The sequence below is a fragment of the Dromaius novaehollandiae genome, chromosome Z (genome assembly GCF_036370855.1).
Source record: "Dromaius novaehollandiae isolate bDroNov1 chromosome Z, bDroNov1.hap1, whole genome shotgun sequence".
NCBI lineage: Eukaryota > Metazoa > Chordata > Aves > Casuariiformes > Dromaiidae > Dromaius > Dromaius novaehollandiae.
Window position 1 is genome coordinate 79,165,066 of NC_088132.1, and position 144,179 is coordinate 79,309,244.

The following is a 144,179-nucleotide window of genomic DNA, read 5'->3' on the forward strand; positions in this document are numbered from 1 at the left end:
ATTGTTGGTTTGTTCTGCAGTTTATTTTAAAAGGAGTATTTTAAGAAAGCAGGGGTCGGTCTTACTGAATTTGAAAAGAAACAATGACATCTGCATTTTTTTAATGGTTCTCATACATACTTTTTAAAAAAAATCTTCTCCAGTTTATTTGGCTTTACAACTTACATCTTCTCTGTATCGTGTCAGTCAGATCCTGAATAGTAGGGGTAAAACTATGGAATACAACTGAAAACTGTCTTTTTTCTGTTATCTTGAGTTCTGTACAATACTGCCAAATTGGAGTTGCCAGTACTCTGGAGGATTCATTGATTTTTCCATTGACAATTAAACCTGAACTCTTGAGAATGAACCCATATTATTTCCCTGTCATATACACGCATACCTCCTTTTATTGCACTTCACAGATATTGCAGTCTTTACAAATTGAATGTTTGTGGCAAACCAGTGTCGAGCAAGTCTATCGTCACCATTTTTCCAACAGCATGTACTCACTTTGTGTCTCTGTGTCACATTTTGGTAATTCTTGCAATATTTCAAACTTTTTCATTATTATTCTATCTGTTATGGTGATCTGTGATCAGTGATCCTGGATGTTACTATTGTAATTGTTTTGGGATGCTACGAACTGTGCCCATATAAGACGGTGAACTTAATCAATAAATGCTGTGTGTGTTCTGACTATTCCACTGACTGGCCGTTCCCCTATCTCTCTCCCTCTCCTCAGGCCTCCTTATTCCCTGAGACACAACAATATTGAAATTAGGTCAATTAATAACCCTACAATGGCCTCTAAGTGTTTAAGTGAAAGGAAGAATGGCACATCTCTCACTTTAAATCAAAAGCTAGAAATGATTAAGCTTAGTGAGGAAGGCATGTTGAAAGCCAAGATAGGCCAAAAGCTAGGCCTCTTGCGCCAAACAGTTAGCCAAGTTGTGAATGTAAAGGAAGAGTTCTTGAAGGAAATTAAAAGTGCTACTCCAGTGAACACACGAATGATAAGAAAGCAAAACAGCCTTATTGCTGATATGGAGAAAGCTTTAGTGGTTTAGATAGAAGATCAAACCAGCCACAACGTTCACTTAAGCCAAAGCCTAATCCAGAGCAAGGCCCTAACTCTCTTCAGTTCTATGAAGGATGAGAGAGGTGAGGAAGCTGCAGAAGAAAAGTCTGAAGCTAGCAGAGGTTGGTTCATGAGGTTTAAGGAAAGAAACTGTCTCCATAACATAAAAGTGTACAGTGAAGCAGCAAGTGCTGGTGTAGAAGCTGCTGCAAGTTATCCAGAAGATCTAGCTAAGATAATTGATGAAGGTGACTACACTAAACAACAGATTTTCAATGTAGACAAAACAGCCTTATATTGGAAGAAGATGCCACCTAGGACTTTTTTAGCTAGGGAGGAGAAGCCAATTCCTGACTTCAAAGCTTCAAAGGACAGGCTGACTCTCTTGTTAGAGGCTAATGCAGCTGGTGACTTTAAGTTGAAGCCAGTGTTCATCTACCATTCCGAAAATCCTAGGGTCCTTAAGAATTATGCTAAATCTACTCTGCCTGTGCTCTATAAATGGAACAACAAAGCCTGGATGACAGCACATCTGTTTACAACACGGTTTACTGAATATTTTAAGCCCACTGTTGAGACCTGCTGCTCAGAAAAAAAGATTCCTTTCAAAATATTACTACTCATTGACAATGCACCTGGTTACCCAAGAGCTCTGATGGAGATGTACGACGAGTTTAATGTTGTTTTCATGCCTGATAACACCACATCCATTCTACAGCCCATGGATCAAGGAGTAATTTCGACTTTCAAGTCTTATTATTTAAGAAAAACATTTTGTAAGGCTATAGCTGCCATAGATAGTGATTCCTCTGATGGATCTGGGCAAAGTAAATTGAAAACCTTCTGGAAAGGATTCACCATTCTAGATGCCATTAAGAACATTCATGATTCATTGGAGGAGGTCAAAATATCAATATTAACAGGAGTTTGGAAGAAGTTGATTCCAACCCTCATGGATGACTTTGAGGGGTTTGAGACTTCACTGGAGGAAGTAACTGTCAGATGTGGTGGAAACAGAAAGAGAACTGAAATTAGAAGTGGAGCCTGAAGATGTGACTGAATCTCATGATAAAACTTTAACGGATGAGGAGCTGCTTCTTATGGATGAGCAAAGAAAGTGGTTTCTTGAGATGGAATCTACTCTTAGGGAAGCTGGTGTGAACATCGTTGAAATGAAAACAAAGGATTTAGAATGTTACATAAACTTAGTTGATAAAGCAGCGGCAGGGATTGAGAGGATTGACTCCAATTTTGAAAGAAGTTCTGTTGTGGGTAAAATGCTATCAAACAGCACCAAATGCTACAGAGAAATCCTTTCTGAGAGGAAGAGTCAATCAATGTGGCAAACTTCATTGTTGTCTTATTTTAAGAAGTTGCCACAGCCACCCCAACCTTCAGCAATCACCACCCTGATCAGTAAGCAGCCATCAACATCGAGGCAAAACCCTCTATCAGCAAAAAGATTACGACTTACTGAAGGCTCAGATGATGGTTAGCATTTTTTAGTGATAAAGGATTTTTTTAATGAAGGTGTATATATTGTTTTTTCAGACATAATGCTACGGCAAACTTAATAGACTACAGTACAGTTTAAACATAACTTTTACATGCACTGGGAAACCCAAAAATTTGTGTGACTTGCTTTATTGTGATATTCACTTTATTTCGGTGGTCTGGAATCGAACCCAAAATATCTCCGAGGTATGCCTGTAACATTACTAAAAATTAATTTTCAATGAGCCAAATTTGGTTTTCATTTCTATCTATTTAATCTTCCTGTTTTACTGGCCATTCTAAATGATATATACACTACAAAACTGTTTTCAGTAGTTTTTCATAGAACTGTGTGATCACTAATGAACTACCCTTGTCAAGATGCAAGAAGAAATTGTATTCATGCTTTATTACGGCAGTTGTCATTGTCTGTTGACACCTACTTAGTTTTTGTCATGCTTCTTTCCCTATCGCAGTCCTAATTCTGAGAACGTTCCTTATGCATTAACTAGACACATGAAATCTACCTGAGTGGTTAATGCATAACATGTGACATTGATCTAATGTCTCTGTCTTAAACATGATTTGTGCCTAAGCAAAACCACCACCTTTTGGAAAGACACGGTCAAATCATCTAACAGTTTATTTATGTTTGCTACCGAAAAAGAGAGTAACACATTAGCAAACAGTGACATTTATTGCAATTTATAGCCCGCATACGAGAACACATGGACCAAACTGAGAATTAACTTTTCTTCAAAATTTGTAGGATTTTTTCAATTAAAAACTAGGCTTTAAGCAAATGACTTTTTTAAAAGGGGAAAGAGATCTATATTCCAAGTACACTTTAATATTTAGTTTTAAAAAAAGGTCCAATTTAGGTATGAAGTGATATATAAATCAAAAGGAAAAAGGAAAAAGGAAGGTGGGGGGAGGAATTATAAAAACATTGCAGAAATCAATTTTCTATACTGGCTTCCAAGTTAGTCATATCAACATACTGAAGGATTTTCCTATGATAATGTCAAAAGCAAGCACAGTTTGCTTTTCTCTTTACTTCTGAAAGTACACTATGGTTTCTGTGACAATATGCAGGTCAAATAATTGTCTTGCATCATTGCTCTTTCAGTTATTTCTTCCCTGTCTTTGCCTGCTTTAAGCAATTCTGAGAAAGACCAGCTACTCTGTCCATAGAGTTCTGCTATGCCCGATAATTGTCCCTCTTTCATAATATTAACTCTTCGATTTCCTCTCATCCCCTAAGGATAACTATGGTGTAATGTAAGTGTAAGATACAGTTAAACTACACAAAAGGATATTAAGTTTTTGGTACTTCAGTAGTCCTTGTGAACATTTGAAATCAGAGAAATGTCCAGCTGAAGCTGAGATATCTGTGAATATGCAATGTCGGCAGACTGAATAGCATTTACAGCACTTACTGAAAAATTTATAAAGTGATCTGGCACTCAGACTGTCCAGTCCTGTCACAGACTTCCTGCATAGCATCTTAATCTCACTGTTTCGTCTCTCCAACAGTAAGCGTAGCACTATTAGATGTCACATCCACAAAACAAAAATGATGACCTTTTCCAAATGTATATTTGACTTTTAATCAAGCCCAGAATCATTTGATGTTTGTTATAGGACCACCTGGGATGTTAAGCCTAAGTCTCATGCTATCATATGGACATGATAATGTGGCTACGCTCAAAGTCATGTATTGTTGTCGAAATGTAAAAATGAGGACCTTATAAGCATTTATACAGAATTCTATTCCTACAATAATGTTAATTTGGACAAAAGGGCCAGAAGAACACTAGAGGTTTCTTGAAGAAAATTTGGGAGAAGTAGGGAAAAAAGATGGAAGGAAAGAAAGCAGAATGCTGAGAAAAATATAGGTCAGGGAGAACAGTGGAATTGTTCTTTCCCTGTTCTATTCATTGTACAATGAATAATTTCTATGATTTGAAAGCACATGGTAGAAAACTACTTATAACTATCAACTCTTTCTGCTTTGCTTTACTATTATATGAAGCCAAAAGAGCTCCCCTCCTCCCCAGCAAATACTGAAACCTAAGAAAACACCATGAGAAGGGAGGAACTTGTTAATTTTCAACTGTTAAATAAAAACAAGATGAATTTTTTCTTGAATTAAAAAAGGAAATTTGTCAAAAATTTCTGTATTAATCTACCATGTCCAATTATCATGTTAGGGAGCACTCAGTTATGAGAAGATATGAGTTCCATAGAGTTCTCATCAGGCCCTTAGAGCCTTATAATGCCTTTCACATTATACTCCTATGCATAATATTCTGATAACCATTTCTTTGCTGTGCTGCCCTATAGCAAATCAGAGTGAAAAAACAGTTTAAAGCTGTATCACCATCTCTCAGGAAAGCTCTATCAGAATTTTATTGTTTCCTATTCTTGTAATTCACTATCACTATACTCAGTATGATGGACTCCCAGCATGGTCATTTTAAGCATTCAGTGAGTAATTCCTCAAAGTATCAGAACAGAAATACCTGTTAAAATATTTATAGAACTTTACTGCCTTACTGATAGAGGCAAGATTCATACTGCAGCTGTTAATACAACAGTGGATTTAACAGAGCAGGGTTTCAGTTTAGAGAGTCTTGCAATGTTTTCTTACAATGATTTGAATGACTTTCTCTGTTATTTATAATCTGAAAAGAAAATATGCTTCACACTGATAACACAATTAGAGCTCTAACAGCTAAGGATTTTGCCAGTAACTTAAACCCTAGAAACAATCCTTTCCTAGCCTTTATTGCCAGTGATCATGAATGGACTAGTCTTTGCTCACATGGCTAATAACTCTGTTGAGGATTACAAAATTCTGACTGTTACACTAAACTACTCCTGACATCAACCACTGGAGCAGCAAATAACCTCAGATTTGCCAAACTCTCTAGACCTGCAAACTTTTTCAGGAATCACTTTGTCATGTATATGCTTGTAGAGGACAAATAATTTGGAAATACATGGTAACTCTCCTTAGAATAGCAGTAGCTGAGAGCCAGGGATTCCAGAAATCCCTGTCAGTCCAATATTCTGCATTCTTACAAACATCACTGAATGTAAGAGAAATCTGCCTGTCACTTTCACCAACAAAAACAGTCTCAACTATTGATCCCTTACTTTGTTATTTTTTTATATTATAGAAAGATTAGCTGCCTCTTTTTCCTTCCTTCTTCTTCTTACCTGTTGTTTTGACTTTCATCAAGTTGTAAGGAGATACAAGGCTACCTTCTAGCCAGTCAGTTCCAAGCTCGTCTCAGTGCATGGGGCTGCTGGTGCAGGACTTCACATCCGACTGTTGAAATCCACGGGGTTGCTATAATCCCAATCCTCCAGCCTGCTGAAATCTCTCTGACTGGCAGCCCTATCCTCCAACATATTGAACGGTCCCTCAAATTTGGTGACATTTGTAAACCTGCTGAGGGTATATTCCATCCAATCATCAAGGAGATAGACCTTAAACAGCATTTGTCCCAGTACTGATCCTGAGGAACACCACTCCTAACTGACAGCCAGTTAACATTCTGAACCACTGGCAATTACCCTTTAAGTCTGACAGTCTAGCCTGTTTTTCACCCATCTTGTGGTTCTCCATGCAGTCTGTATCTCCTCAACTTGACTAGAGAGATACCATGGGAAACTGCCAGAAGCCTTGGCAAGGCAAACCTCTTTCACCTCTTGTCCACAGAGCCTGTCACTTCAAAACAAAAGGCAATCAATCAGGTTGGTCCAGCATAATTTAATGGTCAACCATGCTGGCTGTTCTAAGTAACTTTATTGTCATTCATGTGCCTGGAAACAGGCTGGAAAATTGCTTCCAGGGACAGAGGTGAGACTGACCAACCTTTAGGTGTCTCAATCCTTCTTGCTTTTGGGGGATATGGGTGTAACACTTGCCTTTTTCAAATACCACAGACCTCCCTCAGTTTCCATAACTCTTCTGGATAACCCAGAACAGCCTCACGATGACATAAGGCAGGTCCTTCGACCCATCCTATCTGGTCTTAAGGACTTGCGTTTGTCCAGGTTAACTAAGTCATCTTGATCCTCCTCTACTGTGGATAGTATCTTTCTCCCCCAAATTTTGCGACTATGCAAATAGACCTGGGAAGCCTAGGAGCAGACCATGCTAACAAGACTGAGGCAAAGAAGATACTGAGTACCTCAGCAATGTCCTTCATCACTAAATCACACTGCCCCATTCAGCACTGAACCATTGGTCTTCCTTTTTGCTGCCAACACACATGGAGAAGCCCTTCTTTTTTTGCCCTTCACATACTTCTCCCATTTCAACTCCCGCCAAGCTTTGGTCTTCCTTAATTCTATCCCTGCATGTCTTGATGATGCTTATGCATTCCCCTTTCGTTGCCCATCCCTGCTTCCACTTCCTTGACGCTTTTTTGTGTTTGAGCTCAGTCCAGAATTCCCTGTTTGGACAAGCTGGCTTCTTGTCAGCCTGTTTACTGCAGTTCAAGATAGGTAGTTCTTGGGCTTTGAAATGATTGTCCTGACAATCAGCCAACTTTTCTGGGTCCCACTATCCTTCAGAACAGCTTCCCTAAGAATTCTGTCTACCAGTTCACTTAGCAAGCTTAAGTCTGCTTCCTTGAATTCCTGGGTCCTTAGTCAACTGCTCATCTTCCTCATTTCCCTCAAGTTTTTAAACTTTTCTCTGCCTTGGTCACTGCAGACAAGTTTGCCACTAACTATCACATCCCTGATCAATTCTTTCTTATTTATGAGCAGCAGAAGGGATCTGGCTCCACTGGTTCATTGGACTTCTATACCTGTGAGAAAAGGCAAGAATTTGGGCAAGTGTGGTTGCAACCTGGTTGCTTGTGTATCCAGTATCTTCTTCAGTCTTCAACTTTTTCTCTGTGTCTATAGGTTGATGTTATCACTGTCATCACACAATTCCTATACTTTTTTCCTGTAGTCTATTCAGACCTCTTTTCTATCTCACAAAAACCCGTTCAATAAATAATTCGAGTGTTTCTGTACTGCAGTTTAAAATGCCTACAAATCCTCTTGTGCATTCTAAGTTTTATAGGAATGGCTGCCTTCAGTTTTATAAACTTCCAAGACAACCATTCCTATTTCATATACTGCCACTATCTACATCTTGGCTGATACTACTCTGCTTATTTTCTGCTGCCAAACTTCAAGCAGATGGCTCCAAAATTCACAAGCTCCTTAAGTTTTTTCCTCCATATTCATTTTGCTCTGTGTTGCGGTTCTATTCAGGTGCAGCAGTTTCCATAATGATTATTTTTATCTGTTTCATTATCATACCCTTTGCTATCATTTAATCTGCACCAGTGACTTCTCAGCACAGAAACTCAGTGCATTTAAATCCTTTTAGATTGGTTTGTTCTATAGTTATATTTAAATTCTGTGTCCACAGAAGCATTTTTGAAATGCTAACCTTATTGGTAAGATAAACAAAGCCCAACTTCTTGGCTCTCCACACTCTGAAAGCTTCTCTGTTTATGGCTTCTTTCCTACACTGAAGCTGTTATTCACTGGCAGAAGATATAGATATGAATCGTGTCAGTGATGCTGTTGCACTGAAATCCAGAAGTGAAAACAGAAAACTATGCCATATATTCTTGACAGGATGAACCATTATCACAACATGTGATAATATACACATAATTCTGTGGAATTTACCCATAATAACTAATGCAGAACATAAAATTGCTGAAAAGAGAGGTTGTGCACTGAACTGTTGCAAGGAAAGGGATGGGTTAAAGAGAAACATCAGTTTTTGGAGTTATTTTGGAAGTGTTTCTTCTGACACATCATGTTATGATGTTACACATCTTTTGGCATTAGTCACATCATCACTTCTCACATGGAGGAACATGTTTGACACAACACAATGTGACATGTCCAAAGTAATATATCAGCTGTAAAATACGACTTGTAGGTGTGTTCTGATCTCAGAGCTACAGCTTCTTCCTTTTGGCTTAAAAGATCTGTTTTTCTGCATCTTTTCCCTTCTGAGATTCCCTCCTGAACTATCAGTTCAGAAATAGTCCCCCAAGTGTCTCCCAGAATTGAGCAGGATAGTGTGAAAGTATTCACTGTATCAATGGCAGACAATTGTGTGTAAGAGGGATAGAAAGTGTGTTTTGTTTTTCTGTTTATTTTGTATGGCAGCTGTACTTTTTAGTTTTTGGATGATCTCTTCTTCCATCTTAGGACCTGCAACTTTAAATTACAGCTGAAGGCTGAGAACATTTGGTAGTTGTATTCATTTTTTCCACTGAATAAAAGGGCATAAAAATGATATATTCAATTCCAGTCTCTAATATTGCATGGCTGAACTTAGAGTCTGTCTTATTCTGGAGATTAAATCATGACATTTCTTGCAATAACACAGGCAGAAAGAAAACAAGACATAGTAAATCTGCTGAGCAATGGCTGATCCTCTACTAAAAGTTCACTTTTTTCAAAAGAGGAACCAAGTTCCACAGTCCAATCAGCATAGATTACAATGTTTAAAAGGTAAAGTCCTCACTAAAAATCTAAGTATTAAGCTTCATAATAAATCTGTAATGGGAAGCATCTATAACTACCTGAAGCATCCTTGTTTCTTGGCCTGATAGGAATACAATGTAAAATGCAACATCTCACCACAGCCCTCCCATAAAGTTGGAGACTCCTGGTCTGTACTCTACAGAATGATTGAGAATTTTTTGTTACAGATAACCTATATAAAAGTCATCAAAAGCAGCAAACAGTTCCTGGCGTGATAGCATTTATCTGAAGATACAAGGGCAAGCTGACTCTTTGATATTAACACTGAATGGGCAATATTTCCATTTGTAAATTCATATGTTCACTATACTGGATAAGATTCAATTTATCTAGGAACAATAAATCCTTAAGTTTCAGAATACAACTAAAATAGCTCCAATGTAGCACACTGTATGAAAACACAGCTGCTGCTATTATTACTTTCAGAGGTATTTTAAATTGGTATTATGAAAGAAAATGCAGAGACAGCATTTGCTGTCATCGTATCCTGGAGTATAATGCAGCAAGCTAGTATTTTCTTAAGTGCCTAGAGTTCAAGGGAAAATGATGCCGAAGGCAAGAAGTCAAGAAAGAGAGAAAAATATCAAGGAAGAAGAAAGGCATACAGCTTGGGGGGAAAAAATCATAGAATTGTAAAAAGGGTTGAGAATCTGCTCTTATTTTGCACCAGCTTTATTTTGGACTTACTCCAGTTTTATAGTAATATGCATCAGAATCATAACCAAGAGCTTGATTTTAAAGTGGAATACTTAAAATCAAAACAGCCTCATCCTTGCCAGTTTGTGCCCTGAGGCTTGTAGGTGGCTGTGTGGGTATAAGAGGCCATAAGAGGCAGAGAGATTTCAGAAAACATGTTTCTGTATTGCAAAGAGTGATTAATTCTTACTGAGTAGATGCTACTTCACTTAGCCTGATAATATTGTGTTTCTTGGTTGCTAGGAAGAGGGAGGAAAAAGGCTATTAAAAACAAGCAACCACTCAGCTTGGTAACTCAAGATATGGTCCCACTTTATGAAATTACACTGACATCCTCTTCTGCAATAAAGAAAAAACAATGCCTTTTCCAATTCATGTAATAATATTGATTTTTTTCTTTTTTACGTAGAGCTGGCTCTTCAAAATTGTAGCAGCAGAGTATTACTCATCTCAACCAGCTATAGAGCTTAATCACTTGGAATGGACCCAAATCATATAAAACACACCCAGTTTATTCACCTAAACCAACAGGCAACTCTGGAACCTCTTGAAGGAAGAAAAAAAAAAAAGATAACAGTCATACTAAATAACTTCTTCAACTATTATCTGTGTGTTAGAATCTCTTTAGCTCCTAGGCTGTCCTCCAAACTGTGCAACTGGAAGTGTTATCCTTTTTTTCCTCTTTACATTACCTTTAAGAGAGCTAACCAAAAGCTTCATGCCCCAGCTCATGCCCAGGCAACTCTAACTGTCCTGATATTTATGGTCACCTTTTTTTCCCATGCAGCAAGAGTTTCCTACACACAGAAGCACGACTTCAAAAAGCTCCTTTCCTTCCTGCTTGCCCCACCCCAAGCACTCAGACAGTATTTCTATCCAGACCTAAAAAAAAAGTTCAGTTCCCAGAGAAACTGTTTCGCCAAATCTAGAATGGTCTTGAAGGGCCTTGCCTCAGGCACGTGGATGGCCTCAGAAAGATTTGCAGCATTTTCTCAGCTTTAGAACAGTATTTCAATTGCAACAGACACAATTAAAGTCATTCTTGAGATTTCTGAAGTACTACAGGCCAGGATCACAGTTTTCCTTCCTTAGGTCATCATATTCTGATGGTCCCTCACATGCTAGCTAGCCTTCTAGGCAACCCACATCACTCTGGGATGATTCAATGCCCTCTATATAGAAGTCATTTTAACAGGCCAGTTTAGCAACGTAGCCTAACTTCATTCACCAGATAACATTTTTGGCCCGACAAACTGGGCAGATCCCAGCTCTACCCTCACTTCCCCATCTTGGTCAAACATTTATCAGCCAAGGGTCACATATATCAGGGCTACTAGTTGCACAGCCATTCAGCAGGGAATAGGACCACACAGCATCAACTGACTACAAGGAGAGCCTGACTTTCTGACTTACTACTTGACATGCAAACTACAGAGAGCAATTCTTGGGAATTCTTTTATAGTTTAAAGTGGGGAGAAGAAAGTTTGGGTTACTGCAGTCAAGAAAAGAAAACAGGTCTTGGGGAGGAAGGAATACTGTGTAGTGGAAGAGAAGACTGATCTGGGGGTCTGCCAGATAGTGTAGAGTGTACTGGATAGGAAGAAGCCAAAGGAGTATTGATGTCAAGAACACTTTACGGAACTCAAGGGTATTAAACAGGATTCTTCTAATTCTTACCCTTCTCCCACTGAAGTTATAATACAAATGCAATCATTGCTTAGCCCTACAGTGTTGCTGTCCCTGCTAATCAGCAGTGACTGCTTAGCCATAGAGGTTGGCAATCAGTGGGTGTACAGTACTGATGCACATGTCAGATAAACAAGTCAGTACTGATCAGCTGCTTCACTGTGGCTGTGTTGGTTACAGCAGGTTGACTTATCTCTGAGGGAAAGTGCCTTGGATAGTTGCATGGGCAGCTTAAAACTCAGTAATAGGTATGGCTGGTACTTTACACGGGTACACTGTGCAGTGAGCTGTGGTTTTAATATAGGGGGTGGCCTCTGCACTGTGGAGTGCTTCCCTATTCCAATGACGGAGCATACACCTTTATCAAGATGAGCTATGGATACCCCAAAAGTTGTTTCCCCTCCCCTGTCATTTTTCTTGTTCCCAGGCCAGATTGTGGCATGTGCTTAACAGGAGATTGCCTGGAAGATTTGAAAGTTGTGATTCCAAGCTGCTTAAAATCTTGAGATTATTTTTAATGAAACATTTGGGACTGGGTTTTTTTTTCCCTTGGGTCTTAAACAGGAGAGAGTGTACTGTGTTTTTCAAGTTCTCTGCAAGCAGAGGGGCTATAAATGTATCCTGAAATAATACTATGAAATAAAACACTGCTGTGATCCACGAGAAGACCTTTATCTCAAGCAATGGAATTCCATGAACAAAATACCAAATTGCACAAGATTTACTATAATTTCATAGGATTTGCTGGCATGTTAGGGATGTTGAAGCCCATTTAAGAAAAAGAAAATCAGATACACCTATTTCTCAGATCCTTTTAAGGCTAAACCAAAGCATACTAAGCAGATAAATGCAAAGAAGGCAACCAACTTCACTTGAAAATCCTTCACAATTAGTGGATAGTTCCCCATTGATTTTGGTGGACTTTGAGTTGGGCCTCAGAAGAGAACTGTAGTCTACAGAAGCAGCACAATGAACATACGTGAAAATAACATTCATTTCTTAATAATGTCTTGAAATGCAAGTAAACTTGCTGTCTATTTGGGATTTTTACTGCAAAAGAACATTTCTAAGGATTTCACCTTTCTTAGCATATCAGATTTGACATTTCCCATTAAAATGTTGTGAATTTTCATGTTACAAAAATCAAACTGATTTCAATTTTCAGAAGCACTTTGTGTTCTAAGACTTATATGAAAATCTTTCACTGATGTGAAGAGAATTACTTTATCAGGGCATAAAGGTATTACAATTTTGCATCTTAAGGACTCCTTTGAAACTTCAGTGACATACTTTGATGGGGATTTGTGCAGTATGGCTGCCATACAAAAGCAATATAGGTAATACAGAGGTAAAGTAAGAAACCTAACTGCTATATATCTTAGCAAGTCATAAAAATTTGTGGCAAACACATGGAGAAAATGTACTATTCAACAACTGTTGTGGTTTATACTTTTATCCAACACTGAAGTTTGGAAGATAAGAGTTTGATGTTGAAACTCTGTCAGGCAAAGGATTTTTTTTTTTTAACAACTTAAATGAATAATTTATTCTCTAAAGCTAGTGAAAACAGAAGCTGCGATCTTTTGCAGGAATGATGAGCGTCCCTCTTGTTCCCTCACTTCTCTGAAGTAAGTTTTCAAAAGTAATGGTCATGTTCCTGCATCTTGAGGAGAATTCTAGGTTTAGAATATATACCATTACAGCTCAGAGTAATTCATCTGTCTCTTAGAGAATGTGTGTAGATTTAAGACACATTCCTATCCCCATTGTTTCCTCAGGGAATAGGTGAAACAGCCAACACTCAGCACCCATTATTGTGTGGTGCACCCTGATTCACAGAACTTTCCTGTCAATTGTATAAAAAGCATAGATATAGTTTCAGGTCTGTAATTCAACTTAAAAATCATGAATCTACTCTTAAATGATAATATTTTCATGGCACAAATAGAAGCAGAAACCTGAACTTTCTGATCTTATTTGGGGTCATGAAAATCACATTTTTATCTTTCAAGACAGCTCTTTCCTTAGCCTCTGGCTTTTCATTTTATCTCTTCCTAAGCATGAGGAAGATCACAAGTAATAATTAACCAGAAGCACATACCTGAATGTGAATACTCAAATTTACCAGCAGTCTCAGAACTAAGGCTCCAGCAGACCTTTATCATTTTCTATTATTCTGACAGATCTCTCTGAGCAATATGAACAGCTGTGGAGCATTTTTCACCTAAGAGTACCAGGTACCTGAACAACTAAAAATCTGCATATGGAAATGAGTTAAAATATGGATATCATCTCAAAACGGGAAAGCTCTTATCATTGTCTCAGCTCTTCAAGAATCTATTATAATAACTCCCACTGACTTCAGTGATGCCTACCTGATTAAAGAAGGGCTGATGAGTTGAAGTCTTCCCAGCTGCTAAGCTCAGCCACAAAGTCACTGATGACTTCAACAGATGGTCCTGCTTTTAGGCCATTGAGAACTTTATGAGCCATTTATCCTCCTTCAGGCAACTCATCATCTGAAATAAGGAACAGAATGATGTACTAATGTGTTTTGTTACAAAATGCTCTGGGACATGTCTTTCCTGAGTGGCATCCAAACACCCTCAACTTCAACGCAACTGCTATAGTCTAAAGAAACTAGCAAATTAAAAAGAAAATTAGGAAAAAGTAACAGTGAAATGGTTTGAACAATAATGCAGATACAGTGAGAGCAATTGTGTTCTTGTCTGAAGTAAAGTCAGGTTTGGATAGTTTTTATGGAAGGAACGTTACTGATGCTGTGAGGGAACCCAACTCTCCTTTTCTACTCTCCTTTTGTTTAATTTCTTAGCCACAACAGGACTATTGAGTAAACACCTTACTTCAAAAGTAGTCACTGGAATTGAGCACAACTACAGTTGTTGTCTGGAGTCAAGACAGAATCATGGCAGAATTTTCCATGATATTTTTCATAATATAATTTTTTGCTGACACAAGATAAAGTTAATGAGAAGAAGAACAAACTCTCTAATAGCATTTATACTTTATTATGATAAATGCTCCTTTGTGAAGCTTTTTTTTTTTCTTTTTTTGCTTTCTTTCTTAAAAAAAGCTCCATTAAAGGCATCATCTCTTTAGTCCAGTAATATTTGAACATGTCATATAAATACAGTGCATGTTCTAGAAAAATCTGTGTGATAATATCTGGTCTCAGTTCTACAAAGGGGTTCAGTGAGGTTTTCCAGGCAGGACGTTTTAATGAATAAGACCATTATGTTCTTCCAATGTGTACCTTAGTATTTATGCATGGTAAGTCTCTTCAGAGCACAGAAAAGAGGCCTCCCTGTATTCTGGGACCATAAAAAGTATAGAGCTGTGCCTGAATTAACACTTCTAAAGGGATTACTAAAAGAGAAGAGAAGGGGGCACAAACTTATTTTTAATTAGTTCACTCATTATTTACCATTATTGTTACTACTATTTCATATTGTGGTAAGGTTAAGGAATGCAATCACTTGACCCCTACAAACTCATTCTTGCCATGCTAGCTACTTTGGCGAACAAGCAACAAAAAATAGTCAATAGCCTGAAAAACATACTCATTTCATTCTCCCTTTCAAATCAGGTCTTAATTCATCCTTTCTAGTTGTAAAGAAGTTATTCTTCAAAAAATGTGTTGCAAACTTGAGAGCTATGCCACAGAATCCAACTTCTTTTCTGCTCTGTTCTTTTGTGTTTTCCAGGTACTCTAAAACTCAATATTATTTTAGTTTAGGATGGCTGTCCTGGAATCTTACTGAAAAAAACACATCCTGTAAATGTCCAATTCTATATCATCAGTACTTCTGTTGTGCGTATTATTACGGCCTCTGCTGAACCCACAGCACTAGCTATTGGCAGATATAGAGGCATTTACAACTCTGTTGTAAATTTGTTGGCTTTTACAACTCAATGGAAAAACTCTTTGTGAATTTCAGTGAAACAACAAGGGCTTGTTAGTTGTTGGTGAAATAAATAGCTTATTTTTAAGGCTATATTGAAGCTGCAGGTCAGCATTTCAAAATCTGTATTTTCATAAATAATTCATTTCCTATTATTGAGCATTTACAAAAAAAGAAAGAAAAAATAAAGTAACAGGCATAGCAACATGCTCCAGTCTTGGATTAAAAAAAAAACCCAAATATCATTCTCCATCTCTAGAGTATGTTTGCAATAGTGTAACCCTAATCAAACTGGATATGGGCTTTCTGACAAGCTATTTATTGCTTAATTCTTTTTTTCTTTCTGCACCAATAAAATTTTTATTCTAAACATTTGCTATTGAGTAATAGCAACCCGCTGTGAGATCATTCCCACTGATTGAAGGCTGATTATTTTCATACTGCAGATGTCACTAGGTATTCCACATTCTTAAACTCCACCAATAGAAAGGAATCACAGATCCATTTCTGACTTTAGATCATGGCATTTTAGTGACTGTGAGCCTGCTGAGCTAATTTTCTACAGAAAGGAAGTGGGAGCTCAGCTTTACATGAAAAGAATTTGTCTAACTTCTAACAGCATTTAAAGGATAGATGAAGGTTATACTTACTTTCCTACCATTGTAGGGATTTTGTAATCCAGATTTCCATATGAGATCAGACCCTTGGAGAGACAGGCACAGATCTATTGCTTTATTATTTCACTGAAAGCCCAGTGTCATTCCATTTAGTTCATTTGACAAGACAATATTTAGGAGGTCTTGCATCCTGTTCTGATACATTCTTGTCTTCAATTGTCTTTCCTGTACTTATCAGCTTTGTAAACATTCTTGCATTAAAATGATCACTAAAAACTACCTCCTAAGGAAATTTAAATTACTGTTTCTAATCGTTGTATATAAGTACATTGATACATCTCAGCAGGTTACCAGGTGTGTCATCAGATTTCAAGTTGTTATAGCCACTTCACTAAAGAATTTCTCTTTCAGTTTAGATATACAACTTATAAATCCCCATGTAGGAGGGGGAAAAAGTGCTTTTATGAAATTAGTGTGTTTCGATTCTGTAGGAAGGTGCCAATATACCTCTTCAAAGGGGTAATGACCTGACATAATCCATTTTAGGCCTGATAGCTAGATATATACACACTATGAAAAAGAATCTGAGAAGTTACAAAGTGTACACTAAGTTCTGTGAAGGCTAAAATAAAGTTTGGGGCCACAAGTTTATACTACTTCAATCATTTCAGTTGCAATTATCTATTTAAAACTTCTAAAACACTCTAACCTCCTTTGAGAGGGAACACTGTCTTCAAATCCCAAAGGAAGATGAAAAAAGATGGATCTTTTTGTAAAGAGATTGGTTCAATTGATTTTGTGAAGGTCACTGAAGTTTACCTAACGTGGAAAGTATCTCAAGAGCTTGCCCAGAAATCTTGATCCCGTGGTTGGCAAGTACTAATCGGGTCTAAGTCACCCACAAGAAACACCCATGGTTCCTGCTTTACTCAGTACCCCCAGGTCAATTCCTTCTACATCTCCTTCTCCTCTTCCCTTTCCACTTTCACCTCATCGCAGAGCAAGCTGGATAAAAAACAGAAGTGCAAACAGTACAAGAAGGTAACCAACCTAGACAGGTTCTGATAGCACAATATATCTCCTGATTTGATTCTGTAGTTTCAGATTCTTAAACTCAGATTTGAAAATGAACTATCAAGGAAGTTGTAATGAAAGAGCATTAGATGTTCATGAGAAAGTGTTTTATCCACTGGGTCACTTTTGTCCCCATTTCCACTCTGACAAATGCTGCAACAGCCCTGTGTATTGCCATTCCCATGCTATGAACGTTAGTATCAATACAGGAGCACTGAGCAACTCTCCTCCTTGCTTTGAACATGTTCACAACATGCTGCTGTTCTGCTTAATGTCTAAGTTTGGTAAGTGAGAAAAGACTGTAGTTTGCTATGTTCGGCTTTAAGAAGCATCAAGGTCAGTACCAAGACTATGAAATTGTAGCCTCAAGCCTGCAAGTTTCAGAAAGTTATGAGCAACTGAGTAGACAAAGCTGTAATGGAAATGTTCATAGACTATAACTGTAGCTGTTGTTCGCTCTCCAGCTATAATGCCTAAGTCAAAAAAAAAGAGATGACTTGTATCTCTTTCTTTTAAAGAGTTATCACAGATACTAAGATCACATAGGCAACTAACAGAGATTTAAAAATTCACCTAGAAAATCAAAACAAGAACAAAACCACCTGAACATATGAAAGATTCAAATTATATTTAAAGCAATGTAATTATCAATAATACACTTGCAATTTATATTTCCATGTAACATAATTTTTATAGCAATGTAATTTTATATCAGGATACTCTTGAATTACTGCATATTCAGAAAGAGCTAGATGGCTGGTTGAGTGATTTTTTTCCCCTGTGTCATAAAACTTCTCCTGAAAACCCATCTGGGCAACTAAGACCAAAGCCTTGTTGTTCAATATGATTTTCATCCCACATATCACTCCCCAAGAGGGAAAAAAAGTGGTTAGAGCTGGCATTCATCTCACCTGAATATCACTGCCGAGTGTAAGACAGTGGTCTATGTTTTTTTAGAGTCAAAAGTAAGAGGGACATCAAAGTGGACTTACACTATCTTAAAGTACATTTCTAAGATAAACTTGATATGTTCCTCTATTGCTTACAAAGAGAGACTTGGATGAGTATTTCCAGTTACACAGAAGTTGGCAAGTCACATCTTTTTGTAAGTGTTTGGTGTGTTGAGGGATGCAATCACAGTACGTATAAAGATCAATACAATGGCATCAAGTGAATACCAGGACAAATGAAACGAAAAAGTTGCAACCAAAAAATCAGTAAGAATTAAAAGGTAAGCTAGGTTTTGATGAGACCTCTGGTACTGCCAGCTCCAGAGTCCTCCAGATTTATTCAGCTTGTTTTGAAGCAACAGCTATATTTCAGAAGCCTTGTAGTTCTGCAGACTCAACTAACCACACTGAATAGATCTCACAGAAGCTTAGACACTGAGAACACAGGAAGACATCTAAATGGAATCTCTGAGGAGGATCACATCTTAAGTACTGAAAATCAGCACTTAAAGAATGTCTCATGTAAAAAGAATTCATCTGGGTTTAGGTCTAATCAGCTTAAGATTCTGCTGAAACAGCTTGGGATGAAAGGCTACAATCAAAATAGTCACCTCTTCTTGAGTTGCAGTTCAAGAACTGAAGTTCAAAAACTTTCCAGGAGAGGTGCAAATGCTGTAATGCAAATTTAAGATTTTAGGAAACAGACCTGCTGTAGTTACCTGTCTTTCATATTTGACACTGTCCATTGCCCCTGAAGACCTATCAGCTACATACTGAAAACTACTGGCATGGGATTTTATCTGTTAAAACCCATATTCTATGACCAGTGGCTCTCAGTCATTTCTTTGTAGATTTTTCCTTTCACTTCTAAACAAGAGGCTTTTCAGGACAGTCTCTGGTTTTCCTAATGAATTTTATACAGTGTCTAGACAATAGGATCCTTTCAAGGCTATAAGATATTTCCGTAATTTTTTTTCATTACTTCTTTATTGGATTCAATAATAAAAAAGAAAGATAAAAGGACAGATCTGGATTTGATCACTCTTTCGAAAGAGTGTATTTCAGAACACACTGAAAAGCTGCATCAAACAAAACAATTAGGTTTGCAACATAACCAATTGTTCTTTAGGGAACATTAGATTTCATAAATAACTTAAACAATTTCCAAACCATTAAAGACTTCTTCTCTTATGGCATACATATCATTGCTTTTGCTCTGTTTAGGATGCTCTTCCTGACCCTTAAAAAAAAACAAAAAAAAACCCCAAAATTGCAAAAAGCATTCAGTGAGAAAAGTTAAGTTTCAATATAAATTCTTGCCCATTAGGAAAAGACTTGAGTTTAGTGAACTAGGTATTTTAGTATGATAGGGAATAACAGAGGAGGCAAGAGAGTTTGAAACAGTGAATGTTGATCTTCTGTTTTTGTGCCTAGCAGGGAAATGGAGATGTTTTCTCTGCATGAGTTCCTCTTGTAGCTGACGTGAGACAGAGGGGAAAAAAAGAAGACTATGACCTACTTCCTTGTACAGAAGATGTAAGAATTCTGTAGCTTCTTTTTGAACACTAGTGTCTTCCTAGTAAACAAAATTGATTATTGCAATGAGGTAGACAAGGCTGCAGTGAGAGTTTCTTTAAGAGAACTACTCAGTGAAGACCCAACTTTCTTTTACTGCCTCAACCAAAATGATCAGTCTGCACTTAGATGAGAATTAAAGGGAATTGAGTGCCACGAAGAAATAATCAGATGTACTTTGTCTCTAGTGAAAAACGAGGTATGATTGGACTGAAAGAACTTGGTCTCTTGTTTATTTTTATAATAAAGACAATGATCTGACTAGGAAACTGCTGGAAGCTCTGACCCACTGTTTCCTCCAAAGGTATACTGATACTGCACAATTTAACTCACAGTAAGACACACTTTCACAAACTTTAATGCAGCTGGGCAGATTATCTGAAGCAGGTAAATAATACTACATTACCTAGGCAATATCTGAGCCAATGCACTGTAAATTTCTGCATCACTTTCCTGATGTCTTTGTGGAGTCAATAAGCAAGCTAGCTGAGAACAGCAACAAAGAAAGAGTGTCTCAGTCACATCACAGGATTTGTAGCAGGTTACTTATTCAGAAGGTTACAGTGGAATTGTTTAGAACTCATATGGTAACAGCACTGCATTTAGCTACAAGAGACACATTTGCTTATCCGTTTTTCCCCATCAGTGATCTAGGACTGTAGCTTTCAGCAAAGTTCTTTATTTGCAAACATTAAAACAATTCAAAAATCCTCTACTGAAACGCCTTTTGCTTTTGTTAATCTATACAAGTAGAGAGGATGGCATTAGGCCAAACACATTAGCCATTATGTGTTAGTTTAATGCCAGGCACAATTTAAGCCTTTATATGGTTTAGTTCAGCTTAACACTAACATAGCTGCTCTTTCCAGTTCCAATGATTTGTTTGGCTGTTACACAGAAGAACATTGGCTCTGTGAGGGTTAAAACCAAAAATGTTAATCTTATTATATTAATTAAAAGGGGAAATATTCTCTTATACCCTTTGCAACCTTGAACTTCATCTCTGCCCTTAAAAAGATGCAAAATGATCCTATCTGTTTCAGTTAGCTAGCCAGAACTGCCTCCTTGCTATTGGTGTTTTATTAACCCCAGAATGTAAGATAATGGGATGTTTAATCACTAGGAAATTAGTCTATGCATGGAGTTATGTACATGTTTTCTCTCTGCAAGTTATGAGTTTTTGAAAGATAAGAACTTTCCCAACTCTTTATTTTCCTTTTGTACACTGCCAGCTTTTTTTTTTTTTTTTTTTTTAACAGATGATTCTTAGGATTGGCATGGATGAATAAATCAGATCATTACACAAACACCTGCCTGAGCATATAAGTATTAGCTTCTGATCTTGCAGTAAAGAATTTAACAATCAGATTATACAGACTTCCAGATTCCCCTCTAAAGGTCATTCTACTATTTGTACCATTTTTGTTTCTCCCTAGAGAGACTATTGAGTTTTTTCTCAGATTACCTTCATGTTTCTATCTTTTGTTACAGTCTGGTGATTACTAACAATGGAATGATATAGACATGAACTTTTTTAAGTTAGGCCTGTATGTAAAGTCGAGACTTAGATTCCTGATTTAGTTACAGAAATCCTTCTCGGCTGTAATCTCCTGCAGTAAGTTTCTTGCATATCAGATTGCTACTATCATAAAGCCACTATGAACCCACTGTTTTTAATGGATTTGTATAAGCTCAGCAAATTCAGATTTCATGATTTTATTACTGACATGTCTTTTACTGCCAGTGCATTTGTAGCATTAACAGAAATTTCAAGCACTAATGACTTTTCTTTGTCATTTTAGAGAGCAGTTTCTCCAGCCAAATTATATTTAATTACATCTCCTTTCATCTTTTTTGGAACTTAAGGCTAGAAGGGTCTTCCAGGGTCATTGACTACCATCTCCCATCACAGACAATCATTCCCTGTATGGCATCTCCTACTTGTTCAGTCTGTTGCCTGTATTTTGTTTACCGCAACTAAATGCGGAGTGCGAATTGGAAGCTCAATGACTATGTCCATAGAAGAAAAGTCTCATATAATTTTGTATTAATTTTGCATATTTATACAATTTACTTTCTCTGTCTGACTTCTAATTGCCTGCCAGACATTGGGAGAATATTTTAGAAAATCTTTTTTCTTATTATTTAGTCCTAAATACCCCTCCTTAAAATCTTAAAAACCTTCAACCTCTGCTGAATTTTTCACTGCTATTTCATCTACCTTGTGCAATCTGGGAGGGGAGCAACATGAGGCTAGGGGTACAGACTTGCCCTGTCCAATGGAAAACATAACAGAAACTCATATGAGACAAAGGTTTAAACTATATTTTTTTCTTTGGGATCCTAGTTGTACTCATAGAAAGAGGATCTGCAGCCTGTTTTGTTCTTCTGTGTATGGCCAACTACTTTTTTTAGTGGATCCAAGGCAGGCAGTTTCATAACTGTCAACTGTCCCTGATGCAGTATTCTGCTTTCCTGTGGGTACATCTAGAATGCAAAAGAAGGCTTTTTTTAACATTGCTTTTCCCAGTTCCTACAAGCACTGGCATAAAATGTTGGACACAACTAACTTTGAAAAAGCAGTGACTTGCCTACTTCAGAGGAAGTCATCAAAATAGTGAGATTTGCCTTTTTCATTAAAGGATTAGTTAGCAGCATTCCATTACCAGCTTCCTTTATTAGATTATCCTTGATATTGTTATTTTCTAATATTAGACATTGATTCTCTCTACAACCCCATTGGAAAAAAAGCCCAAGGAAATCAAAGGCATTGTTTCACTCCTGACTACGGTTCCATTTCCTCTATGAGAATTTAATCCAGCTCATTAAGCATGACCTTGTAAACCTTACATGTTCCAGATAACAGGAATACTACGCAAGATCCAGATCACACACTTACTAGAGGAGGTAGAAAAAGCTCTAAATCAGGTACTTAACATTATTCTGCAGCAGCTTTGATCCAAATATATTCCTATCTGCATATAGTTGTTACAACAAAATATTTAACACTTTTAATATCATTCATCCACTCTACTTGTTTTAAAATGTAAATTCTCACACTTCTACAATTCTTCTACAATATTCTTTAATTACATCTATTATATTTTTTGCAAAAATGACTGGTATCATTCCTATCTTTCTACTGAATTAACTAACAATTACATAGTTTGATTTCCTTATGAAGGATTCATGCAGCTGTGATGACATTTGTTTCAAATATCATTTTTATCTTTTCAGTCATCTCTTCTGTCAGAACACCAGGCTAAATGGAGCGACTTTTCTAGTTTATTCCCTCATTTTTGAGATGAAAAAAATGGAACTGTTCTTAAAAATAATGCAACTTGCAATATTGTCTTCTCATCATCATTCCAAGTGTCTTTTTTAATGTTGTTCCTAATTGTCTTTCAAATATATAATTCTAGAAAATAAAAACAATACTTTTTAAAAATATTATCAATATCTATTTTGTAAAGCCAGAAAAATGTGGTTTTCTATTTAATTAAAATATTGTGTGTTATTTCCCACACTGAAAGGGACTCAGTAGGATATCTGTCCAGCAAATGAGCAAGATGATTCACCCAAGATACAAAAGTGAACCAGATTTTGTCTTATTCTTCTGATGCCTTATATAGACACCTAGTCTAAACTATTCTATCTGATGTTTGTGGCTGGGTTATAGCCTTCCTTCTCTAAGCAGGGGGTAGAGAATGAATTAGCTTGTAAAGAGAACTTCATTTCCAAATTGGCATTGGTTAGTCTCATGTGATTACTGGGAGCACTTCAAACATACAGAAACTTATAAATTCAGGCAGAGAGCCAGCAGAGGAAGTTGAGAAGTTTCTAAGTTCATTTTTATATTGTATTAGTGTTTAAGTGATAATGAGAGACAGAGAAGGGCAGGGTAAATGTAGCAGGATCAAGAATGTTTTCCCTTTTAGAACTCATAAAAAAAAGGAAGGTTTCCTACATCTTTTGTCTCTAATTTCAAGCAACTTTCAGGCTAACAATTGCTTAATGTGTTATTCTTCCTAAGGATCTGTCCTGATGATTTTAAGGCAAAGCAAAGTCTGTACATCTGTGTTGAACTTGAATGATGCTGCCTTTCATTGAATCAGGGCTAATAAAGTTTTAAATTGTGACAGACGGAGAGACCAAGACAAACCATTATGTTGCTTATTTTCCTCTACAGTGCAATTCTTTCCTTCTATTCAGCTCACTTTATCAAATCTATAAGCGTGGCAATCAAGAATGTTTGCATTTTACTGTTTGTATTACACTGAATCAGTGACGAAGTTTTGTATATTGTATCACCAACACCAGAAACATTGATGCTGCAATTTTAGAATCTAGTGTTTTATCATAAGTACGGCACAGCCCTTTGTAAGAAATGTTTCTTTCTGGCAGTGTGTTTATGGCATACAGTATATTGTGAAAGCCCAAGATTGAGCAACCAAATGATGGTCTTTCATTTTGGAGTCTAAATAAGTGTAGAACCCTCCTGACAATCCAAGAGTATCACCTCAAAAACCTGCAGTAATGTTTTCAGATATCCATCTGGCACAGTTCTATTGGCTTCTATTCATCTACTTCATGATACACGGCTACAGATCTATGTATCTTACTGCTTTATTAGATGGAGGAAAGTTGCTTGACAATATCACATCAAGTCCTGTCTTACACTTCTCGAGGTGCTGAGCCCTATCTTCATCGCTGTGTTGCTGGGTTGGACAGAGACAACAATGACATCTCTTTGTTAAGCCACTGTCCTGCAAAGAGTCACGGGCCCATGTTCAGGAATTCCTGAAAATTCTGCAGAATGCCTTATGTCTCAGTTGTTTTTCTCCACGAGGGGAAACTGTGATATGAGAAAAATTAGTATTCTTAACCACAACAGCAAAACAAGCTTGTGCCCAGAGACAGAAATAAATAGCAGTGTTCCAGTCCTGAATTCTGCAAGAGTTCTCTGTTTTGCCCATAGGTAACACAACCATCAAAAGAGTAGTTCATAGAGGGATGGGCTTGTAATTCCCTTAAAAACCTGAACTTACCCCCAAAACTCTCTTTTCCTGTTATGATGACCTACAGGAAAGTAGATAAGAAGGATGCTGTTCTCTCCCACACTAGATCACCGTGCATTAATATGGAGAAATGGTCTCACAAAAGCTCTGGAAGCTAGAATGTTCCTCCAGGATCATTCATACCTATACAGCCAGTAGTAGAAGACTAAAAGGGAATATAAATTGGGTATAGGTTGGGATTGATCTGTCTCACTTATGCATCTTAGAGAACATGATTCCTAGCAACAAAGCTGTTCAGAAAATAGGACTTCTCTTTTACAAGAACAAAAGATATTCCAAAATTGATATCTCTTTAAATTGGAACACCAACCAAATTCTCAAATCTTCTTTGCTTCTGCCCCATTGTTGAGACAAATAAATAGAAAGAGTCATTTTATTCACAAGCATTGAAACAACTTATTTATATAATTTCCAAATGATATAAAGTATATTTCCAAATGATATAAAGTATATTTCCCATATGCTTGTTTCCCAAAACAAGCATAAAACACCAGGGATACTTGGGGTCAATACTCTTCTTGAGCCAGGAGACTTATCTCCTGTCAGTTCACACTTAGACATTTATACCAACTTCTTTATGCTTCCACTAACTTCAGAAGATAAGGCATTCAGTTTTATGATGTAGAAACTATAAGATCATATTACTGCTTTTGCTATTGTGACTTCTAAAGACTGCTGTAACAAACATCAATATCATGTTATTTTATATTCCATTTTCTGAACTAAGTAGTCTAAGAAAGGACACCTTTTTTGACTTCAGTGTGAACTGAACCATTTTCTTAGCCCCTAACATTTTCAGATTGTATTCCTATTTTGCACCAAGACATTTATGCTTCTTCTAAATCTTATTAAATACTGTTAGGTTAAAAGAAAAAAAAAAAAAAGCAGAGGTAAGAAAATCATCTAATTGAGCACTTTTCTGAGCTGTGGGTGGCCTAGGTACAACTCCGTGCTTTGAGGTAAGATATAGTCCATTGTGTTAGTTTTTGTGAAACTTTCATCAGAAAGCTCTGTGTAGTTCCAGAACAGAGTAATGAACAAAGCACAAGCAGGAAGGTGATGCATCTCTAGGTATCTAGTGGTCTCAGATATAGGTTACTGACCTGAAACTGAGGCAGACAGAGTAACAGCTTGAACCAGAATGCTGCATCTCTTAAATGCCTTAACCATTCAATTAATGTAGTATACATCAAGAAACATGATTTCCCTGCTCTGATTTAGCTGTAAATAACTCCCCATCTAAAAGGTCTATGAAAACTGATTCCTTTGTACAAACTGTCTTAGTTTCAGATTGATATTTTCTGAACAGCAAAAAAAAAGCAGAGTAGAATTCCCATTCCTACATTTTGTGAGCTTCAAACAGTTTTGATAAGAACTTTTTTCTACTCAAGCAGAAATGCTGTGTGAAGCTTGCTTCCATGGGCTGTGAACGCATCCTTTTGGGACGGAGGGAGGTCTAGCGAGCAGGCATATTAAGTGACAAGATTCTTCTATCCTGAATGAACGTGAATATTAAAAAATATCAATTACAGCACGCTGCTTACAATGAAATTGGTGGGCGAAATACTGCTTCTCCATAGAGAATATTCTGTTATCATTATTCAGGGGACAGTCATTTGGCCATTGCAAGCTGCCTTCCTCTGAGATTTGGCAAAAGTTTGCTTTCAACTTAATTGCCTTTTTAGAGTTTTAATCAGAGATGGATGAACTTTCATTCATGAAATTTCAGAGCAGCTCCAACTTTGTAGACTGGGAATTTCCACTGAGTACTGAAGGACCATTTGTATACCAATCTCCAGCTTTGTAATGCTGGCTTTAGGGAGCGAGGGTGAAGGGAGAAATTTGTTGTTGAGCATGTTAAGCTACAGTAAGTGATGTATTTTTTTAATTACCCATTTCATGCATCAGCTGTAAGGTAACAGAGATCCAAGTTCCCTCAAAACCAGGAACATAGTAATAAATGGAATTCAACAAGGGTCTGACAAGGACAGTAAGTTTAGGACAAGAGACATACAATTTTAGCCACTTAAATGAGGTGTTAGGTTAAGATATATTGTAGCTTTATGTAAATGCCAAGGTACCTCTCAGGGCCCTGAGGACACTAACAAGCCTTAAAGATTACAACCAGCCTCACCTGGAACCCCCACCTACACCCTCTGCCAGTGGGCCCAGAGGCATCATTTAAGCTCAGGCCTAGACCTCTAGTCCCTTTTTGTGCTATGTTATAGGCATGCCTGTTTGCACCTCCATCATAGTCATGCCCATACTTGGCCAAAGACCATGTTAATCCAGGCCCTGACCTGCAGATTGACTTCCTGGCTCAACCTGGGATCTGTCTTGTCACTATGGACCTGCCTGGCAATCACTGAACTGTGTCTCACCCCAGTTATCATCACTGGACCTGATCCTGACCCTGATCTCTGGACTGACTTCCCAGCTTGATCTTAGACCTGCTTCATCACTATATATCTGCCTGGTGATCGCTGGGCTATGTCTGACACTGGTTACTGTCACTGCACCTGATCCTGACTGGTGTTCCTGGCATGATTTTGGACCTGCTTCATCACCAGGGACTTGCCTGATGATCTGGACCATCCCCAGCTGCCATTCCTGGGCTTGCCTGCCTTGCCTTGCTTAGGTACTGTGGAACCAGACCCTGGCTGGTAAGGCCCCTGCCCTGTCAGCTGTGTTACCATGCTTGGCTTCTGACCCCTCTCCCCATGTCCTAGGGAGCAGCTGGCCCTTGCTGTTCCCTGACAGAACCTACAGACTGGACTGAGGGGCACAGTGTGTCAGATTTTGGCTGATTTAAATCAGAACTGAATGATCACCTTATGATACCTAACCTTCCTCTTTTACTAAAGGGGAGCTAAACTTGTTATTCTTTCAGTATGCATATCTCAGATGCTAAGAACCCAGGCCTAAGAGCCTTGAACTTTAGTTACTCTTCTACAAATGGATTAGCACATGAGGAATATAAGCTAGTTACTGTTACAGTTGCAGCTAAATGACTAAGCCAGGGACTAGGGCCTTGCCTGAGGTTTAGTTAACAGGAAAGCTATTCGATATGTGAGAAACTGCCAGATGAGACAGATAATCATGTAAGAAACTGAGAAAAATTAGATACTGCTGTGAAGGATGGCCTGATTTTAACAAGTGGTTATGAGGGAGTTAGGTTAGGAATGGCTGATCTTCACAGAAAATTGGAGGGAAGCACTGGAGACCTTTGAAGGAGTCAAGTCCTGCAATGCCAGCAGTGCCCAAGAAAAGATGTGAATAAAATCATAAGGATGAGGTTACCTAGGTAACACTATCAGAAATACCAAATTTGGGTATGGATGAAGCAAAACTAGGACTAGTGGGAGAAAAAGTAATGGAAGTGGGTTATTTATCTGAGTGGAGACTGGGTCAGAGAAAGGGAGATATCAGGGCACCAAAAATGAGAAACAGGTTTAGAAACAGGAAAAAGAATAAAGTATGCAAATGATGTAACCCAGGCTGCTGTGCGTGCGTATGTACCTGCCAAGTAGCTCTGTGTTTAATTGCCAACCTGAAGCAAGGCAATAAACCAAATCCACTGTTCTGATCATACCCAGGTGTCAAACCTGCTCTCCTGGTCAGGAAGACCAGGGAGGGGAAGCAAAATGGGTGTAGGGGAACATCTGAGACAGAGCATCCTGGTATCACCATGTCAGTCCAGGCCCAATGGCATCAGAGTCTTCCCAATCATTTCCTAACAGTGAAGCCTTGGAAGTTCTTGGGGCAACTTTTGCGCATATGAAGCTGTGTAATATTCAACCTCTGTGGCCATTGTTCAAAGCACATTCAGAACCAGTCATAGTCACAGTGACATTTCTTGAATGGTAGAATGAATCCCCATTAACTGATGTGAATCACAGCAGGCTAAAATATGGGTGTATTATTGTTTTCACTGAGTGAATAAGGGGGAAAAACAACCAATGTGTATCAAATGCAAGCTGTTTCTAGCTTGTTCTGAGGAAGTCTGACACTTCTACTTCCTTTTCTCTCCTGACAACATTTTACTGATGTGCTCTCTCTGCACACTGATTTACTTATCTATAACTTTCACTGCTGCTTAATATCACTTCTGATTTTTAGCCTAGGATAATTCTCTATTGTTATATGCCTATTTGTGATTCACATCTGTTTTCTTATCCATATATATCCATTGCAACCTACAGCTCTAAGGGATTTGTCTGAAGAAAATGCAGTCCCCAGAGCAGCATTACAACCCTGGAGAATGGTGAAAATAGTTCATAAGAAAAGTTAGTAGCTGCTACTGATGTTAAGCTTTACTCTGTGCTACTGAAAAGAAAATCGAGTGTAGAATACTGTTTATTTGCTATATAAATAGATGTACACATGCGCCTCAGATGCAGACATACAGGTTTCCTTGTCCATCCACTAATGTCCAACCAGGAATTTTCATTCACACCATCCTAAAGGCAATCTCATTTGGAGAGTATTACTGAAATGTAATCAATATTGCTATCGATATTGTGAAATAGTTATTTCCTTAAAACCAGCTGTGATTTCAGAGCCAAGTATTTTCTCTGACAGATGCTGTAAATATTTTACATGGCTATCTCTGTGATTGTCCCCAAGACTAAATTAAATCTTGCAGTCACCATACAGCACCCTTAGCTGGTTAAAGAACCGTAAGAGTCATGACATTAATGTTACTTTAAAATGATGCTTCCCCTCTAATGATTTCAGAAGAAAATGGTCTAGCATGCTTCTTTGGGGCATTTTGACCTTCTGCATCATGGGTGTGAGGGTGGGTGGGTGGATTTGGGATTTTTTTTTCTCTTGTTAGAACCATAGACTGTCATAATGCTTTTTCCTGCAGAAAAAAAGGGATCTTTTTGTAACATTAACTTATATTGCAAACACTAATTTATTTTCACTGATTAATTCATAATCCAAAATGACTCAGAACTGCTACATGTGAGTATTACCTTGGTCCTATGTGCAACTGTAGCCCAAGTGAAGCTGTTTGCAATAATATAGCATTTATCTTTCACTCAGTTGGACCTCAGGTAATCGAGGCTCCAAAATTCCTGCACATTTTAACATATACCAAACTACATGCTGCATTGTCCACTAATAAAAAGGCAAAGAAATGTGTTGTCTTGCTGATCGATCACCTAAAAAAAAAATCCCTTGGGAGATTGCCTAAAGAAGAATAATGAGCTTGGCACTGTGAATGAAATCTCTTTCCTCGGGGCAAAACAAAATGACCAGCTTTTTCCAGCCAGGCCCAGTGTGTCCTTCAACGGCCTAAGAACATCTTGCTCTTAGAATCGTTCATAATGACAGATCCTCTTGGATCTGCAGGGTGAAGACTGGATCACCCTCCGCTCTCTGAAAAGAAGCGGATTAAGAGTCCGAGGAATTTTGCAGTACCTGGGAGCGCTGCTGCTGTGACTGCTGCGGCTCCAGGCGCGGTGAGGGCGGCGCGGCGCCACCCGGCGCTCCGGCGGGCTCCCAGCCCCGCGAGACGGGACGCAGCAGCGCCGGGGGAGGCGGGAGCCTGGCCGAGAAGCGGCCGCGCAGGAGTGCGGCGGTCGGTTGCTGTGGAGACGCTCCTCAGAGCGCCGCCCATGGGAGGCTGCCAGCGGGTGCCGCGGCCGTTGGCGGGGCAGTTCAAACAGGGGCTTGGCCGTTAGCGCAGCCGTTGAAAGGGGGCGGGGCAGTTCAAACAGTGCTCGCGGCCATTAGCCGGGCAGTTCAAACAGGGGCTTCGCCGCGGGAATTCAAACGGGCTCGACCGTTAGCCGAGCAGTTCAAACGGGCGGCGGCCGTTGACAGGCAGTTCAAATGGGAGGGCGCAGCTGTTGGTAGGGCAGTTCAAACAGGGGCTGCGGCCGTTGACAGGCAGATCAAATGGAGGCATAGCCATTGAAATGGCAGTTCTAACAGGGCCGTGGACATCAGCAAGGGAGTTCAAGCAGGGGCCTGGCTGTTGGGGGGGCAGTGCAAACAGCATTTTGTCCACTATTGGGCAGTTCAAACTCAAGGCTGACTCATGACAAACACCCCAATATCTGCTGGAAAGACAATATGGCAGGGTGCAAGCAGTCCAGGAGAGTTCTGGAATGTGTTGAAGATAATTTCTTGAGGCAGGTGATTGATGAGCGAACTGGGGGAGATGCTCTTTTGGATCTGTCACAACAAGGAAGAACTGTTGAATCATATAAAGGTCAAGGACAGCCTTGGCTGCAGTGAGCCTGAGAGCATATAGTTTCAGATCCTGAGAGGAAGAAGCAAGATAAACAGCAGAATTACAGAATTCAGAGGAGCAGTTTTCAGCCTGTTCAGGATCCTCTTTGGCAGTATCCCATAGGAAGTTCCCCTGGAAGGCAAAGGGGCCCAAGAGAGGTGGCTAATCTTCCAGGAGAGCCTCCTTAGAGCACAAAACCAGTCCATTGCAATGTGCAGAGTGTCGAGCAAGCATGGCAGAAGGCTAGTATGGGTGAACATGGAACTCCTGACTGAGCTCCAACAGGAACATGGGGAATTCTGATTAGATATTAGAAAAAAAACACCATGAGGGTGGTTAAATACTGGAGCAGGTTACCTGGAGAAGTTGCGGAACCTCTGGCCTTGGAGGTATTCAAGACGCCTGTGGACATGGCCCTGAGCAACCTAATCTAATTAGACCTTTTCTGAGCAAGAGACTGGACTAGATGACCTCCCTTCCAACCTGCACTATGCTTCTATGACTCTAACTTTTCTTGGTGATATGGATACAGTTGTCAATGACTCTGCTTCTTGAACAGTAATGACTCTCACTTAAAATCACTACCAAAGAAAATACAAGTGCTGAATGGTGATACTGAAAAGGACATTGTAACAGATTTTTGGAATAAAAATTGACTGTGGCAAATTTGAAATGCATGGGTTTCACTTAGAATACAGAGAATAGGGGTATACTTTGCAAGTTGGGAAACAATGCTTTTGAAAGCTAAAAATAAGTTTTAGAGATATTTTCAGACAGAGTATGTTAAAGCTTGAAAGACTTTTCATATTCCTGGAGAGAAGTTATCATACAAATTTGTGCCCAGTTTGCATTAAGACATGATGGCAGGAAGCACAGATGTAGTAACAGTTACTGAGAGTCACTTCCTCATTTGGTGTAAACAGGTACAATCCTGTATGGGCCATTGGTGCTATGGAGATATGTTAGGGGAGACTTTAGCGCTCCTAATTTTAGCTGTCTAAAAGTCAAGCTTCTAATATAAAGTAAATGTCCATGCATCTGTCTACTCAGTGAAGAGAAAGGCAATTACAATGAGATTCATACCAAGATAACAGGTGAAATTTAACCAATCCAACTTTTGATGTCAATGCAGTTGACTTCTCCATATGACCTGGTCATCCTAGGCTCCTTTCATAGTCAGTGCACAGGACTGACACTTATAGAACATGGCTTTTCCTTTCTTAAAAAAGTCCTGAGTAGATCTGAAGTGCTTATAGCTCTCCCATGATTGTTAGTATAGCCTATGATGACTACCTCGGGTATAGATACACAAAATAGCATCTTGCATCAACCTCTTCCAAGGCTCTTTTGGACTAGAACCCACCATTCTGTACCTATCAGATGACAGCCTGCTGATGACAGAAGATATAGGCAAATTTGTTATTCCTCAGGAACTCCAGTACATTCCACATTCGTGGGAGTACCCTCTATTGGCCCACTCCTGGATGAAGGAAACCTCACACCATTTATCAGCTACATTGACAGCATGCCTGATCTGCGTTTTCGATAAGAACATGAAGTAGTGCAAGGATGATTTATTCTCATGTTATGTACAAAATACTTTAAACACACAATAGGAAAACTGTTTTTTGACTCCTACTCCTCCTCTTTTGGTCTTTACTTCTTCCTGCTAAACTAGAAGACACTGTGATGATGCACCTCTAATCAGTACTCCTAAATTGCCTCAAAGCCTCTAGGCCCAATATGGTTTTGCAACAGCTACACAGTGCTGGAATGCAGAAGATATTATGGAAAAGCTGGGGAAAACTGGGTAGAATCTTTTGAATAAAGGTCCTTGCTCAGTCATCAGCAGAGCAAAACAAATGAGCACCGGTGTCAGTCATGGCAACTGTAAGAGCACCATGACTTGTTCAGCACCTTCACTGAGACTTCCTGAAGCAGAGAAAACAGGTGAGAAGGTGGCAGCTTATATGCAATGTATTTGAATCATGTTTGAGCAAAAGAAGTATTGTTTACAGTAATCCATGGTTATGTGTTACTACTGTGTGTGCAGACTATTCTCCATGCTGCATAAATACAAGGGACTTAGAGAACTGTGCTATACCTCAGGAATCAGGTCAACTGCAGAGGGGGGCATCTGCAAGGGTTTTCTTGAGGCCTGACAGGAGTTGTTTGTTGCAATAAGTTGAGATGCAAAAAGTCGGGACAGTAGCCTTGAGGCTTCCCCTGAGTGCCTGAAAGGCACTCTTGATCTCTATACTGAAGAGGAGGGTCTGAAATGTGACCCATAGGAATCACCATTGTTTGAAAAGAGCTGTACAACACAGGGAAGAGAAAAGAGATGAGTGTGTAGAATGGAAAAGAGCGCTCTTTCACACTTAATAACTATGGGGACAGGAGGTTTGGCAGAGAGAATATACCAGCCTATAGCCATGCAAGATGTCCAGTGTCATGCATTTGGTGAGTGGATCCTATCAGTTTTTACACATGAATTTCTGTGGCAAGGATCAGGGAGTAATATCCCTTTCTAGGTGATGAGTTGTAGGCTCATGGTGGGAATCACTGAATGGTAAATGTGTATGGATCTGCAACTGCCTTCTTCCCTACCCTATCTTTAGATTCTGTGCTGGTAAAATATCCTAATATCCTTAGAGATAGATAGCAATAACAAAGCTACAAAGTATTTGGATATAACATTTGAAGGAATGCTATGCATACCTTGATTTCCAGACTTGCCTTCTTCTAATCAGTAGTCACAGTTTATCCCTTTAGTGAGGAAGAACATCTGCTGTGATGGAAGTATGGGTTCCCTGAGGATAGTGTTCCAGCATCACAGAATGAATGCCAGTAGCACAGGGCCTCCACGTTCTGTGACTGCTCTTGTTCATCTGTGGCAAACAGCCAAAGATCTCCAAGATGGTCCCTGACATGACTATCAAAGAAAGTATGAGTGTTACCACTGTGAATGTCCAAGGGATAATTTTTATTTCTGGCAGACAAATGGGGAATGTCACCTGGACTCCAAGAGTAGTATGTGACTTGCTGTTCATTTCTTCCACATAATATGCTAGAATTTATCATTGTTTATTTCTGTGTGTCAGTGATCCCTGTAAGGCCCATGTAGGGCGCAGATTTTCTAATGTGGGCCATGTCTCAGGTTTTGGCCTGAGTGTATAGTACAATTCAAAGCAAATGCAGCAAGAAGTTAGGAATAAAGAACATGTGATATGCTCAAACAGTATTTGGCAAAACAAGTCAAATCCACCTCTGTGAGAACAGGAAGATTTTGTAGGGCAAAATGTTTTTTGATAGAAGCATGAAAGAGTAGACAATGAGCACAAGCAGCAACAGAAGTATCTGGGAAAGATACATTGGTGGGATAATTATTTTGGGATGGGGTGAACAAAAGCAGCAGTTTATTCTTGTCTTACACACATGGCACAACATACAGAACCAGCACAAAAAGTCTTACAAAACCTCGTACACCATGCTTCCTCTCGAATAGCTTCTATTAAGTTACAACATCATAACAAATCAGGTATTTAGTTACAACAGATTTCCAGACACGGATAGTCTCCCATACAGGGAGTTATTGTTTTTGTAAGCTACTTAGACAAACATTGTTTTTTTACATGTTTAATACAGTACAGTATCCTTAACAGAGTTCAAGATATTCACAATGAGAATTAAATACTCTATAAAACAGCAGAATTTCTCATCTTGGGACAGGTCTACATTCACTCCTGCCTTGTCTGGTTTACAGATGTGTTACGAGTCTTCTTTACTCCACTTTCCAAGCTAAACATTGTTTTAAATTAAAAACAAAATTCTATTTACAATTTTTTCAATTTAATAAAAATTTCTTTGTTCCCTGTCCCCTTCCTGCCCCCCGCCCCCACAAACAACTGCCATTTAGCTGGTAGAAATATTAACCATCAGGCTGCTATAGACACTTGAAAAAAATTTTGACAACATCTTGTTGGATGGCAAAATGAAAGATGGTCACAGCCTATGATTAATTCAAAACATCTTTTTTTTTTTTTTCTGCTGGGTATAAGAATTTGTGTCCAATGAAGACAGATGACTCCTGTCATCTTTTTTTAGAGATAATGTACTACTTATGGGCCAATATATAAAACCTCAATTTTTTTAAGTACAAGCTGTCCTACTCCCTTTGGTGCAATCACTTGCGTATAAGTTCTTTCCTTACTAGTAATTGTAACAACTCTGCCCTTATGGTACTAGTTTAAACCCTTCCAATCTCCATTATATCAAACAGTACCTCCCATTATCCATAGTCCCACTGATATTGCTGGGCTGATTCACAGGAAAGGTTTTCTTCTGATTGCACTTCAAGCCCCACTGAAGCCTATGGTCATCTTTCCTTTAACTTCATAGCTTTGGGTTAGATCTACTTGAAAGAGGCTGGCAAACTCTAGCCCTTAAGCAGTTAATCAGTGTTCTAAAGAAATAAGCAAAAAAGATTCTTCTCTTTTATACATACAATATGCGGGTTTTTTTTACATTGAGCATTATCATAAAAAGCATGTTTATGTTATTTTGAAAATGTATTTTTACAGAACTTTATAAACACTATTATATCAAACACATTCTCAAAAACTGGAGAAATTACCAACACAAAACCTGAAAGAGCTTCAATGGAATTCTTCCAGTGCTGTACTTGCATATTTCATGTTCCAGTGTCCTTTACTGCAGATGTAATTTGGCCATATGAGAACAGATAAAGTCAACAACAAAGCTCCAACAGTTTTCAGTAAGACCTAGATCTGCTGTTTAGTGAGACTGACTAATTTAATATGCAATGTCTTCCTTTTACTGGTATGCCTGTTCTGTTACCTTCATTCACACTGAGCAATCCCTTAATTCCCAGATAGTCTCATTCACTTCAGTGGTATTACATGTGCACAAAACACATGTGCAAAAATACTGAAAACTGTTTTTGCACTTTTAAAATCTTTGTTATTTCCACAGCTAACGTCTTCTTTATATAAATTCTAATTGAAAAGGACATAGGACTAATATTTGCAAACAGTTCTATATCAGAAATCAGCGTACAAACTTTAGGAAGTAATTTAGTTTTCGTTGTGCTATAGTGCTGACAGCCTAAAAATGTATCTGGCGTAACCAAAAATTTCACAGGCCTAAATGTTTTATTTCTATATTTGTGTGTGTTACACTTTATACTCCCCCAACCTGGCACAGTTTAAGAAAGTTAATACATATATATGTCACACTAACGTGAAATCATGATGTTATTTTCCCCCTATCACCACCAATTTTCAGTACAATCAGTAATGGACATTAATGCAAATGATCTAAGTGAAATGTATTTTTTCAAGTAGTTTGCGTAACAAAATGTTGCATGAATTATAACGTGAGCTTGGGTTCCTGTCCTGCAAAAGTTTAGAAATGCATTAAACTTCGTATGTTGGCAATAGTGTTATTGACTGTAGTGAGACTATTCACAGTTCAGGAAGTTAAACAGCAGAATAAGATAAGAAAAGGAGGAACAACTTTCCTTTAATATTACTAAACTGCTTAAAATATAATTGGTGAAAGACCATTGACTGTAGTGTTATGTATGTTTCCTCATTTCAATATAAGTGTTTTCTCTTGGCTAGAAATACTAAAAGTATCACTCTTTTCAGAGGAAAAAATGCAAGCCATACTTAAATCCCAAATTCTAACCATACTGTATCATGTGTAGTAACCCATAAAGGAGCCCTTTGACAAAACAACCTATGTTAACTTGCTCACTGAATTTTAGAATGTATCTACTTCGATCACTGTAATAAAACTCCATGTTATATATATACATATTAAAAAATCCAAGTGTAAATAATTATACAGTATTTCCACACAAAAAACAACTAGTTGCACATGATGTGATATGTAAAGCAAATCACTGAAAATCTTTTCAGTCTTTGGGATGATCAAAGTATAAGTAACCAAAACTTACAAATAATGATTGAATTTTCATAAGAGAAGGTTTCTGATGGAGGGACAGAAGGATTTCTCCCCTGCTTACCCTCATTCCTAATGGTTTTTATAGAGTCAGTCCCTTCCCCCAGTAAACCACTCTTTTTTTTTCTTAGATCCAGCAATATATATTAATGAGGTTATCTTCTTCTGTATCACAGTACTAATAAGGTTTCTGGTGACTTATTCATAAAAGATAGGCTGTTCTTATTGAAGTTTAGGGCTATGTAAACTCCAGAAGAATAAGAATCTCTGATCAAATTATGTTAAAGTCTAATGAAAAAAGAAATTCCTTTATTTAAGGTGAAAATTTAGCTACCTTCTGTTCTGATAATTCAATCCAGTCTTTACCCAAAAAGAAAGTCTTGTAGTTACAAGCCTGTAATTATACATAGCAAAGAAAGGAAACTGCTCCTTGCTTATGGAAATATATATAGGTTTTTAAGTTCCAACCCCTCTCTAAGCTGCTAACCATCACACAACATATGCCATTTGGCAATTTGTCTCCTAGGATATTCACAAATTTCCTTCCAGTGCTCTCCACCTGTTCCTTCTGCTGAAGATCCCAAGGTTAACCGGCCAATGACCTCGTTCCTTGACCCCCTATCTGAATCTAAAACCAAAAATTCAATGCTGATATCATCAAGACCCTCACAAGGAATGTCAAAGACAAACAATTCATTAAACACTGCATTGGGGGTGCATTTCTTCACATGGGTTTTCTTTTTAGAAATTCTTTTCTTAGCGTGGTACAGGTTCACTTTGACATAAGGATCTGCAATTATAAGAAAAAGAACATGCATCAGCTATTGAATACTGTCCTTCAGAAATTCATCGATTTAGTTAATGATAAACTTTGTAATATACCAGCATAATTATATCAGAATGAGGAGCTGTTTCAAGTTATGAAAGATGATTCATCTCATCTAACTTTGGTGGTTACATCTCAGTCAGTACCTTTAACTCCCTTTATAGTCACCAGAAATGTAATCAATATATGCAGTGAAGTTTAGAGTATAATTCATCTGACCAAATGCAGGTGTCTACTTCAGGATGACATTAATCCTCCCTGGTAGTCCATTAACCTGAATGATTACATCATCACTGCATATAAAAATGGTCTGAAAGTATACCAAATTCTAATAAACTATGTCAAATATGTGTAGTTACATATTTATGTGTAATAGAAATCTACTTTTCACACTTTTTCTACAAGTAAGGGATAATCGTTAGGGTGAATAAGACTTACGCAAAGAAAAGCTTAGGAAAGGAGATAATAGTCCTATGTTAGAGGGTGGATGAATGGATGCTATTCATTTCTGTTGCAGTTCTACCAAAGTCAATTAGCTTGATTAAATTGTTCCCACTAATTTTTATTGAGCAAATGTAACACTTTAACTGTAAATGTAGGGCTATGCTTGATATGATATCTACCTGACTTTATGGCTGTGCTGTACTACTGAAGTGCAGAAGAGAAGGGAAAAGTCCATATTTTTCAGCTGTGTTAATCTACTTTGAGTGTTTGTACTTCTCAGGATTTTTTTACTGTTGCAAGATTCCTTTACTATTATCTTCAATAATGGCTGTACTTTTTCCTTCAGATGAGTTGTTGTTAGGCTAGAGAACACTTCAAAAATCATTCCTTTCAAGTACATTGGTACTTATGTCAGTGCAAATGTTTCCAAATTCTTATGGTCCAAAGGTACAATGCAAAACCCTCTCTACTGAAGCTAGTCAAATGAGATATTTCATGCAAACAAATAGCTAATAAATATCAGGCATAGCTGAGTAGTAAGAAAATGAAGAGTGAAATTAAAACTTAATCATATTTAAAAACACTATGCCAAAGTTATCCAACCAAAATGGTCAGATGATAAAAAGATTTTTTATTTCCTTGGACTAAGAATATTTCAAAAGGAGTAAAGTATAATAGAATATAGTTTCACTCTCATACTCTATACTCATTATAAAAAAAACTTTTAAAAGATAATATATATGTAATTAATGTGTTCATTGCCTTGGAATGAATTCGTGCCACACGACCATTAGAAGTATCAAAATCAATACCTATCAGTGGATACATGCTGTTGTTCGTTTCTGTTCAAATGACCATTTCTGACTGTTACTTCTGGCCATATAATAGATAAAGCCAGGATGTTCCTCTTGATTCTGTTAGGTCTGTTAAGACACCTTGAAACCAATGATCGATGAAACCAGTGAAGTTTTGTTGAGGTAAAAGTGGTGAATGGAATAGCCTCAGAGCAAAAAAGCTCCCATCTTCCAAAGGAGATTCAGCTAAGCAATTGTTTAGCTGACCAGACAGGGTCCCTCAAGCATAGGACCTCCATTTCACCCTCCTCCCTGTCCAAGATTTATGTGGGGCTGAAGGGAAAGTCACAGTGGGGATAAGGACAGTCACAAATGTAGTATGTCACTGACACCCAAGTATCTATTGAGTCTGGACTAGCCGATGACCAGCAAATAATGAAGGACTGTCTAAATGAATTGGGTGTCCAGATGTAGCATGACTGCCTATAAGTCTTAGAAATGTTTATTCCTATTATAGGTAAACAGGTTGGAGTGAAGGAAGCAAAAAGAGCAAGTAGAATTTATAGCTTTACTCACAAGAGGGACTGTAAAGCAAGTGTGTTATAAGGTCCAGGTAGCTGCTGAGACTAGGAGGGCCTTTGTTTTCAAAGCAAGCTATTTTCTCACCAGGGTGGACCTGAGCCAAACTTAGTCTGTTGAGATCAGCTTGCTGTCATGCTGTCTTCATGAAACTGCCACTGTCTGCTATTACTTTGGGGTTGACCATTGAAAGGAATTGAAAGGATGTGTGCTCACTTATAATGCAGTAAGCTTTCAGGCTCCATTTATCTCCTTTCCCCTTGTGATAGAGAAGAAAACTGAGATCAGAAGGGGGAATTCAGTGAAGCTCCACCATGTAAACTACTAACATTGTTGTATCAGATCCATGATTGCTTAGCCTTCTAGATAAACTGCAGTATCACTTGGTATAAGAGGTAGGGAAGCTGTATTATTGGCTGTAGCCATTATGATTCAGTGGTTACCAAAACTACTACCTGAGCTGCTTTCAAAAAAATCCTGAGAAGTGAAAGAATATAGTATCAACAGCACATGTACTATACTGTCTGTATAGTCCTCTCTTACGTACTTTTCTAGTGCATTTGTTTTACTCCCAGGTAGTTAATATATTGTATTTAAAATTTTATTCTGTTATTATGTTATCTAGCTAAACATAAATGTGCACTTAAGTGCCATTCTAGTATTGGCTTCAAAGGAAGTTCCACTGAATGCAAAATGATACAAGACCATGAGAAGAGAGTGCAAAAACTGCTCCTCCATAGTGCATCACAAGCACCATTCATGATAAAGCACAGGTATTATGTTACAGCTTGCTTCCAGCACTAGGATAGTTCACCTTTTAATGTTGCCAAATAAATGTTACTGCTCAGTGGACCAAACTCAGGACAGTAATAATAATGCCTTCCAGTAATAATAAACTGAATTTTTGTCATGAATAACAGCTTTTAGTATCTGCCAACAATATCCCATACTTATGGCAGATGGGTTCGGTTCAAGACAGTGACAAAATTCAGTGGTTTCCACCGCTAACAGATGCCATGAATTTTTACCCTGTGATTGGAGATCAAATCTGTAAGATATATACCCTGGAAATTAAAGCATTGACCTAGATGTGAATAAAATGAATAGACTGCAAATAATAGAGACACCATTCCTGCATTTCTAGGCTATTTTTAATCATTGAAATGCCACATTTCAGCTGTCTCTGGTCTGTTTGCTTTGCATTCTTAGGGCACATTCATTAGTAAAACCATTACCTGATAATCCTGACACATCAGATTTAGGTAGATGCCTGGCTTTTAAAACCACCACAGTTAGTGTGTTCGTTGTAGACTGATAACAGAGAGAGATCAGTAATTCTCCACGCCCAGATGATTTCTGAGGAAGTGAAAGAGAAAAAGAAAGAAGACTCTTTATGAGCAATTATACTGACAAAGCTTGAAACTGGAATTAAGAATAAGATTTTTTTAAATGTCACATAATTGTATATCCTGAGCTGGTGTAAAAGGATATAATTTATGGAGCTATGCTGCTTTATGTAGCAGATATTATTTCCCTCTACTGTAGTTACATAACTCTTGTTATGGTTTGCTAGTAGACTGAGCAAAAATAAATGAATAAATAAATAAATAAAGTGAAAATATGGTTTAATATAGCATCATTAGTTTCAGAGATGAAAAACTAAATCCTAGATCCTGGGAAACAATCTCAGTGAAAGGAAAAGATCTTAAGCAAAACTAAATTCTGTAAAAGACGCATTAAGAGTTGAATAGAGATAAATCACAAAAATCTTTAATAAAATCTTTTTAACCAGTAAGGATTCAAACTGTTACTGAAGTCTCATCCCTAACACTCTCCAAAGGACTATAATATAAATGGGATAAAGATGAGATCAAAGACTTTCTTTATAATTATTAGATTTGAATTTGCAGAAGTAATAGACTTATTTCACAAAAACGAAGAAGGCAGGGGAAGCAAACAGAAACAATACTTTATATACCAGAAAACGCAATAAGATATCAACAAAATATCAGTGACATAGTTATAGTTATAATACAGGAGCAGTAGAATTGCAAAATACCAATATTAGTTATAGGTATCTTGTCTGGTAGACATTTATTTGATTTGGCAGTGTGCTTGGTCTTTGAAAACAATCAGATGGAAAGTCAATACACACTCCACTTCCTTGGTAGAGATTAAGAGATGTGGGTGTGATGCGTGTGCATTTATGTGGTTCAGTTGCAATTGTTGTAAATGGTCTTCACTTTCTGAAACCAGATAAAATGATAGGAATTATTTTAGCCCAGTGAAGTCAGTAAGTTTTGCCACTGACTTCAGTGAGGCTTTGGCTTCTCCTATATCTTATCCTTAGTAGAGCTGTCGCTTGTGTCACTATTCTTGAGAAAGAGGCAGTAACAGCACAGAAAGAAACAGTATACTACACCAACAGTGCTGTTTCTATTAGGTTCCAATACCATAACTAAAGAACACCTGCATTCTTTAAGAACCTGCTACAAAACCCATGGAGTTAAAGATTTACATTGACTTTAACAACCTTTGAGAAAGGGTGATTTCAAATTGAAAAGGGAAGGGAGGAAAGGGGAATAATACACAAATCTTTGCATTCTTTCCTTTTAAAGCAAATTAATGTGAATCGACGCCTCTTGGCCTAATGTATATAGGTCCACTCAAGCCTACTGGACCAGCTGAAAAAGGAAGTAGAGTTTAGGACTTCAATAATTTCTTGTAGTATGCTCACTGTAATGTTCTTTTATTACATTTGTGTAATTGCTTCCTTATACTGCCATTATGAAAGCATCTACATGATTCTTATAATTAACTTGTTCCCTTTTCTTTGTAATGTGCTGGCAGCATTACACAAGAATGATAGATAAAACTAGCACAATACTTTTAAAGATTAAATAAAAATATGTTACCCTAACATTTCTTTTGATGATCTCTCTGTCCATTAGCATCCTTCCTTCTGACAATTCAATTCCTGCGAGGGGAATGAGGACTTCTCCAATGACATCATCTCTGGAAAACCTGTCAAAGCTCAAGATCATAAAGTGAAGTGTTAAGTCTTGGATTTGGCTATAGGGGATCCCATAAAATGTGAAAGTCTCATCAAAAGCTGGATCTAAGGTTTTTCTCAGCACTCTGGTTTTCACCTTGTGCTTCTTCTCAGGCAGGATTGTCATTTTGATATAGGGATCAGAAGTCATTGACTGTTCATCCATTGCTGGCAGCCCACGTGCTTCTTTGATATTCACTACAAATGCCTTTTTCTCAAAGTTGTACTCTAAGGAGAAAAAGAGAGTTCCTAGTTTGTCTTGTTTTTCTTCAGATGACAGGGATGTGGTAGATTTTAAACTATCAGGGGATACAGAATCTTTCTTTCTTTCTGCAAAGTGCTTTGGAGACAAGTTTTCAAGATCTGGAGAGCTCTGGATTTTCGGGGTTGTTTTGGGGAAGTTGCCATTTAGATCTCTCTTCTCCAGGTCAAGATGGAGAGAATTCTTTGGCATCGCTGATTTGTTCTTTGTTTCACTTTTATCATCTGCTCCAAACTTCTTCTTACTGTTGAGATTTTCAGGGTAAATGTCAACCCCCTTCAGAACATGGACAAACTTATATGGAGGGGTCTTATTGGATTTGGAAGATTTACGCTGGCAGCAGATCCAAGCAAAAAGGGAGACAGAGAAGACAAGGCCAAATGCACTAAAGATCCCAACCACTGTAGGAATTTCATCTGCAAATTAAATAAATAGCAACAAACACATAAGTAGCAGTGCCTTGGACTCCGTGTGATATTTAATAAAATAATAATTTAATAAAGCAAACTGATATGAGGTAGCAATAGCAGCAGGGCCGAGAGGCTGAAAATGCTTTGCATTATACATATTGCTCGCCACCTGCAGGCATAAATGTGCAGTCCCATACTACGGCACACTTATGTTAGTACTTTTCCATACACAGTGTGATTGGAAGGAAAATACTATTCCTGTTCTAATAGTAATAACCATTAGTAATTGCTCGAAAATCACTCATCCCTCTATGTGTAGTTTCTGACTTCATATGGAACAATTTTGTCTGGGTGTGAGCTTTGTCAGAAGGCTTCAGCTTTGAGTTTATGGAGCTTTGTTGGTTAGATAAAACAGATTCTGAAATATGCATTACTTATAGATCCATCATCTACTTTTCACACTGCTTCCTAGAACACTTTGTACACTCAATTAACTCATTTTTTATGGTCTGATCCTATAATTGCCTGGAGGTATCTCTTAAAAGAATAGAGTTTAAGAGGAGGTTATAACACTCAACAGTTTCAATGGGATTTTCAATACTTTGCAGGAGGATGTCTATGAAAAAAATTTAGAATAATTATATACCAAGTGTCTTTTCCAGATGGACGTGACATTCGGCAGTCACATGTGAGTCCAAAGCTGAAAAAGCTCTTTAGTGTATTGTTGATACCTACTAAGCTTTGAATCTAAGAAACTATAAATCAAAGCTATGGGAAGTTTACAGGAAGAGTCGCTACTTTTTAGGAGTATGTAAGAAAAATATTAGAAAATATTTTTATTCTACATTACCATGAATCCTATACTTAAAAGCTGCATAAAGAGAAAGCGGTGCAACTGTTACAACCTCAGTTGTCATGTGGATACAATAGTTACATGGAGAGTATCATTAGCCCTTCACAACCAGGCATTGAAGGGGCAAACGAGCTCAACTAATTGGAAATCCAGTTTTGCCCATAAGTAACATTACTAAGTGAGTTTAAACCTCCCACAATGTAACAATCAAAGCTAAATCCTTATTCCCTGCACCAGTGGAAGACTAGTAGAATATTAATGGAATGACATTGTTTATGCATAAAGGCAATTGTGTAACAGTTCTGGTTCTCTGGCAAATAATTAGCAGATCTTTCTGGATGAGAATAACAGCACTATCCCTCTCCATGTGTGACTAAATCAGTTTCATCCAGGTAAAAGCTAGGCAGATGGATATGCTGCCACCATACCTTTGCTTTTTAGTGAGATGATTAAAATATATATATATATATATATATATAATCAAGTCAAATTAAGACATAATGTTCCAGCACATAAAGAATCAGGCCTGCCTGTTAATTTCATTTAACAATAATCATGTCACTTTCCCTTTCCCTTCAAGCTGCATCATTCTGCATACTTAACTGTAAGAACTCAATGAAATGATTGAAAATTATATACATAACCAAAAAGTATTTTTTCTAACTTAAGCACGTGGCTCTGAGTTTCATGAATTCCCTGGGCTGCAGAAATTTAAATGTACATGGTAGAAATGTAGAAAACAAGAAGTAATTGAAAATTAATTGAATACTTTAAATAGCTTTTAAGTATGATTTGCACATTTCCAATACTATTTAGTGAGATAACATTTCGACTTTTTGTAGTGATGGAAATGATGCTATATTTTAATTCAACAGCTACTGAAAGTAGTGGTAGGATCAATTTAGTTTTTACAGTGTTAATTATCTTTAAATAAGTAATTAGATGAGCATGATGTCACAAATGTAGTTACAAACATCAAGTGGGTGGGGTAGGAAAGAAGATGTAATGGTAACTCATATGATTTCACATTCACAACTAATTATGTTACAACGTGAATTTCTTGCTGTTGTCATAAGGCAAATCATCTGGTTAGTCATTCAACATAGTATATTAATAGGAAACACCATCTATTGATCCTGGGGTAAACTGTTATTTCAGTTACGTGATGTAAATCTGGAGTCACTTCACTTAGGTCAATGGAATGATCCTTGAATTAAAACACTGCTGAAGCAAACAAAATCTTGTCTAGAGTCAATATTTGTAAAGGAGAATACAGAAACATTTCTACTTACTGTTTTTTTGAGTAAAGCTATTTATATATAGAGAGAGATCTCTTTTAGAAATGCACATATATGACTGCTCCTGAAACTTCCTGTATCACCTACATCCAGTGGTTAGAAACAATACAACTGAAAAGTTCATTGTTATCATTGTTATTTTCAGCAAACCCAAGTTAATCAAATGCAACTGTTTAGCTAAAAAAAGTGGGATCTTGTATTTTCATATTCCTAGCAAGGTCCTTAACAAGGCTACCTTTTGCTTTGACTTACAGTTCACAATAAAAATAAGAGTTCTACAGTAAGAAAAAAGGAATGACAATTATTCCAAAAATGGCTTGAACAAAGATTTTCTCTGTGCCTCGGGATGTGTTTGCACCATTTAACTCTGAAGCCACGTTACTTTAATCAGAGGCAGAGAAAACAACCCCAAATCTCCTTGATCCAGAAACGCACCCACACAGACCTTTTCATTTCTCCCAGTGCGTTACAGGGGGTAGGGGTAGGGGCTAAGGGGAGAGAGAGAGAGAAGGGGAAGAAAGAAAATTCACACAACTTCTGGGACTGAAGACGACTGGGAGAAATGCGGCTCCTCCAAACACGGTATGTGCTGGGAGGCGCTGGGGTGGCTCGGCAGAGGCTGCGTGCGGGCGCTTCGCCTGGGGAGAGGCAGCAGCCCCGCGCCCCGCGGGCGGCGAGTTGGGGCCGGGACGCGCTTACCGAACTGCTGGCGGCTGGCCGCTATCGGAGCCATGTTGGCGGCGTGCGCTGTCCTGGGTGCTGGAGCCGCTGTCCGGGGAGCTGCAGCCGCTGTCCGGGGAGCTGCAGCCGCTGCCCGGGGTGCCGAGCGCCCTGCCCGCGGTAGGGGAGCCGCTGCCCGCGGTGCCGAGCGCCCTGCCCGCGGTGCCGAGCGCGCTGTCCTGCCGTCCCCCGGCTCTTCGCTCGCACAGCGCCCGGACAACCGTCTTTTCCAGGGTGTTTTTTTTTAAAAAAAAAAAAAAGCAAAACAAAACCGGGAGACACGAGCGGTGGGGAAGGTGGAGGAGGAGGCTGCGAGGGGGCTGGAGGAGGGGGGGGAGGGGAAGCTTCGGTCCTCCCCTTTGCACACTGATTTGCAACCCCCTTCCTGTTTTGGCTCTTCTGAGTAGCTCCGCTCCGAGACTGAAGACGTGGTTGAAACCCAAATTGACGCAATCCTGACGCTACAGGGCTGAAATCAGCACCTTTCCCACCTCCCATCCCCCCCCCCCCAACCACCACACCCTCCCTCTTCCCTCACATACCCCTCCCTCCCTCTTCCTGGGGATTGAACACACACTCATCGATTATTTTAACTGCCCTGCTGCAGGATATGAGCTTCCACCCTCCATCGGACACAGACAAGGGAATGCTAATGTCTCTGGTTGTGTAATACACGGGTGTGTCTGTTTCACTGGGGTAGGATTTATTTATTTTTTTATTTATCTATCAGCTGGCCAGGCTACAATGATGTGAAGGAGATGCCAGCTCGCATGGTCCAGACACCTTGGCTCCAACTGCAAGGCATACGTTTCTCCTATGACTGACGTGATTCACTTATTGGATTTGACTCACGAAAACTCCTGACGTGTCTTCTCCCTGTCCCTCCTCCCTGCCCGCTCCCCTCCCCCCACAAGAAAAAAACCCTCTCAGTCCTCGGTTTGCAAATTTTTTTCTCTCTTCCTCTCTTGTCCTTCCTACTGGTCTGGGGAAGAGCTGAATCTGTGTGGATTCTTCTGGATCCTACCAGGTTTGCCTATCTGTCTCCTAGTCTGAACTAAGAACACGGCGGGGCTGGGGGGCAGGAAGGGGGCAGGGAGGGCAGGCAGGAGGATGGGAGAAACAGAACAAAAAAGCAGTGCTGCCTTTAACTAGAACTACTAAAACATATAAAACCTCAAGCTAAATCCTGGAGCAACAGAGCTGCAAAAGCCAGCACCTGGCATCTGACTCCTGGATTCAGAAGGAATCTTAGCAGCCAAGTTTGGAGCCCAACTGCTAATTCTTCTATGTAAATGGGAAACAGGTGTTGTTTCTCTTCTAAATAGCAAAATCCAGATGCATGCCTAATCTGGCATGACCCTGCTCCCTGCATGGGCAACTTGAAAGCTAGTGTGTCCTGGCCCCCTTTAAAAAATGCTCTTGCTTCACAGTGAAGCCATTAAAGCTTCTTGGATTTTAACAAAAATAAAAATGGGAAGGTCAAGGAATCATGGCAAATTAGTGTCTAAACACAGCTGAGGAAAATGTCTGGCTAGTTCTGAGGGTTAAAAACCTATTGGCTAAAATTGGTTATATTTATCTGCTTCTGTTACACCTTCAACAGCTTGGCCTTGGTATGCAAATGCACCACTCTTCCATGAACAGCCATATGCATTACCCTGGTCCTGCTTGCATCCCATTCCATGTAATAGAAAAATAGAGAATATCTTGCCACCACTGCTACTCTTACAAACACCTGGATTCCAATGAACTCAGGTATTAAAACCTACAGAAACTATTGTTTGGCTCTTGTACGTGTTTTGGCAGCACAGTTTGGTTTGGATGCTTGGGTTTACATATTGGCACAAATCCAGACAAATCTGGCTCAACTTCTTTCTCTTTCCTTCTGCCAGTCTCCCCTACCCCCAGCTGTGCAATGCATTTCCCTTTCTCTGTCCAAAATCCAGCCTTGCTCAGAATGTGCATCAATGGAAAGTAATTACATTTGATTTTAGACAGTCTTCCAGGTATTCAAACCTCCAGACATGATTGAAATATACAAGATCCTTAAACAAATTTAGCATTAAACATATTTAACTGGGGTGTCTAAACTATCGTAAGCTGTTACTGTATCTGGACTTCAAACACAATGGACCAGGAATTAGTGTATGTGTTATCTTGGTAGTGTATCCTGGCTGAGCTTTCTATCTAAAAGGAAAAAAAAAGGACATTTTATTGGAGTACTGTGGTGAGCCTATATATGTTGACACTTAAACCATTGTCAATAGGTTGCGGAGCTTTTTATTTTGTTTTGTTTTGAATAAAATCCAGGAGATTCTTTGTTGATGTATATAAAATTTATGGAGCACATGGAAATATGACAATGATTGCTTTAGGTTTTACTCCCTCTAGTTTCGCAGAAGTCCCAAGGATGCATAACATAAAAAGTTCTTGCACAATTTGCATGTCTTTATATAGTGCCTAGAGATCATTTCCTTCAGCATTCAGGCTCTTTTTTTTTCCTGTAACAATGCTGGTAAAACTGGAAAATATGTTTCTTTCTTTTTCTGAAATTTCTAATAGTTCAATCTAGTTGAGAAATCCATTGCACTGGGTACAAACGTATAGTAGAGTCTTTCCTTTCATCTCTGTTCTGCACTTGTATAGCTCTTGAAAGTTCTATAGAAGAGGTTTCATGACGCTAGCTCCCAGTCTTTAGAAACTTGGAGCTGCAAGACTGTGTATATACATAAGCACATGAAAGCGTATATTCAGGAATGCAAATGAATGATTTTATCTCTGTTGCACTGATCAGTGAAATAGCAAATAACTTTTTTTACATCACTCATGGACCTCCTGTGTTTAATTACATGACTCCACTTAATGGAACAGAGTGCACATCACAGAAAACACTCAAGGAGAGGAGGAGCATTGACATGCTGACACATCTTGAGACAGACGCACTGTTTGTTCCCTGTGTTGTGCAAGCACCATCTAGTGTACAGTTTGGACCCATCAGCCTCAAAGGACTAGCATACACACATGTAGCTAGCAGAAGCACAAATGTACATAGCCAACTCACTGCTTCTACATTACACTTTTGACAAGTGGCCAGAGAGAAAAAATTGTCATGTGCACCCTGTGTGTTTCTTAACTAGTTAAATGACTATCTTTTAGTTCAGTCTCACCCAACAAAATTACTCTTCTTCATGGTTATACATTCTTAGCATTTCCCTCTATGCTAAGGAAGCATCCTGGATATTTCAGCAAAACTTCACACAATTCGCACAAGACTCTTTGGCAAAAACTTGGACTAAGTACTCACTGTTCAGAGAATTTTCCCTTAATTTTCCTAGCAAACAAAATAAAATCATCTCAAATACTTTCATCTCAGAGACAGAACATTAAAAGGAGCTGGTTGACATTTTGCCTGCCCTGAGCTGGAATGGATTGATTGTCTACAAAATATATGTATAATATAGCTGATAGTATCAGGCCTTCTGTGGTCTAAAATCCAGATTACCAATGCACATGCATGCGCAGAGCAACCTCCTGCTACTCAGAGAAAAGGGAGGGTGGTTGCTAAGCAACAGAGTCCATACACTTCCCAGAGCAGATAGGCCTCAAATAAGCATATGGGGCTGGAAAAGATGGTACCCCACCAACAAGTGAACTGTCATCATTTTTCGGATACAAAAGCCTGTCTGTGAAGAAAACCTAATCCTCCCCCTTTAAAAAAGAAAAAAGTTTTTTTTTTTTTTTTAAAAAAGTCAACCAACATTTAAAAATAAACCTCAATAATTTATATGTATGAGGTGAAGCTGGTAAAACAGCCCTTTTCCATCTCTGTGAAATGTTTCCCTGGAGCTTAAAGATGGAGTATCACATTTTCAAAAATAGCATCTAATTTTGGGTTCTATAGTTGCCAGCTGACAAACTACCAACATTAATTAATACTATTCAGCACCTCTGAAAATCAAGCCCTCCAGCCATGCTTGCAAAATAAAACCTTAGCAAGAAGACAGGTTTAAGGTCCCTGATTTTGGGATGTCTAGAGCATTCACCACTTGAAAATCAAACAACTTCAGGTTATTTCTACAAAGAGATTTAAGTAGTTATGCCCTACTTAACTTCTGCTTCAGGTAGCTCTGCCTCAGTTTGCAATTACTCAATGCAAAAGGGCTAGCATCACTACACGTCTATCTCTCAGGTTTTGGCATACACCACACAACATGTAGACATCTAATTTCAGGCATATAAACTTAGGAATAAATTCCTCGCGCCCTGGTGTTTGATTGAGTTGCCCCTGAACATGCATCTAGAGTCACTGAAAAGCCTTTAACTTCCACACAGGTCTAGTGGATAGAACAGAGGATGAACAGAAGACCAGTACACAACTGGAGCAGTATCTGAAAATGAGGCTGAGGTGCCTGGTAGAGTGTTTGGCTAGATAATGTGCCTCAAACAGCAGTATACAACTTTAATTAAGCAATTGAATGTATCACCTAGCTCACAGACTGATGTGTAGAAGTCTAAATTCATATTTTTAAAACATGGAACTGAATCATGCCACAGGGATCTGCTTTAGGGTGAGCTGAATCTCTCTCTTGACTCCCCTGGCTGTATTGACCACATACTCATTTTCTACAGTGGGAGCTTAGACACCTGTTGCACATATAGGCATTTGAAGTTTGGCATGTTAGCTTGAAGGCTGAACTCCATTCCTAAGGCTAGGTGAGGTGTCTAAAGTTAATGTTGCAATTATTTGTCTATAAAACAGAAAAGCAAATATTTTTCTTCTCAATAGTGACACTGTGAAATTAGTGTCTTGATGAGATTGTAACAGTCAGGACTTTTCTTCTTCTCTCTCTTCATCTACTGTGTGAAATTGCAGGGGTGGTCTTATAGTGAAAAAAAGAAAACAAAATACATATCATTGTGTGCTTAGCAAAACATTATGCAAGCTGCCCAAAATTCAGAAGAGTCAGAGAAATTTCTCATTCTTCGAAGAACCTTGTTATCAGTCAAACATCCAATGGCTGCTTCCTCAATATAAACATCAAATTTAAACTGCTGAAATGGCTTCCTTCATCCTAGTTTCTAGACAACTTCCAATTAGATTTTGCAGCAAAGGCTCCAGAGTGATTTCAGTGCATGTATACTGGCATGCACAGTCTTTCCAAAGTGTCTGAAGATCTGCTTGCTGGGAGTTAGAGACACATTTAAATAATAAGATATCAAGGAACAGGCTTTGGTTTTGGAGCTAGCAGCTATTAATAATTCCTATGGCATTTCTTACCTTTTTTCTAAGATTTTTTTTTTCCAAGCAATTTATCATTTCAGGTGACACATTTATTTTGATAATAACTAGATTCTACTGGCTTTGATGTGCTACAGTTCATGCTTGGTAGTGTTTGTGAAGTGGTAGAATTACTGTGTCTGTATATATTTTACTGGCTTTGCAATCCGGGTGACCCAAAACAGCTGTTATGTTTTCAGCCAGGACTATAGATACCCTAGGAGATGGAATACCCTTTCCTCTTGGTAGCCTCTGCCTGTTGAGGAAAAGACATCTTTATTCCCTCTTCAGCTGTAAGTTTTGATACTGACAATGCTGAAAATAGAAAACAGAATGAAAACCTTATTTATGTCAAGAATCTCTTTTGCCTTTTACTTTGTGTTAGCAACTAAGTATAGCTAAAATGATGAAATTAGGGAATCAGGCTGAGAATTCAGGCTCTAAAATTCTTTTCTTAAGGTATTTCTTAAGGTATTAGAAAGCTCAAGTTAATTTGAATTTGCTACCTAATTCATTCAGACTGCTTTAGAAATCCCAACCTTAATTAACAGATGGACTTTTTTATTATTTAATTAATAAACACAAGGACTAAGGACTATGCCAAAACAGGGATTTAGTTGCTTAAATCCCACCTAGCTCCAGTTTTATGAGCTTTAATTTAAAATTCAAACCTTAAAATCACAGCTCAACTCATGTTTAAGATTAGGAGCATCTTCAGAAACCTTAGAACAACAATAAAAAGGAGTGGCTTGAAAAAAATTACTATTTCTGGCCATACTCAAGAACACTTGCCTTTGTATGTGAAGTCAGCTACCTAGTTCATATCTTTATCTTATTTCATCTTATTTCCTTTTAGGATGTCTGAGGATAGATAATTCCACCAGAAAATTCATAACTCAGCCTCAAATCTTTCCTGTGCTCTTATTTCTTACAGGAATATCCTAACCATCATGCTATAAAGTACTTGGAATGCAGAAATGGACCTCTCAGTCGCATTGGACACTTGTCCAATGTTCATGGGATAATTAATGATATACTGAGTCAGAAAATAAGTATGCAATCTGAGTCCCCAGGGTAGTTGTTGTAGTAATACACCAAGGGGGGAGGCCTCCCGTCCTGTCTTCCTTCCAAACAGTGTTTAGTATGGTATCAATGGCAGTTTAATATTACATACACAAGTGCCTACTTCCAGCAGGAAGTTCAAGATTTTGAGGCTCCAACAGTAGAGCAATTCTCTGAAGCTCAGACAAAAGCCTATGCACCATCAAGGGATTTACCAAGGGCAACTGATATGTTATAAACCACATTCTACATTGAGACTGCCCTTAGTCTGGACTTTTGGGATCAATTTGGTACAATTAAGCAAGGGTATTACTATTAACCTGTGTAGAGTTCAATTGCAAAAATGCTGCAACACTTACTGTTATGACATACACACACATGCACAGAAAAAAATGCAAGCCTTAGGAAGCTGGAGTTACAAGTCAGTGTGAAAGGAAGAGAGGGACGAGATTCTGAAGAGGGTTTTTTTTTTAAGGAAAATGCTTATAAAAATCCTCATCTGAAAGGAACTACTCCATCTCAAATCTTCTGCAGTTAACCGATGTCTCTATCACATGTGAAAGCTCTGACTGAAGAAGTCCTTAAGGCTAACATGCCTCAAGTCAAGCATGCAAATTAATATTACAGTGAATGGAGCTTAGTTCTTTAAGACCAAGTATTCTCAAAATTCATTGAAAGCGTGATCTTGCACTCTTACATATTGCAATCTACTTTGAGTGATGTATCCCCAAGACAGCGTGTGCTATTTGGAGAAGAGAAACAACACCAAGTACAAAATTGAAATCCAGTGTCAGTGAAATCTAAATTTTTGAAGACAGGGTAGGGCTTCTGGAGCAATCAAAGAAGTAAATGGAAGCTGCAGATGAAAAACAAACACTCCATCCAGTTAAAAGCATTTATGAGAAGTACTTTCATTTAACTAAATTTAGCGCTAGGAATTCTGAGCCAAGTTATTTCTACATCAGTACTATGAAGAGTAAAGTAGATATCTTTAAGACATCGCTATGGAGCTCTTGAGTTTTTTTCCATATTAATATTCCAAATGATGGAGAGTTCCATCCTTCAGTGCTGTCAGAAACTGGATAATTTTTTTCCTGCTTACTTCTATGATTGTTTCCTCCCACTGTAATTTGTTGATGAACTTCCTGTACATTGATGCATCAAAATGATTCACATACTAACCAGCAATATGTGGAAATGAAGATTTCCTCTTCATCAGTTCTGCAGAATTTTCTGAAGTGCTGTATGGATGCAATCTGAAGCATGAATTTGGACAAATTTCTGTTGGAACTTAATTCAAAAGCAGAGCACAAGGAAGGAGAGAGAATGAAAGAAGGGAGGAAGAGAGGTTACTCTACTCTGTAGGACAGCAAGGATGAAAAAATTAATAATGTAGTGATTCAAGCAGTAGCTGACGAGCCAAAAGGGAAAACTATGACTACAATTCTGCTCCACTGAATTCCTACTTAATATGGTATGCATCACTTCTCAGGAGTTGGTTTTGTTAGAGATTCTAATTCTTCAGCACATGAAGAACTCTTGATGCAGCTTTTGGTTCATGTGGATAAATTTAAAGGAGCCTACTTCCATAATGTTAAAAAAAAAGAGAGAAAGAAAAAGAAATGAGAGTCTAGCCCTTTTATATTAAAGCCAAGACAATATTTGAATTGCTGAACAGGAAAAACAAAGTTTTTCTGTGTTCTCCCACAGGATTTTGAGGTAAGAAGGTAATAATCTCAGATGTGAAAAACATATTGTTAGAAAATGGAAACAGTGCATTTTATTCAATACAATAAGAAATAGTAGAAAATAATCAAAATAATTCTTGTCATGCAAGTCTAATAGGTTTACATGTATTACTTTTTTTGTTTTCTTTCATTTTTGTTAGCAGCAGACAGAAAATATGCTCCAGTAAGTGTCCAATAAGTCAGTGTGCCGTTCACCTTCCATCTCTGAATCTTACTAACCATCTGAGTAGGGAGATTTGAATTTTCCTCAACTTTGCTGTGTTCAAGATATCAGTCCAAGTAGTACTTTTAAAATGTTCCTATTAGACCAGAAGAATGAGAAGAATTCAATAGTTTACCCAGGTTTCCTGAATCATTTTCAACTGGATTTTTAGAATGAGATCCTATGTTCACTGCAGGTAGTAAGAAAACACTTTAACACCCTTTTTGGAACTTAAACAATAACTACACTAAAGGCTATCAGGAAGTCTTGCAAACTTAAGCACTCAAAACTCAGGCATGCTCAGGTTGCATATGCACCTTATTTTATTCATCTTCTGTATATTTATACACCTTAGGACACAATATCTAATTGCATCAGTCACAAACTGCTTTTTCCACAGGATCTTTGGCTCATTCCAAACGTGCAGTACTCATTTAATGAACAGTTCACTCTTGTTTTTTGCTCATTGTTCCATGTATAGCCCCATATCTGTCTTACCGCATGCTAATCAAACTTTGTCCTTAAAAAAGATAATAATAATAATTTTCTTGAAGAATTTGCTATGGCACTCATTATTACAGTATCTTGCTACTTCTCAAACGTTATTTTCTCAATGCTCCTCTAAGATGAAACACAAGATAAAACACAAAACAAACATTCCTTGCTGCTAATAATTGCTGTCTTTCCCTTAGCTATCTTCTCGCCTCTTTCCGACAGTAATCAAGAAATGTTAAATAAATGAAAAAAGGCAGCAAGACTCTCGAGACCTAAGATTGTCTGGGGTCTAATGTACATTCTTCTTTACATGAGAGATGAGACCAGAGCAAGTACTGTATGAGCATCTGCAGGAAACTTGTAAAAAGAAGTCTCCTCTGAATAATTTCAATGTAAGCATATGCTCATGGACTGTTACTTCCAGTCAGCTCATCTGCAATAATTGGTTGGGGATGGAATGAACTGTAGTTCATAGGGGTGAAAAGTATGGCAGGAGCAGGAGGGACACAGAGGACTGGGACTGTGGTTATAATTTGGTCAGTTGTAGGATGTGGCAAGAACTGGGAGTATATAATTAGGAGTTTTAGTCCAGCTGACAGCCAACGCCTTCTCCTGCTGCTGCTACCATTGTGACAGACTGTGACAGGCTACCACCAGTGCCAGTACCACCAGCAAGCTATGCTGGAGAACTCTTCTTCTGGAGAATGTTTTTTTTCAAAGACTGAACATATATTCTGCCTTAAGCAATCACAAAGCATAAAATGTGTGTGTGTGTGTGTGTGTGTGCGCGCGCATATGATCAGAACCTCCAAATTCTTAATACCTTACTAAAGATTTGAATTTCTCTCAAGTAGTAAGTAGTTAATATAAGCATGGTTTTTAAAACCTGCCTTCCTGAACTTGAGCTTCTAAATTTCATCTAAATGCCACTTCAGGAAACCAAATGTTTTGTTAAATGCCTGCCAGAAAAATTCAGCTCACAAGTCTGCCCTTATTCAGTGTGTCCCACATGAGTCCCTTAGGACCCATGTTTTCAGAGTTCTTAGCATTATGTAGTAATTTATGTGTTTATAAAGTACAACCCCTAGTTACTGCAGGTTTAGTTGTCATAGCTCAGCTCCGCTGCATTTCGGATTTGAAGGCTTCACGTCATACTCAGAAGACTGAAGTGATGTGCCCAGCATCACATAAGAATGCTGTGGCAAATTCTCCAGGGCAGCAATCAACTTTCTTAATACTGAAAGTGTCCCACATTTTGTCTGATTTCCTAAGGGGACAAACCTGACATGATCACATCATTTCTCTTTCCATGACTGTGCCTTTCCATCAGCCCCTTTTCTCCCAATAACTTTTGATCCCTTTGGTAAATATCATCCAAACTGGACAGAGGAGTAGAAATCTTAAAGATATGAAAGTGCTCGCAACAGAGTTGTACAAAAATGCAGCCTAAGGGTTACATGCAGCTACTAAGAAGTAACACATTCTGCCTGGCTAATCCAACTGCTGAGAGGCAGATGACCAGTCACCACATTCACAGCACTGTATGTGTCACCTCTTTCCCAACAGGCACACCAAAGATAAATAAAAACATGGAAAATTGGAGGGAATAGTGTAGGGAGGAAATAGATAGTCTTTGTCATGTAGGAAACATGAAGCACAAAGGAGAGAGGAAGGCCCTGAAGGGGGTAGGGGATGGAAGTGCTGCCTAGCCTTGGTAAAATGAAATCTTTAATAGACAGCCATACCTTTTAGCTTGTATGGACATTGTTCTAGAAGACTGAAAATCAGTGGCCAGATGGAGATTAAAGATCAAGTAAAGGTCTCAGTAAGGAAAAAAGCTGGATAGTAAACTCAGCTCCTTTCAGAAATTACAAAATTCACCTGTCTACTACTGCTATGGATGTCCTAAACACAGCAGAAAGAAGAGAACAGATTTTGTGCCTTCTCACATACCATCAAATGTACACCTCAGACAGGACTTTTCTCCTGTGTGGTTTCTTTGGCTACTAACAGTATGTAAAATATTCTTGAAATTGAAGCATTCGTGGTCTCTCTTCCTTCTGTCAATTTTTTGACATGTTAGAAGGGGAGAGCTCACTTTCCAACCTTAAATTAATACAGTTTAAAAGGCAGTTATCAGCAATTCACTGCAAACAGGACTTCATTGGGTTTTGCTGATCTCAGATGACTATCCGGTCCCCAACTTTGTTTACTATTCACCTTTCAACTTATTCAAAAATTGAGATAGAGTCCTATAAGCAACAGACTGCTTTATTCCATGAGCCTGATACATCCCTAAGGTGCATCAATTTTCTGAAATATATAGGGATCCCGTGGCACATAATCCCATCAGTAAGTAAATCCCAAGAAGGGACTGAATTAAGATGCCTCAGACAACTTTCCACTAAGGCCACATCCCTGCCAAATGCATGGCGTTTATTAGAACACACAGCTGTGCAAAGAATGGTTGCATTTTTAGGAGTTTAACTGGGGATGGGGAGGGACAGACAAAACAGAACATCTGTTTCTCCAGCTTGCCTCGTGTAGGGGATATTTGAGCTGTTTTGGCCAGAATTTTTCAAAAATACTTTAGTATAGCCTGGCTAGGTGTATACTCCATGTACACAAAGTTTTTCAGCCCACAGAGTTATGGGCTTGTAAAGTTGTGAACAGCAGCAGCTGTAAACAAGGTCTTAAACTAAGTAATGTCAGTTGAACTTTATAACAAATTGCTTAGCTGTTCTGACCAATAATATAGGCTTGTTAGAAAATCTAGAAGGCAGTTCTAAAGGTTTTTTGGTTGGCAGAGCCAAAAGTAACAGAATACTAAATCTAGTTCTTTAGGAAGCATTTTAGCATTTAATATATCTTACTTTTAAGATAAGCACTACATTTTAATGCTTTAAGGTGGCAACTTCAAAGCTATTTGGAAATCTTCTTGTGACTCAGGATTTGGCCATATTTCTTCATATTTTGTGTGTTCCTCCTGTAAAAGTGTCTAAGACGATAATATAAAAGTGCACCACAACTAAGTGAAGACCTCCAGTCTTGTTAAATATGGTATGACATATGCTACACTTTGGTCACTTTGTTGTTCCAAACAATTCATGAACATTAACCCTTACAGGACTCTACTAGCAACAGATAAACTAGAAATGACAAGCTAAGAATGAATGACCTTGCTCAAACATACATGCCATTTTGAGACAGCCTAGAATACCTGAGACATGGATGTGAGCTTATAGTTATGACACAGGACCTAGGAGAGATCCCTACCCTTTTGTAGTGCAGCTGGAGGCCTGTAGATAAAACCCTAATGCATCTAAAGTGACATTAAACACTTATGTTTAAGTACCCATATCGTGTTAAACAATAAAGTTAAATTATCTCATATCATGAGCAACAACAGCTTCTTTCAGAAATGCAGTTTGTTGTAGAAACAACTGCTGATTTGCATTGGTATTAGGATCTGAACTCATTTATCAGAAGATGGGATTTTCCCTTCCTGTAACAGCTTCTGGAAGAGAGCCTAAATGATCGGGAGTGTAAGTTAAGAGATAAACCTTTATGAGATAATTCTTACAGAGTTCTCTTGCCAGTGTATAAGAAAGTCACCTATTGATATCTATCCCACAGTCCACAATGGTGAAACCTCTACAAAATCAGGAACTGTTTTCCAGAAACAATGGGTCCTCTCAAAGTCTAACCACACTTATTGTCTCTCAGTAACCTTTCTCCAACAGACTGTCTATTCCTCTGATGTGTGTCTTCCTAGATTTGTCCAGTGGTGTCTCAGCAAAGGAGACAAAGGGAGTTAATATAGCTGCGAATGGAGTTCACTTGTAGCTGCAAAATTCAGATAAGAATTTCCCATTGATAGTACTCTGTCACTTGAATCCAGCCTGGGCAAGTGGTGTCTGAGTGGCTTGAACCCTTCTCATTCTGAGCAGATATCACAGAAAGCAATCTATGGGATTCTGGGAACAAAGCAGCACAGTCCCAAAGGTCGGAGACCAGCAGATGAAGAAAGTGTGAACAGCAGCATCAAACTCCAGAGAATCTACACATTGTGAATCTGATATTAGGGGTCATACTGCACTAACCTCTCTGGCTAGAGTGGAAAGGGTGAATCACCGGAGGTGGCTCATTATCATACCTCTCATTGAAAGTCTGCCAAACCTTTCTGCAGGACAGTAATATGACTAATAGCAATCATTGTAAGCAAATAATCAGACCATAGAACATGCCAAAAGATAAACATGGGTCGTTTCAAAGGAGTGTAAAAAGTTTCTTCTCCAGACATACTGCAGACCGTATTCTTTTAAGGAGACTGAAGAATCACCTTGGGGACATAGTTTTGGAAAAGACCATGCCTGTCAGAGACTGATTAGCAAGTATGAACTTCACTTGCGTTCAGACTTGACTTTTCAAGTGGCTGTCACACAAACTTGGCTTTCACACATTGTCTGTGTTTGTTGTTTTTCAAATGGATGGAAATTATTTTCTGTTTTCTGCAAGTCAACTGGGAGATTCTGGCTCTTTGCACAATTTGCCAGCAACATAATGTAACATATATAAATAAATATAAGCTGATCTCTGTTAGTCATCTGAAATTAAAATGTTCCTTCTATTTACCAGGAATCTTGTTATTTGTTCTGGGTATCCGTTGATATTTATGGAATCAATATGTAATTTAGTATCAGTATATTTAATCATAATCAGCCTGAGTGCAGTGTTTAGCTGAACATATAAAATGTACTATAATGACTTTAAAATGTTTAATTTAAGAATCTCTGCCTCTGTGCATATGAATCAGAGACCTGTGTTTAATTATTGATAGCAATTAGAGCACAGAAGCAGACAAACAGCATCTGGTGGCAGGAATAATTTCATAGCCTAGCCCTTATTCAGAGTCTCCTTTGGAACCTAAGCGATGCTTCACTGGTTGATTCCTTGCAATGTATGAATTTGGTTTTTGGTTTCTAAACAACCTTTTGGAAGCTGTCTGTCCTTTTATAAGTCCTGCTAGGTTTATATATCTATGTGTGGAACAGATGCTGCATAGGGATATGGTTGGTCAGCTGTTTCCTTAATGTAATCAGAATCAGAAAATTATTCCTAAGTAAGTACTTCTCTGTTTTCATATATGCTCTGTCTTATGAATGCTAAAATTTAAATTATATATTGGTATTCAAGCCTCAAGGTCAGGGAATTAAAGTAAAAAGCTGTTTTGGCAAGTGCCAAATATGAACTTTTAAGTGAAACTTGTCAAATGCTACAAAATAAGAGTCACAAATATTTTTAAGAGACAAGGGTTTGAGTCTGCACTTTCTGAAAACAAAGAGAACCTCTCAAAGGAATGAAGCACTACAGCCATAGGGAAATTTGCTAGGAGTCATGGGGTCGTTGCCTCTCACCAGTGAATAACCTGAAGAAATGCCACATTTTTTTGAAAATGTCATGGAACCACAAAGTTTTGAATCATTAAATACAGATATAATTCATCAGAAACTAATACTTTAGAGAAGTGGCTATCAACTTTTTTTAAGGGTTTGTCAATCCTCAGACTGTTACTGGGGAGGCACAGACCCCTTAATAGTGATTAGCTGCTTGACAAAGAGCTGGCTGTTCTTTCTTACCTTTTATGAGACTCTTAGAGGTAGACCTCAAAGATTCATGGACCACAGGTTAAAAAAAACATTAGAAGCAAATCATAACCAGGTAGTGAATGATCTGTTTTTCTACAAATGCAAAGAAATATTTTATATAAAATATGCTCTGTATTTCAAGGACAGTAGAGCTTCCAACCATAATGAGTCTGCATTACACTCATCATATAAGTATTTTCGTTGCACAAGAATTATTCTGAGAGTCTAGTCAGGGGATTGAAGTAGGTGATAAAACTAGTGAAAACCCTGGGATAAGGCTTAGACAAGGGCTATTTCTTCTCTCTCATGCATACTGAACTCCCACCTACGCTAGTCTTACTAGTTGCCCTTCTCCCTTAAAATTGGCTCAGAGGTCAAGCTTTAAGAAGCTGTAACTTTTTTTTACTTTGCCTTGTAAACAGGAAGATAGAAAGGAAAGGTAAAGCCTGAGCAGAGTCTTAGTTCTGTTGTTTTTTTACTTTGGGTGGGGTTGCAGAGAAAGCAAGCAGCAGAATAGGATTATTTCTGCCAGTAAACAAGACAGAAACAGGTAAGGAATCGTGACTCACAGACTGACTCTGACTTGTAGTCAGAGCTAAGAAAAACTATTAATCTGGCTCATAATGTGTACTGTTCATGCTGAAATTGCAGTCTTTTTATTGTTCTGCTTTTCCAACAAAAATATAAATGGGACAACTATTTTCATTCTGAGAGAGCTGTTTTCCTCTCCCATAGTGGTGGGGGAGGAATTGAAATTACCCTTGCCATATCACTCAGAAGAAAAATTGGGCAGTCTAGACGGCCTGTCTAAGGGGTGGCATTTACAGCAGCAATGAAGTTCTTTACTGTAGGGGTGAAGACATGCACGCTGGGAAACGTAGTTTCTGTGAATCTTCTTTTGTTTTAAAGGTGTAGGACAACTGAGTTGGCCGTATTCTGTACAGGGATCACATTTCTGCTTATACCATTTTCAAAAAAATGTATCAAAGAATTTCTAACAAAGTAAATAAAAATCTTTTAGTCAACAAAAGTCGATAGAGCTTCAGGTTCTCTCCTGCAAGATGTCATTAGTGAATGATGTCATATAGTTATATACTTTATTGCCTGCACTGGTATGAGTAAGCTATTGGATCTTGTATGCAACATGCCCTGAATAAAACTTATCTTTTAAGCAATGAATTAAAGTTTGAATCTGTCCTCCTGCTGCTTCCACATAGGAAGGTTTTAATTAATTAGATTTTTCTAGAGTAGGCAGATTATTTTCTGAATGCTGCTAAATGCTTTAACTTGGAAAATACACTTACCAGAAGTAGCCCATGATAAAATGTTGTACATAATTAATACAATGCATTTTATTGGAAGCATTCTTTTATTTAATAACCCTTCTGGGTCAGATGATCATTTTCGCTATGGCCAGTTTACACTACTCTGAATAATTAAAACATGATTCTTCTCCTATTAGGATATAAGCAAAAAGTGCATCTCAAGTAAACAAGCCCTCTAAAATGCAGGTTCAGCTGACCAGCTTCCATATTCCCAGACTCACTTTTTTATTGTGAGCTGTGACACACCAGCTGTAAATTTAAACCAGATTTCATTAGGTATACTTAACTTTTGCCTCTCTCTTCTTGATTACTCTTATACAGTCTAAAAGTTCACCAAAAGCTTTACCCATTCCTTCCTGAGTTCTTGAAGATGGTACTGTCTGTACCTGCATGCTCAACAGTTGTATTTCTTGGGATCTTCGCCTCCGCTTGAAAATCAGACTTGATCTAAGAGCTTACTGTCCATTTCTTGGAGAGGCTAAGGAGCTGGGACCCACTTCTGAAGTTTTGGGACTCCCTTGTGACATTCTAGATGCCCTCCCCATCCAGCTATACTACATTTTTACCTTGCTGAACATCCTAAAAATGGAAGGGAAAACTGTGGTGCTGGCAAGCTTCCCTAACTTACTATGACTCATGACATGTAATCTACTATCTCTCGTCTATAGCTACCTATTCTCATTCACTCCACTTTCTTCCACTTGATGCCTTTACAATCTTCTCTCCCTTCACTGCCATTTCTATTTAGTGTCCTTAATTCCCCTTAATTTAATTAATTCACCTAATTTCTTTTCTTCGTTCTCTGTTGTTCTCCAGCTGTATTTTCAGAAGTAAGTACAGAGCAGATTTTAACAATACACCTATGGTTGTTCTCTCTTGACTTTTTTTCTTTTTCCTCAGATGTGCGAAAAGAATGGAGTTCAGATATGCGCTGCCTACATACAGGAAAGCCCTGATGACGTCTTCTTGGACTACCTGGAGCACAACAGAACTGTATGGTAAGACTTTCATCTTCCTCATTGTTATTATTAGCCTTTAGCCAAAACACGTTTTTTAAACATGTTTCTAAACTATCTCCCTAACAGACAGTGTGAATTGGGGTTCAGTGAGGAGGATGCAGCCAGAGTATTAAAAAGAGTATGGGATATTAAAAAGAGTAAAAACATCAGGATTTATTAGTTCGTTTATATATGCACAGACACACCTACTTAAAAGCCTGTATTATGTATATTCTTGTATATACACATACCCATATGTTTACATATATAGAATAAATATGCATACAGTATACTGTATATGTCTTTCTTTCACTTTTGGGACAACTGTGCTTCCAGAGCCCTGATCCTAAGTTAGGTTGTTAACTCCGCTTACATCCCTACCAGATGAAACAAATCTTAAGACAATCCAGTTGGTCATCCAGACAGTAAAATATCTCAAACAGTCCTGGAAGATGGAAATTCTTCCTAAGCCTAACTATAGTAAGTCTGTTTCTCCACTGTAGTACTATATAAAATTAATCACAAAGCACTGCTTTTGCTACGGTGACATTACCAGTATTGAAAAAGAGACTTTTTACAGAAAGGATGAAAGCAAAGGGCTCCCCACATCCATCTGTAGTTTAGAAGGTTCACGGAAGTGTGAAGTGGTCAATTCATCTCCATGAAATGTTCTCAGCTGAATGAGAAAACTACATGGAGATGAATTTAGTCTGAAACAGCAGCTCTCAAATATGTGAACTGCTTCAGTTATCTGAGCTGGTTCCATCATTGCTTCCTCAGAAGAATCAATGCTCCCGTTCCTGTGATGTGCACCTTGCATATATCCTCTTAACTCTGTGTCCCAGTCCGAATGTGGATGCTTGATACATGAAGTTTCAATCCAAAGAAAGAGGTTTTCTCCTCGGCACATGAGACAGTATCTGGAGATGGAGGAGGACTCAGATCCCTTTCAGAGGTGAAAGATGCTCCAAAGCCAGCCTGAATTCTTTGCTATAGTAGGAACAAGGAAACTAGAGAAATCAGATGCCTTTAAAGAAGGCAAGAATTCTCAAAATCGTGGTTTGTACAAGAGATGAAAGCAACCAGGATCATGTGCACAGTGACAGATTTGTAATAATGTTCTTACAATGCTTTAGAACTCAGATCATACTTCCTTGTCTCACCTTTCCCTATCCCCATCCCTTCCTCCAACATGAGACTGCAACTCCCTTTCTTTCTCCCAAATCCTTTCTTCTTTTGTACTCCTGCTTGCCTAACTCCTCATCCAGCACACTTTCATAACAATGTGTTGAGTTCCTCCAGAACTATCTGTAATACTCTAATGTATTCTCACCGCAGGACAGACTACTCAGAAACAGACACCCTAAGTCTAAGAAATCATTCTTAGATTTATACTAGAAGTAGACTTTAAAGTTAACTCCACTGCATGTACAGCAGTCATAAATGTCCAAACCAGGTACCCTTGAGCCAGAAATGTCAAATTGAAACTGAGTGATTCTTAGCCAGAAATTCTACTTCTGTGAGCTTCATTGCATTTAGTATATTGAATATCTGAGGTAAACCCATCCAAAATATAACATTTCTTTAAAACAATATTTCCAAGGTTCCATCTAAAATGGAATGTTAGTTTCCATACTGTGTGTTGGTTAAATGTTCAATATTGATGTTTTGAGCTCCAAGTTAATTCCAAAAAATTTTGCACTTTGCTATAAGAAGAAAAGTGCTATTTGAAGAGGGGAAAGTAATCTCAAGAACTGCTTGCTCAAGCAACTGCAAATCTGAACTACTAATCATCCTTTACTATCATAAAGGAAAAAGAAATTTCAAAGGTGTATGAGTAGTCTTTTCCATTGTAAAGATCAGAGAATGGGCAACCTTTAAATATCTTTGCAGCTTCAGACCCAGCACAGTTTACCACAGAGACATCCAAGATTAGGAACAAAGACAGAAAAGCCAAGAAGGCAGGGCAAACACATCCAGTTTTGGACACTGAATTTCAAAAGAAATATTAAGCAGCTGAAGGAAGTCAAGAGGAAAACAACCACAGTTTCAGAAAGCATGCTAGGAGGAAAGACTTAACCACTTGCAGTTGTTTTTCTGGAAGAGTGACAGTAGAAAAAAATGATGACAATCTTCAAATAAGTAGAGAGTGCTGCAAAAAGGAAAGAAATTATTTATTCATGGTGTCGGGCATCATAATAAGGTAATATTTTTGAAACATGGCAGAGATTGTGATAATTTTCTCACTAGAGACCTCTGAAAATAGATTACACAAAAAGCAACCAGGAACAGCACATATACAGTTGAACTTGCTTTTGCAGAAAACTGATGAGCTAGATAATAAATTAAGGTCTGTTCTATCTCTCCTGTAAGTGCATAAGGCAAATACAGAAAAGTGTACATCACAGATCAGTAGAAGGTTGCATAAAAGTAGAGAGAAAAAGGATGATCAAATATATAGAATTCATCCATTTGCAAATTCATAATCCAAAATTAGAAATAGAAATAAAGTCATGACTCTGGAATGTGGTGACAGAGGAAAATTTGGGAACCGTATTTGCATGCAATGCTGTTTGTGCCCTGAAAAAGTCAAAAAACATGTAATATGTGCTGTTACTGGAAATGCAAAGCTTTCAGAGGAGGAAAGAGAGCTGCAGCATAATCTTAGCAGATCCAGAGATTCTCAGCATGCACCTCCTGCAAAAGCTGCCAGTTATTCAGCAATTTGCATGTTCCATGAGGCCAACATCCCATTCCACTCCTGCTAAGTTATATTGCCAGCCACAGTACTGCAGAAGCAACCCTGATAAGCAGCAATATTAGCATGGCAAAATGTGACAAAACTGTGTTGTTCCTGGGCTTCTTATTTTTTCCTCTTCTGCTCTGAATGGCATTACTATACATCAGTGCAAGATCCAGTACTGCTGCGTTTTTCATTTGGTACTGACAGTCAGTACCTGGATATCCTCAAGAGAGAAGAGAAAGGATTCATTATGGACCTTTTTTAGCATTCAAGCGGAGTATGGGAACATACTTCATGAAGAGTAACCTCTAGAAAGAAGCCTGAATTTAGTAGTAGACTTATCTTGAAACCACAGTTAAGGGGAAAGGCCACTACAGACAAACAAAGTAGTGGCACTGGTCATCTAGTGATTGGATGGAGGAGTCAGTGACTTTGTCTGTACTTGGGACACCCACAAGTTTAGTACTGGTTTTGAAATAGAGTCCCAGTGTAGTCACTGAAGGAGCAAATGCCAAGGGAAAAAGGGCAACCGCAACCAACAAAGAAGGCTCAGTAGTTAAGAAAGCATTAAGGAAACTGAGAATCAACAGTAACCCAAAATGGAGCTCTGTGAATGCAAATATCCCATATCCTAAAAGCCTCTAGTTAAAACCTCTAACTAAAAACTGTCCTGGGGTAGATTGATCTGTCTTTCAATGCAGTTAAAGTTTTATCCTGTATTTAAGAAGCTTTCTTGTCAAGACTATAGCATACTTTGAAAACTTTTCAGCTCCTCTGAACAGGTTTTGTGTGAAAATATCTTGTGGGAAGTTCTGATTGAAAACTCTGGGTTACACAGTGTATCTACAGAATAGAGAAGACAAAATGGAAGCAACTGGTGAGTGTACAGGTAGCATAATCACAGAAAGACATGTGACTAGGCCCAAAATTTTATTAAATGAACCTCAAGCCATTAGTTTGACTAATGTAGAAGTGTGGGAAGAACTCTGAGCAGTCATAAAATGCTGCAGGAAAAAATAAAGATGGAATTTAAGAGAAACATATTTCTGACGAAGAAACAATACAAGGCTGAGAGGACTTGTTTGAAATGCGGCATTTTTGGTGGATGTGGGTGGTAACATCTTAGGTCTTTATTTAGATAAAGGTTTTAGTACCCTCTGGCCCAGAAAGTTACTAAACCCTAAAACAAGGCATGGAAGATCAGGGAACATTTCCCCTGACTTTTGACAACTGAAGTTAGGTACCTTGTCTAAGCCATCTGACTAGTAACTGGAGAAATACTTCCAGAACGTATACTGTGCTGTTAATCTGAGACCCTAGGAAGGAATACTTTCCCTCTGGAATCACTCTTTCTTAATTTACTGTGCTGGGAACTTTGAAGATTACTAACTTAAATTAAACATCTCCCTTTCAGACAGATAAAATTAAATGAGAGGACTCACAGCTAAGCAATTTGACCATTACCATGCAGAAATCCTGTGCTTAATCAGGGAACAACATTTAGATCCCCTAAATCCCTAGCTCATCACCGCTTCCTTTAGCAGGCTAGATGATCATCTGGTTTTAACCCCTGAACCTTTAAAATGGGGGGGGGGGGGGGGGAGTGGGCCTTTTGGAGCCAGAATTAAATGACCTAGCTGCTTAAATAACTATCAGGTTTTAAAAGATTAATAGAGAAAGTAATATAATACTGGATTGTGTAAATGATTTTGTTGTTTTTGGTAGTACTTTCTTTTTATCTTTTGAAGGCTTATACTTAATAAACTGGCAGCCTTCCTCTCCTGAAAAACTGGCAGTCAGTTTGTTTTACTGGGTGCCCCTCGTAGGGAAATTTAATACTGGGTGGACATTTGCTACTGGATCTTATGCCATTTTGGGGCAGCAAAACTCACCTATACAGAGGCCTTGAAGAAAGTCATCTTTCTAAATTCTCAAAATAGGGCTTAATGTGCGAACAGGCCCTTCAGGTGCCCTCTGTTAGCACCTTGATTTCTGTCTGAGGACTTAGGATATATATGACTGTAAAATAACATTTGTAAGTAAACAAAGATTTGAGAAATCTTGAGTGAGATAACTGAGATTTATTGCCATAGCAGGTAAGTGCAACAGGGCACCAGTAACAGAATATCTGCAATACAACCTTTTGAGCCATACTGTCCTATCAGTGGTAACAGACAATATAGTCTTCAAGCTTATGCAGACAGATTTCAGTTACTTTGGATGTCACTTTAGCTAGCATTCGGCTTAATTAGAAAGGACCCCAAACAGGAACAAGCATACCCACCAGCAATGCTGGAACCTTTCTTTTTGTTCTCCACAGAGGTCAGGGCAGCAACATTGTGAGGGGACAGCTGAACTGGAAGACCACTCTATGTAAACTCACTGAAACCCACTCACCGTCCCTCTGCTGTTGGCAAATCCTACCGATAATGCCACAAGATGTATTTTATCTGCATACAAAAGGTTCCGGTATCAGTTGTGTAGATAGAAATGCTGTACTGGAATGTGATCATGCAAATCAGTATGAGAAATAACTTCATTCCTGTGACTTCAAATGTACTGTTTGGATCAGCAAATTGAGTCACAGAAGTCTTTGCAATTTTGATCATACCATGGTGTTATTTTTTTTTTTTTTTTTTTTTTAGTTTTTGGCCCATATGTTTAATAAAATTCCTCTCTAACTTCTGCAAACTGAAGCATTTCTCTTCTGACATATAGAGGGCCAGCAGTACTTCAAGTTTATTGTTTATATTTTCTACTACCTTCCCTTAAACCACAGACTAGAATCAAGGTCTCTGTCAAGGTTTTTTTTAGCAAGCCCCTTGGTCTGGACCCAGAAGAAAAAGACATGTCTGAAAGGTCTAATATGGAGACCCTGGTTACAAAGCCCCGTCCTCTATCACAAGGAGTCTTTTTACCATGAGGGGAATAACATAAAAGTTTTCATTGGAGGGGACTAATTCAAGATTTATTCAGTAATTCAATTATTCAATTGTTCTGCAGGAAGACAAGCACACTTCTCTAGGCTGCTTTTTTTCCAGAATTGCTTAATTCTCTTTCCTTAAAAAGGAAAAAAAAATCATCTGCAGGACAATTTATAGAAGAAAATGGAGAGGATTACCAAGAGAAGATGTTGCATGTGAAAACATTAATAAGATCACTAAAAGGCAGAAAAAGAGAGAAAGCCTGGTGATAAAAATTGTATAAGCAAACGGATTCTAAGGTTCATGAAGTTGCTCTAATTAGCAGTGGGCAGCTGCACTGCTGTAGCACACGAGGCCCTGCAAGGCCATTCTGTCTGTAAGGCTATTCTGAGACTGCCCAAGAGCTTTGACCCTGGCAGCTCGGCAGGCAGAAGCAAGCATGCACAGCTAAGCTGGTGCTGTCAGATTTTAGGGTGTGTGTCCACCCTAGTGATGCCCCTTTGGCCAGTCCTGGCTGCATATTCTTGTCCCATTCCTATGTTATCCCTGGAAAGTCTGCAGCTCACTGAGTTGATGCAGAGACTTAATCCAGCCAAAAATTAATTGCTCTTTTTTAGAGTTAGCTTTTGGCCAGATTGGATTTCTGAACCTTCTCATCCATTCAGCCACACACACACCTTTAAGAGATTAGTTATGTGCCCAGCAGCAGGAACTGTGCTGTGATAGGAGTTAATCACAGGGTAGTTTCACGATACTGTTGTATAAGTGGCAATCATTGCTTAAGAAGGATTATTTCATATCCCATCTCCCCTCCCCCAAGAAAAGATGATTTTTCTCCCTGATCATTTCAGAGATCCGGCTAATATAAACTGCTATTTCATTTGGCACAATTGTGAACAGCTAAGGGACCAAAGGCTGAGGGGCATTGGAAATTTGATTGCCAAAAAAAGTATCCCTAAAATTATATCCTTCGGAAGCATGGTATTTCAACTGAACCCGAGTTTAATAAGGTAATTTTTATACTTAGACACCTAAAATGTAGCTGAAGTTTTAACTCTTTTGCTGATGTAGTTTTATAGTCTAAGTAGGCAATAGACACACGTGGATTTCGGTTCTCGTCGTATCTGTACTGAACAACGAAATGTTATAGATTTAATTTTCAGAAGAGGCTATCCCTTGTAACTCCAACTGATGGCACAGACACTCAGAGTCATGAGAAATTAACCTCCACATAGTTTACTGAGAATCACACGCAAGTTTTCTGGGTCTTGAAAACTCTGAGTCCTATATAATGGACACAAAAACATTTTTGCTTGAAGTCATCTTCTCTGAATGGGAGGAGACAAAGCTCCACAAAGTCCCTAAATTACAGAATAATGCTTCCCTGCATGCACACATGGGTGCAAACACACCTTTAGTGTATATAACTTCTATACTAAATAGCCATTTAGAAAAATGCTGGCTAGTCCAAAACAGCAGATGCTAAATCAGTCAACTTTGCAACTAGACTATGTAGGGAAAGCGGAAATAAATCATTTACAAGGGACTATCACCTTTTGTAACACTGACATTACCATTTAAATGGTCCTTGACAAGGATCTTATTTTGCTCCATTTTACATTCATGCTTAGCAAACAAATGCTGAACATTCATTAAGCAAACCTGCTTTAACAAATGAAAGAGCGACTCCAGGAATGTTATCACACTCTATGTTCCGAATGTGATAAATAATTAAAAACCTGTTGGCACACTGGTGTGTGTTTTTATGTTTTGTATATGTAGAAGACTCCATACCTGCAGCAGGCAGGGAAACTATCTCCTCCTACAAGAGGCTATCACTCTTCAGATTTGGAAACTAAATGCTGGAGTCTTGTTTGCAGTTAATCAGCATTGTTCCCATGAAATCAGCAGAGCTCCACTGATGTTAATGAAACAATGCTGATTTACACCACTGGAACAACTGATGCCAATTATTTTATTATTAACATTTCCCTAAAATAGTCTAAAACAAGGAAGTAATGACTGACTTTTAAGCTTATGACCAAGAAGTAGACACCTATTTCATTTTGATTTTAAATTCATGTTTATTTTCAAAAATATGCTAGAAGGTGAAAAAATTGTGCAGTAAGCCTCAAAACAGAAAATGTTACCAGGTTTTGCACTAGGTTAGACAGAAAGATCTTTATGTGACTATCTGGTTCAGGTAAAATACTGTGAAGTAAAAAAAAAAAAAAAATCTAGTCAAAAATGGAACTTTCCTTTCCAAAAATGAAAAGGAAATAAAACAGCCAGAAAAAATAATTCTGAAATCAAGTCCCAGCTTTCCAGCACTCCTCAGTTAGAAAGCAAAAGCAATCACAAAAAAGCAAACATGCACAGTAGGGAAAGGACTAGAAGGACTGTCCCCAAAAATCATTGAGAATTTTGTTATTTTAAATAAATATATTTATATTTATATAAATATAAATAATATTGAAAGTTAAAAAAAGATTTTCTTTTCCATTGGGGAATGTCAGTAAAGAACTATTATTTTTCCCCTCTGTTTCAAACAATTATCTGGAATTGTCATGTGTTCATAAATTGTTTCAGTTAATCTGAATGTATGTGTTAATAAAGACATTCTAGTTGATAAACGATACACAGCCTTACTTAGAAATTAAATCTCAGTTAAAGTCTACAGGAACTTCAGCTCCTAAATCTTTTGTGATCTTCTGAAACTCATATCCTGTTGAGCTAATAAGCTGCTCTCCTTTTGATTGTGTATAGAACATAAGGTTTTCTCTCATATTATTAACCACTCATTCTCAGGAATTATATGGTGTATAGGACTTTGCACTCGCTTTCTCTGGCTTTCTGTTAAGGAAGAAAGGCCACTTGCCAAGTTATATGCAATGTAATTATTAGAAGCCAGAGGGCAAGCTGTTCACATTGCGATAATCCAGGGAATAGTTGGGTTGGCTGTATTTGTTGTTCACTTCACTGCTTTTCTGTTATTCTGTAGAAGGTTGTATAACCTTTTCTTCGTCTGCGTGGACTGTCATTTTTTACTTTAAAATCTTTTAATGGCAGCCAAAATTTTCTTTTCTAAAACTTTTATGAAGTTAAGTACTCTTGTGCTTAAAAAGCATAATATATAATATCAGTAGATATTATTCCAGAGCATACACAGTGTACAACTATATGTATCTTTAAAGGAGGTACTTTTCTGCTTGCTTTTCCACTTGAGTAGTCAGAGGATTAGAGTTTCCGGGTCTATTAAAGCTTATTTTGGGGAGCTTTAATTTAAACTGGACTGGACTAAATTTACATATCTATATCAGGGAAAGGCATCCATTTTGCTTTCAAGTGCAACCCGTCAACTCCACTCAAACAGAAACAAGCAAAAAAATCTGAGAGGACACAGGCTGTTGTATTATTCAAAGTCACCAGAAGGCACCATTACAGTTAATCCGACAGTCTGTTGAACTGTATGAATAGATCTTGAATAAATGTCTGTTAGTTGTATAATTCTTTTTTACAGGCAATGAATATCACCAGAAAAGTCTGTTTTGTCCAAGTCTTTCTTTGACAGAATCATTTATTAGATGCAGAGCTGCTGGCTGCAGGTTATATGCATGCCAAACAAATAAAATAATTGCATATTGTCAAATCGTGGCAATGTGAAAGGATCTGGAAGTGGAAAAGCAGGCTTAAAAAAAGAAAAAGGAAAAGTGACCAAACCCATGGGTTTTGCTGGAGTTCAATTGTTTAGGAAAACCAGAAAATACACACTCTCCAAAACAGTAAAGGTATTCAAACAGCTTTTTAAATTACCCTTCAAGGGTTCTCAGATCAAACAGGGAGAAAGAAAAACACCCTTTGTGCTGGATGAAAGGTATATACGTGTATAGCTCTCAGAAAGATAGTCTCTGTTAAATGTGCGAAGAAGAGGGAAGAGAGACTTACGTTGATCTGGTTAACATTACCTAAAAATGCTAAACATTTTCAAAAAGCATGAAGACCCTGTTGATCCCACCAGATAAGGGCAGTGCCCTTGACTAGACTTATTTCAGTGACAGAGAAGATCCTTCCTAATTTCTCCAACAAGGTCTCTTTAATGTTTTTTTTCTTCCAAATGAATATGTCTCTATACCCCTGGATCCTGTGTTTATGCTGCAGTTATGTGAACTAAACAGAGCCACCGCACCGGTATGGTTTTAGCTTGGGCCAACTAGCACTCTGCAAGCTAGTGGTCAAGCGCAGTTTGCAAAACAGAACAGGCCATGGATTTTTCCCAGCAAGTATCCTGGATGAGGCACCTCTGTTTTGAGGGTAGGGTGGTTGGAAAAGAGAGTTTAGCCATATGAATGCAAGCCGTGCCACTTTGGCTCATTCTGTAATGGGCAAGGGCACCAGAACAAGCATCGGTACTAGCAGAAAGGGTTGTGGGAAAGAAGCTTACCCATTTCTTATCTGTGGAGACAGGTAGAATGGTTAATCACATAACTGACACAACTGAGACACCTTTTATGTATTTCACAGGTGAGACACTGTAATCCCTTTAAAGGTTTAACAATTCAATATTTACAGCAGCCTGGACTGAACAATTAGGGGGACTTAAGATATTGGCTGCAACCATTCTAGAACATTAGAACACCATATGAAATTTTGTTACTGATTTATTTCATATTATAACAATATCAGTTTAAAAAAAAAAAAAAAAAAAAAAAAAAAAAAAAAAAAAAAGGTAAATCTTCTATTTTTGGCCTTGTGCTGAAAGAATTCCTGTCCTGGAAAATCCACAGTTGTCAGATGATTAGTGATCTTGGGCAAACAAGGACGATTCCAACAGGTAGCAATACTGGAAACTGAGAACTTCTTTCTACTAAATACATCAAAATGCTTGTTTAAATCGTGACAGAAAAGGGATCAGAGTACAGATAGTATTCCAGAGCCTCAAGATTTTATCCTCCCCCAGAAAAACAGTATCTGAAAAAGCTGACAGATTCTAATTTTCTGTTTGCCCAACTCTGAATCATGCTTCAAATTTTCATACTGCTCAATATTTATTACATCTTTTGTATATATTTCCTATCCTTTGGGGGAAATCAAAATAAAAAGATAAAAAAGAGCTGGGTTGTATACAAGGAATGTGTAGGTAGAGACTTTTTGAGACCATTAGTTTCTATCTAAAGTAGGTAGAAGAGGGTATATATAGTGGCTCTCTGCCTTTGGTGCTTAGCTGAAGTCAGGTCACACTTGGCTCTTGAAAGGTGGTATAATTTGTTCATTTTTTCCAAGTAGCACACTACAATATATCTTTGTCAGAGGGCTAGTATTCTGGGGAACTGTAATCTGAGCACACCAGCAAACCAGAAAGCAATCAGAGTATTAAAAGGGAAAAATAAATTCAAGTGAGAATGCTTGAGGGAAGGATGGGAGATTGAATAGTGGAAGATGAGAGGGTGGGCTGAGAAGAGCCAAGTATTGTGACAAAGGAGAAGGAGCATTATAGGGTGTCGGGGAGCGCACATACAAGGAATTGAGACAGAGGTTGGACACTGGGCATGACATTTGGGTTTGGATGACAGAACATGCGAAAACAGAATTTGGCAGGGCTTTCTGTTCCATAATTTTTTCCTCCGCTCAGCATGCTTGAATCTAGAGTGAGCGCCACTGCTCTTTGGAGTGTCTGAATTTCCACATCTATTACCCCAGGTGAGCCAAGACCTGAAAAGACCTGTACTTTAAAGAGAGGGAAGAAGACTAAACTATTCTCCCTATGCACATATAAAGTAGTAGCTCAACACAAGTCTTTGAAAATAAGAGCATCCAAAAAATATCTTTGTAGGATGAACTGAGAAAGCCAAAGAAATGCAGTTTCTCAAGGCCCATGTGTACAAAGGATTTGTGCCTTATGGTCTCAAACATTTGGCTCCACTGCACTCCAGCAGAGTACACTCCTCACGGCAGATGCAGCTGCTGAGCCTGATCTGCAGTCCACCAAAATGGGCTGCATCTGGGACAGAATCACAGAGGAAGATAAAGGCCAGGGCTGCTACAATTGCAATCATTGTCTGCAAATGCAGATAAAGGCCAGAGCTGCTACAATTGCAATCATTGTCTGCAAATGCCTGAAACAAGACATTTTATGGGGGAATGTGATAGCCTGCTTCAAAAGTTCCCTGTTAAAACCCCTCCCCTTACCAAGACACCTTCCCTCTGCTCAAGTCAGCCATCCTTTCTTATACATAAACCACCATGACTTAGATTGATGGCAAGGGCATTCATGAGAGGTCTGAGTGGTGAAAATGGAGAGAGGGCAACATGAAGGAGGCAACATGTAGCAGAGAGGAGGATATGATCAGAAAGGCCTGGCTAAAGTGTAGCCCTGCAGCTCATCTGTGCAGGCATGAAAGAAGCACAGAGTTCTTGCAGGAAGGAAATGCAGAAAACCAAACTTTGTAACAGAGAATCTATTCAATCCATTCAACCAGCTAAAGCAAATGGTATATAAGTGCAACGAACCGGCTGTCAAACAGCACTTTAACAAATATAACTTTGTTAATGGATTGTAACAAGGGATTAATGATAAGACAAAAGAAGGATGGGCTGTAGATGGTGAGACAGGAAGCTTAATTTGCAGAAAACAGTGGAGGACAATGGAAGAAGAGTCTCACCTATCTTCTCTCATATCCTGAAGCATTGTCCTTGCATGTACTTGTGCATAGTCTGTGAATAACTACACATTCCAGGCATTTTAAAATACAATCATAATCCCCAGTCTGCTAGAATAAAAGATAGTTAATAAGCAACTTACTGGGGTAAATCAGGTTATGAATTTGTGATGCAGTTGTTGTTATGGTAACTACGTGTTTACGTACTGCTTCCATTTAACAAACATGAGATAAATTATCCTTCTTTCAAGAGAGGGAGACGACAATTGCAAGAGCTTTCAGATATGAACTATGCATTTGTAGTTTCTGGGTTTAAATGTGATCTAATGTGTTGAAGTTTTACATCTGTGTTTCCTCATTTACACATGTTTTGACTAAAATTATAGAGAAATGAGAGAAACAGTTACAAGTCACACAGTCTCCACTTTGCTGCTTCCTAGGTCTGGTAGCATAATGATGTCTATTATTGCTGCCTGATTACCTGTACAAATAGTTTCATTCTCCATGAATAACATAACACAGGCCAATGATGAAAGAAAAAAATATTAAACTCAAGTTGTTCACAAAAATGTCACCTGTCAGTTTGGTATTTGCTAGACTTGGCAAAAATACTCAGAAATCAGAATATTTCACTGGACAATCAGGACTTTGTGTTTATGATATTGTTTATCATTGAATGAATAGAGATATAAACATGAAAATTACATATGAAAATTATGGCAAGAAAAGGCACAGAAAGAAAAATATGAATGAAAGTGTTTGTTAGTTCCTTAGAAAGAGTTTTTAACTGGTAAAAAAAGCTAGAGTCTGTTATCAAGAAAAAAGATAGCCATCTTTACAGTACCATCCTCATTCAATTGTGGTGGGAGATAATAACCAAAACCACAAAACTGAAATATAGCAAATACAAAGAAATGACAAAATAAATATCAGTTTGCTCAGCATCACCACTACAGAGAATGAGATGCCTGTATCACAAGAGGCTGATTATTAGCCTTCTCATTTATTTGAAATAAAAAACATTTAAACTTTGCATACTAAGATAACTTGCATCCAGGAATACTTGAGTATGTAACTGAGGAATATATGATCACTTCTAAGAAATCTTTAAATTATAGGAAAACCTACAGTTCTGAAAGAGTGCTACTGTGCTACTGATATTCATAAAGGATAAGCTGAATAGTTCTAGTAATTATAGGCTAGTTACCCAGACATCAAATTCAGACAAAATAATGGAAAAGTCAATAGGATTTTCCATTAATAGAGAATCAGAAAGAGGGGACTATAATTCATGCCAGTCAATGTGGTTTTATGGAAAATAGGTTTTGTCAAACAGTTTAGATTTCATTATTTGATAAGATTACAAATTTGGTTGATAAAGGTAACTGTATATGTAATATATGTAGACTTTAGTATGGCATTTGACTTGTATTAGATGAGAAGGTGATTTAAAAAAATTACAAATATTTATAGGCCACATGCTAAATGGCTTGTGAATTTGCTAATCAACCAGTTTTAAATATTTGCTAATAGAAAATCACCACTGGATGGCCAAGATTTAATATATTTATTTCAAGTTCATTGCTCAAAAATGAAATTGTTGCAGAAAAAATAATCCTAGTTAACATAGAATGGTAAATAAGGACCAGGCTAGACAACAGAGTGGTCAGAGCTGGTTAGTCAAGCTCATTCACCACTTAGAAAAGTCTAAAAATCCCTTTCTGTCTCTAAAAGCAAGAAATGCAAGACAAGTGACTCATGAGCTCCACCTGCAAGTTTGGGGCAATAAGAGCTAACAATAATTAACTGGAGTAATAAACAGATAACTGCTAATTAGATTACCCCTGCGTGTGACGTTATTGAAACAGAAAATGGAATATTGCATGGAGTTCTTGTACCTGTACCTTAAGAAGGAAGTTATAAATTGGCAATGAAGTAAAAAAGGAACAAACCATTTTGAGATCTACAGAATATGCCTTACAATTAAAAACTTAAGAGTTTAGCCTATCTAGTTTATCAAAATAAGGTGACATCTACAGTGTGTTAGCCTGTCAAGAGAGCATACTGTGTAACAAGCCTTTGACTTAGTCAGAGCCATAACAAGAAACAATGGTTAGAAGGCACAAGTGGGGAACTTTGCTTTAAAAATTGTGACTGATTTCCATCCTGGAGGATAATGATGATCAGTGATCATCAGTGATCAGTGATGAAGGATAATGTGACCAACACAGAATGAATAGGTCAGAGTTGTACAGAAAGTCAGATGAAATGATTTATACTTAAACATTGAAGGTTTGGACTTAAATTGGACTAGAATTCATCAAAGCATTGTGGTATTTGAACATCACAGAAATAGCATGCTGCAAGAAGCCTAACGTACATCTTAAATTCAGCATGCCTTTCGCAACTGCATTTTGTTTGTAATGCTGTCTTTTTTTCTGAATCATATAACAAGAAATTATACTTCCTGTTGTACTTTGCCTATTGCTGTTTGTCTACAGTTAAATCACATCTATTAGTCCCCTTGCAAGATTTACCAAATATGACATAAAAGGAAAAATGTAGAATCAAAGGTTAATTTAATGTTATAGAGATTTTTTATGGTGATTTAGTATTAACGATGACAGTTTATGAACCATGTTTAATTAACTGAATGTAAGAGATAAAAACCACTGTTGTGTTTAGCTTTCCTTAAGATTATAGCCTCTAAAACTTGGAAGAGATTTTGAATAAGCTTTCTTCTGGCCCGTGCTAATAATGAAGGTACATTTCATAGGTTCTATCAGTAGATCAGACCTGATCTTCAGATAGTTTAAAAACTGTGTGGCTTCCCTGAAATATTTTTCATTGAAGGAACCACAAGTGACATCAGTTTCAGATCTGGTCCATTTGTTTCTGTGTCGGGTTTGGAGAACAGATAACATTTTACTGACCTGTGCTCCGTGTTGCGCACAAAGATGATGCCCAAGTCATTGGAACAGCAAGGTGCCTTCGTTCATTGAGAGGAAATGTTAAAGATATGTTTGCAAGATGATAACTCCTGCTGCTCCAGTAATGTTAGAGTGGTTGTCACTGGGAGAAAGAATTGCATTTGGCAGCTGGCCTCACAAGGGCGGTAAGTTAAATATTGCATTTTACTGCTGTACTAAGAATGTTTCTAGAATTGCACCTTTCCAGGATCACAATACAGAAAAAACACAGTGATAAAAATGAATTTATTTGATTATCCCAAACATATACAATCTATAGTCTGAATATCACTGCAGATAGTAGCTGATGCCGTAATTCGCCAAAATGAAAAAGCTTGGATTGAAAACAAAGATGAAAGCTGTTCTGCCTCCATCTTTTACCTGCCTGGTTAACCAGGAAGCTCTGTGTGATGCTCACTATTCTACATCACTGTGAGATGCTGTTAATATGCACCACCGTCTTGTGCTGCTTCTTTTTTCTATTTTATGGCTCTGCTACTATACAGAGTTTCTTAATTCTCTAATAATTTTGGTGGTATTAAACTATACATATACATGAGAAGTGTATTCATCTGTTAGCACTCCTAACAAGTCCTGTATTGCTATCTGTCTCCTCCCCAAAAATTTAATGTTATGGCCTCTCTTTGTTTCTGAACAATTCTGTTCAGCTATAAGTCCAATGCAAGGATATAGAAATGCTCATCATGTGTAGAAAGATGCCTGCTTAATGGTTTCAGATACCTGGGTTGCTCTATTCCCTAGACTCTCACTTGTTCTGAGCTCCAGACAGTCTGTACCACTTCTACATCTATTTGCAGCTGGGTATATGTATATTTCCATATGGCTATTTAAAGGCTCTTCTCTGCACCTGCCCTCCAGATCTTATTTAAAGTGTGATGTAGAATTTAAATAAAATATGAAGGCCCTAGAATACTTCAAAATGAATCATTTGAAAGAGGTGTAGTGAAAATTATACGGTAACTTATGCAGTGAGATTACTGCTCCATCACTCCAAAATAAGCTACACAGAATGTTTGTTCTAGCTCACCCAAATTAATAATTCCTTATTTTTTTAATTATTTAACATATACATATATATAGTCATATACGGAGTAACATTTGCAATCCTGTGTGCTGCTGCTAGCTTATTGTAAAACTATTACGACTTAGAGGTCACATAGTTCTACCAACACCATCATCAAATACCTTCCAGTTCAGGCTATTTGGTAAAAAGGAGTCTGGTGTTTTGGCAAGTAACAATTCTTAATTTAGTAAGAATTTGGTTAACTTGGTAGCAGGCCTTGAACACTTCATCTGAAGGCTCTGCTTCAGCTTGCCCTGTTATGAAGCTGATATGACTGATATTTCCCTGCACAACAGAGGTGTTGTGATCTTACATTTATGCTTTGAGTCCCTAATGTGAAAAGAATCGGGTAGAATTTAAGCAGCTGGGGGGAAGAAAAAAACGCGAAGATACAAAAGGAATACTACAGTACACAGATTAAAGCACCGAAACAATATGTCATCATATCACAATAGAGTCTTTATATATTGTTTTATTTATTAAAATTCAGTTACTGAATATGGATTTTTTTTTTTTTTTAATTTTTAAGCAACTGAGATTTCTCTCTCCAGCTCTATTGCCTGTCATGGTATCTTTTTAGAGGGATTCTTAAAGAAGAAGTTTTCGCTGGTCTCGTATTTACTGGTGTAAACACCTAATCTGGGAGATAATATAATACCTTCTGGAGATAAAGTTTGTATATATGCTAAACAATGCAGGTGAATTGCAGTCTCTCATAACTGATTTCCAGCCTGCCTACATTGCAGTATACACCATGGGAAGCTTCTTCTGCACCAAGGCATACCCAAGAGCTACATCTGCAAAAGGCTGGTTTTCCATCCTTGACATCTATGGTAATTTGTTGACACAGTTTTGTTTCTTGTAACAAGATTCATCCTTACATGAATAATCTCATTGGGAGAAATCCAACAAACAGCAATCTAAATAAATGGGAAAGGTGGTAAAACCTATACCATATTTTAGATTGTCAGTCTAATGTTAACCAAATAAATTCTGTAAACTCTGACTCAGTCATTCACCAATATCATGGAGTACTGAAAATAAACACATAACTCTTACCTTTTCCATTGTTGGTCATGCTCTGTATAAGGTCATGTTAAGACTTGGAAGTCCTTAAATATCGCTTCTGAGCTTAGACTAGTATGTTATTTGCATTCTTAGACAAAAGTACTAACTTAAGCTGGTGACTGAGAGATTAATTGTAAGCAGAAGGTTATGAAATTTCTGATAATGTGCTGTCCCTTAGTTTAGATTTTTCTACTATGGCTCCTTCATAAATGCGTCTCACTTTATCTAGCTAAAAGTCTGCTGATTTTTATTGTCTGTCTCTGAAATGATCTTCTTTTCACTCTTTCTAAGAAGGAGTGACAATAACTGAACGTAATCATTCAAGGGAGGGTATCAGTATTATTCCATTGATGTAGGCATTGGCCTCAGTGGATTATAACAGCCATGAATCTGTGGATTCAAAAAAGTCTGGACAAAGTTCAGCAAGTATATGCAATATCCCTCATATTCTAGTTTTGGTCATTTTAAAAGACAGACTAAAAACTGAACATGTATGACTATTCTTCTCACAATCACTAAATACAAAGAAATTCAGTTCATGGTAGTAGTCACTCAAAGCAATGGTGGGGAGATTCTCCCGGTGTAGAAGTGGTCCCTCTGGAGACAAGAGTAAGGAGCAGTAACAGATCCCTCTGGGAAGACAGTATTGCTGTTGCCTCTTGCTTCACTCTAACTCTTCTCTGGATTAAACTGAAGGTTTCTCATTTCCAGCACTGTCAATCTGACACCTTTCATGAGTGTTAAGTTCACTTCTCTGTAATAAAAATATCATAGTAGTTACAAAACATAATAAAATAGAAGGATTTTCTGAAGTTGCGCTGTGCTTTAAAATCAGCTGGAGGGCTTCAAGCACTCTATCTCTACTCTAGAGACTGTGTTTATTAGTTACCCAATAAACTTGGTCAGTTTATGGTACAATTTTTAACTGAACTGGGGCATTTTTTTGGAAGTCATTTACCTTCTCCCAAACTTGGTGGCCTCCTGTGAAAAGGAGTTTCTTTGTATTCTGTTGGAATACACATCAGGGTTTTTAGAGGTTATTAATATTCCTTGATCCTGTGAAAAGCCCTGGGTGCTTTCCTCAGATGATTTTAGCAGAGCACAAATCTTATGAGATAGACATAAATCAGGTTGTTAAAAGACCTCATATCACTACAGCAGAAATATTGCAGCCTGTACATCATACTTTCCACAAATCCATAAACAGAGTTCCTTTACACAGGAAATTTGCCCCAATGTAATCTAAGGTCTGATTACAAAACAATATAGCTGTATTAATTCAAATCTTTTCATTCATTTTGGCACAATCAGATTTTTATTTGTTTATCTTGCTCCAATTAGAAACAGATTAACAAAATAAATCACTTTTAAATCAAACAGCAGGACTGAACATGGGTTGATGCCAATTTAACAGTATTAATATAAAAGTTAACTTAAGCAATGTGATTTTTTCCCACATACCTTCATATTCCCCAGCTCTGCTGAGGTTATATCATCTTCCTCTCCTCCTTTATTTATTAAATGAAGCTTGTTAAAAGTATTTTCAACTTAATGTACATTATATCATGTACAACACTGGAAAACCAATTAAGATTAAATAAAAAATTAGTTGAAGGTTTTCTATAAAAATAGTTTTGAACTAAGTTTAAAATTCAGCTTTTTTGTAAAGCTCTTGTTTTTGAGTGATGGAATGGATTGAACACTTGCATCCAGCAGGTATTACTAAACTTTGTAATAATTTATGTCTTGGTTCCTTTCTCAGTTAAAGAGTCTTAATGGCATGAGCAGACCTGGCAGCTATTCATTTTCTGTATCTGTTTTGCAGTTTAACATGATATTCTACCAGCTAACATACCATCATTTTACACAATGACCTTGTATAACTTTCAGATTTCTTTTGCCTCATTACTTATGTAGCCTAGTATTTTATATATTTTTTTCTTTAAAAATAAGAAAAATAAATTCAGACTGAAACACATGGCTTAACTGAGTTCTGTACTGTGAGGTCCAGAGTTTTTGTGGTTGGTATTTTTTTCATTCTCTTCTTCAGTGTTTACAGTTGATACAGAATCCAGTAAACAAATTATTCTTTCCATTCCACATTATCTTGTCCAATTGTGTGTGTCTGCGCCAGTGACTATACTAGCAATATTACCATTGTCTTTGAATTTTGTCCTTAGTAACTTCACAGGAACATGATTTTGTAGAGAAGAAAAACAAAAACACTCTTTCCCTTAAATGTGTAGTCATTAGTATATTTCAGTGATTTAACCATCAGCAAGGAGTATCAGTTTGCCCATAAAGGGACTCATTATTTCAAAGATGCTACCATAAAGGGATGTTTGGTTTTCTTAAGATTTGACTTTGTGATTACAATGGCAAAAGAGTCCTTGGTACATTGTGGCTTAATAATTACTGGCAGTTAAGTTCTACCTTTGTGTAGTCTTGCATCATTGCCAAAAAGTATGACCATAAACCACCAATACATATTGTTCAGTTATTGTTTTTATCACTTTTTATCACTTCATGTTTCACTGCATCATGTCTGTTTTTTCTAGTGTGTCTGTCTAAGCAGATGTGGGAAATTTCTTAAATAGTTTCTTTACGTACATCTGAAAAGGAGTAAGAACAGTAAATGACTCCAGAGTTTTGTTGCTAATATTAAAGTAATTTTAATGCCTGACTTTTACTTTAAAAATCAGTAGATTGACAGAAGCATCTCATAAAGAGCACATTTGGATTGTGAGAATTTGGCCTGGAAACATTTCCTTCCATTCAGTGATTTAATGTATGCTAATCCCCAATTGCCTGCATATTCAACAGCAATATTTCAGCAGCCATCTTTGGCTATATCTATACTAGTAAATAAAAATGAACCAGGACCTTTTCTTTGGCTTGAAACCAAGTTGCATGTCTGGCTTCTGTCCACATATCTAAGCTCTTCCTTGCTTCCAGGAGCACAGAGTGGTCTAGTCCTTACTGTCTTGAGTGACTGGTAATTCCAGTAATAGAGAAAGAGCTAGTTACTCTGCAGGGAGGCAATTGGACTGAGGATCTTATGATGATAATGTTCCACCTTTAATCAGACAAGATTTGAGATCAAAACTGAGAATATTGCCCTTGGTACACTTGACGATCAAGTCCCAGTGAGAGAGCAGAAAGTTAAGCATTCCAAAATCACAACGAACACGTACAGGAAGACACCAAAAATGGTGGAAGCTGGAGACTGTATTAAGAACAACAGTTGGATAAATATGATTACAAGCAGAATTTGTGTGGTTGGGCCTGACTTCTTATGAGAAATCCAAGAAGTTCAAACCTAGGCTAAAATAACTGACTGCCATCTCCCCAGATTGTTCATCAATAAGAGGACTGAAAATAGGGTGAAAGGCAGAGAATGTGGCAACTGGTGTGCGGGGGCAACAGAAGAAATCCAGAGATAGTGCTCACTGAAGGACCACAAATACTGCTGGTTGCCCAGAATCTATGTCTACGATTTTGCAGAAAGATTGTCCAAGCTCATCCATTCTTCTAAGAACGAGCTGTTGTAGTTCATCTGTGTGTGCTTCCCTGAGCCAAGGAAGATCTTGGGCAGTTGGTTACAAATGAGTATACTAGGGATTGATGCTGTGATCAATATCATCCAATATCTTCATCAGCAACCTGGATAATGAGAAAGAATGCACTTGCAGTAGACTTCTGGACAATTTTAAATAGAGAGGGACATACATGATACACCAAATAGAGAGGGATACACCTGATACATTTAGTTCAGTGAGACTTTACTAAAATTGAAGATTGGGCCAACAGAAAACGTTTGAGGTTCAACAAGGAAAAGCACAAAGGTCTGGCCCAGCACAGAATAAGCCTACACATCAGCACAGGCAGGGAACTGACTGGCAGCTCTGCTGAAGAGCTCTGCTAACTTACTTACAAACCAACAGTATGTTCTCGCTGCGAATGAAGCAAACTGCAAACTGAGCTGCATTAGGAGAAGTTGGCATATGTTGCTGTATCTTCTGTTTTTTCTAGAAAGGCTGTGAACATTAGCCTTACCCTTTGCTGCTGCACTTGGTCGGCTAGGCCACTTTGGAAGGAGAGAAAAATGTTCCTTTTCCAGAGAACAGCTGAGTCTAGGCAAACAGAAACTCTCCACGTTGGGATCACCTTCTAGAACATGTGGGCTGAAGACGATCCAGTGTGAGTGACATAGAGCCTGTCATCAGCACAGCACCTGCAGGAAGAACACATTATATAGAGAGAAAATCTGTAGTTAGTTGTAACTCTGAAAGTCATTGCAAGTTGGCAAACTGAGAGCAAGGTAACAGGAAGAGTTCTGCCCATCAGCGAGTCAGTAAACATAATGGGGAGTTTGGGGATTTTGTTATTATTTTGTCTCACAGAGCATATCTGAGTTTCCCTGTTTGAAGTCTGTTGTTCTTATCTATCACACTAAAACTTAGTTTTAGATATTCAGAGGCACTTTTTGGCATGCTCATCTCAAGGGAGCAGACTCACTGACTTGGGTCCTGTTATTAAAAGTATTGCTTTATGTATCAGTAACAGATGTCTTTTCCCCAAAGTTCATACTATAGATGGAGACAGACCCGCTGAATGTTTATTGCTAATGATTGAAAGGGAGAGAGTACACAGATGTTCTCGCGCTGAGCATGATTTGATTGGTAAATGAGGACAATCCAGAATTTTTTGCAGGCAAGTGGTACGTACATCCAAAAACTCAGTGGTAACAGGAGATTTAAATCCTTCAGACCTGCTAGCAAAGATTTCGGCTGGACATGAGGTACAATAAGAAGGACAAATAACTGCAAAATTAAAAAAACTAAGACAGGCTTTAGTAAACTTTGTAGATTGGCTCCACAGAAAGGCTGAGAGAAGTGGGGGAAAGGCATTAAAGCAAGGTCCCAATTCTACATGGAAGCAATAATAAGGATTTACATGCAAATTACTGTGGCACTGAGGACTAATTTGGAAAAAGGAAGCTATGTTTGGTTCATCAGTGATCTTAAACATAAGAATAAACAAAACAGAATCAACACGAAATCTCTTTTACTATTAGAGAGCTAAGAAGAGTATATTAAGGAGAAGTGTTCTGTCAGAGAGAGGAAAAAAATTATTTACAGATATAGACAACCAGAATGTATAATGCTATTTTGAGTAAAGCTTCACTGAAAAGAACCCTTTCAATCATTTGTTTAAATTATAGGAAGCTATTACAGTTCATAAGAGTATTAATGAAGTGATATCACAGGGGATGAAAAGAGTTGCAAAAGACTGAAAGAGTACTCAGTCTGGTCAAATGCATTCAGATCGGCCAGTATCTAAGAAATCTATGGGTCATTAGATTTGAGAATGTGTGGAGACATAAATATATATCTTTTTAAATGCATATTGCTTAGAAGAAAAGAGTAAGCTGGGGAGTTAAAGGTCAGTCACCCCACTTTCAATTCTGAGAAAAATATAGAGCACATAACCAATGATATATATACATATACACATATATATGTACCTAAAGGAATATGGAGAAGATCAGCACACATGAATTTGTCCAAAACAATCAAGTCAAAACAGTGTCTATTACTTCAGAGAATCTCTGCAAGAGTCTTTCTCAGTCCAGAATGGCTAAATACTTGAAGGATCTAATAGTTTGCATGTTAACAGTGAAGACCACACTGAGCTAAAAAGCTTGTATGTGAGAGGACAATATGAGAATTCAGCTATCAAACTGAGGCAAAAAATAGTATACTGTTCAATAAAGAGTGGTGCAGAGAACTGCCAGTAATGTGGGAAACATCTCTGAATGCACTAGAGAGAGGACTAAAAGAGCAGTTTGGCAGAAAAAGCTCTAGAGTTTAGAGTATCCCTAATGAAGAGAAGTAGTAACAGGCTTAAATTACAGCAAGGATGATTCTACTTAGATTAAGTACAACTTTTTTAATCAGAAATATCATGAAGTATTGCAATAGATTGCACAAGAGGGTTATGGTGCCTCCAGCATCAGAGGTCTTCAAGAACAAATTAGACAAACTACCATCAGAAATGACATAGAAGGAGCTAATCTTGCCTTAGGGAAAGGGAAGACACTGGAGAGACCTATGATACCAATCAATTCTGTTCTTCAAGCACTGATACTCACGTGTATCTAACTGTATTGACTTCAACTCCTGATGGACGTAAACATAGATGTGCTGAAATATTGCTGTTGCAGTTAGTCTAATCTGGCCAAACGCAAGATACCTTAAAGGAGCTCATTCTTTCAAGATCAAGGACAGAAAAATTCAGAAAGTTAGATCAACGTTCTGGAGAGCACTTAATTTTTTTTCTGTTCTCATCATGTGAGAACTCAACTCAAACTGTATCATTCTTTGAAAAATTATTTATAACTAGCCACAGTTAAATAAGATATTACAGACTGTTTCCACAACTGGACATGGCAAATAAGGTGGGGCTGGTAAGATGGTAATAGTTGTGGTGTCTGTTTGAAACAGGTGTAGATTAGAGTTCTTTCTCATAAACTAGGGTGTCAAATCCATTTTTCAGTCAGTAGAGTTGGTGAATGAATTCTAACTCCTATTCCACTCCATATGAAATAGGGTTTCATAACTGAATATACAACATAATGTTTCACCAACCATTTAATTGTCCATTTTTGCTCTCATCATAAACTGCAAGAGCAAAAGTTGAATTGATTTGCTCATGTTTCAGGAACCTTGATATCGAATTACAATTTGAGTTTACATGCCTTTAATGTGCATGTTGATGTGATAATAATAATAATATTAATAATAATAATACATTGCAATTCTGTAACTGCTCTCTGATTATACCAATATGATTTACAAACACTAATTATGTGAGTCTTTCAAAGCTCTTATAACAAGCATAATAGGCACAAATACAGCAATTACAATCATACTTCTCTTTCAGCAAGAATTTCCTTAAGACTCGCACATAAACTATAACAAAGAAAATACAGGAATATGAGTATTTTGGCAAAAACTAGTGTGCTAAAGATATAGATATTATTTTTACTCTTATTAAGCTTGTTCTTTTTCTTACATGACATTGTGTCTCCACACAATGAGCAATGAGGAAATTTTTATTTCCTCATCTGGAAAACAAAAGTTAGTTTGCAAATTGCAAACTTTGGAACTCATTCATATTCAATATAAGTAGCTTATTAAATATTAATTTGTAGGAAAAACCTCAGTATCTTTACTTTCCCCTTCACTCTATGTTCTTTGTTGTACGTAACCTGAATGCCATTGTTTCTGTCACTTGACAGGTTGATTTCTATACCATACTAAAATGTTTAAACTAGCCATTATGCAAATAGTAAAGCTGAAATTTACTCCAAGTAGGTATTTTATTTCAAAGCATGGTATGCTTTTCACACAATTGCTTAAACATAAAAAATGAATAAAAAATAAATCTAAAAAATATAGTCGCACATGCATAAGTATTAAGAACTAAATCTCTATTTTCGATGTGAAACATCCAGTTACAGTCTCCTCCAGGCCAACACTTTCTCATGATTTTCTACCATCTATTTAATTTCCTGCAGTTCAGCATTATTCTTTTACAGAAACATTTTCTCCCTCCCTGCTGCCCCTTATCTCTGTTTTGCCTTTTTGGAGCCAGACCTTCAAATTTGGCAGTGATAAGACACATTGTTTGAAAGAGGACATTTTACAACTTGATGGTGCTTTTGTATCTTTTTAATAATATTTTTTATCCTCAAGGAAACTGTATGCAATCTTCATAAGGGTGTCTAAATTAACATCAGAGCAGAGTTCTACATGATATCTGGAACCAATGAGTAAAATCTATGGTAAGACAACATATGGCATGACCTTTCAGCTTCTACTATTCATGGGAAAACCGAATCTGCTTGGCTGCAATCATAGACCAGATTAATTCTGCATTCCTCAAGTATAGCATCAATGATTATATAAGCAAATGGAGGTGCTATGGGAGATTTTACATGACATTCAGTTAACATATTCCATCCTACTTTATCCTTTTCTATGCCTCTTCCTCTTTTCCACTGCAGTGCAAATTTCTGCAGAGTTTGACTCAACAGAATAAAATGAAGAATTGTCTAAAATACATTTCCTTCTTAAAAAAATTAATAAATGAATTAAACAGTTTTTACTCTTTTGACTTTATTTTTAACAAGAAAAAGTCAGCAGATATTTTTTGTTTTTTTACTTTTACTAAATTTATCTTTTTCATATTAGATAATTATAAAAAGTCTTACTACAAAATTCCTTAATATGAATGCAATTTAAATCTAAATTAAACACACACACATGCACACAAAGAACACAGTCCTCTGCTGATTTAAAAACTAGCTATATTTTATATCTGATCTGATTAAATCAATCCCATGGGTAACCAGTAATACAACATGTATTTACCTTTATTAGAACTTCCCATCTAAACAATCACATTAGGTAATTTCTCACTTTTTTCATGCCTTTATATATATGTATGTAAAGACAGGTAGGGCTTTATATAGTCTGAATTGGAAAAGAAATACAGCTAATAAAACTTGATTTGACAATAGTAGAATTGAGAGATGTTATAGATGTACATTTTGTAAAACAAGAAGTTTAAACTCAGCCTAAGAAGCCTGCTCCAGTTAAACAAGAGAGTAGTGTGTGACTCCCTGCTGCAGGGGATGGCTGCACTCATCTGCAGACCTGACCTGTCATCTGGAGATGTTTGGTGCTTGCAGCAGGCTCAGAACCAGGGTGTGGTGCAGGGAGGCTTGTCCAGCTCTCAGGTTAACCCCTGCTGCTCTTCCATGTGGGCACCAATGATACTGCTGGGGCAGCTTGGAAAATGTCAAAAATGACTACATAACTCTAGGGGCAATAGTCAGGGGCATGGGTAAGCAGGTGCTTTTCTCCTCGATCCTGCCAGATCCACCTCACTAAGTGGGGTAAAAGCAATTCTGCCAACAAGGGATAGTGTTGACCAGCAAAAGCCTGGGGGTGATGTGAACAAAAGGGAACATGCCATCAACAGAGCAGGGCTTAAGTGGAGGCACCTCAAACGTTTGGATGTAGGCAAAGGATCTCCTACAACACAGCATAATGGGGAAACCTCTAACGACCTTTAAGGGAAATCAGCACATTTGAGTGCCTCTCTGAAATGCCTGTACCCTAATGCATGTAGCATGGGGGATAAACCCCAGTTCTGGGCTCCCCACTACAAGAGAGATATGGACCAGCTGAAGTAAGTTCAGTGAAGGGCTACAAAGATGATTAAGGGACTGGAGCATCTCTCATATGAGGAAAGGCTGAGAGAACTGGGATTGTTTAGCACGGAGAAGACAGAGCTTGGGGGGATCTTATCAGTGCATTTAAATATCTGAAGAGAGGGTGTAAAGAATGCAGAGCCAGACTTTCTTAAAATTAGATATTCCATGGTAATTATAAGTAAAATTTGAAGTGACTGGAGGTCTTGGACTCTCTGTATATCTGTAGTGAATGGACATAAAGGTATGTGGAATTTCAAGTGATTCATATTTTTACAATACAAACTCTCATTAGGTATTGTCAGTGGATTTCATTTAAAAACAGGCAGATTTTAGTAAGCTAGAGATTGTTTGAACTTGTTGGAGATGGAGGAATAGACTTTGAACTGAGGTTTATTGACATTTTGTTGCCAATTATGGAAAAGCATTGCTACAGAAACTAATGTTAAGAGAAAGGAAACAAAGGCTTAACCTGATGTTTGTATAACAAGGTGTGAGGAAAACAGCAAATGACAGAAGTGGAATGTTTATTTGAAAATGAGGAAAATACAGTCATACAGCAGTAGTCAAGAATTTGACAATGTGCGTGAGAGTTACTCAAGGGTTTGCTTTCAAAATAACAAAAATAAATCATTTAACAAACCAACAGCTAAAAATGATTTCAGTAGGGAAAAAAAAGCATTCTAAAATTAAGAAAATGGTGAAGACTTCTTTCATAAAGAAGCATCAGTGTTCATGCAGACTGGGTTTGCTATACCCAGAGAACATGCAGGGAGAATCCACAGTGAGTCAAATATTCATTATATTAGGATATCAGGAAGTAATTTTTTTTCCCCTCCTGAAACAGAACTTGCTGATGGCAGCAACCAAGGGAGGTGCTGAATCAGAAAGTTTTCTTGTCCAGCTTCCAATATACTCTGTTGAGACTACATCACAGATGGACCAGTGAAACTGGACCACATCCTTGCCGCCACTACACATTGCTCCACCTGTGGTTTGAGAGGTGAGAGCAGAAATCAGTCCAGACCTTTCCCTCTATGCCTAAAAAACATGATTACTTCAGAGTTTTCTGGAAAGAGAGCACTTAATGCAGATGTTTTGTTCTCAAACTAAATGTTCCTCATCTAAGGCCACTGCTGCTGCAGACATTTAAATGCTTACGAATGACCACAGTCAGCCAGTGAGCATCATATAATGTGCAACTATTTCCAGACAAGTTGCGTGACTGAATGAACCTCTGAAAAAAAAAGTTGCAAGAAGCAAATGGGTGGGTGCATGGAATGAAAACAGGAATGACAGGCTGCTACAGGTTGCTTTCATAGAGTGGTTCCTTGCCCACACACCTGCCCCCTTGAATTTTGCACATTACCACCTGGGGCCAAAAAAACAGGATTGCAGAAAAAGGATCAACTCTTGTCATAGTGGTTATAATATCCATACGACAAGAAGACGTTTGTGTTAACTTTACAAAATGCCCCAGTACTGTACATTTGTGGAGTGTGGTTATCACAACCACTGCTACAAGAGCTGGTATTACTGGCTGGTAAGAATATACAAGTTTGTTTCTATTCTCAACATGTTGATTCCTAACTCTCTACAATTCACATTGGCTGTAACAAGACACGTTTGCGTAAAACCATGGTGCATTTTGACCCTGTAAGCTCTTTAGATTGAATAGTGTTCCCTTTTTATATTTGTACTGTCCTTAGCCCATAACAGGGCTTCTGAGTGCTCTTACCATTAATAATAAAAAATAACAATTAATACCTATGTTTTGGTTCTGAATCCAGTACCCTCCCAAGCTGAGTAGAAGATTACCTTTGATTTATAGAAGATGTGTGGGAGTCTTGATGCAGGGAGCATAACCAAATAAATGTGAATAGAAGTACTTTAAAATGGAAGGGTAACGTGAATTTGGTCATAATCCACTGCTCTTCCTTGCAAACCTCTCACACGACTTCTGTCATCTTTGGTGCTTTCTCAATGTACTGAGTACATTTTTAACTTTTTCTAAAGTACTACTCCTACTCCTATGATTGACCACAAGTCTACTTTGTCCCCATTCACTCACTGAGCTCGAGGGAAGGTCTTAGTCAGTGAGAAACAGGATTTTAAGTAAGTCCACGAGGATAAAGAGCAGAGCAACCTAATGGATCTTCTCATAGATTCCTTATATTCTTTGATTTGTGTTAGGCAAAAGCAATGGGTAGTTTCTGTCAGTTTTAACCCTATCAGTTCTAGACTATTTTATTCCAGTTTCTATTTACTGCCATAATCTGCTGATTTAAGTGTACATATATTTAAGTGAAAGTAAATCCCTTCTGCTTTCCAAGACACAGCCAATTAAAGTTTTTGCTCAGTCCTTTTAAGTGTTGTGCTGCCCCTTCCTTATTTGCCAGAGGAAGAGAGAGAAGAAGAAACTGGTTTACTGTTGTGTTTCTTGCAGCATAATCCACAACATTGCTGGTAGGACATCAAGCTAAATCTTGCACCCTGTGAGTGTGCAGTTATCATGCCCTCAGAAAAAGTACTTCATTCTGCAGAGGGACCCAGCAAGTTGGGATGAAGTATAATATTCTCCTCATAGGCTGGTTTAAATTCTCTGCTACATTGCAGAGCAAAAATGCTTCATTTAAAATGAAAGTAATCCTCCCAAACAGCACCAGTGTCCTATATGTAAGCCCATCACAATATTTATTTTAAGTACCTCAAATTTATATTATCAGCACGGTGGTTTATTTTGTGATCACCTCTCCCTCTTGTGGCCGAATTCAGCAAGGAGAAGCCCTGTTATTTACAGCTAAATGAAATCAGGTAACCCTGATTATTATTCATTCCTAACATCAGGATGTTGCAAGGTATGTTTAAGTTGCAGAGTGTTATGAATTGTGAAGGACGTAATTTAATGCCCTCACTTTCAGCATGCACTTTTGGACTTTCGTAGTGCAGAAGTATTGCTATCTCGTTAGACCTTAACTACCTTAACTTTGACCTGTTAAATGACTGTGTAGGTTATGCTGCTAAATGGATGTGTGTAAATGAAACATTTTAAGAAGACTTTCAAGCATGGGAGATACTTTTATCTGAGTAGATGTTGTCAAATTAATGCTTGTTTCTCTGTAGGGAAAACTATATGCTGCATATCATAACAAGCTAAATCTTATTATAATTGAAAGCTGTGTAGAACCACATACTGCCTTACTGCTTAGAGGAACTGCAAAGACTATGGATTTTTCCCAAAGAGCATAGCATATCCTCAAAAAACCTGTATTTTCAGGCTGTTCCCCTCACATGTTTGACATCCTTTTATACAGACTGAGTTACACTCTTTTGCTGTCAGTTTAATTTGTTGTTGGGCCTTTCACATGGCATTTTGAAAAAAACACGCAGGGAAACAAACACCCACTCTTGCAAAAACAGCAAAATTTGACAGTATAACAACAAAACTGAGCAAAAAGGGGTCTCTGTAACTAAAATTATGTGATATATGTGTGCATGTGAAAAGTGTCAGATCTGCACTATTTCCCTTTCATATATGTATAAACTAACTGTCAGGTGTTTATAGGGGTTGGGAGAGGAGTGTTGGCAAAACAGCTAAGTTTCTGACAACCTAGACTGGATGCTCTTTTTGGATTCTCACCTACGATTGATTCTAGTTGGTCCAAGGGAGTGGACACCCACTCAGCACGCTGGAGCCAAGCAGGGCCAACAGTAATTACCTCCACATCCCATCTCCACATGCCACAGTCCGTAGACAGTGGGACATCTATCTACGTGCCCAAGAATAGACTTCTAGAGGTTTTCAAAATTCTCCAGAGAGTCCAAGATATTCACATGGAACTGAGACATCTAACACACAACCTGGGGAAGCCTGTCTCCTTCTGGAGTAGTAGCAGAAAATTTGCTGGGATACTTTATTCTCAAAGCACACTAGATGCTTATGCATGGACAGCTGAATCAAGCTCTGGTGGATGAGATTCATCTCAGAATAACGACACCTACATTTATGATAGTGTATTGACTATATCTCTATGGACTGAGTGGGAGCTAAGACTGACTCTCAAGAAGACGGCTATATTTAGCTCCTAGTCTAGCTCTAAACCCTACCCTGATCTGTTTTAAACACGCCAGTCTAATGAGCAGTTTAAGCTTGCAAAAGCCATGGAATACACTGCATTTTAAATGCTTCAAGAAGAGTAGGCTAACAGTCCTCTTGAAAAGAAAGTTCAAATGACAAGCAAGTCTCTTCTGCAGAGTCTAATCTAAAAAAAATAATTTTTCAGGAAAGTCTTTAAATAAATTAGGACTTCCCATGAAATCATTTTGGTTTCAGTGATGAATAGTGGAACATGAACATTCCTGTTAATACTGTTAGCATCCTTTCAGCAATTTTCAACTTTTTCATTTGAGAGTTGTTGCCCCAGTTCTCTTGTTCATCTGCTTTGGTCATCTATTCCTCACCATGGCGACTGGGAAATTACTGTAACTCAATGTATTTATTGTCCTTGCTTGTGTTCTCCTGGGTGAAGAAATGAGGATTGTCTTACATCATGAAACCAGTGAGATCTGTAGCTGACTTTGATTCTGGATGAGTAGAAGTTTCACATAGTATCGTACTTTATACTTGTTCAAAACAGCATTTGTCTCCCTTTCCTAATAGTCAGCTTCTTGCTGTTAGTGCCGTCATTTCTAGAAGACATTAGCCTGAATCAGAGGGGAAACTTTTCTTTGAGACATACCTGGCTTACTTTACTGACCGACTGAAAGACTAAAATCTTGACCTTCTTGCTTTTGATGGGTATTAACCTAGAGAAGGGAATTATGGTGTCAGTGCCTGTGCTTTTATTCATAGGTACAGGGAATCAAAATAAGTCCTCTTACAGATTACACCATATCTGCTTCTATGATCAAATCAACCTATACTGGAGTATAGTAACTGTTTGCAGTTGTTTAGCCAAGAAGGACTAAGCTAACTGAAATAAATTGCTCACTTGGAATTGTTCAAGTGGCTCGACACCCACATTTATCTGCCTTGACACTATAGCTCAGAGGCTGGAGGAGATTTAAAGGCTAAGGAGAATTGGGTTAATTTTATGAACCTTGTTTTGATTTAGAGAGCCAATACAAATATTATTGTACTTTCTTTATGTTTACTGTAAGCTCCTTTAAAAATGTATGAAAGCAAAACTCCATTCTGCCATAACGAGACATTACACACTCTGGCTACATAAAAATGACACACTGAAATACTTTCTTCAGAAAATAGCTACTGAAAATGTAGACTTTTGGACGACTGCTATCATGTACTTCTCATAAAAGTTCCAATTAAACATTAAATTACATATATTCATATATTTATTTGAAGCAAAGAGGTCCTTCAAACTTTGTTTTTACCTGGAGATTTTCTCACTGCTGGGATAAGCCTATTTTATTAGACCTTATTTTACAATGAGGTCTTTATCAGATCTGCAGCTAGCTTGTAACCCCTAGGGGTTCAAATACAAGTGGACAAATCTCTTCAAGGTTTGCTTGAAAAATCTTAAAGGCTTGCTATTATTTTCCTGTTAGACTCAGGTCAGAACTAATTTTGAAGAGACCTTTTATGCCTCTGATCCTGTTACACCCCAGGTAAGAAGTGAAGTGGCAGTGGAGGAAATATGGTAATTTTAGCAGAGATGTATAAGCTAAGAAGCCAATTCCATGAGCAAGGAGGGAAAAAAACAACCCAGCTATACAGAACACCTTTTCAGTAACATTTTCAGTAGTATTTTTCAGGATCTTTAATAATATCTTTTACTTTTAGCAATTTTTTCATCTTTAACATTTATTTATTGCCACAAGTAGAACAGAAGCTGGCAAGAACTTTTCGATTGCTTTTCACCTAATCCATTTGGCCTGTTGACACCCCAGATAACCACTACACTATTCTCTCCTGCTTTGGGAACAGGATTGATAACTGGCCGTGTAAGACCGTGATTCCTGTTTTACTGAGTCTCATGTAACATGGTCCACGCGTCCCTCCCATGCCTCCCAAATAACTCGGTAAAGGTCAACTGAATCAGTTCTGAACTTACAGCTCTGGCCTTGAGATCAGCATCAGGGCCAGTGGCGTTAGGGCAAGGCATACGGGTGTAAATTAGGGCCTTTTGGGATGAATCATGTCTTCAGAATGCTGCTGCCATCCAAAGACGCAAGCTGGTATTGCTGTTTGCCTCTGCATGCAGAAAACACTGCTGATGGTAGTTTTTGGAAAGAAACAGGAAGGCAAATATGTGACCTTTCCTAAAGTTCCACCTTTTTTTCTACTAAAGCTGTAAATTGAGACCTATTTCTTTTTTCATCTTCTTCTTCTCTCACAATGCCACTTTCATGAGAAATAACTGGTTTCAAAATTATGAAATATAGCATTCCCCATGTCTCATGAAAACATCTATTTTCTATTATGTGGACATCAGGCTGTGCTACAGAGCACAGTATTTGTTCCTTGCCCTTCCCATGCCTTCCTGTAAAGGACCTAGCTAATTTTTCATGTCAAACACCTCAGCAAATTCTTCATTGTTTGGAGTCCTTTAATGGTAATCAGGTATTTTTCTAAAACAATCTGCTCTAGATCAGCAGATTAGATAGGGTCCAATTAACACTTCATACCTTTGCTGGTGTGATCATTCACACTGAAGTGATAAATTCCTAGGCTTCAGTAAGGAGAGATCAAGAGACAAAGTTATACTGCTGTGATTATGGCAAATTTTACTTTCGCATAGGGTTGCAGGAGCAGGATGATTCATTGTCCAAACTGGGGAAAACTCTGAAAAAAAAAATAGATGCTTTATTCTATCTACTTTACATGCTAATTTTGTAAGCACTTCTGGTTAATACATTAGAATGTAATTCTTATTAGCAATTAAAATCTGGGTTTTTTAATACTTATTCCAGCACTTATTAGCATATAACCATAGCTATGTTATTATTACAACTTAATTGTTCATGTCACTGTTAACCAAAACTAATTCTAACATTCTAGTGTTATAATTTGAAAATATGCCAGATTTATTTTTCTTTTTAACCTCAACACAGTCCCATACAGTGTAGTTTTATCAGCATATCTAGAGTATGGCTTAATTGCTGCAAACAAAGTTCCTAGATCTAAATTTGACCTGCACTTCTACAAAGCTAAACCATTTCAGCGAGGTCTACACAGCTACGTGGAGGTTGTTTGTCTTGCTATAAGAAGGGTCACATCAATTTCTTTGCCTTCGTTTAGTTCTTTACAACAGTCTTTCTCATATTAACATCTAGCCAGTTGTTCCTGTCATATTAGGAGAGAAATTCCTTCATTACCCCACCTGGTGACTACTGAGCGGTTCAGCCTACTTGTGATTTTTAACTGCGTGTTTGTTCTTCTGTGAAATTACAGAGGCTATTACTATTCAGATATAATTAATCCTACTTCTACTCTGTGGTAGGGAGTTCCACAGGTTAATTGTAGTATTAGATAATTATGCTTCAACACTTGTAAAATACTGCTTGTTTCAGCTGCAACTTGGCTTACTTTATCACACCTAATTCTATATTAACCTTCTTGTCACCACCTGCACTTTTGCATGGCCTAAAATTCTCTCTTGGATGTGGTCTGACAATATCTAGATGCGGGACCTCTGCCAGGAGCAAATAGTCACCTCCAGTGTGCTCTATTGCTTTTCGAATCTCACTTATCACCACCAAACCTTGCAGTAAAAGAGGAACACAGAGGCTTTGTTTCTTTACCTTCTATCTCATAAACAAGTGATTTCTTTTTATCATGATAGCCTTAACAGTGACACCAGCTTACACTATTTCTTACTATTGTTGCAGCGATTGTAATGCAATAAAACCTAGTTATGTTTTTTTTGGTTATGAGAAAGAGGAATAAAATCTTATCCACACAGGGTTTATCCTAGGTTCCAGTGTCTGGAAGTAAATGGGGCTAAGTAAATGGGGCTGTATTTTCCCCTAGGCGAAGATATAGTTTGAGACTGGTTTCATTTTTGAGCAGAAAGCAAGGGAATTGCTTTGTTCAGAGAATGGCTGGATACCTGAACGCTCCACTTGCTGGCCAGCGTAGCTGAGCCTGAAGGCAGGAAAATATTTGCAAAGTATGAGCTAGGTGGAGCACAGGTTGGGGGAAATGTGGTTCAATGTGAGGTGCTATCTTGCAGGGAGGAATGCCTTCTACTGCATATGCTTTCTGCCCAATATTTTTCAAGTGAAGGCCTGTAGCTCTTAAATCTGAAGATTTGGTCTTTCTTTGTTCTTGTTTCTGTACCAAAACACTATAAAAGCTGTGCAGAGCAGTACAGATTTCTTGGGGCAGCTTGTTGTTTGGGGCCCTGCAATAAGGCAGCAAAGGACTAGAACTGTCTCATCACTTCCATTTTCAACACAACAAGAGATGAGACAAGGAAAGGAGGTGAAGAGCTTTCTCAGGGTTTCTTTTATATTGCTCTGACAATTTGCAGGTAGATGTTTTGAGCCCTTGGCAGGCAGGGTTTCTCTTTTGAAAGTCTGGGTAGAAATAGGTATCATGAAGTTTCAAAGTGCCTCACGTCTTTCAGTGGCAATTTTAAATCTTCTTCTGGTTAACTTACGCACAAATCTAAAAGCATCACAAAGCTGAAATCCATGAAGGAAGGTGGATGATGCTGGTGGCACACCTGGGAAGTTTGTATGGAGATAGGTGGTGAAAGTAATGCTGGATGCTGGTATGTTCTGAATAATAATGAAATTAAGGCTATGACAAAGTAAAATCTCATGCTGCTGGATCACCTGAGCATTCCAACCACTGCCCTGGCCAAAATCCTCGTACAAATGATACTGTGTTTTTATGTTCTAGACACTTCATGCAGAATTTGGTCCTTTCACTTTGAAGGAGGGTAAATTACCTGACTCTTCACACTCTGTCTGGGTCCTGTGGAAGAAACAGTTCCATTTTCAAATAACTAAATGAACATGAGACACATTAATGGCTGCAGTTCCCATGTCACTTGAGGATGTAGTTGCACAGCTCCCATTAGCTTCAGGAGTGAAATATCTTTTGCCCTGCACAGCTCTTTGAAAATACGCCCCAAAGATTTTACCAGAAAGATAACCAAGGAAGGCAGCAATGAAATTCAGGGAAAAAGTGGAAATTCCCTTGTTTGTGCCTATTGCTGGAGCCTTCAAAACACGGCTGATCTTGTATATCATAAAATGTAATAACCAGATATGACAGTGATTTTAAAAGGGAGAGAGGAGACAAACTTTCCATTTGCAATGTGCTGCTTAGAGATTTATACTCTGACATTAAAATAAAAACCCTCAGAGTGTCACAGCCCCACCGATATCAGCAGAGTCCTACTGATTAAGGTGGCGGGGAATGTGCTCCATGACTTTGAGCAAGCACTCGGGCAGCATAGGGAGCATGTATTATAGGAATGATACTAAATACGCAGCTGAGGGAGAAGATTGTACTTAAATGAGATTGACTGAACAGTTGTAGCTTAAAGCTGGGAGCTGAAATTACCTCCCTTCAGGTCCTTTTTCTTCATCCTGTCAAAATTTGTATTCTAAGTGACTCTATGTCAAATCCAACTTGGCGGTCAGCTGCTTAGCAAGTGTTTACCAGACAAAAGGTATGATTGGTATTGATGTGAGCTGGGAGGATGAGAGGAAGAGAGCCGGAGACACCCAGTTCTTTCTCTGTCACAGATTCCTTGTATGTGACCTTTAGCAAATCCTATGGAGTGAAAGCCGTCTCACCTCATTTTGACTATACAAAATATATATTTTTCGGTCTAAAATAGTCACCAAGATGCTTCAACAGGGAGTAAAAAATGATGATTCCCCATGCCTATCTTTGACACTTACCTTCAGGTAAGACAGTACCTCACCCTTGTCAATATTTTAGATGTATACAACATGTTAGCAGTTTGGTGCATATACATATAGCCAGTGAGATAAACTACAACATACGTTTAACTCATCTCATTTCAGAAATATTTTTATATGTGTAAAACTTTTAAAATTAGAGGTTAGAAAAATAATCTCAGTTGTAGGGGAGTAGGGTAAGGCTCTGTCATTTTATTCTGTTTCCTTTTCTGTTGATTCAAGCTGTTTTGACGCTAGCTATTGTCAGTAAGCTAAGGAGACAGCTTTCAATATGTTCTCATGTTGGTAGATCTATTCTGTCTTATAACATTCGGTGTTCTTTTCCTTAAAAAAAAATCAAAATCAAGATTCAGCACACTAATTTTTAAATGGTGTTTACAAATACAGATTTTTCAACTCTTCTGAGTGCATAGCAAAGCTAGAAGACAGTCTGGACATAGAGTGGAATCTGAAGTGTACTTAAACACAGCTTTGCTTATTACACCTATCGTGTAAGTCTCATGATTTTTCCAAACTAATCTTAAGATCTTCTAATGAATCTGTCTTCCTGGGGTAAAAATGGCAACTTCGCATCAGTGGAAGACAATGTCTAAATTTTCTACTGGGACAAAGAAAAATTGTAGACTTGAGAGATTTTTGACATATCAATCAAATTCTAACCCAAGCAAGAAAGATTCTGCCATAATTAGTTTTATTTTACGTTCCTCATTTCATTTGTCTCCCTCCATGAGCCTAGTGTGATGATCAAAAATCAAAGTCACATGTTAACTCTGCTAAATATCTAGTGTGACAAATGATGAGATTGTCATGAGGATAGAAGTCTTTGTTGATGATTACATTCACATAAAAGGACGGTTCAAAAGCTGGAAGTCAAAGACCACACCATTCAAAAAGGAAAAGAAATATCTTCCTCATCATGATGGCAGCTGAAACTGGAACTGTTTACAGGAAAATACAAGACATGTTTCTATCACCCAGAGTCAAGTCAAGACCTTGGATTTCTTCTGAAAAGACATTCTCTACCTCAGCTGCATATTGCTGACCTTGGGGTAACTGTGTGGGAATTGGGGCTGGATGGTCTCAGTAGTGGATCCTGCTCTGCTTTGGAAGCAGACTGTCTGGACAGTGACTCCAGTACATTTTGCCATGTAAACACGATCATATATTCTAAATGTATATACATTTGGGTCTATGCATATAGCTGTGAATAACATTCTGTATCCAGGAATGCATCAGGGTGTGGTTTTACATACAGGTTTTATTACTTAGGCCTTAATTAGCCACTGCTTGAATGACTGCACTCTCCGTAATTCATGTAAATTTTATATGAGGAGTGTTAAGGGAGTTGAGCTTTTCTTTTTAAATAGTGCATTAGACTACGATGTATGTTGCACATGACAGATCAAAGAATATATGCATATAGCATATTCCTTTAATATATGTGACCAATGAAAATACCACAATATGTATTGAATCTGGCAGTATTAATATATTATTCATACAGTACATTTAAAAGTAAGGTTTAGAAATATGATCTCATTTAGTACTTTTTTTTTCATGAGTTTGAGAGTCTTTGTATTCAGTAGATGGCAGCTCAGGTTTCCCTTTTATGTTTCTTTGCTTTTAACTATTCCAAGACCAAATGAAAATCAATGATCTTTAGCAGTATGTGGATCCTTCACCTTTTTTTGGTATAAGGGTGGATACCATAACAATATTTACAAATGGAAAACACCAGAGGGTAGTATTTATTTATTTTCCAAGATATTTGAAAACAGTAGAGCACTGTGGCAGCTGAATCCAAAAGTTTTTAAGTGAACACTTAAATTCCTCTCTGTCAATTGTAGACTATTGCAGCATACCTCTATTGGTGAGCATGCAAGAAAGCGGAGGTTCAGATCATGTGAGCTATCAAGACAAGAAGGAAAAGTGTAATGTTGTTAAGGTAATGAAAGATAAGCACTAAACTGGCAAGCTTTGCTTCTCTAGCAGCTCTGAATTATTAACACCACAAAACAGAAACAATGAAATCTTGGGAGTCACTTTGTAGGGCTGAAATGAATAATTTAGGAAAGCTACTGTCTGCTGTCTCCTTGTTATTAAATAGGCAATGGGAAATGACTGAAAATGACTGAGAGCAACCACAAAGCAAAGGCTGTCAAAATATCACCTTTGCACAGCTTTGGGCTTCTTTGCTTGAGCTATGCTGTGCTATTAAATTAAACTACAGGAGAAAACAATTTTTGTAGCACATAATCTGAGTACTTGGTTGGACATCTCTAGTTTTCAGATTCTGCTACTAGAAAATATATGAATCTCACTTATTTGCATTACTCTGTATAATCTCAGGACCAAGGTTACACAAACCTGCTATGAAAAATCGCTGTAAGCCAGATTTCTTCTGGGTATTGTAAACACAGTATAGGATACAGTAGTTTTTAACTGCACCACATTTGTGTCAGGCAATAACTACTATTTCAGTGAGACTGGTTCAGCTGATAGCCTTTGGTTACAATCATATAATTAAGGCTTACCAAAAACAAGTAACAAGTAACCCCAGCTTGGATGAGGGTCGTTATCAGTAGAAAGTTGTGAGATGTATGCAAATGCAATATATGACCCGGAGATTTCGGTTAAAGGCCCTGATTTATTCCAGCCGATTTAGATGCTTAACTGTGTCTTTCAAGCAGGGAGGCTTGTCACACACAAGCTCTCTAGAGTCAGTAGAAAAAGGGAACTACTTTCAAAGATGATAGTAAACTGAAACAGTTTAAAAATGGCAATATTCTGGAAGATGGGAATGCCCTCCAATGGAGCACATACATTAATATTAAAGGAAGAAAAGCAGCATCCCAGCTGCTCACAGCTCTAGCATCCTGTACACAACAGAAAACCCTTGCCAAGTTTTGCTGTGTGTTCTGCTTCCCTGCTGCATCTAGTGAAAAATATAAGCCCAAATTGCAGGACTTTTCTTCAAGGTATGCATGGGAACAAAACACATTTATGAACCAAAGAGAAATGGAAGGCCAGCCAAAGTCAGAAGTTCTCTGAAACGAGCTAATTTGGCACACCAGAAAAGTGCTGTTTCTTCATCTCTACAATTCTTCTTCTTCTTCTTCTTTTTTTTTTTTTTTTTTTTTTTTTTTTCCTAGCACGAACACTAGCAATTTCCACTCTTCACTCCTTATTGTGTGCACAGCAAACATCACAGGGATAATACTCACTTACCCCTCAGGGGTGTTGTGCAGATTAATTAGTTAATGTTCTCAATGTGCGTCAAAGATGAAAAGCTCAGTGTAAGTGCTAACCATTTGTATATTCATACACATCAGAAATATGCATTCACTACAGGAAAGATGAAAGGTAGAACCATTTTCTGACTGTGTCCAATTTGCAGAGGTGACACTCTTATTCTATAGAAAGCCTACAAAATTAGATTTTAATAGTTGAGCTATTTAGAGAAAATATTGTACAAGTCATCCAAACTTCTATTTTTGCTTTTGAGCCTGGGTAAAGAAATCATTGGAAAGCTGCTGACTCCAGCAGGAGAGAAGAAAGAAAAGATGAGCTGTATTGTTTTGTGACATTATAATGGAAAGGAGGGGCAGGAAATACTTTTTTTGGAGAATGGATTGTGTGAAGTTTGTAGTAAAAACAGAATCTGAAATCTTTAAACCTTAAGTTTTTCCTCAGAACACCACCATGTTTCTCGTTTCATTCTGCACATTTTATAATTTTAAATATTATGGCCTTGATCCAAAGCTCAGTAAAGTCATTGAGTCTTTCTACTGACTGCAGTTGTTTTTAAAGCTCTGTATTGCCTGAAGGAAAGAGAGGACATCTGGACATTTTTCAGAGATCAAAGAGAAATAATAGAGAGTTAAAACTAAATGTTAAACTACATTGCTGTATAAAATGGTGAAGATGAAACCACATTTATTCTGGCCTGCTAGGCCAGAAACTCTTCAGAGAAATATTTGGTGTAGGAATGCCTGCTTCAATATTTACTGTTTCATTACTTATCCTGGAGTGCGTTTTTGGGTTATTCTTGACCAGAGAAGAGCCTCTAGATTGCATATATATGTATATAAATAAATATATATATCACCATGTGTGTATCCGTAGATATATATATGTATTTACACATATATTTGGTATCAAAACTTAGACTGTTGTGCTTAAAAATGATAAGAAAAATAGGAATCATGTCCGGGTATCAAGCTTCCTAATTGGAGAAAAAATTGAGAGGAAAGTCGAACCTTGAATCTTACTAGCTAAGTCAAGGTGTACAAACCAAACAGGTTTGCGGGTGTGCGGGACCTAGGTTATACTCCTTGCTCTAATGTATAGCATAAAGCCAATTTTGATACTGTTTTTTTCCAAATGCTTTTGGCTTGGTTGGCTTATAATGGCTTGGCAAAAGAGCTGTGCCAGCCTCCTGGGAGTGGGTAGTCCAAACAGGTCATTGTTCTCAAAGCTGTTCTTCTGCATAACAGTAATACCTGTTCTCTAGTGAAAATAAGAACAATTATTCAAAGGCGGTATTTTTCTGACTGCAGACTGTGTGGCTGTGGTCTAAGATGACTGAAAGAAACAGGATTTTAATTTGTTCCTTAAACAAATTCAGCCATACACTCTTCCTTTTTGGCTTAAAATAACTTCTCTACTGTACGCCCTTTTTTAGCCTGTTAAATCAAATTAAAAAGTTAGGTTTATCCTGGATCAACCACTGCCAAAAGAATAGTGAACTAAATTCTATATTCCACTATGGGGGACATAAACTATATTGACTTCTATTTCTGTTGAAGATCTGAAGTTTTATCGGAAATAGAGATAGCAAGGGAGGGAATTACTATTTATTTACTTGTAAATGGAGCTAGAATACGTTAAAGTGAGAAGAACAACATGGGATCCTCATGGCAGTAATGTCATATTCTTTATTTCTAATGTGTATCTTCTAAAATTTGTAAAAGAGTAATATCAGACATCAGCAAGCTTCACACTGCAGAGTTCTTAAAAGGTTTGCAAATTTATGATTTTTCCCTGTCTCTAATGTAATACAGTTTGGGAGATTGTATTTTTTAGAAGATTTTCCAGCTAGGGAAGCAATCATGCCATGTAAATCACTAAGGGTATGTGAAATGGCAGTGCCCTGAGGGAGTTTCCTCCCAACAATTAATGTTATCTTTTCCCCATTTTTCTTTTCTGTAAAGAATCAGAACAAAACTGAAATGCCCTATTTAATGGGTGATTTCAAGACACTTTACTTTTGTAATTACTGCTCTATTAGTTGGATATTGCTAACTTCTGCAAGTCAAAAAAAAGCAAGGCTAAACCAATTACTTTTTTTTATTATTATTTCTACCAGAACTGCAGTTAATTTGTGCCTCAAGGAGAGCTTATGTTTGTGGAGATTAGTCTTCCTTAGATAAGAACTACATCCTTGGAAAGATCATAGTACTGTAATAGACAGTGTTTATATCTGCCCCAAAATGGCAACAAAATATTTCCACTGTCAGTTTCTATCTTTAAGACATCTAGAATGAGAGAGACTGTGCTGAGGTGTGATATGTAACCTATATCCAACTGCACCTGAAGTCTGTAGGCTAACCTCAGAGCAAAATAAATAGAGAACTGACTAGAGAAAGTCAAAATCTTCCTGACTAGCCTACGTATGTGGCTGGACTGTAGGGGCTCGGCTTTTCATGCCAAAACACAGCCGGGGAAAATATAAGCAGTGGGAATATTAACAGAGTAAAATGAGAGTGTAAAAAATAAAATAAAATGAAATGCAAAGCACACACTGCGGATTTTGTACCATAACACAGGGAAGCTTGCTTTGTGCTTTCAGAGTGCTCAGCAGCACAGGATCCCACAGTATCACCAAAACTACTGTGCCTTCCTAGGGTCATAAGCAAGAAACACACCCAGATCTTTTCATCCTGCAGAGATGAAAGCCAAGAGACTATGTTCATCCATCTCTTTACACTCTCCAGATCTTTCCTAGGAATCACACTTATAAGATAAGACAGAATTGAAGGGAATAGTGACACACAGAAGCAGGGAAGGAGGAGTAGGAAAGGAGAAGAACAGCAGGTAAGAAGGGATGTTGGGAAGATGGGATGTTGTTTTCCAGTGTAGCTGGAAAAAGGGCTATACGATCTGATACTAATGAGAACTCACTCCCACACTGGTCAGCCCTGCTGTTATTAGGGCTGGCTTGTAATTGCCTCAGTGACAGTCGATCACTGGATTGGCAAGAAGTTCTCATCAGAAGTCTACAAGGTTATTCAAGTACTAGCAGAAGCTGCTACAGCTACTGCAGGTTGCTGTAAGTACCTTAGCAGATGCTCCATCACTTTAAGCACAGATATCTACTCAGATATGAGTTATGTCTAAAGAGCTGCCCGTTTTTTCCTTATTACATGCTACGCCTCTACAGCATCAGTGAAAAATAAAGTAATCCCTTGGGATGCAATTCTGTATATCCTTGCCCAATAATTGTTTGATCACTCATTTACTGCTCTTTCCTCTTGCAATCTTTAACATGAAATACACAAAATAGTACAATCTACTGAAAGCTAAACTAAAACATTGTAAGTGAAGTATGTTTATTACACCTGTTTACACATCTTTCATATGGTATCACAGCCATTCCCGAAACAGAAAGAGGTTAGTTATGGTTTGTGCAATATCATTAAATAGCACAATCCAAACAGTCTAAGAGTTACAGGTATTCCTGTAACCATTCTGTAGCCATTATTTTTCTGAAAATGCCTAGGGCACTAGTACAAAACCTGGCATTTAAAAATAATTAAATCAAATGTTTAAGCTTATTTAAGGTAATGGTGCAGCATGAATCAGACTGTAAGTATATAAGTAGGAGTGTAAAAGCCTTCTTATCTTTGGTTACCATGCCAATGACATCTAGCTATCAGATGACGTCATTTGCTTTGTTTTATAAGCAGGAATGAGTCCCCCATCTGCAATCAGTGCTGTGAGAATTCAATCAGCAGAGAGCATTGTGTTTTTTTTTAAAAAAGCACTGCCGGCTGAAATAATGGTGCCTGGAGCATCCCAGCTCTCCATGAAAAGTGCTATAGAAAGCTTACTAACTTGGACAAGTTTCAAAATCAGCAAGCCACCTCCTGAAGATAAAGTAGCTCAGAAAAACAAGGACATTTTCAACATTGTCATGACTCCTGATCGCATCCCTAAGTTTTTCATCCCTTCTCTGGACATAGAGCATATTTCCTTTCAACCAGAGCCAGAGGAAGATGCTGTAGAGAATTCTCCAGAGAGAAGAAACTCTAATGAAGTCGTTCAAAAGCGCAGAACAACTAGAAGCAAGTCTGAATCCTACATCAGGAAAGACACAGTGTGCAAAGGAGAGAAGCTGTGCAGAAGAGAAACTCTGTGCTTTACAGACCAAACGATTTTCTCTGGAGACCTGGAGAGAGCGGCACATCACTCTGACCCAGCAACCAGAGCTGCCCTGTCTTTGCCCCACCTCTCCAAAATCACCACCCCCTACGGGTTTCTCACATTAGGCGAGAGTCCCAACACCAGGAGGAAAGAGTCTCTCTTTTTTCAGCATGATTCTGAAGAGCTTAAAATCCTCTTGTCCCAAAAGAAGAAGACTGCGTCTCTTTCACGGAGCTCGTCCAGCCCTTTTAGTGAACTTCAGCAGTCCATGGGGTATATAAAATCTTCAGCCATCCCTTTCAAGAACAGGCGGGCCATCTCCTGGGAGGCAGTCTGCGACAGCCGGCTTTCTTCTCTGCGTTGCAAAGCAGACTCTGAAACATATCCCGTGAAATGTGAGAAGAAAAAGCTTCAGGTGACGATGAAGAGGCATCTGGCCAGCATCAAGTGGATGAGATCTAGCAGTGGGATGAACTGGCTATGCTAATAGCATGCAAAGTGCTACCAGTCGTTAAGTGCTGTGAAAAAGTAAAAGAGACAGTCTTCCACAGTGGTGTGCAAACGTGAATGTGTAATACACGTTCAGCTTTGCGAGCTCTGGATAAAGGCCAAGCAAACAACCAGAAAGAACTTGCTTATACCCCAGCAGGTTGAATTCCTCTCCTTTTTCTAAAGTCAGCAGCTCTGAATCTTTTTAAATGCAAGTAGTGACGAACTAAAATAGGTCATTTTCCAAAGTGAATGCTGTCTTTTCTGCTCATGTCTACGTAATTTGTGATTACTCCTGTGGGAAGGAAGTAACTACATCAAAAGCAAACTGCAAAGACAGAAAATATGTGCCTTTAGAATAGTAATGTTTTCAGACTAATAGCAAACTTGAAAAGAAGAAACATTCTAGCTAGTCAGGTAAAAGTTTTCTTTTGTTTCTAATATTAGAGTGTAAGCAAAAACCAATTAAGAGTTAATTTATCCCAGGCTGTTTACAGCAGGTAGTTGCAAACGCTCATTCCTAGCTGCTAGCTAGAATGTGCTTACCAAGGCAGGAGGAGCCAGGTGTCTGCCTCATTGAAAACAGTGAAGAGCTAGCTGTTATGTTTCTATTTTTAACATATATGCTTATTTTATGTACCTCTTGTAGTTAGCCATTTAATACGTCTGGAATTAAGGGGAAACTGATGTGATTTGTTTGCCTTTTTACCAGTGTCAAAGTATAACACTGTGCTATTTATAACCTGTCATTGTTCCGGTTATATCTGAACCCAATAAAATCTCTTTTCTTTAATAGCCTTTCTTGTCATTGTTGTTACCTTTATCTTTCTCAGACTCGTCTTTACCTTAAAATTAGAAGGGGAGATAAAGCAGACAACCATGAATATTCTGTGTCCACAGAACATGTGTTTCTGAACCTGTTTGTTGACCTTAATTGTTTTTCTAGGCACTGATATTCCAGTGCATTAAACACATCAGTGTTTAGAAACAGAAAAAACCATCAGTGACAGCTAGAAATGGCCAAAGACATCTAATCACTGAGCTGCAAAGTCTTCTTATGTGAAATTGCTAGCATTTTCAAGCTGCTAGATTCAAGCTAAGCAAAATTTTCTTGCTACTGAATTTCAAGAAAAGATAACTTAAAGTACCTGGGAAACTTTCCTAGGGTAAGGTCTATCTTAAGCTGTTTAAAAAATAGGGTTAGCAGAAGATGAACTCTGGTAAAATCCATTAGTTTATCACGGATGAAGATACCTAAAATATGGATAAGGTCAGTAGTACATGCAATAAAAATCATCTACTTTAGCTGATAGGAGAGAATTGTCATACTGGGAATTTAAAGTATCTATTAAATTCTTTGGTATTTTATTTAGTTATGTTGCATAATCTGTAGCTAATAGTATTTTTAAAAGTACTGGTGACCTCCGCATATAGGAAAAGAGCTGCTATCTAAGGAGATGAGACTGCCCCTATTTTACAGATGAGGAACAAATTCCATGCAGCAAATACAGTTCAAGCAGCCCATGAAACTCATGTTCCAAATAATCTGAACAGAGCTAGCTGTGCTTCTCTGGCCGAGATCACAGTCTGTGAAATGACATATATATGTGAAATTGAGTAAATCCACAGGCGGCTAACTCCCGTGACTTTAGTACAGGTATCGAACCAGGGAGTCATCCAGACTCTCTTTATAATCTAAAGTATGATTCATCTCTTCTCCTCCTACAGAAGACATCTAAAACACATTCGATGTTTACACCATTGACTACAGCCCTGTCCAGAAGAATCCCAGACACACAGGTTAAACAGCATCGCCACATCCTTACGTCAAGGGCAATGCTTGGGACTGAACCCTAATCTGTCAGCGTGGGGTTTTATACAAAAGATTAACACTGCACTCTCAAAATAGAAACATTTTTTTTTCATGAAACTATTTTGAAAATTAAATAGAAATGTAATTTTCAGGATTATGCTAGGCTGAGGAGAAGGTAAAAGGCCTGTTGAAGATATTTGCCACTTTACCCTGTCGTTCAACAGATTTGTATTAGACGTGATCATATCTGAAAAATCTTATCAGTAAAATGGTTTTAGAAAAGAATCAGAGTACAAATGAAGTTATATACTGAACACCATAATCCATACCACATAACACACACTGGGCTACACAGATTTCTGCATACATTTGCAAATACTCACAGTTACACATATGATATTTGCCATGAAAAAAATGTTTACCATGGAATGCAGATATTAGAAGTCTTTTTTTTTTTTCCGTTTAAACCAGTTATAATTCTGCTTTGTACACATCCTACAGAAATGCAGTGACTGAGACCTCGGTGGCTGTTTTGAGTGATACTGAGTGGTTCTGCTGTTTTTCAAAATGCTGTGCTCCACCTCTAGGACTTTGGGAAAAAGAAATCACTTGGGTAATTTGGGAGCCATTTTCTTTTTGCACTAGTTCACTTAATATTAATTCACAGTGTTCTCTTTCCACTGCTGCTCTGTTAAGGAATTCTATAGAGATACCCTTTACTGGGTTTTTTTGAAGTGTCAGTATTAATTTGAGATACTATCATTAACTCCCAGTTTTTATAGCTATCACAATTTGGAGAAAAGGAAGAGACAGATAAGGACGATTTGAAACTGAGTGAACAGACAGCAAATAATGTGATTATTACTCATCATGGTAAGAGAATGGAAACAAGTGAACATTTGAGGGGAAGGAGCTTCGGGAGATACTGTCTTGTCTTGGTCAGCTCACAGCCTGTGAAAAAGGATCCCATGTGTGCTCCCTTCACTCTATGGCAATGGCCTGTGGGATATTACTCTTGACCCTTTCTCCCCCTTTCTAGGAAGCCAACAGATGTGTATTCAGACATGGAAGTTATTTGTATGCAAGTTGAAAATAATCTCTGTAAGGGATAACAAGTGGGATTTCACATTTGGGTGTCATCCCCAATTTTTGTCTGATTTTCTTAGCCATAGATTGAAACCACGGAGTTCAAGAGTTTATTATTTGTTCCTGTTCCTCCATGATCTTAACTTCCCTGTATGAATGGATGAAATGATGGAGGCAAAAACCAAAACATGCTAGTGACCATTACTATTTGAGCACGTGCTCCATAACAGCATTCAAGGTCTGATTTTGGCAATAGGGAAAAAGGGGAGAAGGGTTATCTCTGGTGTTTGTGTGCAGGGAGGAGTTTTGCTTCGCTTTGTTCTTCAAGGGGAGATAATTAGCACAGTTAATGAAAGTATTTTTTTGTTTGTTTTAATATAGCTTGGATTAATTAAAGGAATGATTTGGAATATCTAATTCTTGATAATTCAGCAAAATGTCCCAAATATTTTATGTAAATGTCTTTATTTGAAAGCAGAAATTTCATGAAAATCAGAGCAAATTTTGATGAGGTTCAATACTTGTTCCTGTGATTGGATATATTAGCTACACAGTACTATCCTTGCTGATTTTTTTGTTCAATTTTAATTTAAATTTGAACGGGATTTTTGATATTCTGACTCTATTTTCTTGTGATATTAAGTTGCAGGCCAAAGTGTTTTCCCAAACCGCTGCGTAATATTGGTCTGTTCTGTTCAACTGCAATCACATTTCATCACACAGTTATCTGTACTTTACTAGTGATTGTAATGGTTTCTTTATTCTGCATATAGGCTGCAAATGCGTTTGTAAATCGCTTTAGGATATTTCCAGATGCAAGTTGTTACAAATGTAGCTCATAATAATTATGGCACGATTCCTGTTTTATTTTAGCACTTGTTTTTTATTAGACAACTGAGATGTAACACACTGATTCCTCAAAGAGATTACACCATCCAGGCCTCTTTTTTCCATGACAGTTTTTCTCCTGCTTTCTATCCATGTGTATGCTGCTGATACAATCTTACACAATGGGTAATGTAATGACCTCTATTCATTTATAGTAAGTTATACAATGTTGTGAAGTCCATGAAATATTTAACACTAATAAACAGGATGATCATTACTTTGATGCATAATGAGAAAGTAAATTAAGTAACTGACATTTAAATAAAATATAAGTGCTTTATGCAGTTTCTATTTACCACATCATGGCAGTAATCCATTTAAAGTCAATGAACAACATAATTGAATAGCTCATGTAATGTAAAGATCTTTCTTGAGTTTTTTTCCAGACTATTCACATGGAAACACATTTGCAGTTTGCTGACATTTTCAGACCGCTTGTGCATGTATAAGTATTATTATATCTCTTATGCAATATTTTTATCTCACAAGATATCAGAAGCACTGAAACTGAGAACATGCCACTGAAAGGCAGTCTTTTGTAGAACCTGGTTTATGGAAGATAAGAAAATGTAGCAATGAAGCAGAGGTTGTGACTACCTTTTCATTGATCACTTCTGTGGGAAGGAATTCCAGACTTGTGCACTACCTAGTATTAGGACAGATTAAAGAAGATTTAAGCAGAAAGAGCTCACTGCCTTACAGAAAGATTGTTTTTTCTGTAGACAGCCAATGCCCACTCACTTCAGTGTCTAGCAGGAGTGACATCAAATGCATTGAGGCAGCATAAAGAAAAAAAAATCTCCGTTTAAATAAATTAAATGCAAGTTTTCATAGTAACAAGCCCTTGATTTTCCCAAAAGTCAAACAATAAAAAATTTAACTAACATGAATATTCATCAGGTTCTGTGAAAAGATTTCACAGATGACTCACTGCAGCCAAAAATGTTTTCATTCCTTGTAGGTTTGTCACTATCTATTGATCATAGGAAGATGTGTTGCATTTAATTCTATACACCCATTTAATTCTCTTTTGAAAAAGAGTGTTCTGAAGTTGTGCAAATGTCGCATTTTAGTACTTTAAAATACATTCAAGATTCAAAGTTCAGAAAGTAAAAGGGAAAGGAAAAGGAAATGAACAAATTAGAATAAATGCTTAAAGTTTAGCTTAATCAAATGCAGTATTTTTTAGATTTTCAGTTCCTATTAGATTGAAAATGTAAAATTTGTAGTTTTTATGACATGGACCTTTTTTCTTTTTAAACTCTGTAACTCTGAAGATTTTATGGGAAGGGAATATAACTCAATATTTATGTAATCGAAATATAAGCTAAATGCCAAATCCAGGACCAAGAATTTCCTGCCTGCAGACTCTCAAGTCCCTGGCCAAAAGATTGCATAATCTGGGAAAAGGGAGTATTATAATTTCCTTTTTATGAATGCAGAGGGATCAAGGGGAGAAGTTATGATCAAGAAAGAGATTAATATGCTAGTTTATTAAAAAGTGCTGAAAGGCCTACAGGCTTTGACTGCGAGAGCACTCATATCTGTTGCTGGATATGTGCAGAACTGACCAGAGAAGCCTGCACTAATATATTAAAACAGTGTCTGGGGACATTCATCTATACTATTAAAAAAATCTTAGTGCAGTCCCTGGCAAAGTTTTGGCCTATATTGACTGGAACTCTCCTACATGCAAGCAGGAGGAGAAACATTACAGGAGGGCATCTGTGAGAGATGCAGGTTGTTCCCATTGCTTCAGCATTTCCCAGCAGTTTTAACTCTGCTGCTTTCTTCTTATTTCAATGCTTAAAGTTGTATCAATTAAAGCACAGCTGTACAAAATTTCTCTGCTCTTTTTTCTAGGCATATATTTTCAAAACGTACAGCACAATGACAGTAATCTGACCAGAGCTGTCTAAACAATATGGATTCCTATGATGAATGGTGCGGCTTTGATTAAGGATAACAGGCATATATAGACACTGTAGAAAACAGCACAGAACTGCAGAAGAGTTACTGACTCCCTTTAGCATCACAAAACTAATGCTTAAATCAGGGGTAACCGACTGATTCTGCATATCTGTTTCGGGTGTACGTCTTATCTGCATCCCAACTCTGCCCTGGGGAAGCGCTAGGTGCGAACTATTCCCTTTCCTCACGTTCATACAAAGGAAATGCAGACATGTGCCCCAAAATGAAGTACAGTACACTCCAGCAGGTAGTAGCCAGTACAGATGACAAAGTGACCAGGAACTTACCATGTGCTGCAAAGCACCCCAGCAGGTAACCATCCATGCTGGATCGGCAGGGAACCTCAAGAATAGCTTTCATTTTCAGCACACAGTGTCTGGTGACTCCTTTAGTTGAGGCCAGTGAAAAGGTGATGAAAAGATCAGGAAATGTTCCTGCTTCTGTTAGATTAAAACAATATGTTTCATGTATGAGTCTAGACTTCTCTATTACTTATAGCCGCCAGCCAAAAGAATAAGTAATTTTGAATACCAAGTGCTTGACAACCAGTACTAGTGAGTTTTTACTTTTTTTTAAATTGATATAGGAGTGCTCATTCCTAGGAGTCTGAAATGTAGTCGGAGTTCCAGGTTCCTCCTTCATCATGCCATGAAAGCATCTGTGAATGTCTGGTAGACAGTGCTCAAAATTTCTATTGCAAAGAATCAATAAAAGTGTCTTCTGCTAAGACATTGTTTTGCCTTCTTGCAGCTGCCATCAGACATTTGGAATCTATGGTCAAAATGCTGGGCTCAGTCCTGCTAAACTCCTGTATGTATAATATTCAAATTATTTCCTCCTTATTGCAAGAAAATGACCCAGACTCTCATACCAAACTGACAGCAAGAAGGCATATTGTAAACGGTTCCTATGATTTACCATGTTTATGGTGAAATACATGATCCTGACAGTAACTATTTTATCTCTACTCTGTTGTTGTTTGTGAAAGGTTCTGAATGAAGGATAGAATTTAGACTATCAGCCTCAACACATCCCACAAACCTTGACACTTAGCTGATAAACTTCGATAAGGAACACAGTTCCTGTGAACTCCTTCTATAATCAATACAGAGCATGAACGTGAGAAGGAGTCACTTCTGACTATCTAAGATATGAGTCTCCATCTCTATTTTCTCTCTCTTTCTACTGACACAGAGAAAGGATAAGGAAACTGCATACCCACCTCAGTGGGGTGCCTCAAGTTATGTGAGATGATTTGACCAACTGTCTAAAGTTTGGAAATGTTCTGAATCATACATTAAATATTAATAGGCTGACAAAGAGAATATTTTAAGTTGTAATGATTACTATGGACAGCATGGCTAAGAGCTGCCAGTGGGTAAAGTCAAAGAATTGATTACTTCCTGGCTTATTCTTGACAGTATGTTTAATTTTTACTTATTTCTCATGTAGCAAAAAGTAGATCCATTTAAACAGAACAGTGCCAAATTACTGAGCGGGACATTCAGATAGTTTACCAGCTCACTGTTTCAGTGCCTCCAGGTATTGAACTACGTTACTATAACACAGACTACTGTAATTTCACCTATTACAAACAACCAGGAGAACACTTAGATATGTGGAAATCCTGTGTCAACAACTTAAATTTTGTGCTCATGTAAGCCACCGGCCATTTTCAGTGAGAGATCCTGAGTAACCAGAATGTAAAAACCCAATGACAGTAAGGAAAAACATGGCTCTCACTGCCCGTTGCCACAAAGACAGCTGGAAAGATAAGATTCACTTTCTCTTATTTCAAATACTTGCAAGGTAGATATGTCTACATCAGAACCAGTCACCCTGGATTTCCTTTATAGACAGGTGATAGATATGGTAACTTTGTAGGCATCTCATCTGGTCTGTCTTGGATGTCTGCTTTAGGATGAGATGATTCCTACACTAGAAATATCTACATTAATATGGATTAATAATGAAAGGAATCTAGAGGAGCTTCTTCACATCAGCAGTAGAAATCCACACTACAGACAGGTGTCACTTGCATATCTTTGTGTTAATTTAAAGGAATCAAAGAAAGATATAATAATTGACAGTCACCTACTCCCACATATTGAAGAACTTAATGGTGAAAACCACATTTTCTACTATTGAGCTTCAGATGTTTGTCAGTATATAACAATGCATGATATCATCAAAGACCTCCAAGCGTTTCTTCCATACTATGGACTTTTCTGTTTCAAATTCACTCTGTACAGACTTGAATCAGAATCTGATTTTTTACAAAAGATGATGTTTTTTCCTCCAGACTAGATAATGATATTTCTGTATTTTAAATGCTCTGGAAACACATTAAAGACATGAACATCGCATACTGCAACCCATCAAAAAGTAGTGAAATTAACCTTGTCAGAATAGCATTTCAGCACCGAGCTGTCTTTTCTTGGGCCTAAGCTTTCTATCTGCACTGAAGTTTGATCCAGCCAATGGCACCTCAGTGAAAAATTACAGGTGTCATTCTCAGTCTCAGGTCTGTGCCACCACATAGAAAGTTTACTCCTAACTTTGCTTCCCAACCTAACTATTCAAAATTTTTCTTCATGGAATCCTCAGCTTTGTAAAACTTTTTGATGATATTGGGAACAACAGAGGATTTGCATGAACAAGATGAAATTGCCTGGTGATCAGTTAAATTACACTAATTAATATATATGAGGTAGAAACCAGGAGCTGAAAATATGAAAGCTCTTACTTTCACCAAACATCCAAATAGCTGCTGATGTAGAAGCAATGGCAAGGAGTAAAAGCCCCTACAGTAATAGGAGGACAAGCTAAAGCTGCTTGTTTAGCATATCTAACTTTAAAAAACAATCCAAACCCACACACAGCTCCCTCAAAACGGCTTGACCCAACAATTTCAAAAGTCTTACTCTAGCATTGCTGGCAAGTTTTAGACTACAAAATAAACTTTTTGTACATGAGGGATATGTCATACAAGATACCCTTTGACTTCTTATTCTAGAGGAACTGCAGGCCAAGTGTACAGGCCTGTCTCATGATACATATCAAGAAACTGTTGGAATGAAGAAGGAAGTGTAAGATCCATGGAGACAGTTAGGACCAGAGACTTTAGTTGAGACTACTCAACAGGCCCTTACTGCTCTCCAGTCTAATGACAAGACAGAAGTGACTCATGCAGTGCCAGAAACCTTTACCTGATACAACACAGGAAAAGTTTGATTGACATCATATGGGCTGTTTGCTCATGCATCACTTGCCTGTCATTATGCTCATACTCTGATGGATTATTCCATTAAGTGAGCCAGAAATAGCGTTGACGTCACAAGTCACATCTGCTACAGTAATCATTTGCCTATCTACAATTTTCAGCTGAGAAGGTGATCCAAGAAAGAATTAGCATTAAACAAAGCATCATAAGTTATTTCCCTCAACTTCAAGCTTTTCTTCAAAGGGAGAGAGAAACAGCATACACAGAAAACCATCAATATGCTTCTGTCAACTCAATGGAGAAATCAAATTCTTCAGTTGAACTGTGGGAGGAAGTTCACAGCCTGCTAAGCTGAAAGGAAAAGCTTGAAAAGCTTTTAGCACAGACCTCCTACAAACTTGCAGAGCTGCACATCACACAACAGCATTGTCACCATCAGCATTATTGCAGAACGTGAGGGAGCAGGCTCACAGGCTAAATGTAGATGGATGACAAGCGCTAAAATCTGAAACAGAACAATTGTCCAGATGGTAACCAAACAACGGAAGCAGCAGTATGGATTATACTGAGTTCAAAAGTCAGTATTTTGAGAGGAGTTCACTTGAAAGAGCATGAAAACCTGTAGTTCTATGAAAAGAGAAATTGTTCACTGCTTTTTGAGGCTCTTAAGGGGAAAAAGGAGATGTAGATGTAGAAAGTATGCAACTATTACAGCATAGTCACGTTGAAAAGCTCCTTGCTTTGTACATATTCACATGGGAAACTCAGACTTCCTCAGATCCAAGATGTTTTGCAAAAATTCAGATCTGATCACAGACCTATTAGATACAATTATTATATTCATGTAGGTACATGAACTCTATTCTATCTATATTTCATCCAAAGTTACAGTTTGCCTGTTATTGGTTACCACATTATCTGATTAGGTATAAAACAATGAAAATAATGAAGTTACTGTCCCATTCATGCTTTCATGTCACAGGAGGGACCTTATTCCCCCCTATGTGTAGCTGCAGAACTGGTGCTCAGAACCTGAGGACACTGCTGAATGATGCTGTGATGGAGGAAAGCGGAGGCTCTCCTACATAATCTATCTTCACTTGTTTATTTCTACTCTTCTCTTTTGTCTTCTCTTGTTTAGTCTCTACTGCTCTCTTTTGTTCACTGTGGCCATCATTCTGCTTCTTTAAAAATAACCTTAAAGCTGTATTCAGTACTCCTGCTTCCTATTAGGTAGTGCTGGATGTACTCTACAGGAATTCCCCCTTCCTGCACTACCTCTAATATATCCTAGGTATAGGTGTAACCATATTTAAGAAAGGGAATATCTGAAATTCTTGAAGTATGATCATTCTCAAAATATTTGCTCCCAGATACATTCCCCTCACCCCCACCCTTGTGTAACTTTTTTTGTACTTTGGTTTGAGGGTTTTCTACCCCCCGTGCAAAAGTAGTCCATTTCACACACATAATCTAGGGAAAAAAACAAAAAACAAACAAAAAAACACAGAACTGGTAAGGCAAGATAGTAATAGGGGGTTGAAATTGTTAGAAGCTTGCAAAACTTACGGGAAAGTATATATTCATGCTCTGCTTCATAACCATTCTTCTGACCTTCTTTGCATGCCATTGGATTTCATTCTATGCAGTGATATCTGCTCGACAACATCCCTAAGCAACATTTGCTGTACAAGAGACAGCCATTGCAAAGTCGTGCAGACCTCCCTGCAGCCCTGTGCGTAGTAACTAGGCCACAATCACAAACTGTCAGTATAGCGTTTTTGAAACTTCTCTTTTGTGTCTTTTTGTGTTATAAAAAGCCTAGAATTAGTTTTTATTTTCCTTCTTATCAGAAATACGGCATATTCAAGTCAGTTAGGCAGTATTTCCTCCTTAAACAGGGATCTCTATGGTCTTTATCTGCTTGTCACAATGCAGGAGATGGTGCATCGTAGTTGTGCCTTGAATAAAGTAGGTGTCCTCAGGTCTGAAAAGTTAGTTACTAGAACGCTGATGAAAACTAATGGTTTAATTTGTCTCCAAAATCACACTGATCCAATTGCAGAGCTGGAAAGAGTCTGTAGGAGGTCCAAGTGGTGCCTCCTTACCTCGGTGGCATTTACGGTGAGATGCCTCATTTGGGTGGAATTTTCTGATGAAGCGTAGCTTATGCAGAAAATGCTAGTTGGATGTGTCTTGGGAGTGGTGTACTTGGAACTGACTTCTACAGATCACTTCCACATCTTATATTTTATGGTCTGAATCAATAAAAATTAATCATTTAAGACAAAGAAACTGTCACTGTCACCATCAATATTCTTGGTAGAGGCTCGGGTAGCTGAAAAGAACAGTCATTCTTTATGTTTTGATCTTACTTTTGGTGTCACTACGAATTTCTGTATTTTATTGCTTGGATGTCACTGGCCACTGAATGTTTAGCAAATTACCCCCTCATGGAGTCTAATCTTATGTTTAATTAGATCCTGGCATGCAGAAAGGGCTTAGAAAGACAGATGGTATAAAACATAACAACCTACACAGAGAGAGAAGTTACAACTATGTTGTTGTCTACTACTCAAATATCAGGCTAGCTATAAACATCGTCATAATCCAAAGCTCACTGCTTATTGTCTGATCTTGACCTACTTTTGTGACTATTCTTATTTCCAGCAAATATTTAGTCTGACATATGATTAGATGGCGACCAAGTAGATGGTAAAACCCTTGTCTGGAGCAAAACGCTGGCAGAGCATGCCTTGTACTCCTGTTTATATTCTATACATCATGTAAGTTAAATATAAAAATAAATATAAAGAATGCGTGGCTGACAATGTTTTTGATACAGAGGACTGCATTAGTGTGCTATCTGCTAAGCACATCATGTTTTCCAATGTCAAATAAATCAGGACATCAGTAGTTTAAGAGCCTTGCTTTGTTTATTGAAGGAAGATTCATTTTGCAATTGTACTCACAAGAGGATAATAATGTTGCAGTCCACCTAGGTTGTTGCTGAATAAGTTTCTAACTCCACTTAAAGCATTTTTATGGATGCCAGGAAAGAGAGCATTCCTGATAGTAAAGTAGTTTTTCATCTGTTAATTGATATTTTAATATCTATTTTCCATTGCAATTATTAACAGAAATTAGGAATGATGGCAAAATTCAAAAAAATAAGGTCTTATCCAGCTGGGATACAATGCCTTATGGGGCATGCCTCTGAAGAAAAACTGTTTGTTTCAGTCACTTGAGGGATACACAGGTTTCTTATACATTTCCTAGATATATCCTAGTGTCACCCATAATGGTATCCAATATTGAGTATCCCTTGTCCACAGGGCATGTGGGAGGGGAAATGTCTTTCGGGTTTAATTGTTTCTACCAATATTTCAATAAAAAAAGAAAAACACTATTTATGAGAACAGGTGGATTTCTCGCATTTCTCATTTTTCACTAGTATTGGTAGACTCAGAAAAACTAAAAATGAGCTTTTTGGATAGAAGAAAAAAAATCCTTTTTATTTTTAAAATATTATTCCATATCTCAAATGTCAAACAGTTAAATAAAACCATGAACAGTGATGTGAAACTGAAGGAAAATGTAGGAGAAATGTTATTTTGAGAATTTCAACATGTACATTTATGCATCATTTAAGCTCATTTTGCATCGAATTTCTTCTCTACAGTTTTATTAAGATTCATCTGGACATTATTTGAGAATAGCATATATGTGCAAGCGATCTATTGTACAGTTTTGGGAATAGCAGTCTCTAATTGAGTTTATAAACGAAATCTTTAACTATAGTCAGCTAAATTGCTGTGTAGCCAAGTCCTAAAGAGGGACTGAACTTAACACTTCTGAAGCCATTTCTCAATTACATGCTGTAAAATTTAACACATTAACCATGTAATTGTACACTAATTAAATATACTATGAGAAAACAAAGGCATCTCTTGGGCATCTCATAACTTCCAGAATAATATCTATTTCGTTAGCTTTTCATTCACGGGTACTCTTAGAGACGATAACAATATAATTTCCTTGTTCTTAATTCTATTTAAATTAACAAGGAATTCATATCTTATTACACTCCCTGAAACACTTTACATGAAGCTAAAAGAGCAATTAGTATTTTCCATATTGGCAGCTTCAGGCATGTAATGATAATGTGCTTCCAGCACCTTAAAGGTATGGTTCATAAATATAGCGTGTGCTTAATAAGAGTAAAGTAGGCAGAGAAACAGCAGCTCTCTTCCCATCTAGTATTATTTAGCTTAGTCTGAGAAATAACTCTAATGCATGAAAATTTGACCTTCACCTTACATTGGAAATTCTCTTCACAGAGAGGGTTTTGTGCATTGTTCCAGTCCAGCTTGTGCCTCAAGAAAATGAACAGCCAGCCATGTACCAGAGAAGAGATTTTATTCACAGTGACTGCTGTGCTCCTGGACAGGAATGACTCATCTGTAGCATAATCCATGCACATCCCAAGAAATTGGTTGTAGTATAATAGAGCATATAAAGCCAAGGGCTGAGAGGTAAGGATGGTATCCACAGCTCTTGTGCCCATGGCTGAGCCAAACTGCCAGTGTGAATAAGAAGTGATGCTGGAAGCAGAAGAAGCAAACTTAACAACAAGTAGCTCTTGAGGGGTGCAACAAATGCCCACTGCAAATAGGGAACGCTGAAGCAATTGGCATAGGAAAGTGCCTGCAGTTAGGTAAAATGCAATTCTTTGTGGAGTTTTTGTTACCTTTTTGTTGTGGGGAATTAAGGGCTCTAAGTTTCTATAAATAAGCATTTAAAAGAAAAAAAAATCTATGGATAGTCTTTAAAATAGATTTTGAAATGTCAGCCTGGGTCAATAAATTAGAAATGTTATATTCAGCAAGAAAACTGTCTTTTCTTCTCTCCATATAGAAAATCTGACAACTTGACATTTTCCCCAGGTTCTTTCATGTTGAGAAATTCATGGGAACACAAACGAAAAAGGAAGCATTTTCCCATAAAATCCTCACTTTCAATAATTAAAAAGTTCACCATACATATAAGAAATCTTCAGTCTAGTTCCATTCAATACTTCACTTATTGGCCATTCAGAGTTTACTTGTCACTTGTCATAGCTCTATCCAATAGCATGCTCTTTAATCACCTTCACATACCTTTTATTTCTGATTACCAAACACATCTTTATTGATGCTAACTAATATTTTGATAGGAAATTAATTTAAATAGTAACAAGTAAACTTTACTGGTTTGTGGTCTCATGAAATATTGAGGTTACAGCTATTCTGAAACTACTAATTAAGTCCAAAACTAAGATGTCTCCTAATTAACATGCTAAATATATCGAGCCACATTAATTCCTCAGACACCTCCATTGATTAGAGTAGCCAGTGGAGATGAATTTTCTCCATTGATCCAGCTGCAAATCTGGAGCAAAGAATACTGCTGGCATGGATGATTCAGTTGATTTCATTGGTAACATCCAGGTAACATCTGCTTTGTGCCTCTATGTGTGAATTTATTTGCAGCTGGTCCTACTGAGGTCAGGGAAAAGAAGTTTATATACCAGAAGTCCTAAAAAGGTGATGTATTAAGGTGAGATATTTTTATCAGTTGGTCAAGCAGTGAAGCATAGAGAGAAAATAGACATGACTTTCAAATTCCTTATTCATCTAACAAAAGGTGAATATCTATGACAGAAAACACAATTCACCTGAAAGGACATTGAATGGGTACATTAATGAATCTCAGGGGACAGTTCTTCTACCCTTCAGTATTTACCATCATGGAGCCCTCTAGGTAAAAAAATTACTTCATACAGTAGATCACTATTTAAAGCAAAAATAATTACAAAAAACACCCTTCAATCATAATTTAAAAAAAAATCCTCCTCCCAACCAAAAAAATAGCAAAATATTAATTTTTCTAACTTGTGGTGAAAGGAATTTAAGGGTGGATGTGCATGCACATATACATATTTTAACCAATTCCTTTAACTGAAGAGCTCACTTTTGCTGTTGCTCTTGAGAGGGGGATGGGCAACATGGAAGGAAATGTATAAACATAACATCATCTGACAGGTTTTCTTTTCCCCTGTATTCTTTAAAAAAAATGCAAACCGTCAAACTGAAATTTAAATACATTCTTTTTTTCTTCCAGAATCTTTAACCTTCTTGTGGCTGTGGCTGTTACTGTGGGGTGTGTGTGTATGAGCATGTGTGTGTGTTTGTGTGTGTATACTTGAGAGAGACAGAGAGGAGGAGAAGAGACCTGTTTTATCACACACTCTCTTGACCTTTTTTGCAATTCATTGATTCTTAAAGTATGTCAAGGAATGCATTATTTATAATTTTTCACACACAGTTTTCTAATACTGCTGCTGTTACCTTCAGTTTTGTTTAGTTTTCTTTTATTTTTAAAACAAAGATAATCCCATTAATGAGTTAATCATCAGTTAAGACTAATTTATGATGTAATATTTCTCCTTTCTGCTTCCATTTTCACTCTTCCATAATGCAGGAATAGGAGAAAATACCACGTTTTTAAGTTCATTACCCTATAAGCTGTTTGTAGGTGGAACTTATCGAGTTGGCAATAAATAAATAAATAAACACTTGCTCTCAGCAAGAAAATAACTATATTAAAATATTTTTTAAAAAGAAACATCTTACATTTTTTTATCTTTGAGAGTATTCCAGAAGTGTTAGAAAAAGTAAAGGGAAATAAAAGACAAGAGAAGGGCACAGCAAAGCCACATCAAGAAATGAAAAGTTTCTTTTTATCCAAAGAGATGGCTTTATTGTCCATATGAGCCTCTGAAGTTGCTGGTGAGCCTACATTTTATTTTCTGCAGATGCCTATCCTTTCACATTAACAGGGGCCTCACAAGTACAGGGTTACATTATCACACAGTGCTATCACTGGGATTTCTCTGCTCACTGCAATTCCTCCTCGGGGAGCAAATTTTGGTACCATTAATGTAACAAATACCTCAGTGTCCTCTGCTGATGCTTCATACAAAGACAGTGAAATACTATTTAATGGTTTTCTGCTGAACACCAGCCTTTGTCTTTGCTCGGTTGAGATATAGAGGAAAAAGCACTGTCATTGCCAAGTGCAGGATCACTGGTATTCTGTGTCCCTTTATATCTGAGAGTTTGCAGTCAGATATCCCAGAATACATGGGGGTTGATATTTTTCTCATAATTCACAAAGCAGCTATAGATATTCTGTTTCCTGACCAGACAGAGAAAGATTGAAATAATTTCAGTGACAACCCGGATCACGCAGAGAAATGTGGGAAAAATCCTGTCGCTTCTAGGAGCCTTCTGAGACCAGTGTGAGTGAATCAGTAGTCACAGGAATGAATCAATTTATGTGGCCAGCTGTGAATGTTTGCCTCTATTTCTCTGAGGTTTCCCGAGTACTCTTCCATGCTCATTTAAATTAAATCTGTCCTACGTTTACTTCCCTTTTTTAATGATTTATAAAGTGAGACACTCAAGTTTCAGCTGACAGCTTTCACAGGTGAGTCACTTGGAGAAGCTGTTTAATTTACCTAAGCCTCATTTCTCTACCTGTAAGATAAACACATTATTTCCTACTCTCCTTCTTCTTTATCTTGTCCAGTTCTATTGTAAGGAGGGTTGACTTAGGGCTTGGAAAACCCTTCATGCGATAGGGAGTCCATGCCAGTCTAAGTACTACTACAATAGAAACAACATGGTGCCTTTTTTTGATTCTTGTGTTTTACCAGATTTCAGTGGCTTTTTTCTGCCTCTGTTCTATCTTTGAACTGCTTCATAAAAATCAACCTTATATTTGGCCATAATTTTCTATTTCATCCAGCTGGACAGATTCTGCTCTGTTCCAAAGACCATGAACATAATAGAACACCCTAGAGAAGTCTTTGTGTATTTTTTGATGTTTTAGTCTCTGTAGATATAAAACAACTTACCGGTGTTCTCACACTGTCTTTGGCTGAAGCAGAGACTAATTAAGTTAGTTATATAATTATTATTCTAAAGGCTCTCCTCGTATGCCTCATCTGTCTTTATGTTGCTGAAAAAGACATCTCCTTGTCTACATTTTTGCTGCCTGAGCAAATACAAATGTGCTCCTTGGGTCAGCTAGCACTGAATACAATTTTTATAAGTTAATGAGTGTAGAAAAAAAAAAAAAGAAAGAAAAGTAAAAAATGAGTCCTGCCAGAAGATACCTACAAATAAACATATCCACTATCCCTCTTAATAGGCCATGTGGATTTCTAAGGATCTCTTTCATTAACCCTAGCAGCCTGAAAAAAAATATTATGATCTGTTGGGATTGTATTGTACTTGTATTGTATTGTACTTGTATTCTCTCTTGCTGTAAACTATCCTGGGGGCTTGTTCAGCAGCAAGGGCTATACAGTGCTCAGTTTACTGAGGTTCAATACAAGAGGGACTTATCTCTACCAACTTTAGTTATTGCTTAGCCATCTAGTCTAAGCTAATCATTTAAAAACCTCTTTGGACATTGAGCCGAGAGAGATAAGATGAGCAGTGGTGCGTATGCCTGTGGCTTGTTTAAGGAAGCTAAATAAAACAAACTAGCATAAATGGGCGGAGTTAAGGGAAAGGAATCCACTTGTCTCCATGAATCTCTGCTCCTCCTTTCCATGAAGACTGTGCAGTTATGGTGGTGACAGACCACCATGCAGTCTCAAGCACCAGCTGGAGCAACTACCCTTGGCACATCAGAGGCATCCACCCAGAGAGAGCTCCTGAGGGAGGATGCTGCCATCCAGGTCTCTGGCTGTAGGGATTGCTTGTGCTCCTCCCTGAGGTTGGAGGTGGTGATGGTCTTACCTGTGGGAGGTGTGCTGTGGTTGAGGTGCTGAGCTGCCAGGTAAAAGAGCTGTCAGAGATGGTGAGCAGGCTGCACCCGTCAGGGAGGATGATATGGCCTCTTCCAATATTTAGAAGCCTGTCAGGTAAGCATGGCAGAAGCTAGCATGGATGAACAAGAAACATCTGCCTGAGCTCAGATGCAAAAGGGAAGCATGCGGAAGGTAGAAGCAGGTATGGGCTATGCAAAAGGGATATAGACACATTGACCAAGAGCGCAGGGGTGGAGTTTGGAAAGCTGGAGCTCACCTGGAGATTAAAGTAGTGAGGGATGTGAAAGGCAACAAGAAGGCCTTCTAGAAGTACACTGACAGCCAAAGGAATCAGAAAATCAGAGAATGGCTGTGTTGGAAGGCATCTCTGGAGGTCATCTAGTCCAGTCCCCCTGCTCTATGCAAGTCACATAGACCAGGTTGCTCAGGGCTCTGTCCATTCGGGTGCTGAATATCTCCAAGGATAGAGACTCCACAGTCTCTCTGAGCAACCTGTTCCAGTGTTCAGCCACCCTCACAGTAAAAACTGTTTCTTTTGTTTAAATGGAATTTCCTGTATTTCAGTCTGTGCCCTTTGCCTCTCATCCTTTCACTGAGCACCACTAAGGCTAAGTAAAATGTCAGCCCACTGCTCAATGAGGCAAGGGACCTAGAAAGCTTTTCTGCTTCAGTTTTCACTGGTAAGATCTAGGCTCCCAGGTCCCTGAGCAGAATCTGCGGGAGTGAAGCATTGCCTACGGTAGAGAAAGATAAAGTTGGAGAACACATAAGCCATTTGGACATACTGGAATCAGATGGGATGTGTCTGACGGTGCAGAGGGAGGTGGTTGATGTCATTGTGAAACTGCTTTTTATCATCCTTGCAAGCTCATGGCAATCAGGGGAGGTCCCTAAAGATCTGGAGATCTACAGGCTCGACAGCCTCACCTCAGAGTCCAGGCAAGTTATGATAAAAGTTCTCCTGCAAGCCATTTCCAAGCACATGAAGGATAAGAAATTGATTGGGAGCATCCAGCATGGGTTTGATGGGCAAATGATGCCTGATTAACTTGATTGCCTTCTGTGATGAGGTGACTGGCTGTGTGGGCAGGGGGGGACTAGTGGATATTGTATATCTTGACTTTGACAAGGTCTTTGACACAGACCTCCTGAGTGTTCTTATAGGCAAATTGGGAAGATGTGGAGTGATAAGCTGAATGGAAGATCAGCTGGACTTCAGGGTCAAAGAGGGTTGATTAGTATAGAGTCCAACAGGCAGCCACCTACCAGTATTGTAGCTCAGGGATCAATAGCAGGGCCAATACTGTTTAATATTTATTGATGAGATGGATCGTGAGACAGAGTGCAAGCTTGTAATGATAGCGATCAAGGGGAGTGGTCGATGCTCCAGAGGGCAAGGCTACTTTTCAGGACTACTTTGACTGGCTGATGGGAACTTCATGATATTCAACAAAGGCAAATGAAGAGTCATGCAATTGGGATGGACTAACCCTGTGCAACAGGACATGCTGGGGACCAACTGGGTAGAAAACACCTTTGCAGAACAGGATCTGAGGGGCCTAGTGGGCAACGAGCTGCATGGCAGTCAGCAGTGTGTCCTTCTAGCAAAGAAAATCAATGACACAAAGAGCTGTATTAGCAAGAGGATAGCCATCTGGTTGAGGGAGGTAATTCTTCTCCTCTATTTGACACTTGCAGGATGGCATCTGGAGTAGCGTGCCCGGTTTTGGGCTCCCCAAATACAGGAAATACATAGACATACTAGAGCAAGTCCAGCAGAGGGCCAACAGCATGGTCAGGGCTGGAGAATGATATATGAGGAATGGTTGGGAGAGCTGGATTTGTTCAGCCTGAAGAAGAGAAGGTCAAAGGGAAGGGGGATTTAAGCTACCTAATGGGAGGTCTTGAGAAGACAGAGCCAGATTCTTCTCAGAAGCGCACAGTGGAAGGATGGAAGGCAGTGGATTCAAGTTGGAACATGGGCAATTTCATTAACTGAATTTGTTCATATATTCTTACCCCAGGACATTTGAGCAACCAGGTTTTCCTTGCATGCATACTCAGAGAGCAAACTAATCTTACATTCTTGAGAACCACTGAAAAACTAGATCTGATCTTTTATGGATGCACATCCATGCTAGAAGACTTTTCAAGTGATTGAACGCAAACTGTCATGATGAGAAATCAGAGGAACACATTATTCTCCTGTCAGAGTCCTGACAAAGCAAAAATTAAATCCCTAATGGTTGCACCCTATGCATTATCAGCCCATCACCTACATTCAGTTGCAGTCAGTACAAATTGTATTGGGAATGGATGTAGTAAGGCTTGTATTAAGGTGATCAAACAGAATGGTGATGAGAGCTCTGGAGTTCCTTAGGGAAAACATGTTGTAAATCACCCCATGCAAGGTATGAAAAAATATTTAATTAAGTATGAGCATAATTTAATGTATAAAGGAGGGCAAAATTTCTACAGTCATAGCTTAATGAGTTCTACAGTGATCCTCCTGAACCTGCAAGAAAGATCAGACACACAAAAGTTTGTGAGTGGGAAAGTACAATTGAACCTGGTTACCTCTATTCCCAGTCTTATATTATCTTTCATGTTTTTTTCATTATGTTTCATAAGGAAATATCTGTATCATAAAGAGAAAAAATATTTAAGCTTTTTGAGTAGCTACAACCACAATTATCATTGTTGGTCTTTTACATTGTCGTAAGTTATTCGTTAGGAAATTCAAAGTACTGGTTGTTTTTCATAGCTCTCTCCACTTGATTTCATATTAACCAACTGCAGCAAGACCTTGTGACTGTTGACCTTCACAATTAAACAACACAGCAGAGGTTACTTCAAGTAGTTAGGAACCAAAACAGTAATTGCTTTTAGAATGAAAGAATAAAAAGCTAACAGTCCCCCCAAAAGCGTAAATTTAAAAAAGGTGTTGACAAAACATTAATATACAATGCATCATGAAAACAGTGTAGTTCTCTTTAATTAGAAGAGTATGTTGTTCCCTGTGAGTTATTCACTTAATTAAAAGAACAGAAATTTGTTCAGATTCATGAATTTGGCTGTAATGGGTATATCACCCATACATGTGGGAATACTCACAGAAAGTAAAATATGACTTTTAAAAATCAAATGTTTGAGGAGGTAACAGTTGCCCCATATACCAGTCATGAATCTCAGATACCAATAAGCACATTTTGAACTGAGGTAAATAAAAAAAATCTGAACGTGCATGAATGCAAAGTCAAAAAGTTTCATACAGCTTAATTATAAAATATTGCATAGAATCTCTGCCTTATCAAATATATCCAGTCTTTCAGCAACTTAGTGCATGTGGCACTCTTTAGAACAGATTTAATCTCTCTGTAGTCTCTGATGTTTTTACAGGGCATAAATGGGCTACTATTTCAAGTGCAAATGTCTGTATTTGAAAAGTGTCTTTGATGGTTTCAGTTTAAATCACTTTAACTGCTTAGATTTTGGGTGCTCAATGCACATCACATTTTTTTGATTAAAAAAAGTCAAGCCATCAAAATAAAAATGATAAAGGATCAGAAATTACTGTGCTTCATTTTAGGCTGTATTTCCAAAGCAATAATAAAACACTTTACCAATCAACCAGTTAATGACCAATGTGAGTTGTTATAAGGCATTGGGTGAAGCTGACAGAGCTTAATTTATCTAGCTGGCCATTAACTCATCAATAAAAGGGTTACTAGTCAAGAGTGTAAAAATTGTTCATATAAATCTCAGTTATGTTACTATTATAATATTAAATTAGTTTTCTAAAATAATTTACTTTATCATTATCACAGTATAATATCAGTAATTTATCACTAATGCTTTATTTCAGTCACTATTGGCCCAATAAACAAAAAGTTGTCTTGATTGCAACCTTAAATGGAGAGGATAATTTTATAATTAGAGATTTGTCTTAACTATATACTGTACACAACTATTATCACAAAGAAGTTGAGGAGTTGATCTATTTGGGAGCAAAAGTCAGAGATGGTGTACTTGTATCTCTTAACTGTGTACAGTATACAGTCTTCCTAGTAGACATATTTTGCATATATATATCAAAACCAATCTTAGAGGTACATCCAAGGATGTTTAAGAATGCTAGAGAGATGTTGTTAATCTTTTTTGGAGAGTATATTGCCTAATTTTGGCTGTAACTGCTATTTTCACATAGTAAGCATTGATTTTGAGATGAGCCAAAGTGACAAAACCTGGCATGAGATCTAATTTTTGCTAGAACCATGACACTAATGGCATGCAGAAGTAGACACAACTGTGGCTATATATCCCTTGTACTTCTTCAGTAATCTTGGCCTTGATTTTAAACTCAACTTTAAACTGAAAACTGGGTGTTTGGCTAAATATTATTGTAATCCAAACAAGAATTAACTCAGGGAACATCTATATTCAACATAATACAGGAAGTCAGATCAAATCAGTGCAAAGGGCCCTATCTGTGTTAACCATGAAACTATGAAATGGTAGAAATATTGCTCACCTGAAAATACATTCAGGTTACACCTCTGCCGAGTGATGATATGCATGTCTTACCATAAAACAATTGCCCGGAAGGATCTTTTTTCTTCTTTCTCCATGTCTCATTGTTGAAGACATACTCCCCTTAATTTTCCTTTTTATTGAAATAGGAGTTTGAAATAAATGGAGTGAGATTTCTGTAATATTTACATTATGAATATGAATGAAAGTATGAGTCAGGGGAAGGTCTTCAGGCAATTTTAAATGTATTCCAAAATATGGCTAGTACATCCATTCCAAATGGACTTAATAAGCACTCAAACACCATGAAGACTTTAATTAAGAAACAAGTATTAAAAAAAAAATCAGCTAATTTCCTAATTAAATCAACATGCACTTGTAAATGGGTTGCCAGTAATTTGGTTGCTGGTGTCATTTTATCTTTTAGGTGTAATGCATGATTTTTAATAGGCAATTAGTTGATTCTTCATAACCCAGACATTACTCTTGTCTTGAATGGTTAATTCAGTAATACCGTCAAAGTGGTACACATTGTCTTTTAATGAAAAATAATGACAAAAATAGTACATTAGATCAGAGAAGTCCATTATGCAATGTGTCAGAAGAAGATCTGAAAGACAGCAAGTTAGTCTAAATCCACAGTAATGTCAACGGACTTAGTGACACTATTTCACACCTGCACTGCTAGAACAGAGTTGAATTTATTTTTGGTTCTGTTTAATCCTCTTTAATATACTATCTGAACATTTCTGTATATATTTTCAATAGAATGCCTTCAGGTAGGCAATTGTGGTAAATCATTTTCAGAAAAAAGAAAATCCAAAAAGTCTGATTAACCAATCAACTTGCCTAAGGTATCACAAAGGAAAAAGAAATGGAAAAGAAGTCTCTCAGAAACCCATTTCATGCAACAGACTGCATTTTTACAGGCAGCCCTCCAAAGGAGTCTTGTCTCAATAATCCGCTTACCTAGTCTGTTGTCAATATATGGCACAACACAACTCAGTTGACCAGTCAAAAAGTTCTTCTCTGTAAGGAAGGGAGAGGTTCACTCCAGACTAGAGATAAAAAACAAAGTGTATCACTACAAATTTTTTCAGAGTAGAACATGAACAATTTAGATTAAGAATGGGTTGCCCTGATCATCTGAACTTTTGTATATTTTCTCCGGTGGGATCCTTCTGGTTTGGTAGGATCACAATACCATGCTGTAAAAAATTTTGCATTCTTTTCCTTTTACTCCCCTCAATCATATGGAATTTTTGTCACATTCAAAGGCAGTTTGTAAGTCAATATAATAAGCTAGTCCAGGCAGAGACATGCTAAAACAGGTAAATTGCTCATAGTATATCAATTAACTCTAAATAAACCAAATATCACTACAGAGCAGACTTACTCAGTGTATCTGCATCAGACTTTGTAAATATACCTGAAGACAAGTACAGTCAAAAAGTCCCAAAAAGTTTTAAGAGCTCCAAGAAACATAACATTTCTCTTTCTTCTTCTTTCTCTTTATTCTTCTTGTCTAACTAGGGTCTTTTTATCCTTCTGCAGGCTATTGATGTAGAAGCCTTCTCCTCAGCTCTCATCACCTGAAAGAGGCTTCACTGAGCATCTCGCCTCATTGACTCCCTCATTTCTCCTCATCTCATTTTAAAACCTATTGACTGTTTCTTAATTTCTCTCTCCATAAGTTATTGCCTCTACGACTGAATGCCTTAATTTATTCTCCATATAATGTCTACACACTGCTGCTTTCTGTGATTTATGGCATATGCAGTCTTCTATTGTTTAACTCCATAAAGCTACTTTGGATGAAACTTCTGCAAAAGAAAAAACAGTCCCACACAGCTTATGAAGTCAACAGGAGCTGCTGACTGCTCAGCATTTTGAAAATATAACCACTACTTTTAGACAAAGTCAGAGTGGAATTTTTTCATTAAGGTTTATGACACTGTTACAATGTTACCCAAATTCCTGACTATTCTAAAAAGTGAGTAAAAACAGCAAAAAAAGTTATTGAACTTCTCTAAACTCTTACATAACAAATGAGAATTTGGAAACTTAATTATGGTTCTTTGATCTAATTTTTGGATTCCAGAACATCTGCGGACCCATGAGTTTTGCACTGTGACAGGTGCAGATGAAATCCAAAATGAAAACAGCTGAAAGATTTAGAACAACAAAATTAGATTAGGGAAGAGGATTTGTAAATTTAAAGCAGTCTCCTTGGGCTACACCTGGCGATTAACCATTAAATCTGGCAAAGTGCAAAGCATTCTCTTTCCTCACATTAACATTAACACAAAATAAGGCACTTCAGTAGCTTACAGGACAGAGGCCCAGAAGGACTCATCACTGTTTATTTTATTGTGCACTCCTTCCCTCCTGCACACACTCCCACCATTTATGTGAGTAAAAATAACAGCACAGTGGAGATTTATTTTCCACTTTTTCTAATGTACACTTACTTTCAGGTCATCAGCTCAGCAAAAATACAATCTTGGTGCTCTAACTTATATGTCAAAAAGGTTCACTACTCCATTTGGGAGGATGGGGACTGAGGGAAAGAAAGTGTGAGGCTTGCATATTAGAAATGCATAACTTTCTTAAAAGCTAAAAAAATATGAAGACAGAGACTGCTTAAATTAAGACAGCATTATATAATATTTATGTCTCATTAGGGGTCTTCTGGGCAAAGTGTAGACATGTATTTAGGAGCTCAAAAAATCCAAACCAATGTCTAGTGTTTATGAAACCATCTATGAAAGTTAGGTGGCTAACTCTCAAAAATCAATCGAGCTTTGATAGTCAGGTGATCCACACACTCCAAATTGCATTTTTAGGTAGCTTGGTAAATCTGGAATTGTGGCCTTTTGTCTATTAGCATTTTGAGGTAGTTTGAAGTTATCCTAGTAAAATAAATCTTCTGTAATCCTACTGCATGTGTGCGATTGCTGACTTGCATGTGCAGTTTAGGTATTTCCTCCACTTACTTTTGACAAGTGTGATCATATTTGACAGGTAGTGGAAATTCCAAAGACAACGTATTATCCACATTTTATGGAAAACACACGAGTAGTAGCTGCAGCACAAGCTCAACCCTTATGCACAACAGAGAATCCACAGAAAACAGTTATGTTCTTGCTCCAAAACAAGAAGAGCTCCATGTTAGATCTTCAAGAATTAACCAACAATATTCAGATAATCAGGATTATTGTATGCCTTTTGCCTCATTACCCAATGTCAAACCCTAGAAGTTGAATGTCCTATGGATATATGACTGAGCTGCAGACTTACCCTCAGAAGGAGGTAGTGCATAACAGATGTGCCTACATTTGCAGTTTAGCATGGAGCATATGTCTTTTTTAGGTATGTAATCGTATTTGTGATCACATTTGGTCTGCTGTATGGAGCAATTATGCACACTGCTGCTACGCCCAACTGTTTCTCTCCTATTGAAACCAAGCTGGAAATTGCTGACTGTGGTGTCACGCAGTTTGGAGAGGATCACACCAATCCTGAGGTTCTCCAGCACTGTCTGGGAGCACATGTACAGGTATAGGATTCTGGAAAAAATCTGTGGGTCTTTTCTTCCCACCATTTATCTCAAATCTAACAAAGACCAAGGATTTAATCATGCTTATGTTACTGCCTTTTTTTTCTGGGTCTTCTTTTAACTATCATAGATCATAGTGTATACCTATTGTAAAGAATTCCTCTCAAAACTTAGAAATTATTTCAACACTGTGAGCACCACAAAACTTTTTTACTTGATTCTAGATTGATTTTGTTTGGCTTTCCACAGTCATAAGCAACAAAAAAAGAGGGACATAGATATCTTAGAAGTGCAACCTGGACAATCTTGAAGACAGTCGTGTTTGCTAACTTTTAGGAAAAGAGGACCTTATGCCTCCCCAGAGCATTAGACAATGGAGTAGCCCTATGAAGGACTATTACAATACAGAGATGCTCTACAGCTGGTCACTGTCTTGTCAGGGGGACTCCTTTCCCACCCTGGTGAAACAGTTCTTCAGGATACCAAAGGTTTTGACCAACTCCGGCTGCTTATTGACATGATTATAGGGTGATTTGTCAGATGGCTTTATTTAAAAGTTTTTATGGAGCAGGGTAAACAACAACTTACGCTGGGATTATAGCATGGTAGTGCTAATCAAAGCACTGGAGTTGAAACCATGATTTGCGGAAGCTATCTTCTGCATAGCAACTGATGAGTTTACACACCTCTATGCACAGGACTATTCTCTCCTTTGTATGCAGGACCAGCAAAATCAACATATGCAACATTCTGTGCCTGCATGGTCCAATACAGGTACCCATGCAGAATGCCATTCCTGCACCCCCTATAACTTTTTTTCCTCTCCTACGGAAAAGAGCTCAGTCTATTCATGGTTTAATACCACAGATGCACAATTTTTCCCTGCTGTTCTCCACAAGACCATTAGCAATGTGTCTTAACCAGGAAGATTTTAATTAAATCTTTAATTAAATCTGTTAGTTAAAAAAAGAACAGTGGTTTGAGAACAGGTAGAGGTTGGAGGGGGAATGCATTGGTAATCTCAGGCTGCCTCTCTGCAATGCAGATGGGAAAGGAGGGAGGGGTTCTGAGAGTGTGGTGTGTGAAAAGACAAAACTCATTGAACATTCAGTTGAAAGCTACCAGTCCAGCCATATCTGGGGTTGTAGGTGAACTTATGCATAAGTAGTCCAATATTTAATAATAACCAGGATGGAACCATAGTGAGCCGTACAACCCTTATAGCAAAGTAAGTATTCCAGGCCAGTCCCCCGTTTTGTGTTTCTGTGCACAGCATGGAGCTGGTTCACAGGGAACAGCACAGTATTACCACTGGTCTAGCAGAAGTAGTGTCCCACAACCACTGGAATCATTTGAACCTCTTGCTGCTTTTTAATGCACTCGCCACTCAGGGGAGTGGGAAAACAAGGCAGGGAATCCTGGATACAGGACAGCATGCTCATGCCCCAAGGTTCTCCCATTTTTCAGCAGAACCGTACCTCCTCCATTACCTCCTGCACCTGGAAGAGATTCCTCTCCCCCTCAGACAGACCTGTTTCCAGAACAGCTCCTCCATTCCCTCCAGTGTTGGTCCCCAACCTCTGAAACAAGCACTCTTTGAAGCACTCTGCTCCATTTTCTGTATTGGTCTTCATTTGTATCTGAAGGACCACTGTTCAAAGCTGAACTTCTCTCATTCCTCACCGGAGTCAGTCAGGATGGAAATGGATGTATTCAAACACTTCCCTCTGCCCTGTAAAAAACACTGTCCATATGAACATGATTGGGAATACCCAACAACACCACTTGTTTCTTTCAACTTTTCCACTTCTTAAAAGTATTGTCTTCATCAGTAATTGATTCTTTCTGATACTATTCTATAGTGAAGTATTAGAAGTAGCCGAAGCTGCTGTTGTGGTGAAAAACTGATTCATATCTTAAAAGGACATTAGAGGACTATCTGCCAAATTGTTTACTGATTTCCTGCATCGAAGAGTGATGTGTTGGGTGTCCTTTGTTTGCAGTGAGAAGGGGGAAGTCACCGTATTAGCTTTGTTACAAATAGCTACGTTGTAGTCTCAGAGCATGTGTTAATGATGCTGTGTAAAGGTTTTGATGCAAGGCTGTGTTTAGAGCCTTAATGTTATGGCGCAGTGTGACAGTGGCCGTTCAAAGTGTAGTCAGAAAACCTTTCCTCTCTCTCAGAAAGGAACAGTCCTGTGAGAAGGATCCAGGAGAAGCCTGAGGGAGACTCTGGTAGACTAAAGAAGAGAGAATTGGAGAGAGACCTTGGAGGACACCAGGGCCCTGCATGCGGATGATGCACTGCCCGGTTGGAACTGGTATGCTGATCCACCCAAACTCTTCTAGACGGCATTCTCTCTTCCACAGAATGCGAAAGTTGTGCAATTCACAAAAAAATGCATATATCTGTGAATAAAGTGTTTTGGTATCTGAGTCCATTTAGTCTCAACGCTGTCGATTTGGTCTTAAACTGCGACAAAAGGTCAGCTCACCACTCAGTGAAACCTGCTGGGAAAACTACGCAAAGGAACACACTGCACTGCATGTGTGGTGGAATTGCATGGTTCTGGCCACCTGCCAGAAGGCCAATGGGTATGAACAACAAGTCCTTGGACTGAAGGGCATGTCCCTTTCCTCAGTGTGCTGCACTGCTGGCTAACAGACTCACTGAGGAGGTGGTGGAAAGGGACTGTCAACTCATGCTGGAATAGGGAGTAAAAGAAAGTTTGCCCAGTTATGTGTAGTCCCTGGTTGGGGGTTATTACTGTGTGTTGCCAAAGAACATTGCATTTATAAAAGTGTTCAGGTTTCTGATATCTACTGATTTCAGTAGGCATTAGACACTGTTAAGAAGCTGGCCTATAATATTTCACTCTCAACCCAAGTTATTAGGTATCTCGGTGAATGCATATGTCTCTGTAGCAATTAGCTGCAAAACCTAGAGCAGTATATTAAAAAGCAATGGGTTCTGTGAACAGTCTTAATAATTATTATAACATCTGGAAAAAACATGCAAACTGAAATCAATGCATATTTTCCCTAGGTAATGATGGAATATTTAGTGTGTTATAGCACTATCTTGCGCTATTAATCTCCTGCCATTTTTAATGAGACCTGCTGATACCCAATAAAAATGTAGGGAAAGGTAGAAATATGAGTGCAAGTGCAAAAGAGGAAAAGATGCATTAACACTGTAAATAATTACATACTGTGAAACAGAAAAAAAAACCCTATAAATCTGTCATTATTTATAGCTGGAAGGAGATAGGGAATCCTCACTTCTAGCTGCATACAAGAGAAATGCAGACCAGAAATGACCAGAATCTACACTTAAATCAGTCTTTTTGTATGACTCAGAGTACGAAGCTCTGGTTTCTGTTCTGCATGTCGCTTATGGTTTTTTTATTAGAATTATAAGATGAATTGCATAATTTTGGGACCATGAAGCAGAACTCAGAATTTTCTTTCCTTGGAATGGTGCTCTGTTCATGGAATTACAGAGCAAGGTATTCCTCAAGCTTTTCTTTCAGCTCTATGATTTTTCCATGCTTCTCTTTGCAATGGTTCAAGAGACTTGCAAATATCCACATATCAAAGGTATTTTCTCAGCTTTTGGATTTTATTCTTAACAAGCTGAGGGAGTTTAACATACATATCCTATGTTCCCTGAGTAAATTCCTTATTCATTTGGCTGTCACACAGAAAGTGGTGCAATCTGCTCCTACTTTTTCTCTCCCCTCCCCTCTCTCACCCCAGTTAAGTACGTAACTGCTTTCAGTTTTCTGAATCCTAATGGACTGAACCAATTTAGGTGGGATCTCTTTTCATTTTTTTCCATAGCTATAACTGCATTGATTGCAGTGGAAAGACTCCAGATGTATAAATGAGCATAAGTAAGAAAGTTCCATTGTTTAGTCAGACACGACTTTGAAATCCCTTGAGCTTTTAGAGTGTCTCTCTTTTTATTCATGTAGTATACAGTGACTAGAGGTGCTTACAAAATTGATTTTAAGTGCCACAGATTTAAATCTATTTTGATACACTAAAAAGAAGCTCTGAGGATTACCTCAAACTTAAAGTAATTAAAGTCATTGTGGTTTCTTGTTTTGTCACAAAATGGATTCATCATCAGGTTTAGTTGTTTGCAACATGGCTTTGAATTTAAGTTACCATGCCTCGCTCTTGAATAATTTCCTTTCAAGAATATGTCAGGGAGTATATTCTTTTTATAGAAATGAAAACCAAAGGAAAAAAAAAACCACAGGCATATGTAGGAAGTAAACCTGAATTCTGCTAGATAAAAGGTTAGAAGGGACAGACAAATAAAGCCATAAGGGTCAGGCCAAAATAATCTCCCTTCTGAAGCGGCCAGTGGGAAATGCTTTTGGGAAAATTGTATGAACATGGCCTGTCTGGAGTGATCGTTTCTCTGGTATGCCCTCTCTGCCTCTGGCAGTCACTAGTACAGAGACGTCCCACAGAATCATACAACCTTCAGAGGAACCTCCAGAATTAATCTACTCCAACTCGCAAAGCATGTGCAAATAAAATAAGGCCATGTTTTTGTTATTATGGTTTTCAAAAATCCCTCTTTGCATTCTGAAAGGATGCTGGCTTCTAGAGAGATGAGGAAAGTTTTGGAGCATTTATCACAATACTCAGGATCTTTTCCCATCAGGGTTTGAACATTTTCAAGGATGGAGAGCCCACAGCCTCCCTGAGCTCCTGTACTAAGATTTAACTACCCTCAGGGTAAACATTTTTCCCATTACACTGAACTGAAATTTCCCTTGTTATAACTTGAATCCATTGCCTGCCATCCTTCCACTGTGCACCTTTGAGAAGAGTCTGTCTCCATCGTCTCTACACCCTTCCATTAAGTAGCTAGTTACATATGCTTCAGTACCTAGAAAACTTGTACCAAATATAGTTGACCAGATGAGGGCAAAACCTACATATATGCCACTCAAGAGGGTGGAGCCTGGATTTTGAATTAATCCTAACTTAGATGATAAATCAGGAAGTCTTAACATCACATAGTGAATCCTTGTTACTTTTTAGATATAACCGGGGCTATAGCTTCAGTAGTTTGAAGACAGGCAATATTCATTTTTAGAAGACAGAAATGTAGGCCAGCTAATCAGTTGCAATGAAAAGAATTCAGTGTATGCTAAAGTACAGCTGTGTTGCCCAACATATCTAAACTATACCATAACTGATTCAAAAGTCATTAACTGCTTCACGACTACTGGAACTGCAGAAAGCACAACTCAAACCGAAAGGTCTGACACCATAAACATTTTGAGTTATGGGCTGATAAATATTAAGAGTAATGGCTATGGTTATGCACCAGATCTTCCACAAACGAGTGCTCTGTATTTACATTAGAACTAAAATGATTTACAAACGCCAAAGCACCACATTTTAATTTAATGATATACATATGTCAGAATATTTCTAGTGAATACATCACATTTATATGCCTTTGTGCTATATTTCATATGAAATAAGAAATGGGTGACAAATTAAGTCAGAGTCACAAAAGAATCAATGGCCAATACCATGAAAATAAGGTTATGTTTTTGTCATTATGGTTGTCAAAATCCTTCGTTATATTGTGAAAGGATGCTGCCTTCTAGAAAGATGAGGAAAGTTTTGAAGCATTCATCACAATGCTCGGTTATATCAGTTCTCCACTTTCAGGACTCAAAATGTTAAGATAAGAGATGATGAAAACATTTTTGGTTAAGCCTTCAGATTTTAAAATGGGTTGAAACATTTGATTTCCTCAAGGGGCCTTTAGCAATTTTTCTAATATATCTTCAGTCATTTTTCCCATATCAAACTTTCAAATTCAAGCCATGGAAACTGGTTTGTTGATTTAAAGGCAAAAAGATATGTTTAGAAAGGATGCTGTGTCAGGAAACAAAACTTCTATTTTTTCAGCAATAAAATATTAACTTTTTAATAATGTATGAAGCATTAATCTACCTACAACAGATAAGACATAACATGGCTAATGGACTAAAACTGACAGCTAACAGACTTGTGTTTCTCAACTTATATTAATATGCAAATATAGCTCAGAGAGATATTTTTGCTCCTAAAATTTAATCTACAAGAAAGTGTTGAATAAGATACAGGAAAAAACAGCAATGTAGCAGGATCTGGATCTTTTACATATAAAGGGATCTGGAAAAGCAATTCTTAGGTGTCCAAGAAAAAGACAAATCCTCAGCCTAAACCTATCAGATTAAATCAGAGTTCTGAATTGATCATTTTGTACAATCTTTCAAAAATAAGCAGTGTTTTAAATATAAGGTTGTTAGTTAGTAGATTAAGAGTAACAGAAGCAACATTTTCCATTAGGAAGAAGAGGATAACTTCAGTCAAGAAATGCACTTGATGCTTATTTATTACTACATCTGAAATTAGAAATACTGGAAACATCTAAGAAAACCTTGTACCTCACCTAAGAGAAGAGAATATGTAGTAATCCTCCTCCTAAATCCCTTTGTACCGAAAGACATCTATTTATGGTTTCTAGAACTGAAAAGGCCTTTAAGCTCTCTAAATCATTTTCTAATATTTTAAGGTATTGTCTTTGTTCATTTACTCAGTCTGTAAAACATGTCTGTCCATCATTCAAGTAAGTTGTTTACATTCCTAAAATCAGTTGTATGTAAAACAAATATCAGTTTTATTTTGAATACAGAATGATCACATGAAAATTCAAAATGTGCACAATCCTAATACAATGGGCAAGAGTAACAAAACTCCTATTCCCTTAAATGAGGCCATAATTTCATCTCAAGGGAAAGCAGAAGAGCTTCCTTCACTTCTTTTTTTTCAAGTTTGACATATTTTGATAGAAAACCTCTAATTAATACTGCAGCAAAATAATAAGTAATTAATTGCATTAAAGTGGTATGAGCATTAATTTTGAGTGATGTGCAAGCACTGCTCTACTACTTCTATCAGCTCAGTGATTTTATGATTCCTGTCAGCAATGGGTGATAAAACAAAGAAGATAAAGAGTACGAGGCTTATTTCTTCTTCTTCTTCTTTTTTTTTTTTAAGCAGAGAAAGAGCTATTTTAAAGAGATGGATAATTTAGTGAGTTTGAGAGACATGCTGAACCTAATTATGGTGTTCTAATCTCTCCTTACTCTTTTAGAAATTTCTTTATAACTTCACTACCTTAATTTCTTGTGGGTAGATTCATCCTTCCAGCTATTCTTTGAGAAGTCAATGATTGCAAAAGCTGCACAATTATATTGACCAACGGGTGTTATATCTAGTATTGTAGAGGAAATCTAGAAGGCAGTAACCAAGAGCTCTCTGGCTATGTAGTCCCACTTTTCATTAGGTAGACCTCTACCAAAGGTTTCACTAGGTTGGAGAGCCAGACTCCTAAAGACATAGAATGAGAAATAATGAAGCATGGATACTGTTCAGACTATTTTGTAAAGAAGAAAAAAAAAGGGGGGGGGGGGGAGAGGAGAGCAATTGGAGACCTGAGTTCTTATCTTCCTGGCGGGCACCAAAATCAAATGGACTGCAGCAGCCAACACCTAACAGGTGGTTTGTAGCAGCTATATAAACTGCTCTTTCATTTCCTGGTTACCTTTTAAAATAAAGCCAGACAGGCGAAGCAGAGTTGTAAGAGCTATGGCTCTGGGGCTCACCAAGGCTTAAACTAAAGGGATGTTAATCTGAAGTCATGGTAAAGGCTATTGATAAGGGAAATAGGCTGGGCTTCTGACCTAACTTTTTCAAATAATATTAATACACTTCATTTTGATAAGCTTGTTACTCTATTCAATGAAAGTAGAGTATTTTTAGGGGTTAAAACCTTTAGGTAATACTTAGATCCTTCAAAAGTAGTTTGCTGTGGTCTGAATTCTAGCATCCTAGTAAGGCTGCCGAAAACAGACAAAATGATATAGTGGCTATATAAACATGTCTACTGGGTTTTCTTATAGAGTACATGGGCAGAGTTGACACAGTTGAAAGATAATTAAATAACTATGCGAAATTCTTCCCCCTTCATAGCACTAAATGCTGAAGGAGCAGTGGCTGGTACTAGAAAAGGTATTTCTGTCCCTGGGACCTAGTGGTTGGGCTCCTTCCCTGAAGGTGCTCTGTATAGGTCCTTCTTTTCCCTATAAAATGCTGTTTTATCTGTATAGCTGCCCAAAGAAAGGAATCTTTAGTCATAGTATGGGACACAGGTTTCATTTAAGCCCCAGCTCTTAGGAGAGTGTCTTACTTTCAAAGTTTAGTGTAATGGTTAATTTCTTTTCTTCTTGAGGAACCCCTACGTCTCTTTAGATGTGACTTCAGGACCTGCTGTACAAAAAGGATCCTGTTTCTATAGGCTTACAGATACTTTGGCAGGGTCTAGTACAAGGATTGTTCCAACTTTATTAATAAAATAAAAGCATATGTATACTGATAGATATCACAGTACTTAGAGTTTTTATCCCAAATTTGGTCTGATTATTACAACTGCAAAATGGTAGAGAATTTTTCCATCCAACTATGAAACACTTACTGGATTACAGTTTTTATTTATATATTTCCTCTTCTTTCCACTTCACCTATCCGTTATTTTTTTTCAGTATTCTTTGTCTGTAATTTAACTTACCTATATTATCTTCTTTCTTTTTTAGTTCTCAGTGATACCGTCAACAGCTCCCAATTTGCTGTCATTCAAAAATTTCATTAAAGTACTTACACTTCTGCCAACATGTTAACGAAGATAATTAATGAGACAGGACTAGAAATGGATCCCTGTAGCAGCACAATATACGCGGCACCTGTCCTCAGTTTGATGCTGATTCTTTTGTTGTTAATTTTATGTCTGGAACTCCAGCCAGTTTGAACAATGTGCACGTGTATTGTTAAGAACACTAGTTATTTTTGAATTAATTTTGACAGTAAGGATTTTTACCCTAATTCAGTGAAGCAAATAATCTCATGCAGTGTTGATCCTCGGCTCAAGTGAGGCCTTTCCAATGAAATAGGAAAGTGTTGCTTTCTTTGTACAAAGAGCTGGTTAGACCTGCTGTAACACCCTGTATATCCCTGTTCAGGAAAGATAGGGGCAGAAGGTCAGAGGAATGAGAAATCCATCATGTCAGAGTAGACTAAAATAATGTGACTTCTCTGGCTAGCAAAACAGAAGCTGAAGAGGGATAGCAAGGGGAAAGCTCAGGTGAGAGCTCTGCTTTTATACCTGAAGATCAGTATTAGTGCAAAAGCAAATAGCTGAAGGTTGACTATGACTAAACTTGGGTTGAATGTTAGGTTTTTTGGTTTTTCTTTTTTTGATTACTTCAAAAGCTAGGAATGAAATGGATGAAGACCTATCAGTTTTTAAAATGGAGTTTCCTCAATGTACAGCAGCAAGAGACTAGACATGACTCCAGAAGCCCTTCCAATCCATGTCAAATTTTTCTGTGTATTTAGGTTTGCTCCCACTGACCATCACAAATAAGTTTGTAGAGGGAATATCGAATTAAAGCAAATGCAGTATTTCATAATTTGGGAGGGTATGTTCATTGGCATGCTGTTATAAAGTAACCCTGTTCTATTCTTTTCCAATTAGCTGTCATTGGATACTGTCAGATTTTGGATTAGGTAGATGATTGGTCTGACATATTCAGCTATTTTTATTTTAATTCTTGTGTAATCTGATAGCAACTAGAACCAAACCAATTTATGTCATTTTCAATGTATTACAATCTCTGGTGCCTAAGACATCACTGAACCACATAGAAACAGTAATCTTTTTGTAATCTGAAGTTGAAAGGACATGCTACCAACTAATACAATGGAAAAAACCAGAAGAGACAAAGGAGATAATTATGTGAAAGAAACTTAGTTTGATATATACACTGATCACAGAGCCATAGTTATGTAGTTTGCAGTCAGAAAGTGTTTGGTCTGTGGTGCTCAGACAAACCTCCACACCTCTGGGAATATCTCCAAAAGAAGCACACATTTACTGTAGTCTTTTCACTGAACAACTGTAGTACATGATCCCCGAAACTGGAATTCCACATTGATAACTACCATAATTCATAAAACAGTGGTATCTACACTAGGATTTCTGCTCACATCTCCAATCTTCTGCAACTGCAATATTTAATGCAAATACAATATAAGGAAGATGATTTAGCCTTCATTATTTTAATCATAATAAAAGGGAATACAATAATTCAATGAATATCTATTTGTTCACGTTAGCAAAAAAGTCGATAATTATTTGAACATGGTAATAAAATGAAAAATGAAAGTGTTTGGTAATGGATTATTACATTTTATGGCCATACATTTATTTCACATAATTCAAACTATTTCATCCTATTGTGTGTAAGAAAAAGAAAATCATTATGTAGGTACTATTTTAAGAAAGAACCAGGTGCAGATAATCAGTTTAACAAAATAACTGAGGAAAACAAATTTGCTTGTGTAGTATGCCCACAGTTAAGATAGACTGAATAGATAACTTAATGTAAATAATTTGGGGTGAGAAGGCATCTTTGAAATGGGCTATTTTAGGCAGCCTCAGATTCAAACTGATCTTGAAATTCAGTATCTCTTCATCATGCATGGTCATTAAAACCTGGGAGCACTGAGACAGCACTAGCACAGGCAGGTACAACCCCAGGAAAGCCAATCCAATTGCACTTTCCCAAGGAGCTGGCTT

The 144,179-nt window shown here is 37.9% G+C and overlaps 1 protein-coding gene and 1 pseudogene across 2 annotated transcripts; one reads left to right on the forward strand and one right to left on the reverse strand.

Annotated features, from left to right (window-relative positions):
- The first annotated feature begins 782 nt into the window (after positions 1-782).
- LOC135325091 (tigger transposable element-derived protein 1-like) lies at positions 783-2,556 on the forward strand (annotated as a pseudogene).
- Positions 2,557-34,376: 31,820 nt separating this feature from the next.
- On the reverse strand, positions 34,377-46,581 carry LOC135324766 (synaptotagmin-4). 2 transcript variants are annotated; one of them, XM_064501672.1, is made up of 4 exons: positions 46,185-46,581; positions 42,532-43,340; positions 40,846-40,966; positions 34,377-37,757 (listed from the first exon to the last, which is right to left on the reverse strand). In XM_064501672.1, the coding sequence occupies exons 1-4, from the start codon at positions 46,216-46,218 to the stop codon at positions 37,450-37,452; spliced, it is 1,272 nt and encodes a 423-aa protein (XP_064357742.1). In that variant the 5' UTR covers positions 46,219-46,581; the 3' UTR covers positions 34,377-37,449. The 2 variants fall into 2 exon arrangements, with proteins under 2 accessions (XP_064357742.1, XP_064357741.1); XM_064501671.1 differs by having other exon boundaries at positions 42,526-43,340; positions 46,185-46,580.
- Between the last annotated feature and the right edge of the window lie 97,598 nt (positions 46,582-144,179).

Bases quoted from the DNA above. Each gene is read 5' to 3' on its own strand.
- LOC135324766 (XM_064501671.1), bottom strand. From the start codon at position 46,218: ATGGCTCCGATAGCGGCCAGCCGCCAGCAGTTCG. The intron at 43,341-46,184 runs GTAAGCGCGTCC...TTTAATTTGCAG, and splicing joins GGCCAGCCGCCAGCAGTTCG to ATGAAATTCCTACAGTGGTT. The intron at 37,758-40,845 runs GTAATGGTTTTA...TTATAATTGCAG, and splicing joins TGATGTGTCAGGATTATCAG to ATCCTTATGTCAAAGTGAAC.